This window comes from Mus musculus, chromosome 17 (genome assembly GCF_000001635.26).
Source record: "Mus musculus strain C57BL/6J chromosome 17, GRCm38.p6 C57BL/6J".
Lineage (NCBI taxonomy): Eukaryota > Metazoa > Chordata > Mammalia > Rodentia > Muridae > Mus > Mus musculus.
Window position 1 is genome coordinate 51,722,828 of NC_000083.6, and position 144,179 is coordinate 51,867,006.

The 144,179-nt window shown below is 41.4% G+C and overlaps 1 protein-coding gene across 15 annotated transcripts; it reads right to left on the reverse strand.

Annotated features, from left to right (window-relative positions):
* Positions 1 to 13,359: 13,359 nt before the first annotated feature.
* Positions 13,360 to 110,463, reverse strand: Satb1 (special AT-rich sequence binding protein 1). Of its 15 annotated transcripts, none has more exons than NM_001357636.1 (12): positions 88,941 to 89,357; positions 86,216 to 86,460; positions 82,370 to 82,546; positions 81,487 to 81,613; positions 80,604 to 80,727; positions 62,702 to 62,813; positions 59,785 to 60,239; positions 52,379 to 52,591; positions 45,065 to 45,220; positions 19,819 to 20,022; positions 19,220 to 19,315; positions 13,360 to 17,586 (listed from the first exon to the last, which is right to left on the reverse strand). In NM_001357636.1, exons 2-12 carry the CDS (start codon positions 86,424 to 86,426, stop codon positions 17,071 to 17,073), a joined length of 2,391 nt encoding a protein of 796 aa, NP_001344565.1. In that variant the 5' UTR covers positions 86,427 to 86,460; positions 88,941 to 89,357; the 3' UTR covers positions 13,360 to 17,070. The 15 variants fall into 15 exon arrangements, with proteins under 15 accessions (NP_001344565.1, NP_001157104.1, NP_033148.2 ...); XM_006523926.4 differs by lacking the exon at positions 88,941 to 89,357 and adding an exon at positions 110,336 to 110,461 and having other exon boundaries at positions 16,067 to 17,586; XM_006523924.3 differs by lacking the exon at positions 88,941 to 89,357 and adding an exon at positions 109,643 to 110,298 and having other exon boundaries at positions 16,067 to 17,586.
* Between the last annotated feature and the right edge of the window lie 33,716 nt (positions 110,464 to 144,179).

Here is a 144,179-nt window from a genome sequence, read left to right on the forward strand (position 1 = left end):
TATTTATTCATGGATTATTACAAGGTCCTAGTTTACCTTGTACTTGTGGATTTTTCTATTACTTTTTTAATAGTTGAATCCTGATATGTCTCAAGATGCACTATGTAAAATTTCAATTATCTTAATTGGCATTCTCCACTGCACTGAAACAAGTGTTCGAAATGTGAAAATATGAACCTGAAGTAGATAAAAATCAAGCTGACATGGTGAGCCTATGTCCTAGTGATATGAATACATTTCCAGTATGTTTGTAAAGAAAGTTATTTTACTTGCTATCTTTATCTTGTATCAGAATGTTTCAAATATGGCTTGTTGCTTCCAGTAATATGGATGATAGCCTGTGAATAGGATTCTCAGACAATCCTGCCTTTACCACTCCCATTTTTTTTACAGTATTAAATGGAACTTGATGATTTAAACAAAAAGCAACAACAAAACCCTTAAACTTTCAATGTCGCATTGTGTCTAGTTGTGGTTTCTACATGCTATAAGGAGGCACTTCTTTGATAAGGGGTGGTAGTGGGTATAAGCATGTAGCATAGATACATGCATACATACACAAACATATATGGAAGTCAAGCCACTTGAGCTGTCAATGTTCCCTACAAGAACCACAGAATGAAATGAAATGAAATTAAAAAAAAAAAAAAACTTTCAATGTCCTCAGCAAGAAAAACTTGGAGCAAGTGTCCTGATGGAAGAGTATCACTGTGCCCTCTGAGCAAGTGTCCTAAGGAAAGGCTGTCATTGCATGCTTTTGGAAGAGTGTCACTTTGTACCCTTGTTGTAGTTCTTTAAGTACATAGTTTGTCCTCAGTTTCAAGTCCTGGTATATTTTTCTTACTATTCCTAAACATTTGGCATTGTGAGAAAAATAAATTAGGCTCTATTGATATGTGTGTTATCAAAGTGTTTTGGTAAAGTGCTTATCTAAATGTATTTGTAGCCTGTTCCATTCCTCTCACATTTCTATTATTTCTTGCTGTAGTAGACAAGTAGAGTCAGTAAAATTAGCTTAAGAATGGCTACAATTAGGTAAATACTGTTTTAGTTAGGCTTCCATTGCTGTGAAGAGACACCATGACCAAGGCAACTCTTATAAAGGACAACATTTAATTGAGGCTGGCTTACTGCTTTAGAAGTTCAGTCCATTATCATCATGGTGGGAAGCATGGCATTATGTAAGCAGACTCAGTGCTGGAAGAGGTGCCAAGAGTTCTACATCTTGATCCGAAGGCAGCCAGGAGAAGACTATCTTTTACAGGTAGCCAGAGGCGGGTCTCTTCCTTAATAGGTGGAGTTCGAGTATTAGGAGACCCCAACGCCTGCCTACACAGTGACACATTTCCTCCAACAAGACCACACCTACTCTATCAAGGCCACAACTCTTAATAGTATCACGTCTCATGGGTCAAGCATATTCAAACCACCACAGGTATTTAACAATGTGAGAGAGGAATCAATGGGTACATAAAACACACAGTGCCCCCCACCCCCCCACACTTCCTGAAGGGCATTCTAAATCCCAACCTACAGGGTTATTTGGTGAGATTCATCCTTTGTTGCTTCCCCCGCAAGGGAAGGGGACTTCTTACATCCTGAGAGCCGTTAATTATACTATGTTGTGGTTATGCCTTTGATTGATTTTTCCTTTGCTCTGACCCTATTCAAGACAATATTCATGGTCTCAGTTCTTTTAATAAGACTATCTTATTGCCCATTAGCTTTCTATTCCTTCTGTTTGATTAATGCTGCTTCTTTGCGGTTCCTTTTACTCAACTGACAGAGTAGCTCTAATCAGTCAATCATTATCACAGTGACTCTGGATAATAAAGCAACCCAGGGTGCAATGGACTCCAACAATGAATTATTTATATGCCTGTGTTCCTAAGTATGTGGGTCTCAGATGATCTCTGTGCCAGTCTGGCTATCCAACTCATGCAGGCTTCTCACTGGGAGGTCTACTTGAGTCTGTTCCCTGTTTATTACAGAGCTTCAGTTGAACGGAAGAAGATATGTAAAGCCTCTGTTGTCTTGTTGTAGTTGCTTTATGTGTTGCTGAGACAAAATGGCTGGAAATGGCAACTTCAGGAGGGAAAGGTTAATTTGGCCAACAGTTTGAAGGTATCATGGCAGAAAAGGCATAGTGGTAGGAGCTTAAGGCAGCTTATGACATCACTGCTATAGTCAGAAAGGGGTAAATGCTATTACTCAATTTTTTTTCCATTTTATGCAGCCCAGATTCCTACCTGTGAAATGCTGCTTCCCACATTTAGGGTGGGTCTCCCTACCTCAGTTAACCCTCAGTTTTGAGGAAATCTCTCACAGACATGCCCAGAGGTTTGTCTCCTAGATGATTCTAGGTTGCCAAATTGGCAATCAATATTAGCCATCGTGTGTCTTATGTTTGTGAATGTTCAAATCCATGACAAAACCCCCAGATGGAGAAGTGGGGAATGTCCATGACCACAGTCATAGAAAGCATGCAGATGTAAAAATGACTACATAGGAGTCAAGAGTTGTGACCAATAACTGCAAAGTCCAGTGGGTTGTTTTAGTTTCAGTTTTAGGTGGACTAGACATTGATCCCAGAACCTAGGGCACACTAGGCATACATTCTACTACTGATCTGTATCTCCAGCCCCATGTTAGGATGATAAATGGCCTTACTTAGTAGTTCTCTGAGTGTGATATGGAAACCTGCAAGAACTTTTGATATCTTTTGATGTGTCTGCAAAGTTAAAATATGTTCATAGAAATGAGATTTATTTGAGACTATCTGTCTAACTGTCTATCATCTATATCCATCAATTCTGGTTAGCTTTAACTTGACATAGCCTACAGCAGTAGTTCTTAACTTTCCTAATACTGTGACCCTTTAACACAATTATGATTGGGTGACCCCAATCATAACACTATTTTGTTGCTATTGTTATGAATTATGAACATCTGATTGCAGGATATCTGTGTGTGATCCCCAAGGGTGGAGAACCACTGGCTTGCTCCTCATGGCTTGCTCAGCCTGCTTTCTTATAGAACTCAGGACCATCTGCCCAAGGATGGCCCCACCCACAGTGGGATGAGCCCTCCCCCATCAATCACAAATTGAGAAAATGTCCTATAGGTTTCCCTACAGCCCTGTCTTATGGAGACATTTTCTTAATTGAAGCTACCTCCTTTTCAGATGATTTTAGCTTATATAAAGTTGACATAAAATTACCCAGCACAATTGGTTTTAGTCCCTTTTTGTTTTAGTTCATATTCAGGAGTGAGTACAGCTCTGTCTTCCCTTTCACTTATTGTGATCGTGAGTGTTAACAGTCAACTTGAAAGGATATATCATCACTTGTGGATGGGCCTCTGGGCATGCTTGTGAGAAATTATCATGACTGCTAAGTTAACATGCTCTGACTGTGAATACTTCGTGGCCAGCTACCACAGTCTCCTGCTGCCTTAACTTTCCCACTAATGATGAACTATACTATAATAATGAACTGTGACCCCAGAAAAAGCCTATGGTCCCTTAAGTTGCTTTTGTCAGACTAGTTTATCACATCAACTGGAAAGGATAGTCAGATACATCCTTCAGGATCTCCTAGTATGGTTTTCTGAAGCCATCCCTTCAATTTTTTATTTCAGCTTTTTACTGGCAATTCTAAAGTTTCTCTTTGCTTCTCGTTTATATTGTTCATTCTTTGTTATGTTCAAAAATTTCTTCCAGAAAAAACTCCTGTAATTTATTTATTCATTATTCATTTATTTTTGTTTTATTTGAAACAAGGTCTCTCTGTTATGTAGCTCTGGTTGTCATGGTACTCACTATGTAGACCAGGCTGGCATCAAATTTAGGGAGATCCATTGTCTCTGCCTCCTAAGTGCTGGGGTTAAAGGCATGGCCCACCATACCAAGCCAAGATTGCTATTTCTTGATGAAGTATTACCCCACAGCTTTAAATCATGGTTGGGACTACAGATGTAGCTCAGTGGTAGGCTGTTTACCAGAATGTTGAATAATGAGCAGCATAAAATAAACATTTTCTTAGACAGTTCTAATATCTATATAATCTCATTGTTTGTATAGCTCTTTGGTCTTTTTAGTGCTTAAGTAATACATTTACTTTGTAAAAAGTTTAATAGTTACATCTAAACTCTTGAAACTCCAATCCTTTTTATAAAAATAGATAAAATGAATATATATATATTCTTTAATTTAAAATTTTCATTTGGAGATACAGTGATTATTACAATAGATTTATTATTTTTTTTAGGCCAGAAATTGTTCATTGTTCCTGAAAGTCATGCAAATCATTAAAATATTGTCTATTGGCACCTTTGATTTAATCCAAACCTATTTATTCTAAAAGTTCAATACACTTTCAACTTTAGAGCAGTTTTAGGTTTCGAGCGAAAGTGAGTGGGAGGCATATGCCCTGCCTCCTCCATCCATCCACATCCTCCAAGAGTGTAAACACTGGAAACCCACGTTCACACGTTATCAGTGAACTCTCCCCTCCTTGACCCAATGCATGACAGAAGGAACTTATGGCTGGAAGGGCTTATTTGGGCTACCAGTCTAAGACAGGAGGTAGTCCACTATGACAGGAACTTAGCAGCAGTATGAGGCAGCTAGTCAGGTTGCTGCAGGCAGCAAGCAGGAAGTTGTCAATACTGGTCTTCATCTTGTTTCCCCCTTTCCTCTTTTTATCGGATCCGTGAGACTATGCTACCAACTGCCAGGTTTTTCCTTTCCTTGATTTAGCTTCTCTGGAAACTCAAAGACAAACCCAGAGATGTGTCTCCTAGGTAATTCCAAAGCCGGTCAGGTTGACAGTCACAAACATCATTGTCACTGAAAGCGCATTATTCATATTAAGCTTCATTCTAGTGCTGTGGGTTGAGATTTACAATGTGGCTCTAATATACAGTGCTGCATCATTTTCTGCCCTAGAATCCCATGTGTGCTACCTGCTCCTTTTCCATTCTCCTCTAGCCATTATTGACTTATCTTACAACCACTTTGAAAATTTCCCATATATTTGCATGATCTTTTTCCTTAAATATGGCTATTTGGGGCGTTACATTATGGGACTCTGTGTTTAAGTGCATTTTTGCTTTCACTAGCTTTCTTGGGCTGCTGCTCTGGCAAGCTGGCAGCAATTCCAGCTTCCTTCTAGGACGGCAGGCAATCTTCCTGGCTAGCTAACATGGCTGCTCTACTGGCAGCTTCTGCTGACACTGCTGGGACAGAAATAAAAGCCTTGAAGACTTGACTGTGCACCAGACCTCCAATACCATCCTTTGGATCCCAAAGTCCCCTTGAACAAGCTCTGGAGTAGAACTCTAGATCTCCACCCTCTGCTGTCCTTTTCTCTCTTGCTCGGCCGACTTTCTTTGTAGGCTTTGGTGACTTCTTTTGCTTGTCTCCCTTGGCATTTCTGAACTGTTGACTTCTTTATTGTAAGTCTGGACTAGATGAAGCATAAAGAAAGCCCAGGGAGGGCTGGAGACTTGGCTCACTGGTTAAGAAAACTTACTGCTCTTCCAGACGAACCTGTGTTTAGTTCCCAGCATCCATATGGTGGCTCAGAACTGTCTATAACTCCAGTTCCTAGAGATCAAGCACCCTCTTTTAGTGGTATGCAGACAAGAAGGAAAAACATAAGTATAAAGAAAAGGTAAATATTTGTTAAAAGACAGAATATAGGATTTTTTTTTTTTCGAGACAGGGTTTCTCTGTGCAGTCCTGGCTGTCCTGGAACTCACTCTGTAGACCAGGCTCGAGCTCAGTAATTTGACTGCCTCTACCTCCTGAGTGCTGGGATTAAAGGCGTGTGCCACCATGCCTGGACAGAATATAGGATTATGCTGTTCCTTGATCCTGTGGCCCCTAGCTCTCTACCGTCTCCTGGTAAAGTCACTTGCCATAAAACTCCAGTTTTTTAGTTGTGCTTGGCAAAAAAACTAGTACTGCTACTACTACTATTACTATTACTACTACTACTGCTACTACTACTACTACTACTACTACTACTACTACACACACACACAAAATACATACTAACACACACAAACACACATATAAACACACACACTAACATAGACACACACACCCTCTTACACACTAATACATACATAAACACAAATACACACACTAACACAAGCACACTAACACTGACATGCTAACACACACTAACACCCAATAGTACACACATACACACAGAGCACACAAAAAAATCTCAAAAGAAAGTGCTGTTCTTTCAAATGTACAAACATGGCATGATCAGATGTTATTTTTCCCACCTCTTTGGTCCTTGGTGGCAATCCAGGTAATGACTGGAAACAAACAGCTCTCACAACATGGCTACAGTGGTGACTGAAACTGTTTATAGCAAAGGGAGTCTAGAATTTAGAATGAGATGCTTCCCTGTTCATCCTCTGAGATATGCCACAGAAAAGTTCTTTCTCACAATTGATCTCTGAAACCCAAGTTATTTGTCCTTGCAGGACACTAACCTATATCCGCCCAGTTCTAGAATGATTGTCTAATAAGATGGACCTCAAGCTATACCCATGAGGAAGACTAATGGCAGATATTTGTTTTTTAATTTTTAATTTTTATTTTTTATGACTGTCAGACACTCTAGAATAGTCCATAACCTTAACTGTTGAGCCATCTCTCCAGCTCATGTTTGTTGCTATTTTTTGTAAAATTTTATCTTTCTTGTGCTCGCATACCCCCACCCCATCTTTTAAACCTAGGAGTTACTGTGCTAGATATGTTTTTTTAAGCAAATAATACATATATAATTAAAAATTAAACAAATATTGAGTGTAATCCCAGTGAAATTAGGTTCTGCAGCAGCTTTCTGTCAGACGCACTGACAGCATGCGTCATCCTGCCTCTTCACGTTTCTGGAGCCATAGTTGATACAGACAGAGGCAGAGCCCTTGGCTTTGCTTCGTGACTCCAGCAGTTGGGGAAACATTTCCCTAGCGTGTGGGCATGACTTTTGGGAAAGAAAGGGGTCTCTTTATAGGAAAGACACCCTCAGTTCCCCACAGTCTCTACTTACATCAACAGAACTCTCTCTAGACTGGTTTGTTTCCCAGAGAACCACCTCCACGCCAAGTGTCAATCTCCTCTGAGGTCCTCCAACGGAAAAGCTTTCCGTTGTCCATGGTGCTGGAGGCTCAGGATGGAAAGGAGCTGGCTCCAGCTTCCATGGGGGCAAGGAAACATGATTGCAGGAGGGGGTGAATGCTCTCACAGTCTCATCAATATCGCAGAGCAGATGGATACAGCAATTAGTGCAAAAATAATTTTGCCAAGAATATTAACACTTTTAGACTTTTATCAAGAAGGGGTGAAGTTTCAACTCAATAATTTTCTAAATTTGTAGAGTATTTACTGGTGAGCAACAGGGTGTAGGGGTTCTGGTCTTATAATCACATGGAGGCCAGGGTAATTAATAGCAATGGATGAGTTGCTTTTATGCACATCAAGCAAAATGTAGAATTGAGAGCAGAAAGATTTTCTGGTTAATATGTGCTACAACTCTTCAGACAAAATACTGAAAAGACTGTTTTATTCTCATTTTTTCTCAAGTCACTCAGAACAGCTTAGCTTAATGACTAAAGGCTGACAAACCTTTTCTGTAGAGGACCAGAGAGAAAGTATCACTAGCGTGGTGGGCTACACTATCTCTTTTACAAGCATCTGTACTTCCTTGTCTGTTACAGAAAAGCAGCTACAGAGAATATGGTGGTGAAAAGAGAAGTATGGGTGGCAGGTAGATGGGAAACCCTGAGCTAGAGCCTTAATCTAGCCATTTCAGCTCCTTCTCTATATAGAGAAATATTCTATCCCCCCCCCCCCCCCAGTTTTTGGAATTTATTGAATGTATTAAACTTATAAATAATCTACACATCTAAAGACATTAAAAGAAGTCATCTTGGCATGCAGTTTCTAGAATTTTTTCATACAATAATGGACTCTGTAGAAGGTATGTCCCTCTTTTGAGTGCTGTTACTTACTGTCCAAATCTCACTGTCTTCTGACACATCCTCTTTCTCTTCTTCTGCTTCCTCCACCTCCTCCTCCTCCTCTTCCTCCTCTTCTTCCTCCTCCTCCTCTTTCTTCTTTTCTTTTTCAAAATTTATTTATTTATTTTATGTATATGAGGACACTGTAGATGCTTTCAGATACACCAGAAGAGGGCATTGGATTGCATTACAGATGGTTGTCAGCCACCATGTAGTTGCTGGGAATCAAACTCAGGACCTCTGGAAGAGTAGTCAGTGCTCTAAACTGCTGAGTCATCTCTCCAGCCTCACTGTTTTTCTTCTTATATTTCTAGATCTTTTTCTTTTTCTTTTCATTATTATGCATTCATTCATTCATTTATTCATCACAAACTTCTTCCATTTCTTTCCATTGGTCAGGTAGGAATTGTAGGCTAACCTGACATCCTAGTCAAGAGCAGTGAGTGAAAGTGATGTCCCTTATTGTGAGGAATAAAAGAGCAAACAGAAGCCTCAAGGAAGGACACAGTGCTTTTCAGAAGTGGTGGTGCTCAGAAGGCACAGGCAGGCAGATTTCTGAGTTAAAGGCCACCCTGGTCTATAGAGAAAGTTCCAGGGTTGTCTGGGCTATACAGAGAAATCTTATCTTGAAAAATCCAAAAATAAATGTGAATAAATATATAAACAAACAGATAAATCTGTCTTTATTTGTAAGCTGATGTATAGAAGCCTTAATGGAATCTACAAAAATAAAATCATTAAAAGATATTAGAGTAGACCCTAGGATAAATAAAAGTTTAGCACACGCACACATACATGCACACTGTTTCTCTATATTTAAAACAAACCACAAAAATAAATTTTTTTAAAGTATCACTGCATTGGAATAAAAATATGAAATAAATTAAAGATGAAGCTGAGCAAGAGATGTAGAACTGTGTACTGAAAACTATAAAACATTCTAGAAAAAGTCAAAGATCTGAATAAAAGAAAGATGAATTGCTTTTATGGTTTCCAAAATATATATTTTTAACAATCCTGTTTCTCTAATATCTGTCTCTGATGTTCATTAAAATCTGGCAGATTCCACCCTGTCTTTGGTAGAAATTGACAGGCTAAACCTAAAGTAACAGGAAACTGAAAATACCCTGAATACCAAAATTGACTTTGAAGGTACAGACATCCAAGCTATATGGCTGGTTCTGAAAGTGCAGTGGGCAAAGCAGGTCCAGTGGGGAAAAACGCGGGGTAAGAACAAGACAGACTTCAGAAGACACACATGTGCACAGTTGATCAATTTTTGACAAAGATGCAAAAAGCTTTAGTTCTGGAAAGAATAAACAAAATATACAGAAAGAGAGAGAGAGAGAGAGAGAGAGAGAGAGAGAGAGAGAGAGAGAGAGAGAGAGAGAGAGAGAAATGGGAAGAGAGAATAGAGAGAGTTGCAATATAGATGTTGTAGCATGCACAGCAACTAGCTCAAAATAGACCACAGACCTGATGTAAAACTATAAAACTATAAAAACTATAAAAAACTATAAAAACTATAAAACTATAAAACTTTTGTTCATTAATTAATTTATCTACTTTACATCCTAATATCTTTCCCCCATCTTCCCAGTTCCAACCTCCCACATCTCCTCTCCATTTTCCTCTCCTCCTTTCCTCTTGGAACGGGGAGACACCCCCTCTGATATCACCCCACACTGGCATTGCTCTCTCTCAGTCTGATTTCTGTCTATGGAACCCATTTCCCTAACTGGGCTGCTTTGACTGGCCTCAGTGGGAGAGGATGCACCTAGTCCTGCGAGACCATAAAACTTTTAAAAGAGGAGACAGGAAAGAAATCTCTGTGGCTTTAAACTAGGCAACCCACATGACATCGAAAACAAGACTTTTAAAAACTATAAAATTAGATTTTACCACAACCAAGAACATACATCCTTCAAAGGATAGTTAGGAGAATAAGATGATATGCCATAGACTGACAGGAAACACTAGCAAACCACATAATATAGAAAAGGATAATATGAAAACAAATGACTTTATAACAGGGAGGGAGGGCACAGGCCAGTTTGTGCAGTTAAGAATGGAAAAAGGGGAGGCTGGAGAGATGACTCAGTGGTTAAGAGCACTGACTGCTCTTCCAGAGGTCCTGAGTTCAATTCCCAGCACCCTCATGGCAGTTCAAAACTGTCTGCAACTCCAGTTCCAGGGAATCTGACACCTTCAAACACCAATGGACATAATAAATAAATAAATAAAACAAAGACGAGAAAGGGTGGGTGGGTAGGATAACTGCAAAGGGTACTGGGAGCTGCCTGATGGCAGACATGTTCTCACACCACTAGCTATGTGTTTGTACATACATGTTATGTAGAACTTTGACATGTACAATGTACCAAACTGTACATCAAGTAGGCACATTTATTTTGTCAGTCATGCCTTCGAAATTTGATAGTTCCCACTAATAAAATGTATAGGGTCTCATTTGCTTCTCTGTGTTGGTACTTTTCTGATTTTTTTTTCTTTTTTGTGTATTTTGATTTGTCTTTTATCTTTTTTGTGTTTTCTGTCCAAATTCTGTATTAATTTTAAAAATACCCTGTTTCATGTTGATATATATGACAGTCTTAGCAAAATCTTTTTATAGTAAGATGCAGAAATGTTGCTTTTTTTTTTTTCAAGAAGATCAGGAGATATGACACTTAAAGACTTCCTGAAGCCTCTTTATATTTGTCTATTTAAAACACAAGTAAAGAGCTGGTGAGTTAGCACAGCCTACCAAGACACTTGGTTCCATCCCATGACCCGAAGACCCACATGGTAGAGGGGGAGACCAGCAAGTTGTTCTTTGACCTCCACACATGTGCTGTGGATGAACACACACACACACACATACACACACACACACACACACACACACACACACACATACACACAAATCAATAATGAGCATGATTTCAAAAAGAAAATTAAAATGCACCATGAAGGGGGCTGTCTATAGAATGTGATTCTTATTCCATTCTGCATGATCAAAATTTTTCCTACATTGTCTGTTCTCATTCATTCATTCATTCATTCATTTCTCCACTAAATGTATTTCTGTGGCAGGATTTGAAAATACAAGACTCTGATAGTAAATTTATTCGAATGTACAACTGTGCATAGCTGCAGTTTATGTATTACATGGAACCCTATTAATGTGAATGTCTGAATTCTGACATCCGAGTGGTTTGATTTTATTTGACATATTATCCTTTAAAAATAAGAAAACTGCCTCCACAAACTTCAGTAACTATTTGTGAAACTGAGTTCTTATTTTGAAGAGTAAGTTTTCTGAAGTGCACCATTTGCTGTATGAATTCATGAGTGCAGTTGGGATGTAGGCACTGCCCAGTCCAGCCTTTTTACTATGGGATTCATATTTCTTGATAAACAAACCCAGTTTGAAGATTTATTTATTTTTTTTATCGGCAAAGAAAAATCCTGTCCTTTTCAATTTCCTTTCCTTGGACACATTACAAACATCTTCCCTATGTTTCTTCGGGTCTATTGTAGTGGAGCCAATTCTCCATTTTCTCTGTCTCTCACCTGCTTCTGTCTATTTATTTGTGTATAAGATGTCAAAGGAAAGCAGAAAGCAACACCTCAAAATACCACCTTGAAAGTGAAAATGCCAACAAATTCTTTTCTGCACCTGAAGCTTTTAATTCTTTAATCCACTGTGGAATGTTGCTTAATTACATATTTTATTATGCAGAACTGAAAATTATGTACTTTAGTTTTCTGAACCGATTTGAAAGCACGGACTGTTTATAAATAGAGGGAGGCTGGCCTGCCTCTGCTTTTTCTCTTACAAATATTTGTGGGGTTCTCTTAAAAACGTGGCTTTTGGAAAATTCTCAGAAAGCTCTGGGGAACAAAAACCAATATTTTAATTTTTGAAAAGAGAAATTAAAAGATTCATTACTTGACCAAAAAATGTAACATGATGTTGCAGTATTATGATAGGTGAAACCTGCCTAACAGCTGGGTTCTTCTTGTAGATGCTTTGTATTAATTTCAGAGAGTTTCATAAAGTATAAATAGAAAAATGTTAAAATTGCTGAGTTGGAAGGTGACTACAGTTTTTTTCTTTTCTATGTTTTCTTTTTTTGTGTTTTTGTTTTTCACAATTTTCCTAATAGTTTTTTTTATGAGAAGAAAATTGGTGAGTATATCTCTCATTTATACAAAGAGCAGAATTTGGAGTTGTATTCCAGGGCGAAACATCTCTTAAACTCGGCTTAAATCAGTGTTCAACTTCCTCTTTTAACAAAATACATGTTGCTTTGTGTCTGTGGAAGAACGGAATTGCATTGAATTCTCACTGTGCTGGAGAAATGTTGGGGGAGATGGGGGGATTGGATTTGAGGTTCATGTGGCCTCTTTGTAGCTGAACAAGTCAGTTAACATATTTGAACTTTCATGTTCCCATGCCTTTGAAGTGAGAATGTTGGTGTCTGCCGGAAATGCCTCCTAGTGGAATGGAGAGCTTTAAATAAGACACAGGGAAGTCTTAGAAAATGAAGCACTCTTCAAATTTTGCTCTCAGCTTAAAACATGTTGGAGGACAATGCTAATAGCGAGGCCTCAGCCAGTAGGCTGCCTTTGTATCAAAGTTAAAACTGCGAGTGACTGGCTGTGAAACCTATCTCCACAATGGAGATGCTGTTCAGCAGGTTGGTGCCCTGGACAAAATGCTCCTTTGCATTGTCTTGTTACAGAGGTAATGCGTTCACACACACACACACACACACACACACACACACACACACACACACACACACACACGTATGTGTTATGTGTACTTTAGCATCCTGACCTAACAGGAACTGTCAGATCTTTCACGGGGGGTGGGGGGGTTGCTGGGTGGGGACCACACAGTGATAGACATCACTTCTTTCTTGGAGGATGTTGAAGCATGATTTAAAGACTGTCACCAGAATGAAGCCTTATTGGAATGTATCTCTGACTGAGTTTGCAGCAATGAAGTGATGTTCAGCATTTAACCGGGTGCAGAATAGACGGCTTGTCTTGGCTCTTACCTTGTACACAGTTCCACTGTATCTCTCACCAGCCACGATTAAAGCCAAGCCCAAGTCAAGTGGTTTAGTTACAGTAGTTATATTAGCAGTTGGAAATAGCCCATAGGAAAAGATGACTTCATACCCATCTTTGGCTCAAAGAAAATAGCTGCAATTTAACTTTACTAGTGTTCTTTTCATAAAATTAAGTGTGTGTGTATAATATACATATATGTAGAAGAATATAAGAAAGGCTTAAAAATGTTGCTCATGTTTTAAACATTAATTCCAAACTATTTTTATTTAGCATATGGTATTGTTAAACAGGTATAGTATTCTTAACACACACCTTCCACCACATTTTGTTAGAGGGCACTTTATATTTTATCAAAAATTGTGCATTTTAATAGATTGTAGCTCAGCTTTTGTCCAAAGACATGCAAGTATTCACTATTTACATTTAAAGGATTGCTTCTGAGGGAACACTGAATCCAAGAATAGGCCCTTGAGAGACTTCTTTCTATGACCGTTTTTTGATGGCTATGGAGCTGCTGGGTTCCCACACTGCCATCCACATTTCTGGCTGGCTTTAGCACAGTCCCATCTCCTCCATGGCTATATAGCACAGGCCATACACATTTTAGTTGCTCTTGCTGAAAATATCACCAGGCAGTTCATAATAGCTCATTTATTGAAAATACTGTGACAATCAAGGACCTTGTTAGCCAAATGTGAACAACTGGGACCAGGGAAGAATTTAATAATAGCAGGTGTGGGACACTCATTTCCAATCACTTCTGAACCATTTAAATTTTTTTTTATTTAAGCTATGTATTTTCAATATGCATTGTTAACTATAGATACTACTAGGGGCAGACGCTTAAGCTCAGAATTTCATAGTACTAAATGCCAGTCAATACGCATTTTATACATATGTACAGACTTTGTTACTAAGTGCCACACAGGTAGGGCACACATACTAGTCACCTTTGTTTTCAAAGGTTATGTGTCAACTCTGCATATTGTGTGGCAAGAAGATACTGTCAACAACATTTTTTGCATAATGTGCAGGTATTATATGGCCACAGAGTGTAATACAAATTAGTGGCAAAGTGCTGAGTGTAGGATGCTATGACAGACTCAGATGCACACAACTGACTACTACCCGGAAATTACCTGACTCTGCTAAGGTTCTAACAGCACAAAGCACTATGTCATGCCCAGCCGAAACGCTGGGACACAATGAAGCTTGTTAAAGGAATTTTACCAACAGCCATAGGCAACCAGAGACACATGGGTGACAATGACGTTGGGAGCTGGGGACAATGTGGATCACTAGGGGAAATCTTCTGAAATACGCTGTCTTCAACAGTTTTGCCCACTCCATTGTGACCATCGTGGCTTGCAAACATGTGCTTTATTCTAAAGTAACAAAACCATGCTGACCTGAAATTTTAAAAATCTGATAATTTTGCTGGCACAATGGTGTTGCTTTCCAACACACTCATTTCCTTGGATACATCAATTCAAAATAACTCAGACTGTTAGGAACAGGAAAAATCTTCCTCCTTCTAAATAACTATTGAATTTTACACCTATCTGATATCTTAAGTGTTGGGCTGTTTTAAATAAAAAAGGCATCAATTCTACATGATGCTCCATCCATTCTTAAATCTGGGAAAAGGAGGCCACAGATGATAATCTGTGGTTAGCAGCATGTTACTTGTTTTGGGGGTTTTGTTGTTGTTGTTGTTTTTAACATTTAAAATTAGCTTGCATTATCTCCGTTCAAATGCCTTTGGCTCAAGTAATTACTTTGCTCAACTCCAGCGAACAAGAAAGTTTGCATTGTTTTCTCTCTCACTTAAGAATCAGAAATTAGTTTGCAGCAGAACAGCAGCCTTCCAAGGTGCTCAGCTGTGCTTCGAAGTAAATCCCTCAGTGGAGTTTTCAAGGAGCCCATTTAGACCACCAGGAAAGCCCTGCAGCCACCAGAATGGAGCTGCCCAGGCCTGAGGAAATGCTCCCCCGGAAGACAGTAGCTACAGAGCCTGGCTCCACAAACCTAAATATCCCCATCAACACGGGAACCCTAACAAAGGGATACAAAAGACAGAAAAACACAGCCTACGAAAGTTTCTCTGGAGCCAGCCACAGCACACCAGCCTGGGCCATGATGCAGCAGTTTAGACTTGGAGTCCAGGGCTCTGCCTCCTACTATCTTCATGTGGTTCTCAGTTTTGACAAAGGCAGTCCATGTTCACCTTGCCTACCTATGACTTGTAAAACAAATCACCAGCAAACAAGCCCCTCCCCTAAACTGTTTCCTGCAAAGGATTCTCGCACGGAAGGCCCATGCGTTCCCTTGTTCATGCTGCTATTGATGGCTTTTAAAAAAAATGTACCCTAGCTTGAAGAAAATATTGCCCTAACTGGAGGATTGTACAGAAAAAGCAGATATGGCCATCTCAAGTACTTAACTGCTACAGTAATATTTCTGCTGGAGTCTTTGACTGTCTGGTGTAATAAGCAAAAGCAGATTATCATCTGCATTGTGGAATTCCATAACTATTGAAAACTGAGCATATGTGTAGCTTGAATTGAGTATCTCAGGGAGTGTTCAGTTGCTTTTCAGAACCCACAAGCTATCACCAAGAAAGCGTGAGCATGCACCTACATGACAGCCGTCCTTGAGCCTGGCTCAAGTTACTTCACATAAGCAGACAAACCCTGCCATGTCATACCATACAAACAATTTTAATCGTGTACTTACAGTCAATAACCACTCCTAATCAGCACATTTCTGCATAAAGAAAACTGTGATACACTTATAAAAACAGCAGCTGTAACAAAATAGCTGGTGTTTTCATAGCCATAAACTCATAAAAAAGAAATACACCTTTATACAGAAACTTTATACAGATGTCGCTTTAAAATTGATTGTAAACCAAAGGAAGACACATTGCAAACATCAATTATTTTCACATTAATTGCATAATTTTCTAAGGTGATCTATTAGTTTTATTTACCTAAGCTTATTTGCATGATAGTAAAAATTGCATACAACAACGAGACCGAAGCTTCTAGAGTGAATTGCTTGGATAACATAGACTTTTTATAGGCAACTGTGTAAAGCACATTTTTCTCTATTTAAAACTTTTAAGACACTTTGTTTTACTGCCCATCAAAATACAGTTATAAATAGAAAGGAAATCAGGATGGGAAAGCAACATTACATTTAACAGAAATCTCCAAAAAACTTAATTATGACATGATGCTGCAGGAGCTACAAATAAATAACAAGGACTAAATTGTGTTTCACATTTTCTTTTCCTTAAAAAAAAAATCATGTAATAATGAGGATGAAAAAAATTACAGTGAACTTTTATTTCCAAAATAAAAAAACAAATTTTAATTACGGCAGTGCCATACAATACAAGGCATTTGTTGGCATATGTCATCTTTAAACTGCATTCCACAGTCTATAGTTCTTTTTTTTAACATACAATCGAGTAACAAACTCTCTCTCTCTCTTTTTTTTTTTCTTTTTCTCTTTAAAATAAGGGGCCAGTTTCCAAAGACTAGTGTGGCGGGTTACAGAAGAATTACTAAAGAAAAGGCAATCATAACCACAGAAGTTATAATGCTTATTTGAGGCTCCAGAATAATAATAATCAAAAGGAAAACCAATTTCTGGTATCATGCTGACAGGGTACAACACCTGGGTGCAGCCCTTGAACACAAATTCTACCAAACAGTCCTTGACGCTTCACCCGGGGCTGCCAAGCAGTTTTGTAAAACACAGTAAAACCTTGAGTGCTGGCTGTCCTGTCCTTCCAACTTCCTTCCTGTTTGTGCAAGTTTCCGAAGATTCATTGGCCAAACAATAAACAATGAAGGTTTGTCTGAGTGAACACAAGGTGGACTTCTCATGTTGTTAGGAAATACCGGTGGTGTGGCTGAAAAGAATACTGTTCTCTCAGTCTTTCAAGTCGGCATTAACGTCTGTGCTCCCTTCCACCGACAGCTCTTCCTCTAGTTTCACTGAGAAAAGGGTGTTGGCGTTTTTATCCTGGACGCTCTCTTCCAAATCCTTAAGCAACTCCTCATCTTTGTACTCGGCCACATCCACCTCCAAGCCGGAGTTGTCCTTCAGCTTGCCATGGTGCTTAAGGTAGTACCGCTGGTTCTGAAAGAACTTGATGATGGTGTACTTCGGGAGGTCCAGCTGTGCAGACAGAGTCTGGATAGCCTCTTCATCTGGGTACAGGCCCACATCTTGGATGAAACTCTGAAGGATCCCCAGGGCTTCCACGGAAATTTTGGTTCGTGGCCTGGTCTTCTGCCGGTTTTCCTCATCGGACTCCGCGGAGGAGGCCACGGTGGGCTGCCGTGGGGGGAGTCTGGGGCCTGCCTGGGGCTGTGGCTGTGGCTGCGGCGGTGGCGGCGGTGGCTGCTGCTGCTGCTGCTGTTGCTGCTGCTGCTGTTGCTGCTGCTGCAAAGAGACAAGCAGACAGTCAGAGCTGCTCGGAGGAGCCCGCAGGAGTAAGAGTGGGTGCTTGCCAAGCCTGTGCAGTGTCTGGGGGTGGGGGTGGGGCTGGAGTAGGGGAGAAAGACACACCGAGAAAGAGCAGGCCAGCTAAACAGCCCACAGCCTTTATTAAATAAATACATACAAATTTGAGCTCAGGGCTGGGCAGCTAGGAAGCTATGCAGCTCGCAGGGCTACTGTGCCCATTTACCACCAATCTGGGGAGGAGAAAAACAACTGGAAAAAACGTGAGCAACACACTCTCTGGAAAGGGATATGTACCAAAGGTGGCCAGGCAAGCTCATCATGATGTCTGTCATTCATTAACAGACTTAAAAGAAGAATCCCTCTTAGCAAGGATTCCTGAGACATCTTTGGGCAGTTGAGCTACCCAGGCATTGGGGAAGCACTGTGCCTGGCCATACTGCATTCTCCACGGGGGAAACCTGGCTATGCTGCTTTCTGTGGCTGTCCCATGGAGGGGAGCACAGCAGTGGCTTTTCCCAAGAGGTGTGCAGAATGTATGAAAGTATGTTCTCTCAGACAGTTTCAATTCTCTCTCCCTCACACAGACACACAGACAGACAGACAGACAGACAGACGCACATTCCTAGTGTTTGCAACTAGGCTAACGCTAAGCTTTTTTTCTCTTACCCCCTTCAAATAAAGGTTCACTCCATTCTACGCCAGCTGGCGAATTGTTTTGTCTATAGTAAACTACTATGTGATTAGGCTTTAAATTTAATGTATACAGACACTTTTTCATAATTAGTATCTGCATATGTGCTGTAATTCCTGTACACAATTATACGCAACAAACGTGCGGCGTGTGTCTACTGTGCACTCGACACCCATAATTCTTAGCAGCCAAGCCAATCAACCCCGGGTGCAGAGCTGCGATGTATTACAACATTCGTCCTGTGCTTAAGCAGTTCCTCTTATCCCCCTAAGAAGCAATTTTATTAAAAACAATTTACATTTTCAAACAAGTACTATTTTTATTACTTAACATATATCTTTCTTGTCTTTGTTTTAGCTGAAACAGTTGGTTTTTCAGGCTTTCACAATTATTTTAGTGCTTAATATCCTAAGGGATTCTCTTTTTCAATTTGTTTTATCTTTAATAAATACTCAAGGATTTTTTTTCTGGTGGATGGATAACTCTATTATTTTAGCTACAGATATCTATACAGCAATACCAAGAAGGAATGCAAGAGATTCAACAAAGATGTTAGGCAGGTTTCTGGGATCCCAGAGGCAATGGCATTTCCCTTAAAGGAGAAAGCTAGAAGCAACCTTCAGATTTAGCAGAAACAAGATACACAACTTAAATTCAACTAGCCACAGGATCCCCAATACGTGGTCTGATCCACAGCCTTTCAATCAAGTCCCTCATGGGCAGCAGCATTCCGACAGATGAAGCACCACGCCCCACACAGGGACATCAAGCAGTCTTGAGGTTGGCACTGTGGGCTTTGGCCAGAGGCAAGGCCGTTCTAGCACTGCCCATCTGAAAACCCTGACTGGGGGAAGTGGCCTTCACCAACACCCTCTTTTCTCCCTTTCTCCTCAGCACAGGAAACTGGTGCCCGCTCACCTGAGGGGCAGCATGGGGCCATGGTGCAGGGGTCAGCAGGCTTGGTAAGAAAACGCCTCTAGACTCTCCTTTCCCAAGGGTGCTGGGAGAGAGGCTCTAAGGAAAGACAAACAAACATGACTCGCCCTGCCCTGCCCTGCCCTGCGAAGGGTGGGAAGGGTATGTGAGGTGAAAGGCTGGACAAGAGCATAAGGAGAAAGCAAGATGCCGGGCTCCCTCCCCCGCTCACTCTGGACAGATGCCAAGGTATAAAATGTGTGACCTTCTTCTGCAGCACAAAGTTGGTTCCTTTCCTCCAGGGAAGGATGGTTTTAATTAGGGAGTAGGTGGTGGTTTAAATTCGAATTTTAAAAACACACACCAAAAGACATGTTTTAAGCTTTCATATGCAAAACCCAGTGCTAACCAAGTCAGTCCAAATTGGGGCTCCTGCCCCCTTTTCAGCCATGTTAGCCAGAAATGTATCCCCTGAGCAAGATGGCTGTCTCCTGTAGAACTCCTGTATGTAGACTGTGGGAAGAGGAGAACCACTAATTTCCTTGCTAAGTTGAAGGCTTTGTTTAGTTGGTGCTACACTGAATTGGCCAAGGTAAACGAACCTGAATCTGTTCTGCTGGAACGTGGATGATGTGGGGAGGTCTGTCGCCATGGTGATGCACAGCATTGCTCTCCTGCTCATAGATGGCATCGCGCTCAGGCTGAGGCAGACTGAGGAATCTTCGGATCATCGACAGGTTCTCCCACAGGGTCCTGTTTTCTGGAGAAGGATCTTCTTTCCAGCGCAACAGCTCACACAGCCATCCCTTAGGAGAAGAGGTAACAGGTTAGTCGGGGCCCGGGCTGGAATCTTCTGTGGATGCTAAAACTGAGACTCCAGTCCGTAAGGTTTTCATCCACGCACCGCACTCCAATCTGCCTGAGTGTTTTTTTCTTTCTTCCTTTTAACCTGTTAAGAAAGGATGGTTGTAGCAACGGAGGAAGCAGGCTCTGTTTCTGACAGATGTTCAGAACGTTCAGATTTACATCGTTAACAGGCAGACACATGGGCTGGGAAGATGGCTTGGTGGGTAACTGCTTACTCTGCCACTATGCAGATGTGAGTTTGGACCTCCAGAAGCGACATAAAAGCCTGTTGCCTGCTACCCCAGTGATGGGGGTGTGGAGAAAGATACCGAGGGCTTGTCTACCATAAAGACCTTTTGCCTCAGCTCCTATGTACCTGAGTGCACGCACACAAACACCAGAGGAAAGTAAAAACCCCAGAGCAAGAGAGCATTCACCACAGACTGCAGTAAGAGAGACGGAGAAGGAAGCCAAGGGAGGGACCATCCAGACCAGCCTTCTTGTTCACTGGCAATGGAAGACACTGAGGTGGCAAGTCAGCGTGAGAAACAAACTGTCCTCAGAGGCTCTCCTAAGCTTACACCAGCGCCAGCATGCTTGGGCACGAACATGACTGGGTTTATGGTTTTATTATGGGCATTTAGGAGAATTCTTCAACAAGAAACTTTCTTAAAGGGAACCTCAGAGTCCTGCTTTTACATCATCTGTAGCACATGTATATGATAACTTTTCAGGGAAGAACTTCAGTAGGTTTTTAGGGAAAAGAGAAGAACCAAAACCAACAACAACACAAAGTGAAGGACAAATTCAACCAAGGCCATGATGCAACCTGATCCTAAAAGTTTCAACAGAAGACACCTGCTTATCACCACCTCAAATTTTCATCCTGTCTGCCCTTCTGGGCCACAAGCAATGGGGTAGGAAAGTGGGAGGGGAGAGTATACAACTGGAGCCCACAGCCAGGACAGCTCATTAGACTGTCGGGGACATCTTACCTAGATAGACCAGAAGGCAGCTCCACTACCTCAACTGGCCTATTGCCCCAGGGTGACCTATGATTGGCTCAATTAGACGGCAGGCTAGCCCCTTCTGAGGCACTACCTCTACCTAGGCCATCGATGTCCTTTGCCCTTCCCTGGTCTCCCCCACTCATTGAGGGACAGGCCCCATTACCCATTTGGGGCTCTGCTTCTGGGATAACGGTCCAAAGTGAAGGGCTTTCTTAGAAATTTCCAGGAAGCTAGTTGGACAGCAATAGTCCAGACACTGTACCTCTAGTATGCAAACTGTAGATCTATCCAGGAAGGATTCTGCTCTTTACGTTACTGGGAGATGAAGCCAGAGAATTATTCCGCTTTCTTTCTCTTTTCAAGCTGAGTGAGCCATTCAAAAGAAACCTCTACTTGTGATAATGGTGAAAAGAAACAAGGCCTTCTTCTCCCAGGCCTGAGAGATTAAAAAAGAAAGAAAGAAAGAAAGAAAGAAAGAAAGAAAGAAAGAAAGAAAGAAAGAAAGAAAGAAAGAAAGAAAGAAAAGATGGGGACCAACACATTAGGTTCCTGCTAGCCTGTCAGAATACCCATGATTTGGGGGTGAGTGGTGTAAATTTTACTCTTGCTCTGTTTTGCTTGTAGAGCTCAGTATAAAACCCAGGGCCTTACAAGCTAGCCAAGTGCCTCTAAGAAAGTTTGGATACTTTAACAGTTGTTTCTAATTTAAGCAAATACACACACAATAAATGTTCACGTGCATATGTATGTGTATATGTATATATATATATATATATATATATATATATATATATATATATGAATGCTAACATATCTGTGTATATACACACACATGAATGTTCATGTGCATATGATGTATATGTATATATATATGAATGAATGCTCACATACCTGTACACACGCACACACATACACACACACACACACACACACACACACACACACACACACACACACGAATGTTCATATAATAATGCTCTTATTTGATGCCACTGAACACACAATTTCAGATGAAGGGACAATACACTGAGGAGTTAACCTGAAAGAATGACCACTAAAATGGAAAAAAACCCACCTCACTGTGGCACTGAGTTCTGGAGTCTGCTTGTCAGCTGACCACAGCCCATATTCAGACTACTGTGAGCTGATGGGAGTTTGCCTCAACTTATGTGAACAGACTATGAACTACAAGGCTTAACTTGAGAGGAGGTTAAAGTGTTCGAGACCCACCTGCACACATGGTCTCCTAGAGATACTACTTAGCTCTTCAGGGTAAACACTTGCTATCTGGAACAAGTCATAAAAAATCCCATCTGTTTTCCTAGATTCATACTATCTCCTTAGGCCACGTCTCTAAAGGTTGTTGTTGGATGGGTTTTTAGGTGTATATTCCCCTGGAGGCTTGAACATAACTGATTAAGATCACTTTCTTAACCACCTTGTCTGCATCCTTTCCATACGACCCGGACCCAAACTGGATGCTTGAACACTGGCCTTCTTCACCTTTCCAGAGGTGGCTTGGGAAGAACACGGAGGAAGGGCTCTGGAACATGGCTGGTAGAGAGTTCTGAGCTACACACTGAGCTCTTACGACGTTTTTCTTTTTCTTTTTTCTTTTTTTTTTTTTTTAAGAAATAAATGCCTGTAGCTAAAAATTGCCAAGAGTTAAATTAAGAATGATTCACGTCAGAAAACCTTCTTGGAGAGTGCTGAAAACATGGATGGTCTCACATCCTTCAGAAACTTCTTTAAGTAAAGGCAGAGATCACTTGGTGCTTGGATGGAAGGGAAAAACATGTGGATCACAGATGTTCTTTGGAAAAGAAAATCATTAGTTCTTTTAAAACGGCTAATAATGACAGCTAATTCCTAAATAATCACACTCGTGCGGGTTTAACAAATATTTCAGAAAGAGAACCCTGACTCATTCAACAAACATTTTGCCTATATTGTCACTTCTGTGTCTTCGGCACTTCCCAGACAGATCCTTATTTTTATTAATTGCCCATGACTAACATAACACTTCCAGTACTTTGCTATTAACCTCTGCCCTTAAATAATACTTCTAATTCCTTATCTAAAAATAACGCGATGAATCTGCGCTGAAGCGTGTTTCCGCTAGCCTTTTAGAGACAGGATGAGCTGAAGAGACTGAAATCGGATGCCTCATACAAAAATATTTGACAGTGCATCTGGGAACTGTTAAAACTCTACAAGGGTGTTCAAAAAAGGAAGGAAAGAAGGGAAAAGAAAACGGGTTGTGCTTGTGTGAACTCTTAACTAAAGGGAACACACATTTTTGACACCTTTCTTTTTTCATTTGTCACAATAGAAACAGACTGATATATCCCCCAACTAATCTGTTCTTATACTAAATACCTTGCTACAACCTCAAATTCTATCCCTCTCCACTCCATAAGTCATGACAGTAACCTATGATTTGAAGAAAGCAACTAAAGAGGATATAAATGCCCTCTAATTCCCCAATACGTTTTCTTAGGCCAGTTCCCCAGGTGATAGAATGAATGCATGTGGAAAGGTGACCCAGAGGCCTGAACATTGCTAACATCTGACAAGACTTCCCCAGAAGTACCACACTGCTTAGGGGGAAAGAGAGAGAAGAATGAGACTTGGTGCTGTGCTGTAAAATGTGAACATTATTCTTTTAGGAAAGATCTCTGGGATTTGCTGAGCCGTGTACAACCAGAGACAGGCAGATCTGGAACTGCTTTCAAAATTAAATTAGATTACAACTCTTTGAATGGTAGAAAAGACGGTGGCCTAACAAGTCTTCACAATGAGACCGATCCATTCTCAGAAAAACTAAAATGGCACAAGGAACAACCTAAACTTTAAATGTGGTAAATTGCCAAGCAGCATCACACTGCATCTAATGAGGGCAAAATACAAACAGTAGCCACATGTAAATAAATTAGTACAACTTTCAGGATGTTACTACTTTTCAAACTGACAAAGTTTAATTTGACACCTTCTGTTCCAAACCCTTTGTTTCTATTCAAAATCACGCCTTGAGCTGTTGCTATCAATCACAGCAATTCCCTATTACTTAAAAAAAAAAAAAGAAAAGAAAAAAGAAAAAGGAAAAAAAAAAAACCCAACAACAACAACAACAACAAAACCTGGCATGGACCCTGTGTAAGCTGAAAATGCCATGCAGATGAATTCTGAGATAATATGTTCAACCTGTTATATACAACACGAATCCTGTAAAGTTATGTATTGTAAACCTACATTTATTGAGAACTAAAAGTCTTAAATCCATCTGCCACCAAGGAGATATTGTTACGTACTTTATAGTAACCGACAGCCATCTGCAAACGCCTTGCTATGGTAAGCAAGAAAGCAGTGCAGAGAAGATGTTAATGGGAAGACGAAGGAGGAAGCAGCATCCTTTTTTGACTGGTTTGGGTTTGGGATCTATTAAGGATGTAAGACTGGGGGAGAAATGGGAAAGAGAAAAAGCAGAGTGACTGCCAAACCCGTGTGACAACAATCCAAACAAGCGCGGCGACAACACAATGGCATTTATTATGGTCCATGAAACACTCGACTGTATGCTCATTTTAAAGGAAAAATTAGCAGTTCCAAACTCAATATTCTAATGATGTGCTTTGCTGACAGAATCTTGTTGTGCCACATTTAAATCAAAACCCTGGCACCTCCATCTCTCAGCTGCTAATTTCCACCAAACTCAATCTCTGATTTCCATACTGTTCTTTCTTAGAGTGATGAGTTCAAGTCAATTCATTGCTAACTTGCAACACAGAAGGGGTACCCAGTGATTCCGCGGCAGGGAACTAACGCCTCCTAAGAAATTAATTTGTTAATCGTTGCAAATCCTCTCATACACAGAGATGCTTGTAAGGTCTGGTCTGGGACAAAGCTGGGAGTTCTTAACACAACTAGTTTTCAAGGGGAAATTAGACTTTTGTACCTTGTGTATGGGAGGCACACTTAGTGCAATATGCATATGTATATAATACCATTATGTACATATATATTTTAAAACTAAGAGCTCTAAAGAGAGAGAAAAATGGCATGCTTTCCTGCCGCACCTAAGAAGGAAAAATACATTTAAAAAAAAATAGAATGGTAATTTGAGTTCTAAAAGGCAAAACATTTTAAAGTCTGTATCCATCCCCATCACCTTCATCTTTTATGTGTTATTTGCAGGAGTATTTTCTTCCAATCTCTGGGGCATATCGTGTAATATATGATATTAAAAGAAATCAATCTAAATAGGAAAGTATTTGATACAAACATTTTAGTGCAAAGCATGAATTACAGTTTTGCAAGTGGTGGGAACAAGAACAGAGTACGTAATCCATTAAACAGTACTTCTAACAAAAAAATTCACTATTGTAGACTAAACTACGCTAGGCATTTTGAATGAGTACATTTTCAACAACAACTAACTATAAAGCTAGCAATTTATCATTCAGGAAATAATTTCCTACTTTTAAAAGAATCTGTAAGTGTTACTTATGCAAATGAAGACAGTTTTTAATCTGCCCACAAACATGCTAATAGAGGGCAATTTTTTTTATTTACAAAGCTGCTGGCACTCAAGGGTAATTTTACATCAGTGTTCTCCTATAAGATGGGGAAATGGGTTCTAATTGTCAGAACTACCAAATCTGTCACCTTTAGCATAAAGGCTTAAGATGGAACAAAAGGTGTCACGTGGTTGCTGTGTTTTAAACCACCTCTCGAACATTATAGAAAGGCCCACTTTAACATCTTTTAGGATTTATATACACTGTACCCCAAATGTAGTATTTAAACATAGTATTTGGAAGGGGGAGGTACTCCAGATCTAAGTGTGAGTGAGGCCTGGATGCATCTCAAGCCAACTTGCCATCATCCACCCCAAACACTCCCAACACTGAACCCTGAGAAGCAAAATCCATGGCAGAGCAGCACTGAAAGCATTTTAAATTATTTACTAGGTTAAAAGGGTGAAATGATACTTTAAATACATCAGATTTCATCATCTAGGCCATTTTTTGGTGGCAAAGTGGTATTGATCTTTCTAAACGCTTAAAATTAGCTAGTTTGCAGAAGGTCATTATTTGATTAAAGGCATTAAAGTTGAGGGCATGAGGCGACACACTTTTTCTTCTTTCCCAATTCAGATCATCATATAATTTAATAAAGAGGATCCCATCGTGTCCTGTAATAAAAACACTTGTCTTAGGGTAGTGTTCTTTACCTAACATATTAACCTTAAATGCTATGAAGTTCTTTAGAAGGGGAAATTTCTGATCAAGCCGATTATTCTATGGACTAAAGAGAGATTCCAGCCATTAACATTAACGAAGACCCACGTTCTCTTCCACAGCCATAGTGAGAAGAAGTGCACTCATCTATCTCTCTTTTCCATGTATCAACATCAAATGTAGCACAGGGAGTCTAAGCAGACGCTGGAGTCACTTCCCTGCTAAGTTAACATTGGCTTATTAAAGAAAACATGGAGGATAAATTTGAACAGAGATGTACCAGGAAAAGTATTTCCACATTCAAAGGGGCAGGTTCTGTTCATCTTCTCTAAGCTGGGTTTCACTAAGAAATACAGCTTAAATATTCCTGTGCTCCGTCTGATAATTCATTTTCAAAGGTGTGGCGGCTGATACATTCGTTAAAAAGAAGGAAAAGTAGTGATGAAAATATTTTAAACGACTGCTCTTTTAAACGCTTGAGATTATTGTTTTTGAGAGTCCTGATCTCCTTCCAGACTTTCTAGTTTATTTAAGGGACATAATATCTTAGCCAAAAAATCTGTGGGTTTCTATATTGGGGTAATGATAGGCCATAAACTGACTGTCTAGAAGTTTCTCATGTGCCCCTTTGTTACTAGGAGGTTAAGCAGGTCCAGCACAGCTTCAGGAGAGCTATCATTAGCATAAAACATAGCATTTACAAATGCCTACGAAGAGCCTTCTGGAGGGTGCTGAGGCTGGGAGCGTGCTCCGTCACTGCAAGCCATCTTTACTTTTCAATTTTGCTTGCAACGTAATCAGATAATAATAATAATTTTAAAAAGTAATGTTTGCTTTGAGCTGTCTGTTTTTATTCCAGTCTCTTCCTCAACCTCTCTAGGTCACTGGCACACAAGGTGTGAGCATGGTGGTACGCATTGTTCACGTCATAGTAAGACAACTTGGCAAGAGGAAAGACAAATGGCCGCTCTGTAAGGAACTCTCCTAAATTAAAGGTATTCCCAGAAGAGAGAACTCGAGAAGGTGAAAGAGGAAGAATTAAGACAAAAAAATGAAATTCTAAACAATCCACTAAAATATCTCAAACAGCAGTTCTCAACCTCGGGGCTGTGAGCCCTTTGAGGGTCGAACATCCCTTTCACAGGGGTTGCTTAAAACGACTGGAAAACACAGATATAGTTATGAAATAGTAACAACATTAATTTCATGGTTGGGGGTCACCACAACATGAGGAACTGTATTAAAGGGTCACAGCATCAGGAAGGCTTGGGACCACTGCCCTAGAAGACAACCTTACTGGGCAGAAATACAAGATTTCTAAACAAAGCTTGGACTTTATTTTTAAAACAGCAGATTTGGAAAAATGCCTGTCATAAACCTTTGATTTTTACATATACTCCAAATTAAGAGAAGACAAAAATCTTGCTTATATGTCTGACATGTGAATGTGGACTCGGAAAAACCATCTTACCTGCCCCCAGAAACACGCACACGCACACACACACACACACACACACTCTGACAACATTTTTGATGATAGTCCGTACGTTTTAGCAGAATAATTTAGCCTCTCTTTACTATTTTGACACCTGGCCTTCAACTCTTAAATTTTCATTCTTATTTTTTATAAAGGATATCTCAAAAATGCAGAGTACCCCTGCGGTTTGTGCCATAAATTCTCATTAATTTTAGCCTCTCCTACCAGCACTAAGAACTGCCTACCACTGGCTTCTTCAAATTGGGACACGTCCTCCTTGAACTTATTCTTAGAGGCACCAAATTCTTTCAATTACTTCCAGTGGGAAACTTTTCCTCTCTTGACTTAGGGGAGAATCGGACCAGTGGTGATAACGGCTTTTATCAGTAAGGAATATCAGCACCACCACCTAGAACTAATGGGGTCCGACAAAAAGCAAATTAATGTGATTCTTAACTCAGTTTGTGGACTTGCAGGTTTGCCCTCCTGTTAAGATACTGTGATGTCATTTATAATGTTCACACCTGAAAACCCCAAATGAGTTACCCACACCCAAGATAAAAAATAAAAAAAAAAAAAAAAACAACAAAAACAAAAACAAAACCCCCAACCCCCCCCCCCCCAAAAAAAAAACAAAAAACCCCTGGAGTTTTAAATGAGTTGATGACATCTATGCTGTGCTCTAGGCAGCTATCCTTGGTCACGTGGGGCCTATGGTTGCAGACTGGGCATGTCGACGGGCTCTGAAAACTTCTAGACAGGTTAACGGACCAGGCAGATTTAGCTTTCTTGAATCTTCTTCACCACCGTGGGAAGGCTTTTGGGAATGAGGCTGCAGGATGAAAACCTCCACACCCCTCATCCACCTTTTGCCTGTCCATGCAGTCCTATGGTTCAATGTGACCTCTAGAGACCTCAACACGAGAGCAAAGCTCAGGGCCCCAGAGGCTTGCATTCAGTCCTATGCCTGGTCACACCCCTCACACTCGGTTGGACTAATTAGTATCTACGGCCCGCCCACAAAGTCTCATGCTCTGTTTTCTATTTATTTTACTCTAGAAGAAAGGCTTTTTACCCCCCTCTAAATACTACTTCTCCGTCAAGCCTCCATCAAGCACCTCAGTAGACCAATGAGGAGCACACAGTGGACAGGAAAGCATCAAAACTAATCTGAGCAAATCTCCTCTCTCAGCCCCTGTGAAGACGCCTCCTCTACAAACAACAGATAGCAATGGTATTAATCTCCCAGTGGCTGGTACAACGGAAACAGAGTACATTCAGTCTGATGCCTGATCTGAGATGACTGGATAGAGCAAAGTTAAGTAAAAGCATCTAGACACTACACTGTCCACCTGGAAAGGTACGCTATGCAAAACTATTAGTTGAAAGCAGCTGTGACAAAGGTGAACAAGGGGCAGATACCAAGCAGGACAAAGGACAGAGGACAAAAGCAATCGGGGGAGGGAGGGGAGAAAAAACTGAAGGACTTCCCTGATGAGAGTGATGCTGGTGGGGCTTTAATGAATGGGCCATATTGAAGGGGTTAAGCAGAATAATGGGGTTTTGGGGAGCCCAAAATGAATCAGCAAAGTTCTGGGGAGAAAATAAGCAATGTGGTTGCTTCGGAATAGATGAAACTTCCCAGGGCCCTTACCACATTGGCTTAAGAAAATGACTTAGCTCTGTAATCTTTTACCTTCTACATGCTATGCTTCTGAGGTCTGCTAGGAAGCTGGTGAGAAACCTTGGGCACATTTCTTAACTTCCTCAGCCCTCAAATATCTCCTTTGCAAAAGGAAGTCTAGTTTTATCACCCAATTCAATACGCCGAGAATAAAAACAGAACACGTAGGGAAGGGACTCAGTACTCAGTAACATTCCAACTATTACTGTTATATATTGTTGCTGACACTATCAAATGTGCATCATCTCATAGGGACTGGAACACATTAAGATGGCCAAAGAGCATAGCTGGGTTACCAGATTCCCCGCCCCCCCCCCCCCCACACACACACACCCAGTTACATCCGAAACAACATAGCTCAGTTTACAGCTCTACTACCAACTCTACCCAAAGGCTGGGATGCTGAAGTATAAAACAGACACTCTTTTTGAAAGGTGAAAATGCAGATGGTAAAAATGTCCGGCAATGATCCTTAAAAGACAAATAAATGCCTTTTCTGCACCAGTAACATCACTTTCCAATGTTTATTCCAAAGCTAAGACACAAAGCTACATAACATTCTTTGCAATAGTGTTGACATTCACATCATTTGTGACAGCAAAAAGTTGGAAGTAACCTAAATTCACTGATAGAAAATTGATGGCTGCTACAATATGCAAATGGACACAACACACACATATACATCTATCCACACATATGCATACAAGTACATGCCTGTGTAGATAAAGAGCCTAAATCAGGATATTAAATCAGAATATCTCTAGGTGATTGAGATTATGGATATTTTTATGTTCTTCCTTATGCTTGTATTTTCTGATTTTTCTGTAGTGACGATGTAATAAAAATATGCAGAGCAAATGGCTTTAATTAAAAATCTAATTTTTCTTGTCTGTCTCCTCCATAACCAACGTGAGTTCCTGTCAGTTCTCGGCCTCAGGAAGGCCTCTTGTATTTCTTCAACACCTACTTGCGCTCTGGGTCTTAAACCCGGATTAATTTAATCCCTGACTTTGCTTCTCTATTCCAGCCCACCCCCCAGCCCCACTGAGCTACATTTAGCCCAAATAGATGTGAACACACATAGCCCTGTGAGTAGCAAACTCTTCTCTGCACTCTTCTCAAGGGACCTGGAACTATCCCAAGGCTCACACTTTGGTGAGTGTAAAAACTTGCGAGAGGACTCGCCACAACACAGGGAAGAGCCAGTAAGCTGTGAGGTGAAGTTATAAAAATGGCCCAACCTGGGCAACGGTAAAAGACAATGCACATCCCTGTTATTCCTGGGGTCTCGCATATGGCTGCAAAGTCCAGCAGTGTCAACTCAGAGGGAAGATGCTTTATTTAAATAAAATTTGAGCTGAATTTGGCTTCCTAGGCTCACAGAGGCAGAGCATCAACAAAGGGCCCTAAGGCAGATGTGTGTAATGCTCTTTAAAAGGGAAACCTAGGAAACCTGACTTGCCCCAAACCTCAACTCAAACACATGTGGACTTACAAAGTAGATGTTTTTACTGGGTTGCTTACTAATTATTATTAAAATTTCACCGTGCTCCTTTCCTATTGAAAAGTCTGAAAAATCTTACAAAAAGCATGAAGCTAATGGACATATACCATATGTGAGAGGGAAAATTATAAAAATGAAAATTCATAATTAAATAATTAAAAAAAATGAAAGTTCATAAAATAAGCAATTTTTTAAGGTGATTTACCTGATAGGATAGCCTGTTGCCTTACACAGATAATGTGCCACTAGATTATTTTAAACAAATATTTCTACACTACATTTTCAACTGATTTATATAAACCTTTTCAGTACTGCAGACAGCTCCAGAAATGAGCTATACTTTCCATTATGCATAGTTAGAATTAGGGAATTAAAAATTTAAATCTTTCCTCTATGATGTTCTAGGAGAAAGAACAAGGAAGTTTTAAGCCAAGAGAAGGCAATCTGGAATTTATGAGTCGTGGGAGTCAGACCCCAAGAGGGACAACTGTCAGGGTCATTATAAGCCCCCAACCTATATATGACTTTGCTGATAAGGCCATCTCATGTCTCAAAACCACATAATCTCCTCCATTACGCAAACACGTTTAGCAGAAGTTTGTCTAATTTGAGAGAATCCAATCTTGTGATTCTCAAGTAGCCATGACAGAAAGCATGACTATGTCTGTATACCATGTGGGTCAGGGTGACAATGGCCACACCAGGAAGGTTAAGCCTAGGTGCAGGCTACCTCTGTTATTCTTCACCTAAGCACAGCCAAAGCAGAAATGCCCAAGGGAGAGGCTGGCAGGAGCTCTGTCTTATGGGCATCCTCTCACTGTTCCATATTGTTTAGAAATATAAAGCTTGATGAGTCTACTCCCGGGTCACTCACTCTACCTGTCTGCAGGTCATTACTGTGGCCATCTCTCAGACTGCCACTCTGCAAAGGAAGGGTACACGTGAGCACACGTACTATAGGGACTTGTTTTTCCTAACACATCTCATCCAATGAGGTAAGAGGCATCCAGGCCTCAGGTTTACATTGTTATTCAAAGTGTGGCCTAACTAGTATATCATTTTTTATCTCCAGCAAAGGCATTCGCTCATGAAGTACAGTACTCACTGTGGGTATCTATGCTAGAGACACGTTTGTTGGTACAGTTTTAGGGTTTGTTTTGGATGTTACTAACTTACTACAGGCCTCCTCTTACTATGCTTTGAAGTGACAAGCCCTTGAAAAATCAGCACACCAGAAAGCAATAAACAAATTGGAAGAAAATGTTTCCCAGGTAAATTAAAAAATTCTTAGGCTAATATGTTAAACATGTAATTGTTCCCTCTACACAATTTATCATTGATCTCATCTCTTTGGTGCCACAGACCCTTCTGGCAGTCTGGGTAAAGCCCATGGATGCCTCTTCAGAGGAAGGATTTTATATGTTTGAAATAAATACATAAAATTACAAAGAAAACCAATTACACTGATATACATAATCGGTTTATAGATAACTCAAGACATGGGGGTGGGAATGGACCAGACTAAACCAATCTATTAAAAATTTCTGATATATTAAAAGGTGTGTGTGTGTGTGTGTGTGTGTGTGTGTGTGTGTGTGTGTGTGCATGCACACATGCAGGCATATGTTTAAATTAACACACCAAACTCCAATTTAAAGCAGTAGATTTCTAGTGATGATCAAGAAAAACAATATTTCAAGAGTTCTATCATGACATGATATGCTATAAAGATGTTTTTTTGCTGATGATCAATTTGTATTACAAATGTTGCTGGGATTTGTTGCTGGTATGAATGGCTGAATGAAACACCACCTTCCATTCAGAAGTCACACAAAATAAATCAGGGGTGTCGTTGTCCCCTTGGGAAGAGTGGAACACAGTATAAGAACCCCTGAACAGGATGTGCCCCCAACCTTAAATGTGCATCTACATACATATCTCAAATACACACTCACATGCTTCATATTATTTTTATAATTAATCTAGATAGGACCCAGCAAACTGAAAACCTTCTCTCTGTGCATTTGTGAAATAATTTCCTTCCTTAACCCCAAAGGAACATGTTTCTTAGAGGTAGGGCAGAGTTAAACAGTTAGTTACTCCTAGCAGGATGGTTATAGCCCACAGTGTCTCAGCTTCCAACCAGAGGCCTTTCAGAGGTGTACCTTTGAATATGTTTGTGTGTGTGTGTGTGTTGGGGATAGTCGCATTGATAAAATGGTTCCCACAACATCAGACCCTTAGGTCATCGAATGGGAAAGAGAATTTTTATTAGATTTATATAATTCAGTTCTATTGAAGCTCACTCCTAAGATACTGCTATGTCTTAAGCAACGTCAATGGACAGTTACATTAATGCATACATAGCACACTGGTTTCCTGTTTGTTTCCACACACAAAGAATGAGTTTGCAAATTGCAAATGGGGCACTAGCATTCTAATCTGGCTAGTTTCATCCCTTAATCTATCTAAAGGTGAGGCTAGGATGAGAGCATCCTTTGAGAACTGTGGACCTGCTGCTGGCTTTCCAACCTAGAGTTTCCTAAATGGTAGGAGGTAAGAGAGCAGGGCAGAGACAAGAGAGGCAGCATAGGGGATTGAACAAAGGCAGAGGTACTTGGGGGTGTGGCTGCAGGGAGGATAGGGAAGACAGGAGCTATGTCCCTGACAGAAGGCTGCCTATCAAATGGCACACTTGATCTGCTCAGTCCGTTCTAAAGGAGCAAATGGACACCCAATATTTACCTTTCAGATCAGAGTTCATGGCAGAAGACTAGTCCAGTAGAAAAAGGGAAGAATTTGAAGAATAAACATGAAAATTGGGGCAGAGGGTAGGAAATAACTGAGTGCACAACTCTCTCTTAACTTTATAACACAACAATAATCAATGTAAAATCTACCCAGCAACAAAAACACAACCTTAAAAATTCAGCTTGATGGATAAGGCTTTAGTCTTTATAATTATCCAGGGTCCAGGTTATTTAGTTTCTTTCAAAATTACTAAAATAAAATTATTCTGCATTAGTCTATTACCCTTCCCCCAATCCAGAAACAAAAATTAACTGCCAGCCAGAAAGAAAAAAGGCAATTTAGGGAATAACAGCTTGGCATGGACTAAGCTGGATTTCCTAAGAACATTTGTTTGTAAATCTATATTTTACATATACAGCCTTTAGTTCCTTGACCTTATTGAAAGTAATTTATTTTCACCTAATCTGCATTTCATTTGGAGCACCAAACATCCAGTGCTGTAGCCAAGTAGCACCCAAGACAAGGAGTGCTCACCTTGGTGCTGGGAGTGAAATGTAAAAGATTCAAAGGAGCTAGTCGGGGTGGGAGGCTTCTCAGCGGTTACGAATGCTCCATGTTCTAAGTCATATGCCTACAGATATGCAAGATAAGTCTTTTCCTTCTGTGTTTTCTCCTTTCCTGATCTCTGCCAAACCTGTGATTTCTCATACTGCCTGGATTTCTTTTTTTTTTTTTTTTAATATTCCTGTCTTCCCAGAAAATGTTCAAAAGAATAGAGGCAGTTAAGGTGGATTTTCAGATGTTGGTTACAAAGCTAAACTGACCATCTCAAGGAAGCTATTAACAATGTTCAAGCCACAGCGCTCTGGCAGTCACTGTCCCAGCACCCAGGAAGCCAAGCCCAGGTTTCAACTTAATTCAACTCTTCTGCTCTACTCTGCCTGGACCCTGCCAAGTTGCTGCATAATGAAAGGCAGGGCTTTCACTCATCCATAACAAGTCTCCGATGAAGACGCCGTCTATCTATTGTGGGCTCACCTCAATTCGCACAACATGGAGTTCAGACACACGAAGCCAACATCAAATGCCACTCATAAATTATTCTCCTTGACCTCAGATGCCAAAATAGCACATTCCCTCAAAACAAAACCTTTCCAGTACTCAAGGTCTTACCTCTTGTGTGATTTATTCTCAAGCTTAACTACCCATGGGTAGTAGTGCCCATCAAAAAACAGCATCCTCATCCAAACTGTAGACCTGTCTAGTACAGATACACACAACTGGATTCTACACTGGACCAGACATAATGGAACTCAACCTATTTAACTTCCCGAAGAAGAGTGCAGAGCCTCAAATGTGGAACAACTCTCGGGGAAATACACGGCACAATAATTTCTAGGGAAACGGGACTACAGCTCTTCAAGTCTCAAGGTTCTTCCTTGAAAGGTGAAGTTCATGTGTAGGTGTTTCATCGATCCCCAGGGAGTGTCCCAATAGCTACACACCCTTTTCCCATGAGGTGCTGGGCCCTCTAATTCCTGCAGCTCAGAATGCAAGTGTGAGTTACATTAATGACTTCAGCAAGGAAAAGATGAAAACAAACGAAAGCAGGAGTCCAAGATGAAATGAAGTCCATGAGAAGGTAGGAAGAGCACTGAGGGAAACCCATTTCCCGGTGGCACACATGCGGGTCCTAGAGCCTAGAGCAGATCATAGCTGAATGGCTAGGGATGGAGCTCCGAGTGAGAGTAGCATAAAGCACAGGTTGTATGGCCACTGATCTTCATCTGTGACCTGTTAACACATATATTGAAACTCTCCACACACCAAACAGAACCCAGCAAGATCCTAAAGACAAGTAATGTATTTTCTTTCAACAGTGGGATCTCGTAGCCTAAGAAAATGGGATGAGAAAAGGTCTTCCTCCCTTCCAGTCAGAATGCTGAACATTGCCAAACTCTGCATGCTACCAATTCCTAACGGCACTGGTCAGCTGACTCTGCACTCCTCTTCCCTTTCGTATCACCAAGTGTCCTAGGCACAGAGAAAGTCCAACTCAGAGCAAAGTCTGCAAGCAGGAGAAACCAGGGAAGGGAATCTCGGTGGACTACAATCTTTTCTCCACTTTAGGAATCCATTTAATGGTGACCCCTGCCAGTGATTGTGAAATGTCCATCAAAATAGCTTGAAGCAGCTGTGTGAAACATTCCAGGCTATTAAGGAGGATATCAGTGAAGTTCTGAATCGAGTTCTCCCCAACTCTGACATGGTACCAAGCCCTTCTTGGAATCTCCAATTGCAGGTGGACTGCAGCAGGGACGGGCTCCTTCACTGACTGGATGGGGCCTCCACTTCTGTGTCAAGAAGGATTCTGGGTAATATCTAGACTCGGGAGGAAGTTGCTATAATGGATGGGCGGCAGGAAAGATGGAGGGTGAACCCAATCTTCCACAGTAATGAACAACACTTTTGAGAACTGAAGACAAAGGTAAGGTAGACGGCAAAAACAAAACCATGGAAAGCAAACGTACAAAGACAGATGAAGGGTATAGAAAGCGGGGAGGGCCTCAACTAACTCTGTAAACGAACATCTTCACAGCTGGAAGAAACAGGGTCTAGCTAATAGGCAAATACTTTATGAATGACTTATTTTCCTTTTAGAGTAACACCCGGGCTAAAAGAACATGTGGAGAGGCAGAAAACGTTAGATTTCAGAGCAACCAGAAAACATACAATAGCCAGGTTGTTAACTCCAATGATCTAAGGAATTTCCAAGCAGGAGGAAGAACAGAGAGAGCTCAGGAAAGACACTGTTCTATAGGAAAGGGAAACCAGACCAGCCAGACAACAGAACCACCACGGAGCCTGAGAAAGCAGCCAAGAAGGTCAAAATTGTAGTAGTACAGCAGAAAGATAGAAACAGAGTATGATATTTGGCAAATGCTGGCACGAAGCCATATGTGCATTTTCAACGGAGCAATGGGTGTTTCTATGCCTCCCTGGGTCTGTGTCTACTTCTCTCTGGTTGTTCCTTTCGCACCCACTCTGGCCTTCTAGGAAGCTTTTATATACTTATGGGTGGAAATTCTGGCCTTTTGCCACCCTCCCGGGCTCTCTGGTGTTCTAATGCAGAAACCACTGTTCTCCAACTCTCTTTGAAAACGACTGTAAGCTAACAAGTATCTGGCTGAGACCATATTGTTTGGGGATTGTCTGATATCTGACCACAAAAACTTGAGTAACAACTTGTTAACTACAAAAAAAAAAAAAAAAAAGAAAAGAAAAAAGAAAAAAAAGCAATAATGAAAACTATCTTTGGAAAACTATATGTTCAACCTAACTCATTCAAAATTTTCATTAAAGAAGTGTTAACTTTTTTTTTTTTTTTTTAAGGCATAAGGTCAAAGGGCTATTACAGACCAATGGAGCAAAAGTTTTTTTTTTTTTAAATACAACATCCTGAAAGCCCACCAGAGACCACAATCTTTTTCCCATTTGAGTTTTGGTTAAAGTGTAAAAGGGAATATGATGAGGTTTTGATAAATCTGGAGGGAAACTAGGCAATGTCTCCATTTTTCTAAACACTTAACTTCTTTGGATTGCTCATTTTATTGTTATTTAAGGACATCTTCCACACATACACATACCCCAACCCTTACAAAAAAAAGGGGTTGAAATTTTAGTTCCACCACATGTGGTTTTCATTTGTGAAAAATGAACAAGCTGTTTGTGGTTAAACTGTCTAATCGCCTGTTATCAATCTAGCGCTACATTCAAGATTTACAGGATACATCAGCTTCTGTGCCACATTAGCTGGAGGGGGGGAGGGAAGAGGAGGAGGAGAGAGTTTATCCTGCGGAATAATATTTCCAATGCAGCCACACTCGCACTACATCTGGTTGTGCTGGTAGCGGCAGTTAAATTGAAATATTTCACAGCGTGTGTCAGAAACATGCAGAATGGTAATTATGACAGATCTGATTAAGCCCGAGTGCCACACGCTCCCTGGCCAGCGATGGTTCTGCAGGTGTGACCTTGTGCGTGCCTGCGTGTGTAAATAAAATTAATTACAAGCGAGAGGGTGAAGGCTTCGGTGACATCACAAAGCGGAGAAACTCCCGAGGGGGAGACCTAATGGAATATTTTCCCTCAGTCTAATAATACAGTTCATATTGACTTGAGGTAATTAGTGGGATCATTAAAGCAGTTTTCCCGGCGTATTTGGCTGCCTGATCAGATTAGTGAAAATGTTCTTCAGAACAAGCCCTGTGTGGTCTGCCAGAGAGGAGGAATAAAAAGCAACAAAGCATATTTTGGAATGATAAGCAGTACTGGACTTTTACTCCAGTAAAACCTCCCTCCTTCTCTCTGGAGTCTGCAGACCCGACATTCTGTCCATTCCGATTCTTCTTGTGTGCTCTCACCCACATTCTGAATTCTCCCTCCGTTTCCCCTTTCCCTCTGCTAACTTAGACCACTTCATCACTAAAAGCCATCCTCAGCTCCCCAACAAATCTCTTCTAAACAAGGCAATATTCAAATCAGGGGAAAGTATTTGAAGTGACTGTTTTACTGTGAGCTGACAATATGGGGCGACTGGGAGAGGCTACTGCACACAGCACACCAGCAAGCACATGCAACAGGGAAAGAACGGCCACGGTAAAAGTCACCAGCTAAACAAAAGCTTCCTCCCTTATGTAACACTGAACATAGTCAATAGTCCTCCGTGGACGTCAAAATAGGGCTTCACGTAGGACAAAGTTGGGTTTGCCCATTCTCCTCCAGTCGAACAGATCGCAGAGCCTCGTCAAGAAAAGGGCCATTTGTTTGAAAATACTCTACCGAGCACACTCTACCTTGCCACTGGAATATGCCAAGCGCTGTCACAGATGGCAGGCTCTGACAGTTCCCATCCGTAGTGTCGATACTCGACAGTTCAGCACAAGATCAGTGACATTCTGTCTCATTAGAACCACGCTAATTATCACAGCTAGTTCCAGGGAAACCATGTGCTGCGATGGTCAATTTGAAGGAGTCTGTGCATCAACAAACTGGTAATAAGGATCAGACACCTTATTATATGACAGCATGCTGCCTATGATCTGATTTACGGAATCAGAGGCACTGGGGCGGCCGAGGAGGCTGGCAGTTTATGAAACAGTGTGTTTAAACCCAATTCCTGAAGTATGCTGCTTGGAAGGGGGAACTGCTTGAAAATGACACAAAAGCAACTGGAATTGTTGAAATCAAAAAAAAAAAAAAAAAAAAAAAACAAAAGAGAATACATTTTTTTTTTCTATTAACCTACAACAGAAGTGGATTAAGATTTAGGGAGAAAAACAACTTCATCATTTTGACACTTAGAAATCAACTCCACAAATGGTTTGGAGTTCATATTGTGAAAGTTATTTATTTAGCAGCCAATTACACAACAGCTTTATTTCTGTAAGTCTTTAAAACAGGGACTTTTACTTTTTTTTTGGTTGGTAATCAAACTTTGTGCCATTTTACCAAGCAAAAGAATTGCATACAAAAAAAAAAAAATACTTAGAACAAATTGGAAAAATAAAATAAAATAAAAATAAAAATTAAAGTACTAAGGTTACTTTCTAAGATGCAAATATCAGGGGAGTGGGTGAGATTCATAGTCCTTACCCAGGACCTCAGACCTCCCGCACCTCTGCTTGGTGTGAAAATCTGTAGTCCCTTTCAGAGTTATTTTTCTATCATCACTCTCCATAAACTTACTTTCACCGCTCATTCATTTCATGGGGCCTTTATTTTCAGTTCCCAGGTGAGGGGGAAAAAAAAAGCTAAACTTTAAATAAAACCTACCTTCATTATCTAAAATATAAAAGACTACAGAGACTCCCAAGAAGACGCTCGCCTCTACAGTCAGGCAGTCTGCTGAAAGATCTCACCTGTATCGCATTCGGCGTGGGGTTTAACGGGAAGGCATCAAGCTCTCTGATGAACCCCCCTTATGAGCGAACGCCCTTCAGTCTGCTCATTTCCCTTCTTTTACTGATGTTGTCTAGGAAGAGCTAACCTGACTGAAGCATGAATACCAGAGAGCTTCGGATTGAATCAGGGGCCTCTCTGAGGTAGGCTGGCTCTCAGTCAGCCCGTGGGTAAAGGAGGTGCTATAGCTACTAGTGCTTCCTGCTGTGGCATGGCCACACACACCGTGGCCTCCGTCATTTCCTCTCTTGAAGACCTTTACAGAGCTGCTCCAAAGTCACAAAACTCCTTTTCTCTAAATCCTACCTAAAGTTCCTAAAAATGGAAAAACTGAGCTCACTGAATTCTGACTGTCTTTGTAACAGTTAAACCTATTGAGCTGGAAGCAAAAAGTGCACATGGCTTTCAGCTAGCTTTATAGAGGTAGAAAAGTGAAATTCTTAAATCATTTAAAAATAGTCAAAGGATAGCCAAAGATCTCTGTTGGACTTAGGAACAGTATTTAAGGGGCAAGATATCCCTTTACATAGCTTTTTAGCCAAAAGTGGGCAAGTACACACTTTATTTAATAATGCTGGACCTGAGAGACCAAACCTTAGACTTACCAAAAGATGTACTTGTTTCAGAGCACAGAAATCTAATCCTATTTAGATCCACAAATTTAGCTAGTCCTGAAAAACATACTCTGGCATGCAGTGAGGATGGCCATGTTGTCAAGAGTGGCTGGTACTTAAAGCCATCAACTCCAATAGGCTGGTTTAGTATTCAACTAGAAATAGACAGATCAATATTCTCCCTAGTTCTAACATATATGCTATTTTCAGCAAATGATTACGGACACCCTAAGGAGGAAGCCAGTGAACACCCCCACCCCCTTATTCAAGAATCTAGTACAGAGGTTTTGTCAAGCCTGAGCTAAACTTGACCTCGCAGGGGTGAGATGAGAGCTGCAGGAGTTGTGTAGGCTTCCAGCTCTTTCCTCCTCTTTGTTCTCATCAGAGTTCCTCCTGCCCTTCCTCCTTCGGGCAAGCAGACATGGAGAGACCTGAGCTACCTATGACCAAGGTCTGGCTCTACCCAACAGGATGGGAGGACTGGGTAGGTCCAGGTTGCAAAGGAACAGCCTCCCCCACCCCACCCCCCACCCACACACCAAGGAACATGTGCACATCTAGGAGACGGGCTCTGAGGACACGGCACAGGGATCTTCTCACAGACTGCTGCTGAGAGTTGTAGCACCAGAAAGAAGAGAAACTGTGACTCACACGTCTGCGGGGCCTCCTGAGTGCCTTAAATAAAAGTCTGCACAGGTGAAATCGTGCCACAGCAGTATCTGTGACGTGCACATTCAAAAAGAATGAATTAGCACCCAGTTTCTACCGAGTGCAACTCTGCTTGAATAAAACCAATGGTGCCTTCACTAACTGGCTGGGATATGGTGTCACGAGCTCCCTGGTTTATCTCTAGGTGCTGCCACTATAAATTCTTTTATATGCTACATTTTTAGCTCTATTGCTAGCTGCCCTGCCCCCCCCTCTCCGATTTGTGACAGTTTAATTGTATTTAAGACATCTCAACTAACCCAACTTACAAATATGAGCAATGCTACAATTTTTTAAGCCTAGGACCAAAGGAAGGCTGAAGATCTGTTCCTCCTCTCCCTGACTCCCTCTCTCATTCCCATTACAGCCTTGTACCTCACAGACAGAAGTGTCTGAAATTGATAGGAGACACAAAAATGGCTTTAAATTGTCTGCTCTATTCTACAAGTCATGCTACGTTAAAGTAAAAAAAAAATGTTCTTTTTAAAAACTGTGTTTAAAAAATAGAAATAAACTCTACTTATTAACCCAGGTCCACACCATGGTAGGCAGAGTCATCTCCCTTGAAGGACCTAAGAAGGATTACACTGAAAGTCTGTCCAATCGGATGCAATTGCAGCAGCCTTCTACTGCACCTAGAAGAAATACCCTGCTCTGAGAAGCAAGTGAGGGCAGTCATTTGCTAACATGAATGGAGACACGGTGAACGCCCTCGACTCTGCCCATGCAGCTGGGTCTACAGACTCCACTCCACAAACACAAAAATCAATGTAAAAATTGCATGTACAAGGCAAGGCCTGCGGTGCAGTTAATGTCCCCTTGCTGGACACACACCTGAAGTCTCAAAGCTCTCGAGGGGTTTGCTGTGGAATAAAATTAGATTCCAACATCTGCCACTATTAAGGACAAACCCCACTTCCATCTCCCAGATGAAAACACTGAAGCCGATGAACGGTAACAGAGCCTTGACACAGGAATGGTTATTACCCAAATCAACTCATTTTTTTTAAAACAGTGAAATTAGCAAATCCTGCTCCCATAATAACTTGAATGTTATGAGACTAAACGTTTGATAAAATTCCAATCTGACTCACCTGGAGAAACCACCGCTTATTTGAAACAGAAAATGTATTTACTGGTAGCTACTCACTTTATGTTCAAAGCCCATCATCTTTTGCAAGTTTGCATTAGCCTGCTTTTGTAACCAAGCACAAAAGTAGCCTACCTTCGGCTTCCCCTTGCATATTTCATTTGGACATTTCCTTTAGAGTTAAAACAATCTCATTTCTATTATTCATCAAAAGGACGAGATGATGTAGAACAGGCTAAAAGGCAGACTCAACATGGGCAGGCTCTTTGTACAGAAAATACTCCATGCATCAGTCACTTGTGGCAGGCACACCCTTTACCTTTTAAAATGGAAGGTATTCTGATACATAAATACATGATAAATAAATCGCTGCTCTGCATGGAGAGGACTGAATCACTTATTGAGCACATTAGGAAATGCAGTCCATTTATGTATAGTGCTCCATAACTTAAAGGGTCATATGTATATGTTATATTTTATACACACCCCACCTGGAGGAATGCTATTCCCCTCTGATGTCTTAGAAGTTACACAGTTTTACTATGTGAAAGTCAGTTTAAAGACTTTTCACTAGCTTTTCTGTTTCCTATAGGAGACATGAGGACAGTAGAACAATGAAACTCATCGGCTACCTTTGTTGGTCAGATTTCCTGTCCTGATACAGGCTCTGGACTCACTCTCAGGTAATCCCTCTCAATATTTGCATGTGTTTTCACATGAAGGGCAGGATAACACCTAACTAAATATGCAAGACAGAAACTACAGAAATGCTACAAGAAGTAGAATACATTAGCAATATTCACGAGGATAAGACATACATGTCCACTTGGCCTACAGCTTCTAATGAGCTCCTTGGAGTTTCTTCAATCACTAATAGGGGAGAGTAGACATCTGGGGTGTTCTTAGGATAGAGAGAGATGGGAGATACTTAGAAGCTGCCCATCAACACTGTGGAAATGTAGACCTGAGGCTCAGCAAAAGTGACAATGTTTAAAAACCCTACAGAACACCAAACAGACCTGAATTAGCCAACTGTTGCTCCCTGCGTGGTTCCTAAATCACTCAACCCAAAGGTGAGAGAAGTCTCTGCCATCACTTAGGAGCCAGGCCACGGTGGCTAGCACTGGTCAGAAAGGTAACAGGAAGGGGCGCAAGGATGGGTGGCAGACAAGCAACTAAGTAATACATACTGAAAAGCTTTCATATGAATTTTTGTTTGTTTTGTTTCCTGGCTGACCTGATTATAATAATAACATATATCTAGCTCCTCCATTTTGAAGATTTGGAGAAAGTGCCTAGCCCTTGCAGGAAGGCAGTCTATTATGCAATTGAACAGGCTGGGGTGGGGTAGGGTGGGGTGGGGGAATGTAGGACCAGAAGGAAAGGCAAAATAATATATATTTAAATAAGAGATCCTTATCATAATTAGACTAAGTAGTCAAAACAAGGATGTGCGGGGTTGGGGGGGTTAGAGTCAGAACAGGACATTTCTCCTTAACTCCTAGTCTTGGCATGTAAATGAAGACATCTGAAGAAGCACACAGGTTTGAAGCGGTTCTAACATTCTATCATAATTAGAAACATTTCAAGAGCCCTGTAATTTCCAATCAAAATTACAGTAATTTCCGATATGCAAGCCATGATTCATGACAGAATTTTACATTCCATGAGAGATTACGGTGGCCCGATGTATGACACGCTGAGTACAGCACTAACATAAACAATTCAGTTTAATGTTTAAACAGTACTTGATGTTTAGAATCTCACAATAAAAGAAACATATTATTGTAGAAATTATCACTTTGACAGTGATTGAAGGGTAGGCAGGCATGCGGCCTATAAAGCTATAATTTTTTACAGTCCACAGCTTGAGTTCAATCATTTTTATATAACATTTCCAAGATATCCCTTAAGTATTCATCCGGCCTACAACTTAAACAGGAGCAACATGTTTCTAAAGGAAAGCTCCCATTAAGTCCTGTTATTAATTCAGACAGAGGAAAAATCTTTGGAAACGCCAAAAAGTATTGTGTTATAAATTTGCCATGCAGTAAGTACTCCGAGAATTGTGTATTTTATCACTCACTGACGGCTAGGGTGTTCTACAAAAGAGCATTTAGCAATTATGAAGATAGAATTGCATAACATTTCAAGTTATTCAAATCTCACCCAAGCCCCTGTATGCCTCTAAGTCCCGCCTCAGTGTTACCAAGTCCTTCTGTGGAAGGAAAGGGAATTTGAATTTTGTGTCTTTAAAAAGTATTCATGGCTCTGAGGAAGGGCTAGTAGACAGTAATGAGCTTGTTCTACCAGATGATTTTCGTGAACAATTACCAACATATGAGAGTCCTACTGGTAATAAGCTGGATGAACTAGCTGTTGTTTCTGAACTGTAATGAAGTGGTCTTTGACTGCCAGCTTAACTCTATGCAGTCATCAGAATTGGTCAGGTGTTCCGAGTGTAATTCAACTCGCCTTGTGTACAACTACAGAAAAACTAAAATCACTAATATGCAACGGGGTATGTGATTTGTTTCAGGAACTGTGGAATAGCTGCAGGTAGACTAGTTGCAAAAAAAAAAAAAAAGTTGTATGGGGATTTCAGGATGAAAATTGAAGGTCATCTGACGATTGACAAAGCAACAGTAGGTGACTTCTATTATGTTACATGTTCTATCATATACTAGCCTAGTAAACCATATATGTGACAGTCCACTTCTGAAAGTCACTATTAACTGACCCAGAGAATACCCAAGATATCCTTCGTCCAGGAGCTGAGGGACCAGGAAACGGAATGTCTACAACCTACATCTCAACATTACTACTTAAGAGAGTTCTCTACATAGTCCTGGAGGCTTCAACCTCTCTGTGATGCCAACTCGCACTGAACACAGACATGGCTTTCATCAACCATGCCACAGGCGTCACAGATGAACATTCTAACGCCTGTCAGAGGCTCTTACCTGGCTTTTTGTGGCGGCAACCTTTGCAAACAGTGCTTGGGACACTTTAGCACGCTTCATTTCCTGCTGAATCTCATCATAAATGGAGGCATTAATGTTCATAGTATTGTTCTCTGGCTTCCCATTTCTCTCAGTGGCAAGGGTAGCTGTTTTCACCTACAAAACATTTTGAGCGTGGCTGTCATTTTTCATTAGCCAAATTGATTCAGAGCTTCTCAGGCTCAGCATCCAAGCTGGGCAGCGTTACTCCTTTTATGATCAAGGTGATCAACAGTGCGGTCATTCAACATTAGTTATTGCCCTGAGATCAGATAGCTTAAGTTAAGGAAGTCACACTGTCACAGGTGATTGCATCTGTAATGTGACAGCAACTGCCAGCTGACAACCAGGAAAAATAACGCCATAAAGTAAGTTTTCTGGAAACAGACAGGAGCTTCAAGGACTTGAAAACACTAAACTAATTGTCTCACAATTATCTCCCATTTCAGCCCTAACAAAGGAAATTCACAATTAAAACCATAATGCACGGCACTGCATCTTCGCCGGGTGCCCGGTGCCTAATAGACAGTTAACTTACTGATAGCTGTTATATACTATGGCCTTTTTAATTTCAGACTCTCTTTTTTTAAATGCCTTTCCCTCTTATGTTTCATTTTAAAATCTTCCATAATAAAGCCATTTATGGAACTGCATATTTAAATCTTCTATCCATCCATGAAACAGGTAGAAAGCCTTGCTCAATTATCATAAAGGCTGGTGGTGGTACACACATGATGTCTAAGCTGCTCTGCCGATTAGCTCACTGTTTCCTGGCATTCTGGCATACGATGCCTTCCTTCTGACTTAGAGAATCAGACAATAAGACGTTTCTTAAAATGTGATTGAACATTTCTGTAAGTTACACAAAATAACCCATCGGTGAATCCCACAAATACATTCAAAATGTATAATCACTCAAAAATTTGTGCCAAGCCTTTGATAACAGAGATCAGCAGGGATGGCTAAAGAAACGTGTCCCTTACCAACAAAGATTAGGGGGTTGAAAACCAAATCACAACCTTCAAATTTGATACTATTATTATTGTTAATTCCAATTTTCATTTTTATCAAACGATTACATGGAGCTGTCTTGACACCCTTCATGTAATCTATAAGCTAAAGTTTTCCTAGGTTAACTGACAAAACTGCAGCATGCCTCTCATAGCAAAAGGAAAAGGGAGCCCACTGTTCGCGTCCTTTAGCCATCAAGGGTTCTCTAGAAACATACCATCTTGCAAATACACTTTGAGCAACAGAAAAATGAAGCTCATGCCAGGATAAATGCACAGAAACTAAATGTCAAACTGTAGTGTTTCATGACCCCAAAACACTTTCCATGAAAGTAAGTAGAGGTTACCCCAGAAGGGGATTAAGTTCTCAAATGTAAATTTAAGTCCCCCGTGAAATGTATCTTTTGATGAATCCTTCTAACTTCTAACCTGTAAGAAGTAAAGTCACTTTTCCCTGACTTATCTCCAGGAGGCAGGTACCCAGCAAAGTACCTTCTACCCCAACTCCATCAGGTTGTGAAATGGCTGGCTGCAAATACTATAAGAGGGGTAAGTAAAACTATCACCTGGTCTCAGTGGGAGCAGCAAGAGATCTCGGGGCTCCTTTTCCAGCTCTGGGTATATCTAGCAAAGAGGTAAAGACTGGAGGCCACTAGAAACCCACAGGGCTTTGAAGCCATAATCTGCTAAACAGCACTTAAGGAGCCAGAAGAGTTAACACATTACCATAAATTGCCTACAAAGTTGCTTTGGTGAGATTTGAAACTTTGCTCTGGGGTGGTCTTGCTCTGAGGGAGAGGGGTAGATTTGATCACCCCATGGGGTCCCTTCTAATACCTATTTTTCTCACTGCTTTAATGAAAGAGAAAAGCCATTTCAATTGCTTTGAAAATTGAATGTTATGGAAATGGGGGCCCCAAAGTCCAGCACACTGGAAGAAAACGGTTTCTTGGTACAATCTTTGTAGCGATGGCTCTGGTTTTAAGAAAGTTGGGATTTTGCCTAGTCTTAACAATTCTCATTCTTTTGTAAAAATTAAATCGGGGAGCTTAAGTTGCTGGGATTCTGTTTCTAAAAATTTCGTTAAGTTTTCTATAAAGCAGTTACAACTTGAACCAAGAAGCAAGAATCCTAAATCACAAAAAAACCAAGCAGATAGTCGCTTCCTGGTCTGTTGGGGGCCAGGAAGGAGGGGTGGAGGGGAGGTGGAGATAAAAGGAAAAAAGAGGCATTAAAGGAAAAGCATGTGGAGAAAGTCTTTAAAAATATACAGTTAGTACCTGGCTGCACTACTCAGTTTAAAAGTATGTAGCAAAGCTCCTCTTGCTGGCCCAGATATGCATCTTATCACAGATAAGCCATTAGAATTCTAGAACCACATTTTTTCCTAAACACAAGCGATTGCTTAAGGGAGACCGACTTGGGCAGCTTTTCAAAAATATGAAAGCTGAATTTTTCCCCAGGTAAAAAATGGAAACAAAAATCTTTTCTCCTTCACTCTACTAAGTACTATTTTTGCTTAGTACAAAAAAAAAAATCTTCTTTAATCCTGGTTTAGCTTTTAATATTATATCATCCATTAAAATTCATAAAGTAGTTCATCCCAGGCAAAACAAACTACTCTTCACTCTCCACAAATAGCATAGGAGGTGAAATAAATGCAGTTGCAACTGGAATAGCTTTTATCAAGGTAGGGCATACTACTCCATCATTACGGTGGCGCCAGGGAAGTAGTTAGGAATGGGAGCTCCTATTTAGCCCCCCTCCCCCGACTCCCCGTGTGCTGGGGTCTACTTTTCATGGCACTAACATTGTGCAAGAGAACACACGTTTTATATGAAAATTCTACTTTGCTTCTTCACCGATTGCTAAGTGCCTCAGATCATCCATTCAGGCTTACGAGGCTGACGCCCCTTTGTTATGGGTGGTGAACACCCTCTACCTGATACAGAAAAAGCTGCCTACAAGCATATGGCTTTTCCATACACAAAATTAAAGTTTTATGCTCTTCAACTAATTTTGAGACTAGAGGCTGCTAGTAACTGGCTGGTTTGTGTGAGAGTGCATTAACTTATTGAACTAGTAGGTGCTACAACAACTAACTACTCTACTTTGCCTCCTGCTCCAGGCTGAGCTCGAGATTTCAGTTTCCTAAAGTCTGTGCTTTTCTCAAAGGCCAGGGAATTATATGTCCTTCTGTGGGGTCTGGTTAGAAAAATTCTTAGTGACCAAGAAGTGGGCCTGCCTTGCATAAGCCCTTTGCTAAACCTACCCATTAAATTCAAAGTTTCAGAAGCTAATGGTTTTATAATTAACATTAAAAAAAATCTAATCTAAATTTATTTTCCAAGGTATAACAATTACCTCTTCTTAATAAATTTTTGGGCCTATTTAGGGGTGATGAAAAATAGTTCTATGTAACAATGCCTTTAGCATCGTGGCTTGAACTTTTTAGACTGGACTCTCCCTCACAGGAACAATATTACTTGCCAAATAAAGACCTGAAATAGCCATACTCTATAAGAGACAACTGTTAACGGGAAGCCTTCCATAAGTATGTAAAAGTTAAGGTTTCCCAAGAAATCCCCAACAAGTAACACTTCCTCAAGTGCTAAGTGCGTGCCTGGGACTGAACCTGAGCCGAGGTGAACCGGCACTTCACTGAATCATGGAGGGATCCATTGTGAAGAGATAGAATAGCACAGGGCCACACGAACTCCGTAGTCCTTCTATGGACTCGGTACTTTTTCTAATACATTTCTAGGAACCATCACACCTCACTCAGACAGAAGCTAAGTAATCCCAGGAAGAGACAGAGAAGACATAAAAGTTTAAAAGAACTATAAAATTCATTTAAAAAATCACAACTTGTGAAACAGCTCTCATAGAAGTTAACATTGGGCGATTGACTCCAGAAGTCAACGTGTATAAAACTACACAAATAACAACAGGAGAACACTTCCAGCAGAAGCCATTAGCTTAAGCCCATCTGTGCTGCAGGACAAATCATTCATGTTTTCATTAGGCAACTGTGTGCGGTGCAGTCAGAAAACAAATCCGGAAGACAAACCAAGATATGTTCTTACGATGAAAGTTTTGAAGGTTGAGTTTTCATCATCATACCAGAAATTCCATTGTGCAAAGTCATTCCAAATAGATCATTTGTCAAATATTTAATTTAGTGTATCTAGGCAATAAATATTCCTAACATTCCTCCTAGTCCAACACACAGCTTCCCATTTTTCTCTGACTTTCACCCTTTTCCTAAAAACTGTGTTTTGAGATGTCTTGAGGTAAAGGAAAAAATGCAACAAATCTAATTAGGATTCGAAAACTTTAAATAAAACATTTCATTTGGGTTTTTCATTTTTCTCCTAGAAAAAGGTTGGTATTGGGATCCAGTGAATTAATGTCTGGGAAGGTGCTTAGAAAACTGTAAGCCATTATCAACTGAAGGTGATTTTTCCTTTCTAAACTACAGCATGGAATTTATGAAAATATGCTCTTGACAATTCAGTTTAGCACAGAGCTTCCCACCCCAGGCTGAGTACAATGACCGTTCATGGTTATTGACCAGTCTCTGCTATATCACCTCAGACGGGTCTGCCCTGGGTCCACGGCAGCATGGCTAATCAGTGATCAGTCAGCATAAGTTTTGTGGTATCCGAAGCTAGGCTGGCTCCCAGGAAGGTACTTTCTTGTAGGACATCTTTCTCAAGACTCTCTAAGGAAGTCTCATGATAAAGATGACTTCAAATCTAAGTCCCTCAGCAGTTTAGCTTCTTGGTCTAGAATGCCCCAGGAACATTGCACAACACACGTTGATGCCGAAGAGATGCCAGTCTCCCATGCTTACAAGTGTCTGGGGTGTCCCTAAGGATGTCTCTCACTGCTGATGCTTTTATCTGTGTTTTTCATCAGAAAGAATCAAGAGTTCAAGTCTAAACCCAAAATTTGTCTCAAAACGGGTTTCAGATTTCTTTATTTTATAGGACATGCATAGTGATCTTACAAAGATTTTTCTCTGGTAATGTACAAAACGAAAGACAGTTTTGTAGGCTGGCTGATTTGTGGTGCTTCCCACCCTTTCTTGCCAGTTTAGTTACCTGTAGTAAGCATATGACAGCATCTCTGAGGGGTTCTAGTTTAACTTCAACTTTGAATTCAAAACAGTTCTAACTCAACTTACTTGAGGCATACTTTCCCCAACTTTCTTCATTTTACAGTGAGATAATAGATCGAGAATTTCTTAAAATTTAATGTGCTCTTTAGAGGGTAGAATGTAACTGATTGGCAGTGAGCGCTGTTATAATATTGAGTAATGCAAATGGATTCTCTGAGGAACAAATAAGACACATAGACCCGCATGTATCGAACAATCACCCCTGGCTGTGGTTAGACAGCCAATAAAACCATGCTAAGTGAAATCTGAATGCATCTCACAAAGGAGCTACAGTGTCTACTGTGTTTTATGTTCATCATTGGCTGAACACCCCAACTACAAGCTTGGTTGGTCTTAATCCCCTTTGAGAACAAATACAGCAAAAGGGTGTCTCAACCAAGAAATCTGTAACTTAGGATGAAGTCTTCCGGCTCACAAATTCTGACGTAGAGCGTCTTTATAAATATACACCCAGGGCAGCTGTTGAAGAGTATCTTAAGAGTATAGGAAAATTATTACTTAAGAACTAATACAACCTTGGCTAAGACAACCCTCAATGATTAAGGATCGTATTTAGAAATCCGATAAAATCTCCCAAATCCTAGAAAATGAAACCTGTATAGGCACTAAATTAAGTCATTGGGGCAGATTCCATACTTAAATTCATATTGTTATTTGGAACAGAATTTAAACAACTCAGAACAAGAAAGAGTAAGGCCAAGCTAATGGACCTGGGTATAGAAACACCTTCCGAATGGCAGCTATGAGAAGTAAGGGTATGCTAACCCTGAGAACTTTATATTTCTTTATATTTCCTATACAAGTCATATACATATATAGAGTTCCTAACTCTGTATTTAGGAACTCTTTTATAGACAAGGTTACCAATCTAATCCAGTAGCTATGTGTAGGCAGGCAGGCGATGTGTGAACACAGTGACCCTTCTCTCTTGCAGAACAGCATTATCTTATCACAGCCTGCTCCTATAGACTTTAAGACAGATTGATTTTCATTAAAAAATGGATTTTAAAAATAATTACTTTAGAATATTATGTCAACAGTTCAAGACCTTCGACAAATAGCTGAAAAGTGTGTCTGGTCCTGAGTTAGGAAGCTCCTGTGACTGCTTCATTTCTTACCATTGAATGGGCTTTTCCTATACTTCTGTACTCAGAATACATGGACTTTTTGTTTATTATTGATGAAATGAAATAATAATCAAATGGTTGAATTATGGCATTATATTACACGAATACTCTGATTTTGTGTTCTGTATTCAACTTTTTAAAGAACTCTAAAAGTTATTTTAGCTTTATAGGTTGGTTGTACTTGCCAAAAAACTAAATATGGAAGAAAATATATTTGCTGGTGGACTTTAGGTGTAATTTATCAAACTTTCACCTACCAGTTTGCACTGAAAATTTATTTCTTGACTTTTCATAGTAGTTATAAGGATATTTTTAAATTTTGCTTTAAAATAATAATACACAACAAAGTTCCCTACAGGTAGATTCTTTTATCCTCCCTAGAAAATAGAAGAATTTGAAGAAATAGAAAATGTGCCCATTTCTGGGAATATGGATAGAATTCTTTATCGGTCCCATTTAAAGCTGCCTTCAAGGATTGTATTAAACTTAATTATGAAAGATTACAAGCGAGATGATATGTAATTGGTACCAGCTGCAGTCCGTATTGGAAAGCATAAATATAAATGAAATTACTTATTTATTTTTTATTTACTATTCAAATGGCAGTCTTCAAACGAGTGACACTAACCAGGCCTTATTATTTCTGTTCTGCAGTGTCTGGGTACCTCTGTAATAACAGCAGTGGAGGTACGTACCCTGCTTCTTCAACCCTCAAGAACCTAAAGACTTAGAGCAACACAGTCAGTATTCTTTTCTCGATCTAATTAGGAGTGGACTGTGTTCCATCAGAATTAGTGATCTGGGATGAAATTCTCAAGGAAACCTACAGAAGTTTTAAACATCTGTATCTATTTATCCAATTTCTTGCTGAGAGTCATCATTACGGTTTTTTTGTTTGTTTGTTTGTTTGTTTTTTAGGGCAGAAGAAAGAACTCTAAGGAAGAGGTGGCTGCACCTGGGGAGGGCGGCTGGGTGGTGTGCTCAGCAGCGGGGCAGGACCCATGGCTGAGGCTGCGTTCAAGCTCCTTTCCCTCTCATCCTGGTATATCCGGTCTCTTTCGGCTTCCGGCAACTGTAAGAAATTCTGCATAGCCCGAAGGTTTACCAGCAGAGACTGGGATGCAGTCTTGGGGTCCTCTTCCTTTCGGAGGATTTCAGAAAGCAATCCCTGTAGGGGAAGAAAGACATGGGGTGAGGTTCTGCATAGCCCCTGCCTTCGCCTCACCCTTTAGAAAGTGAGCAGTCAGAGGCTTTGAGTCTGTATAGGAATATATTAGCTACAACTGAAGTAGCGGAGAAGAGAGCCTCAATTGTATCCTTGCTTTTACTTAGCATCTGCTTTACATATAGCAGAAACTGAACCGGCCTAATTGGTCTCATTCCTTTGAGTAGCTTAACTTGCCGTGAAATCTTTCACTGAGAGATGGTCGAGAGAAGTTAAGAGTAAGTAAAAATCCCCGTACGTAGTACAACAACATCGAACTGTATAGTTCTCAAGCTTCCAGACAAAGGCACGGGGCAACCAGCAGCTCACCATGTTAATGCACAAGGCCATTTCTAGGGGGGGTGAGCCAAGCATTTGAGGCAGATACCAGAAAACAAGCTGCAGCACAATGAAGACCACTCAAACTTTTGTCTATATAGATGATATTTTGTCGTTCCTTAATTTTCAATTTACAAAGTGTCACAGGTAGTCATTAAGTTGCTGTTTAAAGGGAAATGGACTGCCATGGGAAACTGTAAAACTTTCTATGCTATACCGATAGGTAACAGGTTGGAAACTTCGCACGTCAGAAACCACAGATCACACCTGAAATAATTAACTACTCTTCCACACTGTAAAAATCTATCCCAGAATTTGACATATTGAAAAGAGTATCATCAAACTAAAAGTCACTATTAGCAACAGCAGAAACTTACAAACTTCTAGAATCTTCTCTTAAGGTGTTTTTCTTCCCTCAATAACTCAGTATTACAATATGTTTGTTTTTCTTTGGGGGGGAATTTATTATTTAAATGGGTGATTTCCTTCTGATGTATCTGAAGAGTATGAAGTCCAAGAACAGCAAAGGCTGCGCTGTCTCCAGGATAATAAGACTTAGAAGTCATCGTCAATCTGTAGCCTGCTTTCTTTACTTAGACATATTATCATAGTATAGTTACATCAGTTATCGTGATAGTAGTAGAATTACATCCAGATTTTTGCACAATTTGAAATCTACCTCTACCCAAACCCTAAAGAAATGGTCAAAAAATGTATATTTGAGTGAGAGAAGGTAAAATAGACTCCCCAAAATTTTAACTCTTGGAGATCCTTTCAATTTCTCATCAGTGCATCATGCTGCCTGATATACTGATACAGTACTTATTACAGATAAGAACACTGTCCCTTTAAAATACATCATTTGATTTATAAGCAGCTTCTTAAGGAGGGAAGAAATGTCCACCAAGCTCTGGGGAACTGAGTTAGTCACAAATAAATCTCACAGTTGGTCTACTGCAACCAAAGCCTGGATTTATGTCTGGACTTTCATAAGAAATGTTCCTTAAGAATTGAGGCATTTGTCCTTTTGGCCATGAGACTAACTAGTAACTGCAACTCTGTCTACTGACAACCAAACATCCTGTCAACTGACCTCAGATTCAAACAGGCAGTCAGCCATCCCACTCTTTAACCTGCACTAGGACAACTGATTAGACTATTTCTGATGTGTCTTATAAAAAGAAACAAGACACATCACACTGAAAGTCTATGCCACTGTTCCCACAAAATGTTACATACTTAAAAAACGGACAAACAAAAACTACTTGAAAACAAGGCATGATACCATGCCTGTAGTTCCAGCACCAAGAAGGCTAAAACTGTAAGATCATGCTTTTGAGGCCAGTCAGACTACACAGTAAGACCTCGTCTCAAAAACATACATACATACATGGAACAGACAAAAACATGGCTGGTAAAGCAATATATAGCAATTGCATAGGAATACATATAATATAGAAAATGTCATGAAATCCTCAAGGATAATAGTATAGTTAATTTTGTCTGTCTAACTCAATGCCTTATGCTTAAAAGTTGTTGATAAGTACTAAAGTAATTATGTGTATATAGACTGCAGAGATGAAAAAGGGAACACTAGAATATATTGAAATGGTCATTATCAGCTAAGACTACTGTTACTAAAGAACCAAGGCCATGGGCTCTTTCAGCCAAGGCACTCAGTAGTGGCTTTGCTCTGTGAAATGCCAATCTGCACAGTGTTACTAACTAGTCAGTAAATTAGAAAACAAATCAGGGCAAAAGATACCCTATAAATATTTAGGGTATAATATTTAATTTTTTTTGTACATCAGAGCACTTGATATTAGACATCTAACAATCTCAAAATGACAAAGTAATATTTTATATATGTCTATTAAGAATATTCCACAGCAGAAGTATAGTGAGTAAGCCAAACCTGTCAGAAAAAACAAAACAGAACACAGAAACATTTTCCTTCAAGTCTTGTTAACAGAAGACTCACCAGGGGTGTGGCTCAGCCAGAAGACATCACCACTTGGGTGAGAATCTGAAGTCAGCAAACCTTCCCATTTAAGCAGAGAAGCGTTGCCTCTGAGGGGCCCTTTCCCCAAATGTAACCATAGCTTTGAGTGAAGGCAGGTGTCCTGCCTGGAGTGTGCCAAGACAGTGTTCCCAACCCCAGACATTCAAGGAGCTCCATAGCAGCCAGTGGAGACAGAAAATCTACTGTTTCAGACAATCTACTGTTTCAGACAATCTACTGTTTCACAAACTTTTTTTTTTTCTTTTTGGCCCAGAGCTTTCAATGAGGGGAGTGCCCCCTGGTGGAAATGCCTGAAAAATATTGTTAGAAATCATATGATTTAGTGTTAATTTTTAAAAATGACTTAAGAGCAATGTAGAATAATCTGGATGCAAATGGCAGCTGTTAGGATGCAGGCACTAGAGTGAAAGTCTGGGTCCTGTTCCAGTTGTAGTTCGAATGGCTGATGAATTCAGTGTCTATGTGGTCCCTTTTCCCAGGTGATATAGGTCAGATATAGTGCAGTCTTGCCAGGGAAGGTTAAGGTCATTAGTATTAATTTCTCATGACTGACTGATCCAGACATCATTACCAACAATCTAGCATACTAAAGAAACAGTACGGAAAGACCACACACCCTGTCACATTACAGTACCAGCTGAGGTACCCAATTAAAGTACAGCCAATCTGTGTCCCATAGGTGCTTCAATAAAGTCACTGAACTAAATTAGGTAAAATCAGTAATCTTGTTTCTAAAAAGAAGTGAAACAAAAGACGTGCATGTTATGAAGGGGGTTCCCAACACGTCACAAATATTATTCTCACTAGAAATAAGAATCTGGCGTTCACTGGGTGGTCAGATCGTACAAATAATTAGATTTGTGTTGTATGTATGAAAACATAAAATTATTCTACTCTGTCATTACTTAGTGGCTAACGGAGAGCCCTGATGTTTTTCAATTAAAGAATACATTTACTGATAAATTCCTAAACCTTTCTATTTTACATTCCGACAAAGAGTTACACAAGTTATTACAAGTAAAATTCATTACTGATTGCAAAAGAAAGAAAACCTCCAATAAATATTATCAGTCCTTCCAAAGGCTCATTATAAATTCTTTAAAACAGCAGATAAGTTAAAGGGACGGCCAATCTGAACAAAAAGCCTGTCTGGCCTCCAGTTTGTCTCCTCTTTGAACATAATCACTGATTAAAATAGATTTTATCAGCTCTGTGGAACTTCAAAGCTCTTAGGGAAAAAAAAAAAAAAAGATTTCAGGAACCCGCCCTCCCTCCTAAGAGAAAGACAGAATATTCTCCAGGCTACTGGCCTGTTTGGTGAGTTCTTGGTCATGTGTCCAGGTGAAAGACTATTTTCAAGCTCCACCTGCTCATGGCCTCACGCCAAGCAAGCTGTAAGGAGATGCATTCATCTGTGTTCCTTGGTAGGCTCATCAAGAGCTGTCACACCAGATAATGGCACCTTTCTACCTATTATCCAACTGTGATATGGAGAGTGGACTTTTCTTAAATTACCCTGAAGAATGATAGGAAGACAGTAGTGATTTCTGTTATACTTAAAGCAGGTGAATTTCTTTCTCTCCACCACATAATTCACAGAACTCAAATTCAATAAAACATTACAGGATGGTCCATTACTGTTATCAGTTTTGAATAATCCATCTTAATTCTTTATTTTACTGGAAAATAAAGTGTGCCAAAGGCAGAAAGGAGAGAAAAGAGGTGGGGGAAGCCACTGTGCAGGATCAGAGTTAATCTCTGGGTTTTATTTAAAATTTTAAAGAAATACATCTTCTTGTATCACAGCCTTTAAATGACAGTATCAGAGAGAGGTGAATTTAAAACTGTTAAGTTTTGAAGCACTGGCGTTCACTTCTGGCCATAGATTTCCATTAAAAAGATATCACGTAGACAGAACTGAATGGATGGCATATGCTAAAAGCTACTATCTTCAGTAGCGATTAAATAACATATGCCTATCATTCAGAAAGGGAGGATTCCTTTAAACAAGTCATTATATAAATTTCACCTTAACTTTTCAGAAATGGTAGGCTTCCTGTTCAACATTGTATGTGACAGTCTTGGGGGGATTAAGGTTTAGTCTGGGAAGCCCTATTAACATGATGAGGAGAGGCTCAAGCGCTAAAACAGGAAATCCAGGATTTTTAAAGTTGTCAATGACTAAACCAATTCTCCATTCCTAACCGTGCCGCCTACTACACCAATGTTTTACCGAACCCTGGGCAGGGTGTAGGGCCTCTCCCTACCCGTATCGGAACTTTGCCTTTTTTACCCACAGCTTTTAACAGTACTGTTTGAACCCAGCCGGGTTGCAAGGGAGCTGCAGTGAGCACACACCAACTTGAGATGTGCAGTCCAACTGCAGAGCTCTCTCGCTACATATGCATCAGCATGTGTATTTTCGTACTGCACGCTCACACCCTACTCTCACTCTGCACCTGCTTTTATTGAAATGCATACACTCTGAAATAAACACACTACATGCATTCATATGAATGTATAATCACTGAACTAAATGCAGCTGCGTGTGGGCGCGTGCGTGTGATTTTTTTTTTTTAAGTATGACCACTGAAAGATACATACATGCTTGTGTGTGCAAAAGCTGGCTCTCGATAAACATTTAAATATCCACAGGAAACAATTCATATTAAAAAAAAATCCAAACAAGGCTCTTTCCACTGAAAAATACCAATCATCAATACATAAAGATTTAAAATTAAACCTATTTATTGATAAGCCCAGGGTTCCAAATAATTCTGTTTTGTTTTCAAAATTGCCCATTTAAAAAGTGTTATCTGGATGAAATTATACCATGTTGTCAATGCTCAGAAGAATAAACTCTCTGCTCTTCATATAAACCACAGAGAGCCACCTTTTTAAAGGTGCTAATTCATATGAAAAGAGGCCACTTACTATAATAAATCCTACAGAAAGCCACAAATGTTCTATGTAAGAACCCAAGACAGTCAGCATTTCACTGTCACAGCTAGAAACTGTGCTGACCCCACCCCTACAAGACACACACGGGCCATACCCTTTGTGCTTCAGTATACAAGTATTTGCTCAATTGTTCAAGGGCTTATCAGTAAATCTATAATCTGTGTCTGTGTCAAGGCTGTCTTTGTCTGAAGGCTTTTAATTGAATTCAACAAACATTATCTGACTTTATTGTAGAATCCCAGTTTGGGCCCCAGTACTAAGCATTAGTAGTAATTACTGTATTTGCAAAATAAAGAACGCTACAGCAAATCAGAATTTCTAGACAGTGACTTTTGATTCGCTGATTTTTTAGAATTATTGCCCTCCCCACAAGGGAATTAAAGGGTCATATTAACCTTACTAGCTAATAATAAATACAGGTTTAAAGCTGTAAAAACATGGGTCTTGGTAAAAATGATACAAAGTTTTAACCTAAGCCATAACCGGGTATAAAAGCCATCCTTCTAAAATCAGAACAATGAGGAACAGACAAGCAGCTGGGGGAACCTGGAGGAAGGAAGGACTGGGAAGGCCTCACCAGGCCTTTGGAACCTAGAGCCAGTCGGGACCAGCCAAACAAGAGCCACAGCTGGCACTCACCAAGGTTCAGGAACTCGGCTAACAAGGAATTAATACTGCATTATTTTTGTACCAAGAATTATTCTTATAATTGTGTAATAAGCAAAATAACTTTAAAGATGACAATGAGTTAAGCAAAGAACAAACAAAAAACAAAACGAAAGAAAGAAAATAAGAACAAGAAAACTGAAAGGACATTATGTCCTCCAAGTTAAATGTTCTTATTGTCCTGTGGCTTGGCTAAAAATAAACACCATCTACATTCTATTAGCATCTAAACATATACAAAATTATAAACACTAAAGATAAAAGATACTACTCTTACAGAGATTATGTCTCACAGGAATTTGGCCCAGGAGAGAAAAGGTATAAACAGGGAGGGGCATTTGTAGGCCTCTGGGAAAAATCTAAATTGAATATTCATCCTCATGCCTATAGGCCAACCAGGCAAGGTCTGTAGGATAGATAGGAGTGGAATACCACGAAGCCACACCCACCCATCCACTGTCCAGTGCTTAGAGGTCTACAGTGTGATAAGAGAGTTTATGGCTTTCAAATATTTACTATGTAGATTTAATAAAAAAGGAAGGAAAGAAGAAAGGGAGAAAGAAGGAAGAAAAGAAAGAAAAAAATCCTGGGACTCTGGAAAAAGGGGGCACCAGCAGGAGAGGATGTGAGGAGTGTGATCGATCCACACAACATGCCGTGAGAAACCGCACTTTGTACAATGCATATAACTCTACTACAAAAATGGGGGAAAACAAAGGAGTGAGGTATGGAAGAACGTGAATAAATCATGGGTGAAGGAAGACAAGCCAAGAAATGGCTGCAGAGAACTAAATGCTGGGAGTCACTAGTAAGCAAGCCGTATAGTTTCAAAACAGAAGTTGAAGAACGTCAACAAAGCACATTATTGTATTTAAGTTGATACGAACAGAAACATGGAAAAGGACACCGGACACTAGACACGTCTTTACCATCCATCAGTAGGGCTTACTGTTCTACAGGATGAGGACAGACAATGCCAGTCGTCTGCCCCTGAAAGTGGAGCGGCATAGGGAAAGAACAGACTGGATTTGGGCACCACAGCAACAGGCAACGTGATCCCATGTTAAGGGAAGTTAAGCCAGGGAATAAACACAAACACCAGCATGGACAGGGTTCAGGAACGAAGCAAGGGAGGGAAGAGAGAGGCAGAACAAGGAACACAACTGACCTGAGTTCGGTTAAAAGCCACGCGTGCAAATACTGCCTGTGAGATTCCGGCTCGTTTCAGTTCATCCCGCACCCACTGGTAGATTTCAGAAGAGACCTCCGTGTTTGTGGAAACTTGCTGCTCCAAAGGCTTGTTCATAGACCTACTGACAGGGGGAGGGTGGTTCAAGTACTGTTGGTTTAAGGACTGCTGGGCTAAGAGTCTGTTCACTGCATACTGCTGGTTCAGCAACTGAGCCATCACCAGCTGTTGGTTGACCAGCTGAGGACTGATCGGTGTTGACACAAGCCCAGGGTGCAGGTTCGGAAGAGGGGTCCGGACAGAGGGCTGACTGCCGTGAGAGAGCTGCGCAGGGGATGGAGGCTGCTCAGCTGTGTTTCCTGGGACAGGCTGCTGGCCAAAATTGACGTGGTTGGCACCTTGCTGGGATAGTTCAGACAGACTATCCATCTCAACTAAAGTAGACAAAAAGAAGAAACAAGGTCAGACAGCGATGAAGAAAATTTCTGATCATTTCTAATTTACAAACCTATAAAGAAGACAGCGGGCAAAGGGCATACTGAAGGGTAAGATGCCAAGGTCCAGCGTCTCACTTACAGTAAGGTCATGGCTGGTTTTCTCAACAGACAACTGAACACACTCTGCGTGCAGGACAACCTTCCAGATCTTGTTTTGAAATGTGGCTTAGAGTTAAGGCAGCGGTTCTCAACCTGTGGGTCGAGACTCCTCCGGCAAACCTCTGTCTCCAAAAATACTTACATTGGAATTCATAACACTGTAAATTTACAGTTATGAAGTAGCAACAGGAATAATTTTATGGTTGGGGTCACCATGTCCTGAGTAACTGTGTTAAAGGGTCTCACCATTAGGAAGGTTGAAAACCACTGATTTAAGGCATAAAAGCTACTGTCTACACACTTTTTGTTTTTTTATGTTTGCTTTAGGGTCAAACTATTACTGGTTTTCAGTTCTAAGCAAGAGAGGGCTCAAAAGCAATGGTTGCTTCTTTTAAGCTGGCCTTAAATATACTGCTTGCTGAATGGCAACTAGAAACCATGAGCTAAACTAAAAGCAAATAAACTATGATTACAAAAAAAAAAACTAGTGAGAAAATTACAAGTTCTTCCTTATTATGTTAACTCTAGCAATCCAGACAAAAGGAGGAAGCAGGCTATCTGATAGGGTGTAATGAGATGGGCGGAAGAGCTGGCTGCCGTGCTTGGCATTATAGGTGGCCTGCTCATTTAAGGCAATCACAGGCACTAAGGATATCAGCAAATACTTGTAGGGACCAAGCAAACACATACTCGAGTAGAGCAAGCCAGCACACCCAGTGTGGCTGAAGCTTGAGTGCTTTTCATAGAAGCTGTGGTTCTTAGCATCTCTCGCAGATGCTTAGGAAGGGCAAAGAGCTGTTCTGGTACAATGGTGGCACTGTCACGATTCTGCAATTTATTCTCACCTACCCGGGATGAATGCTTCTCCCCTGGCTAGAACACTTGTGTGGATTGGCTGAGAGTCAGCTCTAAGTGTGTCAAACGCTTTTGCTGCTACACAGAATAGACTAGAGGGAGGCTGAGACCAGAGTGTAATATAAATAGGTAAACCTTTTCAGATGTCCACACTTTCCATAGATAAGCTCTATTTGGCTTTTAATCATCGTTTCTCTTCTCATTAAAGATGCAGATTTTATAATCAGAGGAACTGGTCATACTGCTATACTCAATGTTATATGCAAAATATAACTAAGAATGGAAAGAAACCCTTAGTTTCTACCAGTGACATCAGCCCAAGTGGGCCATTCGCATGGAACAGTAATTCAAGCAATTATTCCAAAAATTGATGTATTGTCTTCATTACGGCCCTAAGCTATAAAAGGCAAAGAATCCGTTTTGGTAGATGGATGGCTTTTCTTCAAATATTAAAAGCTAAAACATGCTCAAAATTCTTATCTCTAAGTCTTCAGGAAAAGTTATTATTGCTACTATTAAGTGAATGTAACAGTGATAAAGATTTACAATAGGGCATAACACTTTGTATATGAGGCACCCCATTCCTGTTTGATTTTAAGATGTAGTATCTAGAAGTGTATGAAAGAGGAAGGTATATTACCCTTAACCATAGTGTGTGCTCCTGTGAGCTCTAACAGATCCACAACAGAGAACATGCCAGACTCCAAATGCTCCGCCATAGCACACAACTGTGACCCATCGTTTTATACCTCGGCTCATCTTGATGCTGCCTAACAATGTTGACCTAATGCTGTGTGTGCAGAGAGGGTGCTAGACTAGAATTGGAAGTTCAGAAATGAAAAGTGCTGGTTCTATTCCAGGTAGGAAGGCAAGCAAGCTCCTACCTACGGGAGCTGGAGCTATAAAAACCACTCCATCTCAATGGTGGAACCAAACTGTCTCTAGCGAGTCAAAGGCAGTTAAATATTGTTTGAAAGCTGCTGTGAAAACGGGCTCTTCCTCTTTTTTGCAAACAAAAGCAAAAGTCCCTAAGCATGATTATCTCTGTGAGAAGTCACAGCCGGTATTAGTTATTCAAGGCCTGGTTAGGTCTTCACTGAGATGTTACGAAATGACAGCTCTCCTCACGCCTCGATTTCCTGCATGTCTGACAACCGAGTCGGTGTAGCTGATTTAAACACAAACATTTATTGAATTTAATTATCTCATTATACTCATACCCACTCCCCCACCCCCAAAGAAACATTCTAAATTGATCTCTAATTGGGCAATCAAAAGATCTGGCTTTCGATGTGACTTTGATAAACCCCCAAATGACATGCAATGGTATGTTGCCACTGCAAAAGGATGGGCTTTTTTTTTCTTTTCTCTCTCTTCTTTCTTTTTTTCTTTCTTTCTTTCTTTCTTTCTTTCTTTTTTTTTTTTTTTTTTTTTTTTTTGCTTACCCATCATATCCTTTGTCTTCTTGAAATGTTTGTACCACCTTCCAAATTCTTGACATTTTGCTGCTGAGACATTTGCATAGTACGTGCTGTTCACAATGGAGGAGATCATGCTCTGTGTGGAAAGGGGAGAATATGTGTGATAACACACCATGGCACACGTGGGGAGCCCGCAACTTCAGCCGTGGAAACAGTGCCTGCCTGCCTTTTAGGTTTCTAAGTCAACTGGGAGCAAAGCTTAAGCTTCTTAGAATTCATTAAGTCCACCATCAAATGCTTATTTAAGTCACAAGCAGCAGCCCCCACACACTATCTGCTCTTGCACCCTCTGACAATCTCCGTCCACGCCTCCTAGTGCTCACAAATGTGCACCAATCTGAATCAGTCCAAGTCCAAGAAGGTGATGTCATGATTGAAATGTATACAAGTTTCTACCATTGCAGCACGGTGGCTGGACTCCACATGTTTGCTCTTCAAAGCACAGGCCAGGCCCCGGAGCCATGGACATTGCCTGGAAGCTTTCGAGATATCCAGTTCCGAGCCCTATCTCTGACCTCCCCCGTCAGCACCTGCACCTCACTAACACTCCTCAGGGCAGCCAGGCACAGTCAAGTAGGAAAACCAATTTTTTATATTTTCATGCTCAATGTATAGATTACAGCTGCTGGTGAGTTAGGAGGCCTCAGGGGTCACACTTAGGAAGCAACTGTTACAAGAGGTTGCATCAGATCTTCAGGGTTGATTGTGGCCTTTATCTAGTAAAGCTTGAATTGAGACTTTCAAGTTACCAGAAAATATCTAACTATACACATTTTGTACTAATTAACATTTTAAGAGTTCCATTCCCCCAAAAGAAAAGAAAGAAAAAAGAAAACAAGAAAATGTCTATGTGTTATTTTTCTCTTGCTTAAAAAAAACAAAAACATAAGTAGATGCTCACAGTCAGCTATTGGATGGAGCACAGGGCCCCCAATGGAGGAGCTAGAGAAAGTATCCAAGGAGCTAAAGGGATCTGCAACCCTGTAGGTGCAACAACATTATGAACTAACCAGTACCCCGGAGCTCTGGACTCTAGCTGCGTATGTATCAAAAGATGGCCTAGTCGGCCATCACTGGAAAGAGAGGCCCATCGGACACACAAACTTTATATGCCCCAGTACAGGGGAATGCCAGGGCCAAAAAATAGGAATGGGTAGGTAGGGAAGTGGGGGGGAGGGTATGGGGGACTTTTGGGATAGCATTCTAAATGTAATTGAAGAAAATACATAATAATAAAAAATATTAAAACAAAAACAAAAATAAAAACAACAAAAAACCCAAGCAAGCCATGAAGAGCTACACATATGGAGCTCGCCTATAATTCCAGCACTAGGGAGGGAGAGGCAGACAGATCTCTGAGGTCTAGAGCACCTCATTTATGTTATGAGACTCAAACAAACAAAAAGGCATTGAAAACAGCTAGCCATTTGATAAGTACAAATGAAGACAATAATGTTAAGAGAAGGTTTAAAATAAAAAAAAAAAAAAAAAAACACAACCACACTTTCAATAAATAACACCATTTTTCCCAGATAATTTTGGTTATAGTAATTGCTGTTACTTAATTCTTGGTTCACCCACAGTCTCTAGTAGCTAAATTAACTCCCTATTGAGTCTTAGAAGACTGAAGCACCAAGCCTCCTGGTCCTGTGAGTAGAAACTTAAGAGCTTAAATTTCAGACTGGCTGATCTACAGGGAAACAGCTTACAGAAGACTCCATTGTCAGGAGGCAGTGAACAACCAGAAAAGCCAGTTTGGGGACAAGAATATTTTTATATCATTATCTTCTTTAAGCTACTTCAAATGTAAAGCTCTTTGGGCTATTATTAACTCTGACATCCATCATCGGTGTTAATTCTGTAGCACACACACACATTCCTGAAATGTGTAAGTTTGGGGATCCTCTCAAGACCTGGGAGTGATGGGTAAGCTAGAGTTGCATTATTTATGCAAAACACAGCGATCTCTCCACTGAGGCCCTGGGATAGCGTTTGTCCCCCACACTTCCTACTTTATAGTCATTACACTTTATTTCTCTAAAAAGACATTCTTAATGTGCTCTCGAAGCCCTGCCATTAATCCAATCGCTTGCAATTTCACTAAGAGCCTCCCACGGTCCATGGCGCAAAAAGACACTTAGCAAGTTGCCAAAACCAGAGCCAGGACTACCTGATCCAGTTAGCAATCCACAGCTTCCATCAGAGTTACTCTACTGTAATAATGGATCAATGTGAGACTCTAGCACAACTATTGAGGTCACTGAGGGAGAACGGTGGTTCCACAGATGGAGGACAGTTGATGGCCCTCCACTTAGGCCAAATTTCTAAAAAAACAAAGAACTATTATCACCCTTTACCTAGACATTCTAATCCTTTCCTGTGTTAATATAACACAGCATAGGAGTTCATACTTTTAGAAACATACAGACTTCCTCAATTGTGCAGAGGTTTTCAATAAGTAGCCAGTCTGGTTTGCCTTCCTTGGTTCTACAGATTCCATTTGCTAGTTGACGCACTGGCTGGTATGGAGGACAGAATCTCTGCCCGAGAAGTCTGCTACCTACTAGGATGTCCTACATCATCTCACTATCCTGTGACTCTCTGAGCCAATGGTGTGGAGGAAGGAGAGCTTGCACAATGAGTGAACACATTCTGAAGTCCTTCATTAAAATTACAGCTCATATATAAAAGTGCTGTGCAGTTTATTATCCATATACAGACACATATCCATATGTGTCCAGTCACCATGGCTTCCCCTGCCCCTGCTTAACCCTAAATCTGTAGGCTATGTGATCTTTGCCTAAAGTGATCTTACCGTTTGCTAGAGTACCCTCTTCCTGTACTTCACTACTTCCTCCTTGGACTTTTGTAACACAGATCCGCCAAAAATGCTTTCAATAGGGTCACTGAGATGGCAGAGCAGGAAAAAGCGCCTGCTAAACTTGATTCACTGAGCTCAATCCTCAGGAATTAGAAGTAGAAAACTGACTTCCATACATCATCCTCTGAGCTTCTCACACACCCTCTAGCACACAAACATGTCGACACACACATACACACACACACACACACACACACACACACACACACACACACACACACACACACGTACTCATGCAACACCCAAAAAAAAAAATCAGGATGCTTCAAATAAGAAGAGTAGTATATATAATTTTCAAAATGATGTCTGTGTGAGTACATGTATATGTGTGTATGTGTAAACCAGAGGTTAATATCAGATCTGTTCCTTAGTCACACTCCACCATATTTTCAGAAACAGTCTCTCACTAACTCTTAGCCACAAGGATCCCCCTGTCCCACGTTGTCACTACTGGAATTCCAAGCAGCTATGCAAGGCTCTTTATGTATGTGCTGGGGATCCATTTTAAGTCTTCACGCATGTGCCACCAGCTCATGACCAACTGCGACATCTCCTTGTCTCCACAGAAATATCTCTTTAGGAAAACTGAAGGATGCTCTAATTAAATGGAGTGGCAGGTGTGGTCAAGGGCCGACAAGGGGCAAATAGCAAAGAGCCGACTTCCCCTTTGTTTCCGACATCTCAGCTCAGTGAAGCTGGGATGATCTCACAAGAACTGGAAGACTCGCTCAACTCCTCAGACCTGGAGGTAGTTCCAGGCTCTTGCATCTCTGTCTGGGAGCTGCTCATCCTTCAGGCTCTTCTGTGGCTTAGTTTCTGCCAGGCCTGCCTTCCTTCCTTCCCACATCCAAGCAGCCAAAGCCACTGTGGCTAGCACTTCCTACACTGAGCATTTCTTCTAAACTGATCTCGCCACAAGGTTGAACACACCTATAGAGAGTTAGAAGGACCACAGAAAGGAAGAACTCCTTTGAGTCACTGGGGCATCCTTCTTCCCTTTGCCCTTCAGGGTCAAAGGCAACAGCATCACTGTCAAGTGAACTTTTAAATCCCAATTTCCTAGCTTTGAGAGCCTTTGTTCATTAATTAGCAAGAGATCCCTCTCCAGGTTTTTCAAAATCAACCCTGCAGATGTCTCCAAAGAGGCTGCTGGTCGTTCCTGCTTTGCTCCCTTGGTGTCTATTTATATGAGCACTTTGAAAGACTCGACTTGTGTGGCAAGTTTTCTAATCAGTTGGTGGCCAGTAGGTGTAAGAACATTAACATTCTGGGAGTCAATTAATCCAAGTGACTAAACTCCTGTGCTAGAAATTCCCGAGTTCAAACGCTGCCACAGGGCACACTAACCTAATCCCAGGCCTCTGATCCCGGTGTTGGGAGATACAATTTAAAAGTTGGCAGAAATTGGCCGTGGGTCTCCTAACCCCAGTGTGACACAATATTCTCCTCCTAGGAGCCAAGTTGTAAGCTTTTCTAAGATCCATAAAGCACATGTCTACTCCCTATGAGGAGCTTGGCTCTTTCTGAGTCTGCTAAAGTTCCGATCTGCGAGAATGCCGTCTTCCCAGAAACCCCAGCCCTCTAGAAGGGTACCATCTGCCACAGGCTGAGCCTCCTTTTCAGCCAAATACATTATTTATAACCTTTCTAATTGTGAAAAGGTAAGGGTGGAATTTTTCTAAAGCCTGACTTACATATTGTTGGAACATTCTAAACCTTTGCTCGAAAATCTGCAGGTCTCTCAATGTGGAAAACATTAAAAAAAAAAAAAAAAAAAAAGCAAGGAACTGGTTGAGGTTACGTAATTTCCCCAAATGCTGGCTTCTTCCAAGCCCCTGCTAGGAAATGACACAGGCAGTAGTGTATATGTATAATGCACTGGAAAAATGAAGGAAGGTGGATTTATGATTCTCTCTTGGTCACTTTAGTGGCCAACATGAATGGTTTGGGAGAAAGTGCAGCCTTACTCAAGAACAAGGTTGTCAACCCGGGAAGGGCCAGTGATCTGATTACTGTTCAAATTGCTTTGTTGTGCCTTTAACAACCCCCCTCAAAAAAAGAAGAAGAAGAAGAAGGAAAAAAAAAAAAAAAAAAAAAAACCACCCCAAAACAATGCTAATCAGGTTATTCAATCATTTAAACCAAAACTGTTCATGCTTTTCTGCCAAATCAACCAACCACAGCAAAATCTGTTATCTCTGATTGCTCAGCTTCCAGTCAAAAAAACCAGTTAACCCCCACTATTCCAAAAGTTTTCCAAAATCCGCAGAAGCAAGGCGAGCAGGGCAGGAGGAGGAGGAGGAGGAGGCCAGGCCCCTTTTAAAGGGGTAAGCGGCTGCTCAGCTCCGCATTTGCATACGACAATACACTCCTAGACGCCAGGCAGCCAGCAGCTCCCTGGTGTTTCTGAGCTCTCCATGTTGGCCTTCTGCTTCTGGGGCTTTTCAAACAGGGACTGAGCTGTCTGGGTCCTAACTTGCTTGGGACTTAGGTCTGGGCTAACTGAGGTGGAGGAGAGAGAGAGAGACAGCATCTACAAAATGGTGGCTCGCCCATGTTGAAAGCTTACAGGCTCCTTCAGCAGAGAGGGCAAGGGCTACCACATCTTATTTACACAATTATCTAAATACGATTAAACAGCTGATGGACAAATATTAAACTGGAAAATGTATAGTCATTTCAGCTTAATGTAATCCTCTTTCTGTAAACACCCAAGATGATTTTTTTTTTCCAACCAGAACAGTCCTGACATCTCATAAGCCTAAGGGTGAATAGCAAGAGATTGTTTTTGATAGTTATAAATATTCAAAAGACATGCGGACCATCTGCTTTCATAATACAGGTAAAGCAAGACTGAAATGGTGGCTGCTGTATAAAAATGATTCTTTTAACAAAGTCTTCCTCCCCTCGAAACTATAAAGACAGATGTCAAAAACTGTTTACACAGAGCAATCAGGAGCGTGTAAAATGTAATATTCCTTTTACACACAGTGCTTGCTAAAGAGGTTTTTTTTTTTTCTTTTTCTTCCCATCTGTGTGTTGCAACACATTTCTACAAGTTAAAAACATTTTTTTTTTCAAACAGAGATCTCATGAATACCCAAAAACATGCGATCTGGTTTCTGAATGCTAATTAATTTCAACTAAGGAATCAGAGTATTTTTTTCGTGTAGGAAGGAATATATGTTTTCAATTGGAAAACTCCAGAGAGATAACAAGGGGAATAATCTCACATAGGTTAGATTCTGTGAGGCCAATCTCATGGCTATATCTCACCTGCAGGGTATTTGTTCTGCTGGCTAATGTCTTTGTCATAAAGTTGAAAATAATTGTTTTCTGAAAGAAATACCTACACATGGAAGATATACAAAAGCAAAACCAAAAACATGACTCTTGACTCTCCTCTAGTATGAATGCTGTGGTAAACTCAAGAGTTATTTTCAGAGCTAGAACATGAATTTTGACATACTCTTTTTATTAATGGTAAGGAGGGAGTAAATATCTTTTAGTAATTTTTCAATAAAATGAATGTTTTTTCTGAACTGCTGAACTACCAGATCTTTGCTATTTTCTCCTTCCTTCCTTCCTTCCTTCCTTCCTTCCTTCCTTCCTTCCTTTTTTTTTTTTTTTTTGAGAAGCACAATTTATTTCCCAGGTTTGTGTCCTTACTCCTTAGACAAGACTTGACTACCCATAGATGAATTTTCTTAACAGTTCTTTATATGTCTGTGGAAAAATCAAAAGTCAAACTTGAACTTGCCATGAAACACAGCTGAACCCACCTTACGCAAACACTATTCTGATAGAGATCCTTTGTTAATGGGGTCTTGTTTGAATCCCAGAGGACATAAAAGACCACATATAGGATCTTTCCTTTTTTTAAAAGGCATATCCTATGAGACAGTGGCAGGGCCTGAATGTGTTAGAAATTAGCAGGTAGTCCCCATCTGGTATTTGGGGGTGGGAAAAGGGGAACTGTGCTTCCATTTATGAGAGTAAGTGACAGGGTCACTAAATGTCATGCCCTCTAATGTCCTTGTTAGCTGATGTCCCCCACATTTTTCACTATGCAGCTTCTATTACATTTTAAGTTATTCTCTTGAGAGATACACCTTTGAAATCTCAATTTGTTAGGAAAAGAGAGATTATTGGTAAATCTCAAACTCCAGTGGTCAGAGGGAGGGAGGGCTCTTGCCATTCCTGAGCAATCCTGATGCTTGGAAATGGCATTTGCACCCAAAGCAGTCAGCACACACCAGCCAAAATGAACATACTATATAAAGTTCATACTATATAAAGTTCCGAAGGAATCCTGAAGGAAGTGGAAGGCAACACAACCACCGCAGCTCTCATCTCACCCAAATGTATCTTCAAAAGGTTGAAGACATCATCATTTTGCCAAGTGTAGACATCTTAAATATCTAATAGCACAAGTCATAGCTTCTATAGAAAACGTTGGTGCAGTTTCTATGCTTCTTCCATGCAGTTAAAGTAATTTTACACAAACACCAGATAATATCATTTGACCAAATTCTCCACCCTGTCCTCCTTTCTTCTACAATCAAACCTTCAAACCACTTAAATATGCAGAGCTGAAACAGTAAAGCATTTGTTACAAAAGATCTATCACTAGTAGTATTAGTAAAGGTATATGATATTTCAAAGCAAGTGGGCATAACACAGAGAAACCTGAATCCCCACTGTGTCTTCCGACAGGGGCAAGAGTCTGTGAGAGGATTGTCTTTCCAAAGACCCTAGGGAAGAATCAATTGTGCTATATACACAGCACTCCTCAAGCACACCCTGTACACATGTCTCCAACTAGAGCTGTGTTTGCAGGAAGCTTAAAGTCTCTTAGCATCTTGCTTGTGATATAATTATTAAAAATGTAAATGTTATTGGGTTAAACATTACAGTAATCTAAGTAGACTTCATAGGAGCACTTTCTTTAGATATGCCTGAGTTTGAGTAAATCTGATTAGATCTGATTTGGCTAAATCTGAGACATTTACACACGGGGGGGGGGGGGGGGGGAAGGGATGCTTGTTTATTCCTTCTCTAATGCCCTTGTGTGGATGGATGAATGGCCCATCTTTACAGAAGAAATAATTTCTAGTATCTGAACTTAGAAGGGAATAAATACCAGACTCACTATTTCCTTAGCTCTTGTACAGAGCACTTTCAAAATGCTTTATAGTGCAAAGTAGAAACAAGAACTCCAGGACTTTGAATAATTCACTTTCCAAGCACAAATACTTGTGCTAGACTCTGAAGCTATCCACAAGAATCTCAACTCTCTTTGAATTGTTTCTTTATATGAGCAGTTCGAATTGAGGTCATATTGAGTGTGTGTGTGTGTGTGTGTGTGTGTATGTGTGTGTGTGTGTGTTTGGGGAGGGGGGGGTTGGTATTCCCAATGTATACCAAGTGTGGGGCCACAGGACCTCAGTAAGCCTTTGAGAAGCTTGTCCTCCCCGTTCACCAGCAGAGTGGATCATGACTTTGAGTGTGCACAGGCTCTCAGATGTCTACTATGAGATCTAGACATCATATTCTCCTAGGATTATTGCCTCACAGAGCAAGCTGGCCCTTGATGTCAGGGATTTAGTTAACACTGTTAGCTCTCACTCAACAATCCCCATGGCTACTAACATAGATATAGACCAGTATGACCTCTGCATTCAACACAAAGGAAAATAATTGCACTGATCTGGCTTCCTCCATCGATGTTAGAACGGTTCAGGGAAAATGCTTCAGGTCATCACCTCTGTAAGGAAACGGCGCTCCCTCATTGGGATGCACGGCCTGGCACAAAATAAAGAGCGCCACCCACATTGGAGCCATAGGTGCTCACCACAGACGGCTGACCACTCAAGTCTCCCGGGCTCCACAGAATGGCTGAACAGTTACCTACGTTTGCAGTTCTCTCTGAATGCGGGGGATGCCGGACCTTTACACAGCCAGATTTTTGATCCTACGTTTAGAGGCCTAAAGGAAGTCTGCCATGCCAGAGCCCGGCTTTTGAGCAGCCAAGGAGGAGACATGAGCCAACATGGGGTGAGGCCTTCAGGTTGGCAGGGCCAGCACCTGTCTGTCACCCACTGAGCTGTTACTAAAACCTGACAGACCCCCTTTAATCTCTTCCTTAAATTTGAGAAGAGAATGGACAAACTGAAGTATTAGTTTAAGACCCCTCTAAAAAAGGTAAGTGTGTGTAATAATAATGCTACAAATACGTCAACGAAGTTCACACTTAACTGTGACAGAGGATTTGCTCATTTTTAGCATTTTTATACTGCTGGGCCACTGTACTCCCAAGACTATTGTTCTGCTTAAAAACAACTAAGTTCTGCAACCTATCGAGAACATTATATATACACAAAAACACAAGATAACCTGGGGTCACAGTAAGTTTTCCTAAGCAGAAACTCAGAAGTCATTTGTCCTTAGTTAGGTAAACATCACATGCACGCTAACTAAATACAATCTGGAAACAGTTTGCAAAGTGGGATATTGTAGGTGACAATGTCTACAAAGCTCTATCAATAACACTGCTAAGATCACCCATGAAATCAGTGTGGAGCAATCATATGATACCTTCTCAGTTTAGCAAAAATTCCTGAATTCTTGCTGTGTGCTAATTGTTGGAACAAGTAAAACTTAGCCCTAGGGCTTGTACTTGCTCAGCAGGTAAGGGCACTTGCTGATGACCTGAGTCCAACCCCAGACCCATGGGTAGGAAATGAGAACCAACTTCAGAACACTGTTTTCTGACCTCCTAACACGGTCAATTACAATAGTCTTCTTCCTTTATAGGACTTTTCAGAACAACATAGTGTTGGGTGCATGAAGGGTAGAGAGCTGGGGTGCTGGAGAAAGGGGTGAAAGCATTTAATGAGTTAACATCCTCTTAGACACTGCATTGTCTAAGAGATCCAATCTATTTAAGGGACATAAATTGAAAATAGATTTATATATTGAAACACAAGTTTCAATCACCCCTCACTTTCATTAAAAGTGTCATAATTTTATAATGACTTTAAAAGGTGATGTTAAAGGTATCTATTAGATGAGTTGCGTGTGTGTGTGTGTGTGTGTTTGTGTATGTATGTATATATATGGTCTTTTACATTTCACAAGTTTTGAGTTGTTTACACTAATACAGAAAAGGAAAAGGAAAAGAAAAAGAAAAAGGAAAAGAAAAAGAAAAAGAAAAAGAAAAAGAAAAAGCCTGAATCAAAATATATCTAGGAACCAATTTTTCTTTTCTCTTTTCTTTTTGGTTTGGTCTGTCTTTCTTTTCTTCTTCCTTCCTTCCTTCCTTCCCTTCCTTCCTTCCTTCCTTCCCTTCCTTCCTTCCTTCCTTCCTTCCTTCCTACCAATTTTTCTTTTCTCTTTTCTTTTTGGTTTGGTCTGTCTTTCTTTTCTTCTTCCTTCCTTCCTTCCTTCCTTCCCTTCCTTCCTTCCTTCCTTCCCTTCCTTCCTTTCCTTCCTTCCTTCCTTCCTTCCTTCCTTCCTTCCTTCCTTCCTTCCTTCTTTCTTTCTTTCTTTCTTTCTTTCTTTCTTTCTTTCTTTCTTTCTTTCTTTCTGACAGGGTTTCTCTGTGTAACCCTGACTGTCCTGGAACTAGCTCTGTAGACCAGGCTGGCCTCGAACTCAGAGATCAGGCTGGCTCTGCCTCCCAGGTGCTGAGATTAAAGGCGGCTGCCACCGCCCGCCTACAAGCACCATATAGCACACATGAATGTGATTTCAAGCCTCTCATTTAGACAAACAACTCGAGTTACTGTCCACTTTTGAACTGAGAAACTGAGAATTAATTACTCTTAATGGTTTTAGGGGCTGAGAGGCACTAACTCATTAGTACCACTGGTCCTTGTACAGAGGAGGAAATCAGAGCCTGGAGAGTCAGCTGCTCACAATTCTGACAGTCATGATGCTTGAGCTAGCTCCCTAAAGTGATGGGGACAGGCAGTGACACAGAAACACGTATGTAAAAAGACAGGGGAAAAAAGTAGCTGATGAAAGCATGATTCTAAAAAATAAGAAAAAAAAAAAAAGAAAAATATGAGCACAATTAAAAAGCAAATGAAACCCGGGCATTGATACACAGGCAGGTCCCTGTGTGTCACAGAGCCCTTAACTTTCAGTCTGGCCCCACATTTTTGACAGTTTTAGAACAATCAGCAGATAATGTGACAAGTGTGGGACAGTCAATGGTGCCAAGCCATAGTGCACAGATAAGGATGAGATCTCAACCAGCAGAGGCGGTGAAGTCTTTCAGCAGTGACGGCTAAGGTATCATTTGCTTTGCGTCTTTAACCCCGGGAGTAAACTAGTAAATTAGATCAGCATTTCTATAAGGAAAAAAAAATACAAAATGATAGAATATTTTCTAATGAAAAAGATTAGAGAGAACAAAATCTCGAAGAATGAGAGAGAGAAAGAGAGTATGAATGAGCGCAAGCAAGCACAAAAAGCAATGGGCCTCCTCCTGTACATCCAAGGAGGGATTCTGCAACCTTGTGACCCGGCCACGATGACATTCCAGCACCCCAAAATAACACTGCACATTTGTATGTCTCTCACGCCCTTCTTGCACGCATCCCAGGGTGTTTTATGATCTCTAGCCCTGAGTTAAAACTAAAACCAAAGAAGCACGTGCAATTCCTAATCGAACTATTTTTTAAAATGCGAAAACAGAACAAATAACTTTTAAGTCTAGATCAAAAAGTCCCAACAGCCAGTGGTCCTTGCCTCAACTGGCCATGAGCTGCACAGCCGGCTGCTAATCTCTCCTGTTACGTTAAAGGCGTGCTTGTGTTTCTCTATACTCAGAGCTTGCTGTAATCATGCAGTTTTCCATGAAAGAGGGAGAAACTGAGTGTGTGTGTGTTTGTTTGATTATTCTGAATTGGAAGGAGGGAATTGTGAATTTGTTAGGAGTCCAACTCTGCCATTAAACTAAAGTGAATTTAACAAGAAATCCAGATAACACCCAACTTGAATTTCAGTACTAATTGAGACAGAAAATGTTCAAAAGCAGTCTAAAACTAGTTCTGTTTAACAAGAAAATCAGTATGATTAGCATGATTTGGTTGTCAGTCCTTTTTTTTAACATTTATAAAGTAGTGTTTAATAGCTATTCTCTCAGATTAGGCCCTCTCCTAAGCCTTGGAAATATTCTTAGTCCATACATCAGAAGGAGAAGGACCATGCTCTTGTGAGATGGTAATTTTCCTTGTATTAGTGATCTTAAGGTCAAAGGTAAGCTATTCAGATCTAAAACAAGGCCTGGGTCAAAAAAGATTATTATGTGAAAATGACATACTTACACATTATTAAACACTTAAAACTGGCATAGCTTGAACTCTTCAAATTTAACTACTGTGAAGAAAGAGCCTATAAAATATTTGAGATCAATTCATTCAAGTTATCCAGTTGCTTTGTTAAAGTTAGCTTTTAGGATTAGCAGATACGAAGGTCAGAAAAAGCTAGCCAGGTTACTGTTTAAATCCTACATATCTAATTCAGCTAAAAATGACCCTGCTTTTAGTCTTATGAAATGAAAACTCACAGTTTAAGAGGATGTTTTCTTATAGTTTAGACACACTGGAATATTTCTAGATAGGGAAGGTTAAGTGATGTCCTGAGTGGCTTAAAGGGATGGAAGTTAAATTATTAAAGTTGTGCCAATTCATATAACTACCATGTAGGGCTGGCTTACCAATTACATAATGCAGCCCACCACTGACAATGGTGGTCACCAATTAACAATAAAATAACAGCTAATTAGTTAATCAAGGATTTCAGTATCTGACAAAGCAAATACTAATAGCAAATATTAATAAGCAAATCCCCCACCTGTGAGTTCAAGGCCAGCATGGTCTCACAGAGAGCTCCAGAATAGCAGGACTACAGAGGAAAACCCTACCTCCAAAACACGTAAGTGGATGGATGGATGGATGGATGAGCCAGAGTCCATGGTTGATAGGATCGAGGAAAAGCTTTGTAATTATAAAAAATGGAGAAAAAAAATCCTCTAGGAATCTCCCCTCAAAGGTATATGGTGTTCGGCTACACATTTATAGCAATGCACTAGGAAGGGGCAAAGACATCAAACACAAAACTGTTCTTCAGGTAACTGCCAGTGACATCCTGATCCCTCAGGGTAGACCCATCCATTGATGAAAAGGCTTACACTTTGAAGCAAATCTGAGAAATTTAACTGCCCACTAGACCCCCCCCAAAAAAAAAATTCTAAACTTGAACTCTGGTCTTCAAATCAAATGGCCATCGTGAGCTTAATCACACATACCAACTCTGCAGGTGTGAGAGGCTGAAGGGAAGTGACCAGAGCTGAGTGACTCTGGAGCCTCTCAAATATAGTCTTATCCAGCAAATAATCCTACCCCCAACTTCCAACTCTATGATCTAAACTGTGCCCTAAATATGCCCTAAATTAGGGGCATGAGACAACAGTCCTTTTAAAGCAAGTCAACACACAAAAAACAAAGCACAAAACACATGTGAGAGAAAATAATCCCAAATCAGAATAAACACAGTGGACACCTTGAAGTTTATCAACACTCCAAGAAAGGAAGTGTGTCGGGACATCTGGAACCACCTTTATCTGTGTGTGTGACCAAAAGAGACCCTAGGTTTAGCTGTGAACTCTGAGTGGAAATTTTCTATACAATTTATTGTTGTCATGGCACCCATTCAAACATTCTGTGCCCAAGGTTTCTCATCTGAACACAGGGCTAGAATTTTCTGCTACTTAGAATGAGAGAAATGCCGGGTACATCAAAAGTACCCCAAGAGTTAACTACACACTACATTTCAGCTACTAAGAAGGAAGCCTGACACACCAGCAGCCTGTCAATATGTTTTAAAAGTTTAATATATATTTTGGAATGAACGAATGTATTAATATGTGAATACATTTCATAGTCTTATGTGAAATGTGATATATGAATACTGATGATATTCTTAGGAAAGGATATGACTATTAATATTTTAAAATTTAAGAAATATGTCATTTCAGTCCATACTAACTATAAAAAAAAGTACAGGTTTAAAAAAAAAACATTTTTATATTCATACCCTAGGTTTTAACAGAGAAAACCCAGTGAACTCTAAGTTTATCAAATGCCTGTGGAGATAACTCTCAAGGCTCAAGGAACCAGCCTACTTTCAGGCTACGTGTCAGGAGAAGAGTGTATCTCACTATGTGTTTTGCAAGCATCTGATATAATAATTTTAAAATCCCAAATTTCTTGAGATGCTGTCAGGAGAAGGAGAGCTGAAACACCACTTCTCAGGTGTGGCTTTCATAAACGGAATGTTCAAGCCTATTTCTATGTCTCTATGAATTGAAAATAAACATGACAATTCACATTCACTTTACATAGGACTTGGCTTAGGGCTATCTTTTCTCCAGGTTTAAAGAAAAACAAAATGAAATAGGAAATGTTCCCAATTCCTTTAAACTATGGAAACTGTGATGTGTGTGCGCACTTGCACACCAGCAAGTGTGATGGAGGAGGGGAGCTTAACAATCACGCACAAAGCAGACTGAAATAAAATCTCTCAGGATTATCTGACCTCAGCGTTTCTACAAAGAAACATTAATTAGGCAGAAGTAACAATTGACCTTTTACTTATGGAACCTTTAATGAAATAATCTGTTCTTTTACCAATGCATGTTTTTATCTAATGTTTGATTGAATTCCGTATCTAAACCTCTAGGGAAAACAAGCATCAAATCTAATGTTTTATTGTAAATCAAAATATTTACTTTTATAAGTCCCAATTTACATCCTAAATCCATAACCCTCAAAAGTTTCATGACAACAGGCTTTTTTGTTCCGGAATCAGACTGTTTTCTTCTCCGTAGCTGCCATTCAGCATGCAACAACCGACCTATCTAACCACATCCACTGAAAAACGCAAAGGCAACAACAAAGCATCCAATCTCAGATCTATAATGAGCTAAGCATTTTTAACATCCTAGAACATTTCACAAAAATAAACAAGCACGTGATGCGGAGAACTTAATAAACACATGTCACTCTGCTTGGGCAGATTTATGGCAGGAAAGAACTAACAGAAATAAAAGCCTGAGCTGTAAATCAAGCCACATTCCCACTTATGGAATCTCTCTGCAGCTGGAGAAACCCTTAGAAATATCAGAGTAAACAGGGTTGCATCAAAACCTAAGCACCCGTTGTAAAGAATCAACACCTATTTTTAATGTACCACTGGGCGAGAACACAGAGCAAATCAGTACCCAGAGCAGTAATTAACCGGCACCTTGACTTTAATCTAGAGGGGCACCAGTTCCCACACTGCTAAAGGAGGAACCAGGGGAAAGATCCCTTCTACATCTAAGATTCCAAGTTCAACTGGACATTGGCTTAGCACATATCAGTCAATCCTCCAAGTGCTGGAGGCAATTGCTGAGCACCCCAGGCAAGGACTGGGTCCTGGTAAGACTCACTCCCATTCCCTCCTTCCCTCTCCTGGTAATAGATGTTCAACTCAACATACTATTTAGAGATCCTGCAGCCATGCTTCTTACTGGAATGTTTTAACACATTAGGCAAACATGTAAGGTCCATACAGTGAAATATACCTATTAAATATTATGCTATATGTTCTCACGTAATCAATCAAAAATTGTATCCGAGGTGTGAACTTTAAAGCATCTCTGGATATCTTGGCTGCACTTTGAACATGAACGGTATTTATTTGCTAGGGATTTTCAACATACTATTTCTATCATCAAATATCAAGTACAAGAGAAAGGAGAGTTTTGCAAACTCCATGTATATTCTGGGTATATAGGTCTTAGGAAGCCTTTATCATTCATCTTTCCTAACTTTACCACAAAACCAAATGGGAAGTCGCTAATAATGCAAACATTCTGAATATCAAATTCATGGACTCATTCTAGAGAAATAATGATGATGTTGCAGAATATGAAATAACTTCATTTGGAGCCCAGTCTTTTCAAAATACTAATGTCAGGTACCTGCTGCTTCTGCTAACATATGCATGATTATTTCTAGAGATAGTTTTGGGAAAAGGAAGACTGCCATTGTAGCTGGGGTTGCAATTCCAGCCTAGGTCAGTCACTTAGCTATGGTGATGGGTCCTCTGGCTATGCAAGGCCATGTTTCTTTAGAAATTCACCAGCGTACCACTAGCTCCAAGACTAAGCCTTCGATTCCCTTTTGTCATTTGGCTTACTGTGATAACTGCCTAGGCTCAACTCATTTCTCATGGTAGCATTAAGCAAATCCATAATTAATGTACAAGCTACAAGAATATGGAGTTCATTGCCTCACTGGCTGAATGTGACTACACAATAACTACTTATACAGGTCCTCTTGTCCAGCTCATTGAATAGACCTCTAGTCTTTGCCTGAGCTGACTTCCAAAATCAGTAGGACAGTAGATCACATGAAGGTACAGGGTATTGCTGCATGGGGTATTTGGAATTCTTAGTAACAACACCATGGTTCATTCTAGGTCAGCCTTCCAATTTTCAAATGCTAATAACCAGGCAACATGCTCTCTGGAGTTGTCTTCACCACATGGTCCCAGAAGTAAGTTGCTCTGCTTCACTGTGCCATCAGACTGACTTAGCTATTGTAGATTCATTCAAATTACTTTTATTTTCTGGTTATAGATTCACATCCTCTCTATTTCAACAATGAGGAAAAGATAGCTGCTGATGGGATAAATGAATTTATTTAAAAAAAAAAAGTTTTGTCTCAAGAAAATGAACATTCAATAATACAGAGTGTCTGTGTAGTCTGTGGCTTTAGCTTGATCCAGAATTGCTCCTGTCTTAGAATTGCTAACTGAGATCAAAGCAGAACTGCAGGCCTCCAATGCAGCAAGGCTGAACACATGAACTACTGGGCAACAGCAGTGTAAAGTCCAAAGGCTTCCTCTTAAGGTACCCAGGAATGCTCAGGAGCCTTGCACAAAAACATACATGGAATGAATACTTGCTCTTCAGCATCATAAAGACAAGCTAGGAAAAACTAGTCACTCCAGAAATGCTTATGCAGAGTAATGCAAGTTCAAAGGACTGGCGGACTAATATTCAAAATTACATTTTAAACTTGAATTCAAAGAAAACTTTAAACGAGCACTCCAATTTTTTTACTGTAACCTTTAATGTCCTCAGCAGAGGTGAGGGTGCCGAGGAGTGATGATGCTGTACCATACTCTATGGTGACTATCAGCTGTGTCATCAGAAAGAATGTTTGGCTTTAAACTTGGCAAAAACCTAGAGTTTCCAGTCCTTTACCAAAAACTCATTCCAGAAAATGAAATTCAACAATAATAAATCTGTCTCATTTCAAGAAGAAAAGAATAGGAGTCCATTTTTAAAAAGTGAACTAATTCTTCAAAATTGGTTGTAAACTCCTAATGGGCAATAATTATGGACCTTTTGTTCCAGGAAAGAGATTTCTTATATTTATAATTAACATACATACATAATTTACAGTTATTTTCAGCAAACACTTTCTCATTTTGTGGTACTCGAGCAAGCACCCTACAACAGTAGCATGATCTTCCGCAGCCAGCGTTCGGAAGCTCTGCACAGGAACACTGATACTAGCACCCCATAACCCAAGTGAGAAGGGCCTGCCACTGAGTCCGCCTCAGAGAGGGCTCAGAGTATTCAGAAGTAAATCTAAGGATGAGCTGGCAGAGTACACTGTCTTCTGCCAGACTGCTTTTCCTAGGTACAGTCCCTACCCCACCAAGGGAGGAAGGACACCAAAACCTCTGCTTCAGAATAAGCCAGGCAGATTTTCAAAGGTCACCAGTGGTCAATCACTTAGCATTTTTAGCAAATTCTTGCTTCAGATACCAGTTGCTTGAAACCAGGGATCCCCATCAGACCTCAAGTGGTAGCTCGCCCATGATGTCTTATTATTTATGACACGCTCTGCTGAGTACCTGTGAAAGGGGGCACTCCTTGGCCAACGAACTCTGGTTCATATCTTTCAGTAAGTCCTTCAGAGCATTCCTTACTGTGGTGTGCGACCATTGTTCAGGAGGCAAGTCTTCTAGTTTAGGGCAACTATTTGAGACAGAGATTAGAAAGGGGATTATTACAGGATTGCATCCCGCTGCAGAACATTCCTTTAAGACAGACAGATTTCATTTTGCGCATCAAACAGATGCATCTGGAGATTGCTCTCGGTCTCCTGATTGTTCCGATTAGTTAATTACTTTATACAACACATCTGCTGTATCGATGCATGAATTATACATCAGCTGCCTGTGGTGGCTATTTTTTCATGTTACTTCTACCTTCCTGCTCTGATGCACTTGGGAAGACAATTTAAGGTGTGCTGCTTTCTCACAAGCCACGGTGAAAAGCGTTAACGTATTAACTGATTTCCTCCCATGACTCTGTTCATACGAATTAAAATGACAAAAAATACATATATAAATAAATAAGATCGTGGCAAAAGCGAATAAGGCATTCTTTCACAAAATGTACACAGATGGCACTGTTCATGATATGCAAAAATATTTTTTTCTTAAGTAAACTTTATGTAAAATGCCTTCTTGTAATGCATCATTTAATTGACTAAAAGTAAAAAGTCCTATCTTTTGATAGCACGCAGGGAAAAAAAAAACATAAATTTCGGGGGGAGGAAGTAAATTTTAAAGTCATATATTGAAGTTGGAGAAAATAACAGAAGGGGTAAAGTTACCAAATTAATTTGGATTAGCATGTCTCAAACGATGAGTAAATAAAAAATGCAAGCTGGCCAAAGCAGCTTTCCGTCCACACTGTAGGGAGGGAGACTATGTCCCTGCCTGGACTCACCTGTGTAACTGAATTTTGAGGGTGACCACATGATACACATCTTGAAGCATGTCTGCCACCGTGGCATCAGGGGCATCTGTCACATACGACAGTGGAACTGGATTCCACTTCCCAACCTGGATGAGCCCTAGTCCAGATAGAGAGGGGACATGCTTAGTGCTGGCTCTCAGGTCCAGCAAAAGACTGCTGCGCTCTTGTGCACTGCCCCCACCACAGCCAATAGTGTTACTTCTGTTCGAATGCTTCTCTTTCCCTCAAAAAGGCAGGTCAATGAAGATATTCACAGCCTAGCTTTCCAAATTGTGAAATTATGTAAATGACTATAGGGTTGTTTATTATTTTGGAAATAAATACCAATCAATAAAACCCATGCATCAGGCCACATTGTCCTAACTTACAGGAAGTTCTAATAAGACATAGCTGAACCGGTTCTAAATGGCTTTATGATTTAGATAAGATTCCCTATTGCAGTGGGAATCAGCATTGAAAAATACTTTACAGCCTATAAAACCATCAGAAACAGAATAAAAGAAACAGAACTAGATATTCAGTCATAAATGCAAATTGACTCTCAACAGTCCATCTGCTCAGATAGGCTCCTCACTTCCTTGTGGGTCCTCAGTGGAGCAGATTATTAAGGTCAATAAGCATCCTAATGATTCAGCTGAAGTAATTTAAAAAAAAAAATTTACCTCGACATTCCACATGAGCAAAATGTGTGTTAACTAAACCAAACTGAATTAAGCCAATTTTTAAAGCCACAGCCTATAAGGAACCAACATAAAACACAGGCTGTAGCTCTCTGAATAAAATGTTCCCTGCTTTGTCTGAGAGGCAAACAGGAGGACCAGCAACTTCCCAGCCCCACAAATGCATCCTTTACCTTTGGCTTGGGCAGCAGAGCTGTGTGAATAGCCTAGAGACAGCAACGCCATCTCTATCAGCTGGTTGAAAAGCATATCCTTTCTCACCAATACAAATTCCGCGTGCTCCTCCTTGCAATCATACTCAATGGCGTTTTCATAATGTTCCACCACGCAGAAAACTGGTAACATGGTTCCTATCAAAGAGACAGAGGAAAATATAGAAAACCAACAATCTTCAGAAACAGTCTGGAGGGAGGAAGACCTAAGCTATGAAACTAAATCTTCACCACAGTGAGAGGAGCCACAGAGCTTCCCAGGCAGTCTGGGGGGAGACACAGGCACACAGACAAACATGCAGTCATTTACTGTTTAAAAGTTGCACAGGAAAGACTTTAACTTCCTTTACGGTGTACCTGCTCATAAGGTAACGTGGCCTCGCCATTCATTTTAATAGTGCATCTTCCAAAATCAGTGAACGCAGAATTACTTTTCTGATCGAACAGTAATGCTGACGAGAGACAGATAAGTGTCTGGTCTGATTTGCTTTAACTGCTACGCAAACAGAACCCACTGCAGTTGTCTTCGAAGAGCCCACCTTCTTCCTGCATACACACTTCTGTTAATAACAAGCTTTACCTGCTTGCGCCCAAATTATCTGACTAGACAATGATTTTTCTGCCTGGTTTTCAGCATTTCCTCTAACTGGTTCCACAAAAGAAACACAAAACGTAACCACATCGGTGCTCATAGGCACTGTTTGAATGTACAGAACAAACAAAACAGAATACTTCTATCTATGACTACCCATTTCATCTATCCAGGAAAAAGCCATTGACAGCAGCCATAAGTCTTTAACGTTAACAATTTCTGCTGCAGTTAAATATGGTAAAAATGACAGAGTGTGAAAGGAAAGCTGGCCTTCCTGCGATCCAGGAGAGGCAGGCTCTGCGTGGGGTCTGCTGCTTCTCTGTTGGCACCCAGTCCAAGAGCTCAGTGACACAGGCCACAGGACTGTTGGGAAGGAGATTTGGCCCAGAAGCCGGAGTCCACCTGCAGTGGCACTCAAGGTATTAATGCAGTACGCTGTCAGACTTCCAACAGTTCCAGAAAAGGGTTAAAAACAGATGCATCTGAGCAGTACTGTGGCACACTGCCAGGAGAGTATCATCTTTAGCATAAATGATGACAAGGGTTACTTTAACAGGGCACCCAGGATCCCCAATTAGTTCCACAGTATCCCTGCCTGCGTCGGCTCTATACTCTGGACTTGTACTGGACTGGCAGAACCCTAACTTCTGAGGGTGTCAGCTGCCCATCCCCTGCTCTGAGGATCGGCATGACATTTCCCTACTGCCTGAGAGGCCCTTTACAAATCCTCTATTTGCTGGTTTCTGCTGAACAAAAGCCGGCCATAAAACAGCTCCATCTTTCCACATGTGTGTCTTCACCTAAGCTCTGCGAAACCATTCACAGGAGACTCCAGCTCTGACAATTAAACCAACCCCTTTAGGTTTACTTAGAAAAGCTCACAAACTCGTTGGGAAGTACCAGCAGGCTAGGCATGAAACACAAGCCGCAGAGCTTGCCAATATTCTTGTCATTCATTCAGCTGTTTTATACCAGAGAGAGAACCCGTCAGGGATCAGAAGAGAACTTGGGGAGACCGCAGCAAAAATAGCAATATGCAAACTGGTGATTTCTTCCTTGGCTTGAAGGTATTTTGGCAAAATCTCTTAAACAAATAAAAACACCCAACCCCTTTTTCTTAGTGCTTTCTCAGCTTAGCCACAATTTTTATCTAGCACCTGTCAAACAGAAACCAAGCACATGAAAAATAAGATTAAAAAAAATAATAAAAAAACAAAACCTCCCAAAAGACTTCTGATTTTTTTTTTTTTTTGCTGTTTGTTTTGAGCGCAGACCCTCCTAGAATTAAAATGTATTTCTTAGATATGTAATTTTGAATGCAATGCATTTCTTAAAGCATTTGAGGAGTGAGATGACCACACTCTAGCTCTTAGCTCCTTCTCCTCACTACTGATGTCTGAGGAGTTGGGGTTTGCAAGCCAAAATCACGTATACTGCATTTTCCTCTCATGGAATCAGAGGTGTCAAATAGCTTTTCAGACCTCTGCTCTATGAAATAAGTGAAACCTTTTCAAACCACTGAAACAGCCTGGATTGACTCTGTGTTTAATTGATCGAATTTAAAGGTGCCTTATAGATAATAAAGGTGGCTGCGATACGGTAGCAACAGGATCATCTAATTACAAATCCGGTGCTAGATCGTCTTGAGAACTGTCACGGTTGCCCTCCTGTTACTAGGAGTAATGTTAAACAGGAGCCTTCGCTGGACTGCCTGATTATTCAAGCTGGTGTTTGGCCAGACTTCCAACTACTGCAACTTCATAGCCTTCCTGCATTAGACAGGGAGCACTGGTCACTGCTGCAAGCTAAAAATACCACATGATTTAAACCTGAAGGCAGTCTTAGAGGCTTTTGCTGGAGGTTCATGAGCCTGTGTAAACAGCACGGCAGCCATAAGGAGCAGGGAAGTCTGTAGAATCCTTGTCTAAAACTGTCCTGGCATTAAAGTTTGCTGTGCAAATATCACATAATACCAGAGACAGCTGAAATCTCCTATTTAGGAATTTATGGAACTTGTGTGTTTGCAGGCGTCAGAAAGTCTTTTTTTATAGAGCCTCAGCACTACACAGTACAATATTAATGCACTCTGTTTGAAAAGCCATAATAAATTATATTTTTAATGCTCTTACCCTGGCTTAAAGATGCATACATTCTTGGCAAACAATCAATAAATAGGGTAATCATGAGTAGAGGCCAAAGAATTTGCTGAAGGGCTGTTTTTCCATTTTTAATAGATAAAGATCTAACAATACGGAGTGCTGTGTCTGTTTATTTCAGGATCAATATATTCTTTGTTTTCGCCAAACCAAGGAAAAAAATAAATGATTGTATGATAAATATGATAAATGTTATGCATCAAACACAATGAAATTCCTCGGCCTCCTAACTTTCTCTGCTTAGTATTCGTGCTGAGTAAAAGATGGCATTATTATTCTTTGCTTAGCAAATGCAGAAAAAATCTGAGTCCTACATGTTATTCAATGACAAAATAAAGACCCCTGTGAGGCATACAGGGTATTCCACACAGGACCTGACTTGTAGGGACAGCAATGTCTAACACAGGCAAAGTTGTAAAAACTTCATCCATTTAATATTGGTAGAAAAATCACTTGTTTGTATTTTTCCCCTTTACAAACTTGCCTAAATCTTCCTTTCCCTTTACCAAAAATACTCAAAATTAAAAACCAGAATCAGCAAATTGTTTTTAAAAAACAAACTGTTAAATAATAACTTTGCTCTTCAGAAAAATAAAAAGCACAGTAAATTACATCAGAAATCTTTGTTCTCATGTCAGGTCCATGTCCTGAAAATCCCCTTACAGTTAGTAATCTCAGGAAAAACCTATGGTGATTCTCAGACAAGCTCAGTCTCTTACCCAGGATCAGCTCAAACAGCAGCTACCTGCACACCCATAACTGCAGCAGTGTCGCCAAATGGACCTTGTCTAGACGAAGACCATGACACTGAACTCAGACTTTTTACTCTCCAAATATACCAGGGCCTCCAGTCTTAGGAAGAGAGAGGCACCACTCAAAACCAGCACACATGCTTTCAGAACCTGACTGACACCACAGCCCACAATGCCATTTAATTTCCCATCAGAAAGACACCTAGAAAGAGAATATGCCCAGCATGTTCCAGCCCTACACCTCCACACAGGGTGGCCTTGGGCAGACATCAAGCAGCTTTGCAGGATTTGATTGGCGAGTATTTACCTTTCCTAAGGTTGGTTTTCATGAGATGGCCCGAGTGTTTTAAAGGCACTCCCTGCATCTTTCCACCTGTGCTCCCAAGCCTTCCTCTTCCTAGAGGGCTCCCGTTCTGCTCCAGGCGGGCAATCTTGGCGGGTGGACCCTTCGGATCACTCACATTGTTAGACATTTCTGAATGTTCTTTCCCCTGAGTTGCCTCGTTCAAATGATCCATACTCAGTCACTGTCTTACAGATCACCTGCCAGAACTGGAAAAGAAGACGTTATCAGTGGGTGGAGGTCTATAGTTATGCCTGCCCCATACACGTCTCATCCCTAGACATTTCCCTCCACAAACACATCTGTGCAACTATGTAATGATCTAAAAGGCTGTGCTTCTATATAAATCAACAGAAGATTATGGAATCTGTACCAATGTACATGAATTAAAAAGTGATTTCTCATCTAAAACTAGGAGGAAAATGGGCTTACTTTCAGAACAAGGGTAATCACAAGATAAAAAGAAAATAAAAAATTACACTCATGTACTCTCAGTTTTAAAATTAAAAATCCATGACAAACTGATTATAATACATTTAATAAAGGACAGAAGGATTACCAGTGAAAAGACGAAGCTCATTAGAGGCTTACATTCTAACATACATTTCAATCTATGTTATGGACGGAAACCTCAGCAGAGCCCCACACACACCCAAATGCTTTTTAGCTTGCCACTTGGCTTATGAGCTAAGACAGCAAAAAGTTTTCTACTATCTAAGTTTCAAGAGTTCTGTGCTGTTAAAGATCAAGCCCCTGGTCAAACATGTGACTGGATCATGACACCCCCTAAGCACACCCCTAATGGTGTGAAGGGCTTCTTCAAATGGCTGAGGACTTTTAGCAAGACAACTTGTCTTTTGGAGTTAACATTTTATTTAGGTGTCCACTGCTAACTGGATGCTGCCAGTAATTTAAATAGGGAAAAAACCTGAATATATGAAGCTCACAAAAAAATACTAACAGTATTAGTATTGACAAAACACAGTCTCTAGTAATAAAAAGTAATTAGTATGCAAGGGAGTTGGCATCTAATAATTTCAGAAAAATGTTAATTTTCAGTTGTATTAAATATTAGAGTTCAATTCTGAATACTGTTCATAATAAAGCAATTGGTACAATAAACTGAAGTTACTTCTAAATTATAGTTTTAAATAGGGCTATGTCATAAACTTTCATCAGCCTTGAAGTATTGGTAATATTTGGGGAAGCCACAGAGACTATGACATCACTTTTTCCAACCGGCTAGTATTTTGAAGTATCTTATATACTTTTTAAAAATAATTGCCATACGCAAACTCTTTGGATCTGGATCAGCTGAGATCCAGTTTGTATTAGCATGGCTTTCCTGTATACATTTTTCTCTTGCTAAGTCCATCCTACTTTGCCCTATATGATCAAGTCATGGGAACAGGCATGCGATCTGGGGGCTTAAGGCAACCTTAAGAATGCCAATCCAAGAATTCCAAAGTTTGAGAAATAATAATAGTTACTTATCCTTGTACTCCAGGGTGACAAGCTAACAACTGAAGGTTTACCCTTGGTCGAGGGCCCATCTGTTTTTGGTTTTGAGGTTCATTAACAATAAACGCATCTTTTTAAAACTACTTTTTATCAAGATCACTCTTTCCCATTGTATTAAGCTGCAGTCTAAAGCCAAAATCAGAGTGACGACTATGAACTTATTTAAAACATTCTTTATGTTGCATGTGGATCACAATGCAAAGCTGATTTTTCTAAAACTGGTTGCCTTGCCCTAGAGCAGAAGACAAATTTTGAAACATAGGAATTGAACAGAAAAAAAAAAAAAAATTAACCCTTGAGAGGCAACTTATGAGAAAAAAGGGGGCGGGAATTCATAACAGCATCAAAGTTAATACTACAGAACATATTAGGTAATCACGAGGCTCAGCAGCACCATGAGCTGCACAAGGAAAGGATGGACTCCAACTTAAAGTATTGACTGTCAAAGCATCACATAGGGAAAAACTGTTTTTTGAATACACATCTAAAGCATCTACTAGACACTAAGTCATCCTCTAAAAGGTTTGCATTATAAAGCAAAATTACATGCACATAAAACACTCAATTTAATACTCCTTTAAACTCTATGCCAAGGCAAAAGTTCACCAAACCTGAGGTTTGAGCTGAATCCAGCCATTGCCAACAGGCCTCCCTGGACAACAGCTGGGTCTAACTGTGGTCTCAACCAAAGCTCAGCTCAGCTCAGGAGTCTGAGTTACATCTTTTAAAAGCCATTTTAGAGCAGTGTATGGATGGCACCCAGAAAGCAGGCTACTTGTCCCAAACCCCATTTCCCTGTCCATAAAATAAGACCACAGAAGATCTTTCCTGGACAGAGCTGATGAACTCCATCTCAGTAATTATTTCCTTTAAAAAGCAGGAAATAAACGCACGCAATTCTGATTTTAATTTTTTTTTATCTTTTTTCTCTTTTCTTTTCGTCGTGAGATCCTTTTCAAGAGTTCCTCTTAGGGTCCTTTCCTTGCCCGACAGAACCCCAGTAGCACATTTGAAGAGCCTGTGCCCTTATCCATTCCATATGGCCGGCACAATCCAGGCCAAGCTTTCACTGTGACCTTTTAAAGAGACAAAGAAACAAACTACTATCTAGCAACAGCAAAGCTGCAGTTTTACTGAGTGAAATTAGCAAAACCGACCTGAAACTCACCACTTCAAAACTTGACAGCATATAAATAACAAAACAAAGGAGATTTCCTTTGCAGCCGGGATTCTTGAAGTGAAGTTCAAGACTGGTGTTTTCTATGTCCTTTTTATTATTATTATTATTATTTAAAAAAAAAAAAGCAGCAGACCTGAAGGCGACTTCCCCTGAAATTGTATTATTTTCTCTTCCCTTACCCCCCGCCCCGCTAGGCGGGGGAAGGGCAAAAATAAACGTCTAGAAGAGTAGATATGGGAGGAGGGGGTAAAAGAAAAAGTCACAATTCGAATAACAGCATAGCTAGCTTGTAAAATGTCTAACCTCGGAGAAGGGGTTTGGGAGGGGAGGAGGGGAGAGTGGGAAGTAGGGAGGAGGGAGAAGGTAAAATTGATCTGACAAGTGATTCGTGGGGGGTGGGAGGGGGGAGTCGTAAAAACAAAGCGGAACCCGTTAGGAGCTGTACACTGGTGGTACTGGGGAGGTGGTGAGAGGAATCTCTTAAAAAGAAGGAAAAAAATCACTGCGGACAAGAACCCCAGAAAGGGTGGGGAGAGGAATTAAAAAAAAAAAAAGGTACCCTCGCCCCCTCCTCCCGCTGAGCTTCTGGGAGAGCGCGTAAAGTCGGCTTGGTGTCACCCTCACCAGACTCGTCCGAGACCCTGGAGCCTCGTGGAAAGGCCACCTCGCTTTCTTCCCAGCCACCCCCTCCCCCTCCCCAACAATCGCGACTGCGATTAACAAACCTTAAACTTTTTCCCCACCGCCTTGCACCCCCACTAAGGGTATCTAGCAGGGGCCTGAGAGGGTGAGGGGTAGAGGGTCGTGCCAAGAGCCCCGGGAAGGCACTAGGAGGCCACTTGGGAGGCCGGCGTCACCGACAACAACCCCGGGGACCCTCTCCCTGCCCATGGACGCGGGGACCCGGAGCGCCCGGGAGCATCGACGGGGAGGGAGGAGCAGGGGGGAGGGGGAGATCCGAGGGCAACCCCGCCGCCGCCTCCTCCTCGGCGGCCACTCGCTCCCCGCCCCCTCCCCCCAAAAGTCGCCAAGCTCTCACTCAGCCCGAGTCGGAGGTAAACAAGGAGGTCGACAATGGCAGTGAGACTTGGGGGCGCAGCCGCCGCCCGGAGGCCCCCCAAAACTGATGCAGAGTTGCGCGGAGGGCGGCGGGTGCCCGGCTGCAGGCGGGGTCCCCACGCGGGCGGCGAGGCCGGAGTCGCCGGCGGCCCGGGAGAGGCGCGCGGGGGTCTGCGCGCTCGTGTGAGCGTAGCTCCCCGGACGGCTGCCCGTCGCTCGCTCGCTCGCTCGCTCGTGTCCCCTCGCGGCCGCTCTGCCCCCATTAAACCAAGAGTTGACTCATCCCGGCCGCGGTGGCCGCTGCCGTGCCGCGCTGGGCTCCGCGCGTCCTCCCGGGCTGCAGCCCTCGCCGCCGCCGCTGCTGCCGCCGCCGCCGCTGTGGCTGCCGCTTCTTCCTCCTCCTCATTTTAATGCGAGGCACCGGCTGGCAGCGCAGCCTCCTCCCGGCCGCCCGCAGCCTGCTACCCCGGCGGGGCCGCCGCGTCCCGGGCGCGGGAGGGGGAGCGCGGGCGGCGGGGGCAGGGTGCGGGAGGGCCGGGAGGGACCGGGCTCAAAACCCGGGCTGGAGGGCCGGGATCGGGGGAGGGGCGGGGGCGGCGGCGGCGGCCCGGGAAGAGCTGAGTGGGGCGCGCGCTGGCGGCCGGGCGCGCGAGCATCCGTAATGAGCCGCGAGCGAGAGGCGGGCGGCCGGCCGAGTGTACACAATGCCCGGCGGCCGGGGGCGCGGGGAGGATATGGAGGCGCCCCGGGCAGGTGCGTGCGGGCAGCGCGGAGGAGGGGGACCCTGAGCCACCCCGGCGAGACGGGGGCGGGGGCATGCAGGTGTCACTTGAGGTGGACAAGCAGCAAGTCGAGGCTGGATGAAAGAGCCCCGTGTAGTGCCTGGGTAGTAGGGCAAGACAGGCGAAAAGCCTGGTGACGCTCGCCCTGGTACTTATTCTCAAAGGAATGTGGTCTCTTAAACTGCCAAGAGTGACATGCAGTAACAACTGAGTAAGGGCTTTGGGAACAAGTCAGAAACAGAGATACTCTGGACTTCTGAAACACGCGGCCCGTAGAGCTGGAGTTAAACTAAATTTGGGTCACTGGAAACACACACCTGACTTGCTATTACAAAGGAAAAGATGTCATCACTCTTAAAATACTTCACACCGGGCGAATATAGGAAAGTTTGGGTTAGTGAGTTCATCTGCTGTGGCAATAAGTACTTTTGTCGTCAGAAAAAGATCTCCAGTTACATTATTGGTCATTATTACACAGTATGACCTTCTTTAGGTAATTTTCTAAATACAGTCCACATAAAAATGAACACCGTGACATCTCATCTAAAATAAAAATGCATCTTTTAATCACTAAGGTTTGTCCCACCCGAAAGCAGTTCATCAAGCAAGAGCCAAGTGTTATATTTTGAAGAACTGTTTTTGAAGAATACAGTAGTAGGGGAAAGATGTGTAGAACTGAAAAACACTGTGATACACTTTTTTTTTTTAAAGCAACAAGTTAGGACAACCGCAGAGATAAGGACGAGATATGCAAATGAAGCTCTTTAAAGCGACCAATACACTCTCAGGCACACTGTTTACACTAGAAATCTAAAAAAAAGCAGAAGGTAAAGTAGGAGAAATTACTGCCTCCTGGGGTGGGGTAGGGGGTGCAAGTTTAGGAGGAGCACAAAGAAAATAGATTGCTCCAAGAGTACCCAGGTTCGACCACAAACCGGAAAGGTTAGTCAAAATTGAGGAAGGCAACAGTGAATCTTGGCACCAAAGCCTTGAGAAATGAAAAAAAAAAAAAAAAACAGCATGTGATAGCAAGGCAGAAACATACCATCCAAAACAGAGGAAGTTTAAACCACCTTCGCCACAAAGACTAAGAGTACATTTTTTTAAAGTTGAAATGTGTGGGAAATGTGGAGGCTATTTACAGTATAATAATCAATAAGGAAAATACAAATACAGCCAAATATAGCACTTGCGTGGGAGTCTGTATTGTGACTAGAGGGCTAAACTTATTTTGAAAGATATTTGATATTTAAAAGAACAAACATGATTATCTTGATAAGAACAATGATGTTTTTCAATAGGATACATTAAACTTTCAGTCTCCAGTGTGGATAACTGAATAGTCCTTCAAATTGGTAATGCCTGACATGTTTCCCTGAAACCTGACCTTTCTTAGTAGGAACAGTGTGTTCTAGTGTCATGCTGGATGCATTAAGAAACAATAATAAAAAGAGAGAGAGAAAAAAAAATTATACAGGCCTATAAAGACAGCAATATGTCACTTACTAATGCAACTCAACTTCAATTGAATTCTTAGAAAAAAAAAAGAAGGAGCAGACTAGCTAGCTGTTGGTCAAGACAAATTCTGAGCTAAAAAACAACACTAAAAACAAACAAAAAAAAAAGGTTTCTGAGATGTCGTATTACAAGGGAATGAAAATACTATGTTTCTCCAATAATTTTACACAAATAAATATGACAAAATGCCTCCTGATTGCCTCAGTCTCCCAAGGACCTGATCCATGCTGAGCTGACGTAACCTGGGAAATTTTAATCTTAACAGCACCTTTTACTCAGGAACCACAACCTATTCATAAACAAAAATCATGAAAGTATGGAATAAAGACTAACTAACATGGCCTTGGGGGAATGGTAGAATGAATGAGCATAATGGCATATAATAATGACTTTATTATAAAGAGTAACAGTATAGGAAAGTCATCAACCTATTAGTCATAGACATATCATCTTTTTCCTAAAGCAATTATTTTCTTAAAGAATAAAGTATATGTCTTAAAAAATGGCCTGGGGAGAATGGCATACAGGCTGAGACCTAGTGATGGGCTGTACTACTATATATGCTCAGGAGTGTGTGTGTGTGTGTGTGTGTGTGTGTGTGTAATCTTCCTCTTTAGTAAACTCACTATAGGTACTAAGTAATAATTGGTAAAATTCAATCAAAATAATAAGAAAAAAAAGGAAATTATATCACCTTCCAAGATCTATGCAATTATAATTGGTCCTGTTGGAGGCAAAAATACTACCTAATTCTACAGGGACAGCTTATCTTTAGCCAAAAAGATTCAAGCAATTGTTGAAGAAAAGTTAAAATAAGGTTTATAAATCTTGCTATCCAACTGGAGAATTTCAGCAGCAGCCTAAGACCTGCAGCCCCAGTGCATGTACTATTCAGCACGTGGATACCATCAAAACAGTGTGTCAATAGTCTCTCCCATGCAAAAAGGCAGACGAACCTCATACACAAAGGAAAGGAGCATGAAGTAGCATAACAAATACACAAGATTTTTAAAAACTTCATGAAAGGACTGCTGCATGCCTCAGATGTTCTCCGAAGGTGTTAAGACACATTTAGAGTTGTGAATGGTGTATATAGTCTTAATAAACAGAGAAGGCATTTAGACCCTGAATGCTTTCAGATACTGCAGTTCCCCTGGTGACTGTTAATGAAGCAGCCACTCACCAGCATAATGCTTTCTACGGACATGGTTTGCCTTGGTTTATCTTTTTAAATTCAAATACAGTTGGCTGTCTCCACTCAAAGCAGTTCCATCTATGCAACGCGTTGCTTTCTGTCATGTCAACTCTTTGTTTTTTGGCTTTGGCTGCACATGGTGTCTTCTATGTATGAGTTTTTGGGGACATGGTCTGTGTTGGGCATATAAGGATGTCTATTCCAGGCCATATGTTTTGCTGTTATGCGTCTCATTTTGTCTGTCTGGGATGTCAGTACTGATTTCTACATGTTTCTTGAATGGACCAAACACCACTTTGCTAGTGCCAGGTGGGAAAGGGTGGGGCTGCAGCCCAAACAACTTCATCAAAACATATTTTCATGAGGAAATGCAATATCCTGTAAATATTTGCAGCATCTTATCTCATATTATCTATGACCAACATCATGGCAACTGCTTACAGTTTAAGAAAGCAGCTACTTGCTCAAGTTCGTAAGTTTGAAGTCTATGTCTTAAATGTAGCTTAATAAGGTACCTGCCTTTGGAGGTCACGGCAGAGCATATACTGACTTACTCTGCTATCTGTGGCTTCTGTAGCCAACTTGACCCAGTCTTGAACATGAAATTCAAGTGCACTGCCTCATAATTTCCCTTACTAAAGTCCTTGACTAATCCTACAACAAGTTATGGGTCCTAGTATTTCTCAAAATTAGTATTTGTAACAGTCATCACCTAACCACCTGAGTGATTATTAGTGAAGTAAACATATCCCTTATCAGACTGCAAGTCCTTTGAGTGCAGAAGTCTCCACTAGTTACCATTGATCAAGAACTGGTTGCAGTATTCTTGCAATATCTGCATTATGACTGCATAGAGAGGAGCAAGGAGTCCTCCGTGTCCTTTGCAGCCAGTCTTCACCATTAACTGCACTGACAGGACTTTCTAAGTACTGCAGGAGCTAGGAAGCAGGAATAGTGCAGAAGATGGTTACATCACTTAATTTTCAATGAATTAACATTACATAAAATTTACAAGTTCGTTCCTTCATCCCACTTCAAGTGTCCCATGGTCCCCATGTGGCTAGCATCTCACATAATGGCACAGTGGAGATTATATATAACACTTCCCCATTACAGAAAGTCCTTCTGGAGAGCATTTACTTAAAGAACGCCTGTAAAAGATGACTGAGGCCAGGATCCCATCAGAAGGAGGCTCAGAGGTGCTGAAAGGTGGCTTTCAGACGTTCTAATGATGTCTGAATGGAAATCATTTTCCATTTTAAAATTAACCCAAAGATCTGTAATGTTACATGGGATGACACTAGTGTACCACTGAATACAAATTTAAGATGGCTTTCCAGACATGTCTGTACTTGGGAGGGTCCTGTAATACATTTGGAACAATATGCAATGACTACATATGCGGTTTGCTGTGAGTACTTTAATACCATAGACACACAGCCATTCCACCCTTACTCCAGCTTCCTGTGATGCTAACACAAACCCCCTTAGCCATGGAGTTTTGTAATGTAGCTACTTAAACTGAGAGAGTATCTAGCTACTGAAACCTGGTACAGTATGCTCCAGAAAAAAAAAAAAATGTTAAAGGCTGGAAAAGTTTGCAGGAGAGAGCAAAATATAATAATGATCAAGCCCAAGATTTCAATCATCTTGGGATTTTCTCTACCCAAGGAAGCTGGGTTTCAGTTATAGCCAGACGGATAGTGATCAAAAGATGCCCCCCTCCCCCCAGTTGGATGTAAATTCTCAAAGGTAACTTGTGATATGTTCTCAGCAAGTCAGTATCACAGCAGTACTAGCTAGCGATCATGGCTGGCAAGTCAGCAAGGCCTTTACATCCAACAAAAAGGAATTTCACTACCAAGGATCTATTGAACAGATTTTTTTTTCAGAGCTACCTTTCCTTTTATAGACATTAATATAAGTCTTTTATAAAGCATAGTGGAAATAACTTCATCAAAATTAGTATTTCTATCTAGGCCCGTATCTAAAACTAAGATCAGTAAAGATTCCTGCAGTTGCCACTGAGCCTACCAAGTATAGGACCACCATTCTGCTTTTGTTTCCAGATGCCTGGTTTGATTTTATGGCTCTTGGAATGAACTTCAGGCTCCTTTTCTCTTCGGACCCTTCAGCTACCCCCTTTAATAAACAGCTTAGTTTAGCCTTACTGTCCAAAACCTGGTAACTGCATAGAAAAAAAAAATTACTATGACTATGGGTATGGCTATGGCTAATGCTAAGGCCTAGCTGTGGCTACGGCTATAGCTATGTCTAAGGCTATGGCTATGGCTTAGGCTGTGGCTATGGCTACAGCTATGTCTAAGGCTATGGCTATGGCTTAGGCTGTGGCTATGGCTACAGCTATGTCTAAGGCTAAGGCTATGGCTTAGGCTGTGGCTATGGCTACAACTATGTCTAAGGCTAAGGCTAAGGTGTCTTAGGGTTTCTATTCCTGCACAAACATCACGACCAAGAAGCAAGTTGGGGAGGAAAGGGTTTATTCAGCTTACACTTCCACATTGCTGTTCATCATGAAGGAAGTCAGGACTGAAACTCAAACAGGTCAGGAAGCAGGCACTGATGCAGAGGCCATGGAGGGAATGTTTCTTACTGGCTTGCTTTCCATGGCTTGCTCAGCCTGCTCTCTTATAGAACCCAAGATGACCAGCCCAGAGCACTAATTGAGAAAATGCCTTACAGCTGGATCTCATGGAGGCATTTCCCCAACTGAAGCTCCTTTCTCTGTAATAACTCCAGCTGTGTCAAGTTGACACAAAACTAGCCAACACATACGGCTACGACTTTTTTCCCTTCCCCTGTTCTATCACACTATGCATTCTACCATCTTTGTGCCATTCTTGTTCTGTACTGGTACCTCCAAATTGCAAGGTTTAGAACATCCTAAAATGTATCACATGTTTGTATATCCCTGACACCACAGGAGGAAATCCCAGAACTGTTTGCAGGAAGGACTTAGGGCTTAAGAATCTTAGGAAGGAAAGACAAGTATGGATACCCAGCTTACTGCAATTGAATAGTTGAAGATGTGTGAGCTAGGCAGTGTTTTTAAGGTTCACAGGATGTCTCTGCTAAGTGATCAGGTCTGATACACTCTAGTGTAGGCAGTATTTGGGAGACAGGGACTCGAACAGACCCACTAGGATACCCCTGAACTGAAGTTTTTAACCTAATCCCAGGGACACATAGCAAGGCAGGTTTGTTGCAGGGACCAGAAGTGAGTGTTCCAAAACTCAAGGAGTAGTTGTGTAGGCATTTGTTTGAAACAGACAGATAAGGGGGTAGGAACAGGGTATTAGATCCCTGAGTTGGTAAAAAGGGGTATGCTGTCCAAGGAACCATGATAAATTAGCATTTGGGCACTTGTTTGAGATTTACTGGGGTGCCAAAAATCCTATGCAGGTATGTGATTTATCATCGCAGACATAAGCGACTAACCACAAAATTACACATGGAAGCTCAGTTCTGCAACCAGTCTATTATTTACTGGAGCCAGAACTATCCAAGTTTCCTCTACACCCACCCCCTTTTTTTCCAACACAGTTGAATATGATTTTTATTTTCCCTCCCCTCTTAACCACTATTTAACCTTGAGTGAGCTTTTCTAATACTTGAAAACGTATCTTTTTCTTTTTCTTTTCCATCCTGTCACTGCATTTGAGCAGAACCAAAGTGCTCAAACTGTACATGCCCTGGATGCCTTGACAATAACTGAGGGACACTTCAACCTTGATTAGGAGGGCAGGACTCTTGGGAAGCTGGAAGGATTCTAACTCTTATGAATTCCGACAGCCCTTCCCAGCCTTTCACCAAGATATACCAATCAGACTTCCTTAGAGATATGAATATTATTATTATTATGAATATTATTATTATTAGTGTTTTCTGGTTTAGTTGCAAAGGTAAAGAGTTTAGTTGCAAGGATAAAGACCCAAATAACTAGTCCAAATAATGTCTGTGGAGACATCTGCCAAAAGCAGTATCTGGTACTGTACTGCCATGAGCAAACATCACAGAACACTTAAGCAAAGGAAAGCCACAACCTGGGACAAATTCTTCTCAGCTAGAAAATGATTCAACCTCATTTTAATGCTTGAAATTTGATGAAGCAAAAGTAGAGGTTAGTTCAAAGGGGTTGATGAAAGAATTCAGAAGAGCGGGTGGTGACAGCTGTTTATATCGGTGTAAATACAATCAATGCCACAGAATTGTACCCTCCATATCATCAAAATGGCATGTTTTAGGTTAGATATTTACCACAGGAAACAAAATTTAAACAAAATAGCAGAGCTATCAGCTGTTTCTAAGTACAGAAGAAATATATTGTCATTAACATATCATGCCAAGCCTCAGAGAGACAGCGAGCTCCAAGACACTGGACAAGCCATCCCTGTACCAACTTCCTAGGGTTTTGTCCTTACCTGCCAACAGCCACAGTCCAGTCAGTTACAGACAATTGATTCATAGGATGAGTGTCGAACCCAAAAGATAATTAGCTTGAGTTGGTAATCACCAACCAATCTCTCTCACCCTTTCTGAAGGTCTTCCAAATGCAAGAAGATAGTTTGTTCTCTTTAACATTAACTCAACACAAAGCCTTAGCAAAGGAGGAAGAGAGGAGAGAGACTGAAACAAATGAGAACAGTCAGTCCAAATAATCTTTGTGTATCCTTTTGAAAAGCATAATGATTACATTCACAAAATAGTACATCTTCCTTCAACCGCTCAAGTAGAAAAGCATCTGAGAGGTTGGCATGAATGTAATAATAATCTATAAATTGTCTGCATGTGATGAGTTTAGACTCTATTGTTTAAAAAAAAAACAAAGTTCTTAAATCTGAATTTAATTAACTTCAACTGTAGGCAGTTACTTCTCTGGTAGGGATCTGGATCAAGGTAGTTAACTTCTAATCCAACAATTACGAACATTCTTTCCTGTGCTATGCTATCCTAGATAGAGTGTCATATCATCTATTTCTGGTGATCTTACATTATAGATTTTTATATTAATGGTGGAATTTTTAATGAACTGGAAATTATCTTATACATTATATTTTACTCAAGTTCATATTTATATAGGTGTGTTTTTCTGATGTGCATGACTAAGGAATATTAATATGTTGTAAACCTAAAGATATATTTATAGATAAAAGCATTAATTATTATAAATAGCTTTACAGTATAGCTACAGGCCTAGTTACCTGTCTTGAAGATGCCTCTTTATTAACATGTTTATTGTGAAGCTTAATTCATTAGATAAGTAACATGGACTATAAATTTACATGTAAATTTCTGGCTGGTAAGAAGCAAAAAGTTTATAAATAATACTACACTATAACTTTTTAAAAAAGAACTAGAGAGCCTTGAGGCTATTTTTTAATCATTTATTTTTACTTTGCAAAACACTTTTTTCATTTGTATTTTTTATATATAAACACATGTGGGAGACAAACAGCTTATTTGTAAACACCTCTGATGGGGACCAGCTTGTAACTGTCTGGAGATTAAGCTGCTTGTCGGATGGTCAGTACCAACTCTTCTCCAGTGACTTCTACAGTAGAAGCGAAGCTTGGTAGTCACGGCACACTGGATAAGGATGAGCCTTCTCATCTCTCCTTGGGTAAATTAGGCCCTTGAAACCAAGCCTTGAGTTCACTTTGTATGAAGGGAATTTATCACTAAAGATTCACAAAGCTTTAAACAAATGTATCTCTGAGGCTGGGAAGGGCCACAGCTTAGGATATAAAACTAACTCTTGTGGTATTCATAATGAATTTGAAAAGCTCAATGGCTTGGCCTATATCCAAGTATATATAAACATCATGCATGTATGTGTATGTGCATATTTGTGTGTGTGCGCGTGTGTGTGTGTGTATACATATATACACACAAGTGAATATATTGGGCATATGGTATAACATGATAAATGTACAGTTAACACTTGCATAACATGCAAGAATGGATTACTCAATTAAAAAGTGGAGCACCACTGTTTTCATCAGAAACCCTTTAAAAACAACAGTTATTGTAATACCCTATTATTAAGCAACTCCCCACAGAAAGAGTATCTGATACAGTAGAAGAGCAACTAGGTGTGGGTCTTCCTTCCCACCCGACTATCCAGCTGAGTGGCCATTAGCTAAACATGGTTCCACAGAAATAAAACAAAGGGACAGAAGCAGATGTTTAGGGACAGATCAAGGTGTCTCTGCCTTTACATTTGATGTAAAAACTATGTTCACTTTAAAAGGGAAATAAAGACACAAGGAAATGTCGCACATGCTATATTAGATGTTTATCTATATATAAGAGACAGGTGTCAAACAAACAAATTAAAAAAATAAAAAACACTAAGGCATAGAGAAACTTTAACTCACCAGATTCCATCTGTTACATTTGAATTCATGCATAATTGATTATCCATGACTGGTAAGTTCTTTTCTCAGTAGCCGTCCACAGTTTTCTAAACATTATGTATTAAATCACTACTAAAGTAGAAGGCATTTCAGAAACAGCAAGGCAGAATAGGAATATTTTAAATGAAAAATTACATGCTGGTTAATAATAATACAGCTGACCTATGTTTAAGGGAGAGAAATTTTAATCATGTGCATATTAAATATTAATAACCTATTCTGTTATTGTTATAATAAGGTTAAGTAGGCGTCTCCATGCTTAAGGAAAGCGAGAGAAGGAGAAACACATAATAGTACAAAAGATACAGAGATGAGAGACAGACATAAGGAAAATGTGTCAATAATAAACAAGAGGAAATGAGAAAGAAGGAGAGGATGAAGGTAGAGGCTAATCTCTATGTGTCATTATGACTGCCAGAGTACTGGCAAAGAAGCAGCATCCTTTTATTTCAATTTTAATCATTTCTGAATTTTAATACCCAGCTCCTTTTGTAATTCTCCTGGCATTCCCCATATGCCTCCATCCCAGCCAAAACACCAGTGTAAATTAAATGGCAGCCAACCACACTACTGATGTAGCCTTCCCAAAGAACCTACCAGGTGACCAAAGGCAAAGGCAAAAAAAAAAAAAAAAAAAAAAAAAAGTAACCCTACCTTACATCCCTCAGGACCTCCCTCCAGCCAATTAACTGGCTCGATGTCTGCTACTTTCTTTAATTTTGAAAAGGACAGTGGTTAGGGAAGCTACAGAGAGAATTGGAAAAAAAAAAAAAATCAAGCAAGCCAGTGGTAATACAATAATCAGTGACCATCAGGGCCTGGACAAATGAGTTTGCTCTCACTGGCACTAAGGAGCATCACATGACTATTTAATTACAGCTCTAATTTTTGTCTCGTGGATGGCAACATATCAACAATTAATAGGGCAGACAGAGGAGAGTGTGTTTTTAAAGAGACAGAATGTGTGTGGTAACGCAATAGGTCACACAGCAGTGCACCACTTAGAGCGTATTTCTTTGCTGTGTAACTAAATAGGAATGTCTTGCAAATAGTCCCACGCATGCTTTAAAAAGATAATAAAAATTTTAAAAGAAGTCTCTTTTTTAGATAACTTTCAAAGAATGCCTGTAACCTTTGCAAAAGTTCCCACCCAGCCAAGGAGGCCTATTGTTGACTCCGGCCTGTGAGCTTTAAGGAGTCAAGGGAACACCTCTCATACCCCATCCTCTCCTATTGGTACATGAGGCATAACTACAGGGATTTGTTTTGTCTTTATGCATTCTTCATGGTCCTGAGAAAACATCACTGTAGTTGGGAAAGGGACAGAGGCAAGGAGACTTGCACCACCTACCAGCCTGATGCTGGCTGGGCTCTGGAATACCACCCAGACCCCTATGTGCCCAACCACAAAGGCAGGGCAGTGCTTTGGGTTGATTCTGCTCAAGTTTGTTGCCACAGCCCAACATCAAAGCACCATGAAGCCAAACAGAGACTTGACATGATCCTGAAGGGAAGCTGGTGTGGCTAAGACGGAAGCTCTAGCTAGCACTGTTGTCCAGAGCATAGCAAAGGACGGAGGACACACTTAAGGAAGGAAAATATTAAATCGTCTACATTAAATAATAATAAACTGGTTCACGGGAGGATTAGATGCTCATGTGTCAGCAAAAAATGAAAAGCTTCAAAGAAAAGCCTCTTTTTTCAATAAATCTTTATCAGCACAAGCTATATTCAATATTACCCAATTATTAATTTCGCTCTCCTTAAATGAGTGCTTACTATAAGCCAGGCAGAGAATGTGACCTGCTCATTCAGACTCTCCTATTTTATCTGGTGCAGAAATGTAGCATATACTTAATTCCTTTTTTTACTTTAATTCCTTGTATGATAATACATAAGAGCAGTCGCTACAGGTTTCCCAAAATAGAAACGGGCCTGTGTTTTTAAATGCTATATTATGAGGTTACAAGATCTTCCACTCCATCGAGGGAATTCAGTCAAGCAATCCACGGGACGTGTTTAGGTATTAAAACCCAGTGGTTGCACTCACTTATTGTTTTGCTGTGACAGAAGCCATAGCTGGAACCTAGGTTTGAGATTCAGGCAATAAATAAAATCATCGCTGTAGTTGGCTGATCAAATATATTTCATGTGTTGGGTTATATGGAGTTGAGAATAATACAATTTGACTAAAGAACATTGACTACGATGATTCCACAAAAAGGAATATTTATCGGGCTAAATCAACTCAATATGCTTCTCATGGTCCACGTTGGCCAAAGTAAGAATCAAGAAAATGTGGCCATCTCAAACTACAGGGTGGGAAAGCTACTGCTGCAGAGCAATGGCGGCATCAAATGCCAGGAGCAAATGCCAGAGAGCCAAAGCTAATGGAAGACGGGAAAACGAAGAAGGCATTCCATAACTTGTAGAAGTTTTAAAATTAAATTATCTTAGTGAAAACCCTTGATGATTCTTGACCAAAAATGTGACTCCATACATTTGAAAAGGTATTTTTCAAGAATCTAGCAAGCAGCAGCTTGTATCCAAAAGCATACATCATTCTTTCTTAACATGGTTGTTAATATACAGTTAACATGTCTCAGAAAAGGGCTGTAATTAACTGTCTACTGCTCTAATAACACTAATAAGCATACAGTATGATTAAAATACAATGACTCCATACACACTAAGGCTGTCATTTTTAAACTTTTAAGATAATGTTCTAAATTGTTTCTTAGTCCTCTTAAACCATCAGAAGAGTAGGTCACCTCTAAGAGTTTTTGGAAGCATAGTTATTAAAATGGGGTTCCTGCCACCCACAGACTAAAGAACTGGTCTACCATTAAGCAAGGCATCTGTTGTTTCCCTTCGATTATTTTGTGGATTCTACAGAATCTTTGAAAATGTAAAGCTGTAAGCATTTGTATTTTGTGCTTCATTCACTAGTACAATATTTTCTTGGCAAAGGAACGGCTTGCTAAATATCAAGAATCGCATAGAATTAATTGTTGATCTCCAATGATTCTCATTGTCTGGTTCACTGGAACAGGAAAACCCAATTGCATTCAACATCAGACAGCTAATTATGGCTACAATCTACTCAAGGATACCTTCAATTCGAAAATATCTGCATACAGTGAGTGTTATTTTACTTATAAAATTATTGCAATGGAATATTTAGAACATAAAATTTCTTTTACCCTAAATTCTTTAATATACTAAAAACATTAAAAGGCTACACTGTCATTTCCACCCTTTCAACAGCACATCAGAAAATCCTGAGTAAGATTACAGAAGAATCCTGTAGCCATCAGCTCTGGCTTCCAGGAAAACTGCATTTGAAGATTTCCCCACCACACAGATGACACGCTGTCTTTTCTTTAAATACCTAAAGGAAAGAAGGTCTAAGAATTCCCCTCCTGGAGACTACTAGCACATCTCACCACTTAACAATGAATGCTGAATGTGCACTGAAAACCTGTCCTAGGTACCTGGTCCCAAATCATTCACAGCTGAGGGGAAAAAAAAAAAAAAAAAAGCAATAGCCCAGAGACAAATGCCCAACTACATCACTAGAGCAATATGCCTGTCAGTCACTGTAGCTGCAGCCTGATTCTCCACATGGAACCGAGTGCCTGTAGTAACTTTTCTGACACTTACCCTCTCAAATACCAGAGGCTGGTTTCCGAATCTAGCCCTAGAAGAAAGGTCTTTGATGGGGTGACAGTGCGAAGTTCTCTCTGGCAGGTTAGCAAGGCAAGCTCATCCCAAATGAGGTGGTTACCAGTTGCCTGGGAAGCAGCTGGACCATGTCTGCAGATCTGAGGGTGCGCCACAAATCAGGTCATAGCTCTGAGTAGAGTCCACCCCCTTCAGCTGGGTAGAACGCCCTCCACTTCCTGCACACCTAGGTGGGGGGAGTGAAGGGAACAGCCGAGGGAGGCTGGCTTAGATCCCCAGGCATTCTTGTAAAGTCACAAGCAGGTGGAGTCAGACAGCTCCCTCCTCTGCATGGGTTCCCCCTCATTACTGGGACCTGCACCCCTAAGTACTCAGAAATGTGTTCTACAACAAGTGGACTCCCAAATGCGTGATAGGTAAAGTAAAATAATATACATGTGAATGTTTTATCCAGCAATATCTTCCCTCCCCTGGAATCAGAGCAGACTCAGAATGTTTGATTACAAGCTACTTCTCCACTAAATGTCACATAACTGGACCAAATAAATCCCAGCAGAAAGCAGCTAGCTGCTTTTCATCTCTCACAACTGAACTAGATCCCCGACTGACTGAATCGCACGCATCCTTGAAAGTCCATTGAAGGGGGAGGTGGTTAGAATTACTATTACAAACCTTCAGACAGCAACAACTGTGCAAGTGGTACAGAATGACTTGAAGGAATAAAAATAGGCCAATATGCTAGAGAAATGCTCTACGACGAAATCTCACCCAGAATATGTATACACACAATCTGTATCTATTTACTCTAAAATGAAATATCTGATCTTAAAAAAGCCTTTAAAAAAAATAAACAGCAAAAGGTACCGTTGGCATAAGATCAAAAGTACAAAATAATGTGTGTTAATGTATTGATCACACTTTATGAAGACATCAAGTTTAAATAGACTCACCATTGAGAACAGCAGTTAGCAATGCTATATAAATTACCATGGGAAATAGTTTTCTTGGGGAGAGTGGAGGGAAGGAACCTTGTGTAACAGATTTGATTTACATGCTAGCTGTATTAAGACCATAGTCTGCTCTGATGTTTGTGAAGTATGTGGCTAGGGATTGACAACTGTGTACAGGCAGTAAGTTCCACAGCTCCGTAGACAATTTAAACAACGAAAAGCATCCTCTCCCGTTAACCATGAGTTTGAGCATTCAACTTCAGCAGGATTTTGAGGTTTCAAGGGGACCCTGAAAGAGAGGGACCTTGAACTGAAGAAGAAACAAATATATCCAGTATTATAAAATAGAAGGCTAAGTAGCACCTAGCCTTATTTTGAGGATGACAGATTAGCAACAAGGAAGGAAAGAAAGAAGGAAGGAAGGGCAAGGAAGACAGCCTGTTTAGAGCAAAGCTAAGAAGCAACCATCCAAAGAGAAAGCCCTACTTTATAGGCATGTTTGCAGAACCACCTTAAAAACTGAAGCCTTCCATCCCGGAATGGGAAGGGAAGAGCCCTTATCACAGACATAATCTAAGGAATCAGGTAGTTTGATCTGTTTGGAACTTTGTAGAAAGTTAATTTAGCAAATGAATACTTGACTGTGCTTGAACACATCTGTCCAGGGGAGGCCTCAGGATGACTGCGTTCAGTGGCATGCCAATGAGCTAGGGGGTTGGTGCTGCAGTGGGGGTGCACAGGAACAGTGTCCAACATCTCTCCCAACTCGTTTTCGCATGACAGAAACGAGAATGTGAAATGATTCTGTTTTAGAGTTTTGCCACTAGGGACTGGGAAGAAAAAACTCCTGTCGACCCCTTCTTCCCAGCCAGGAAGAGTGTGAATCCCTGGGTTACAGCCCAGGTAGATATTAAAACAGAGACAGAGCCGTTATTTAGTGGTGACAGGAATATAAATACGTGCACTAACCTATAAACTGGTATTTACTTCAGGAAGGTAAGTAATATTTTTCCTCTGATTGCTGAGCTGTCAGTTTAATGCAGCGTAAATAAACAGTAGGTGCCTGCTAGCTGGAAGTAGGAAGTGCTCATTGCACACGAGGAGCAGATTACTGAAGCCTCATGCTCATCGTGCTGAAACATAACTTTCATTTTACCAGAAAATATACCCTACTGTGGGTTATTTTTTTTTTGTGCCTGATCTATTAATTAACTTAACTCTATTCTGTCAAAATGTAAATCAATTTATAAAATAAAGAATCATCACAGAGTTTTGGAATATGAGAACCGAATCAATTTCAAGAGCAAATACTAAAAAGGAGCGCTTCATATAAAAAGCACAAACTATTTAAAGGCAAAAAGGATAAAGAACATATTTTAATAACAGAACTGAATAACCTGAGTTATTTACTTTACTCAAAATCCTCCTCCTCTGCTAATTAAAAGCAATTGGCACCTCTAATATTCTGTCACCTTCTGCTAGTGTGGTCTTTTCCATATACACGCACAGTTTGCTCTCTGGAACATGTAAAAGGAAACCACTTATAGGGATTAAGCTCTGCTCTCTTTTTTCAATATGAAGAACTCTGAATACTCCCAAGAGAACAGCCAGGTCTGAAGAGCCTCCCTACATTCCTGTACAGTGTGGTTTTCTTTCTGGTTTATGTATGGCACAAAGCTACTGCAATATGTAGCAGCTGATTTTCCCCTCATATATGGGTGCTGAGAAAAAATATTCTGTGGTATCATTTTAAATGAGAATTCATCTAAAATGTATAAAAGGCCACTTGGCAAGGTTTTCCAGGTAAAACATGAACATAATCAATAATTTGCAAAGGAAAAAGAGGGTTGTTTTTAAGAAAAAAAATTTTTTGCATTCAACTACAATGATCTAGACATAATTAGAAGATTGATGTAGCCATATTCATTTATGTACTTCATCAGTAACAAGTACTAACATAATATTAATTGCAATCATACAAGATAACATGTAGGGAAGAAATGGAGTGTTTGTACACAGGGCTTATCTATGTATGTCCTGTTTAGACATTTACAGAGTAGGTAAAAACTACTGGAGTGCTTTAGAGAATCCCTGTTACATACCCATGTTATGTTTAGCTTAACACTGTTTGTAACCAAAAGCTTTCTACAATAATGAGGAACAGGTGCCTGTCACCTGACCTTTTAGGCCTAATTTACAACCCACAACCTGTCACATGAAAAAAAAAAAGCATTGAGATTCCCTCCTAGATTTTTCAGACCCTGCTAGTTTACTGTGGTGTTTCTCAGCTATCACTCAACAGCATCATATCTTACTCAGTCACAGGTTCATATAGCTGGCAACAGACTTCTTTGAAGAATAAACCAATATTCATTTTGTTGTTGCTTTTGTTGAAAATGCCAAAGAGACAAGGAACTACTTTTGTAGATTATCAACCAAAGAAGAATATATTAATTTATTACAAGGGAACAAAAGGCATTCCTTTTGAATACTTTTACATACAAAGAACTATTATTTATTACATATTTCAGCTTGTGGGAAAGTAAGGAATGCATTGATTCTGGAAATAGCTATGTGGATTTGGGAAGTTCTTTAGGTCTTTATCATTGTTCTCCCTCCCCTACCTCGCATACATTTTAAGAAGCTATTACTTCAGGGAGGAAATCCCTATTTGTTCCTTTTTCATCCATCATCTGTATTCATTATTCAGAAAGGAAAACAAAATTGAGCAGTGATTTTATTTCTCTTGCATAACCTTGTTACATGTAGCCATATTCAAATTTAACAATGCTCTGTATTTTATTGCTACTGTTTACATATTATGTATTACATATGACTGAACAACTCTACATTTAAAATATTGTTTCCATTAGAAAAAAATGAACTAATAAGTGTCAAATAGAGATGAAGACTAAACATACTTGGTATATTTATAAGATGAGGTCATTTAAAATGCATACAAACGGGATGACTATTTCGCTACTGTTGCATGTTATATAGTATGCACATTGCTTAAAATGTATTTATTTAACAATGCCCTTAACCAAGTTAATTAAAGTATTTCTGCGTGGTAACTGTGTTAGAGCTTGGGAGGTAGTGAATGATGCCGCCAGTTACTTCTGCTAAGTTAAGTTGAAATTAAGCACTTATTATAACCTTTCCTAACAATGTGAGAAAGACTGAGTAAATATATTAAATTTGTTTCACAACAGATGCTTGGGTTGTTAATATTTAAGATGCCTATTCATGCTATTCCTGTCTGCACATTTGTCAAAAATGTAAGCTTGAATGCTAATGTTTGCCAGCAGACTGGAGCAGGCAGTGTATGCGCTTACTACTGTTCTACAAAAATAATATGCCATAGAAATAAAGAACCGCTGCTAAGTCATAGCCCGAGTTCCACATGGGAGATTCATAAAGGGTTATAGAGCCAGCACCGCAACCCTTGCTTTCTTTGGATTTAAAGTATGGCATAACTTACTCATCTATCTATCTATCTATCTATCTATCTATCTATCTATCTATCTATCTATCTATCTATCTACCTACCTACCTACCTACCTACCTATCTGGAGAATCTGACTACAAAATAAAATTTCACTCTTTCAGAAAATCCACTCTGGACAAGGTGTAAAATTAAGTAAAGTTTTTGGAAGGCTGAGCTTCTGTCACCAGGCACAAACACTGTAAAAAATCCAGGTACTGCTTAAGGACAGAACCTGACTTCTGGCAGAAAGAGACCAGACTCTTGCTCATTCCCCTCTTCTGTCTTGGGAAAGTTGGGTTCTCTGGCCTCCAAGGATACAAACATGGAACCCCAGCCAATCAATCGGGAGCAGAAAAGGTTCTCTCCAGGGAATTGGGTGTCTTCCGGTCCCTATGGACAAGTGAAATCCACGTCTTAACCCTGGGAATCCTACATGCCTCAGAGAAAGTTCTCCCAGAAAGGGTGCAGAGGTCAAAGTTGTCAACCGGACATTTTAAGAGATGAGCCTGTGGTTGACATCTTGTTAAGTAAAACCTGGCCCTGGTGGAGGCCAGGGTCAAAACCTCTACCCTGAGCTCTAAGCTGCTGTCCTCTTGGTCTTCTGGGATCATCCCAGAAGGGACCTGTTTAGCGCCTTTTGCTGGGCCAAGCACACGCACGTGTCACCATCTGGACCTGCCGCTTGCCCCCTCAGTCCCTTGCATTCGAGCTGCCCAACCCCAGTTCGGCCACCCTGGGAGCTCTGCAATGGAGGAACACTGTAGAAGGCCGCCGCTCTCGGGTGTGTACTGTCGCAGGGAAATGAGGAGTTGCCCCCTGGGCTGCACCTGTGGGGCCACAGTCCCAGCTAAGACACCATGTACCTCCCTCGGCTTCCCGCCCAAGCCCAAACCCGAATCACCCTCCAGGACCGACCCGCGATCGCCGGCGTGGGCTGCACGAGCGCTGTTCTTCGGCTCTCAAACTCTGGGCTCCAACTTGAGCGCCCAGCGCCCGAGTGGCTCTCGGGATAGAGAAGTTGCCACAAACTTCCCAGGCCCCTCTCCACCTCCGCTCGCCACCAGCAAAGTAGGGCTGGCCGGGAAAGAACAGGGGGAGATGAGATGGGAGAGGATGCTAAGTGAACTCCAGATCTGGCGCGCGACCTTTCCAACTCCACCCCGCACCTCGCCTCCTTCCCCGCACCGGGGCTCACTGAGCGGCTCCCTTTTCCCCACTCGCCCGCCGAGGGCTTCCCCCCACGCCGCCTTCGTCCTCTAAAGCGGGCCATGCCCACGACCTGGACTAAAGTGTCTAACGAGGGACTCCTGCCGGGCAGGTGTGCGGGAGAGGCAAAGACGCCAAGTAAGTCCGCATCCCGGCCATGACCCTCACTTCACCAGCCCAGTCCTCCCGAATGTCTGAGCGCGCTCGAGAGAAGGGCCAGCAAGACCCCGGCACGCGAGGGGCGCAGAGTCGCCCCAGCCGGGGCCACTGAGAAGTTTGGATCGGTTCCGCATCCGCAGAAAACGGAGGCGAGCCGGGCAAGAGACCCAGAGCGGGAGCAGCACTGGCAGGGAGCAAAGAAGCGGGACTCACTCAGGCGTGGAACCGGGACAGCGCGGGCCAGCGGTGCGGGCCGAGGCCGGGTCGGCTCCCCGCGCGGGCGCGCCGGGCGGCGGACTTCCCGGGCGGCGGCTGCAGCTGCTGCCACCTCCCCGCCGCCGAGCTGGCGGCCGCCGCGGAAGTTAATGGCAACTTGACTTCAAGTTGTCTCCTCTCCCCATCCGAAGTGGGCGTTTAAAGGGGGCAGAGCGCGGCGAGCAGCGAGCGGGGAGCGCGCGGGGCCGAGGGGGAAGGGAAGGGGCGGGGGCGGGGCGGGGCGCGGGAGGGGGCGCGGGAGCCGCTCGGAGCCCGCAGTGTAGAGCGCGGCGCGGGCGATCGGGGCGCCCCCACGAGAGCCCCCCGACGCTGGCCGGGGGCCGTGCGTGCCTGGGGCGCCGCGCTCTCGCCTCTCGCCCGCGTGGGGGGCTTGCGGACCCCACAGCGGGAGCGACCGGGCCCGGCCTGCCTCCCCCGCGCCCGCGGCCGCTTCTCCCCCTGGCGGCAGGATCCTGGGCGGCCGGTGGCTCCGAGAGCGCGCAGTGGAGCCCGAGCTGAGCCGAGCCCGAGCCACCGCAGCCGCCACATCCCTGAGCGCCGCCCGGGTGCAGGGTCGCTGCGGGAGAGCGACCCCGCGGCCGCCAGGGTAAGTGTGGGCGAGCCCCGGAGCCCCACCGCCCCGGCCCTCACCTGCACCGCCCCCGCCGCGCACCCTCGCCGCCCGCCGCTTCCTCTTGTCGTTGTTTGCCTGGGCTTTGGGGGTGCAGAGCGCGGGGCATTGGTGTGTGTGTGTGCCAGCGGAGGAGGAAGTCAGGTGAGAGGCCTGAGCACAACCCCCGCGCCCCGCAAGCCAGCTTGTGTGGGGTGTGTCGCTCCCCAGTAGGGGCATGCGGGCCAAGTTTTCCCCTCTCTTCAATGTTTGATGGAGAAGATCTTTCCTAGAGGGGACCTCCTTCCCTTCAAACTGATGGGCTCTTCTTGCTATCCTCTTCTCTTGGGCACCCCTATTGAGGAACACATAGTGGATGGAGGAGGAGGGGGCCTCTTGCAGACCCCCTTCTCAACCCCAGCTATTTGCATCAGTATCATTTTCCTGTCGGCAGCTGTAGGTCGACGCACCCAACCAGAAGGAGATGCTTAAGCCACTGTCCAAGTCTCTTCTCCCACCCTGACCCACCCAAAAGCAGGGGCAAAGAGGTCAAGAAATGCGGATTTCGTAGGAGGGGAGGCTGGGCCCAGGGACCTTTTCAACTGGTGAAGCTCCAAAGAACTCTGAAAGGTCAAAGTAGCTGAAGGCTTGGACCCCCAAGCTAGGGAGAAATTGGACTCTATCAACTTTAACCCACTCCCCTGCTACTCCTTCCCCACACAACCCCCAGCTCTAAGGAAGCTATCAACTAACAGGTCTTTTGTTTCCTGTTGTGTCGCCTTTGGGAAATTTGCATTGAACGTGACGATAGAAAATTACTACTGTTTACTCGAAGTTAAGGGGGTTGCAGAACGAAAACAGTTTTTACTTTTCTCTTTGTGTGTTTGGCAAGGAGTGGAGCTGTTAGGTTCGTGGCAGGAATTGCAGAAGCTCAGTTGTAAAAATAAGGACTGTAGAACTGCCTGGGTCTGTTTTTAGCAGCTGCACTTTCTTGCGTTCTTTCACATAAGGCTTGCTCTCTCATTAAGTCCCCATAAATAATTGTATGTGGAGCGAAGGCAGTCAGGGTGGCAGGATTGAGATTGCTGGGAGTTCCATCCCTCCAGCGCAGAGCTGTTTGCAGGCAAGTTCCTGGAAAGTGACTGTGGGCTGAGAATTCAGTTTTTCCTAAAAGCTCTGTCAGGTCCTCTTCTGTCGGTTGCCTATGAATCAAGCCTGACACGGTGGGTGACTAGCGATTTGAGCCTTGGTAGCAAACACGTCGACGGTGCAGTGGGAGTTTTTGTTTGTGTTTTGTTTTTTGGTTTGGTTTGGTTTTTTTTTGTTTTTGTTTTTGTTTTTTTGGTGAGGTCATTCTAAATGAAGCAAAATGACATAGTTCAGGCAGCTTTCTGAGAGCCCCCTCGTCCATCCTTGATTTCCCTAGAATTCTCCAATTTTTTCAACTTTTTTTTTATAATTCAAAATACCATGCCAAAGGCATAAGGACATAAACAAATATGAACTAATTTTCATTTGGGGAACTACCTCCTCCCCCTTCTGCTCCTCCTCCCCTTCTTCTTCCTCCTCGCCCCCCCACCCCCAAGCCAACGAGCCCCCTGGAAAGCAAAGCAAGAAGCTATGGGTGATTACAAAGAGCAAAACAACATAAAACATGAGTTTCTCTTCCTGGCTCAGGTTTTTCCCTTCAAGTCCTGGGTGACTTCAAATTTTCTTGCCTTGATTTGCCAAAGTAGGGACTTGTCTAACTAGGTGCCAGTGTCCCCACTGAGCAGGGCAGGTGAGAATGGAGGCTCTGCAAGCTTAGCCTTTACTGATTATTATTGTGAACATATAAAATTGGAGCACAACAGAAGCCCAAAAATGCATTAACATTTCCTCTTTTATACGCTCATATGCTTACCTAGTAATTCAGCTTATCAGATAAATCCCATCATTTAGAGTAAGGTCTCACTTTGCTTCCAACAGCCTGGATTTCCTTCTCTTCTTCCTTCCTTTCCATCCCTAACAGTCAGTAACAGGCAGTATCTACAAACTCTAAGTTTATAGGCACCCACTCTAAAGTGGCATAAACACACACACACACCTTTTTAGTGTCTAGGTCTAAGGTATTTTGCTATAGGATCCAGCATGAAGTGGTATAATTATGTTTAAAGATACTTCTAATCATCTTATTTTATGTGTATGTGTGTGGGGGGGGTCTTTTGCCTACGTGTATATGTTCATCATCTACATGCCTGGTGCCAGGGGAGTTCAGAAGAGATCTGTATCACATCCGCTGGGACTGAAGTTACAGATGGTTGTGAGATGTCACGTGGGTGCTGGGAATCGAACCCGAGTCTTTCAGAAACACACAGTGCTCCAGAGCCCCGAGACATCTCGAAAGCCCCTGATTTCATTTTTCTAACAAATCCAAATGTAGTGTAAGTAGTTGACAGACACGTAGATCTAAAACATATCAAAATATAGATAATAGGAGTTAATATCAATAGCCACTGATCTTTTCAGAAGAGAGAGAGTACAGTTTTGCCTTCTACACTACATACAAGGAAAGGGATAAAACAGGATTAGCCTTACTGAATAAGCAGCATGAGAATGTGAAATGATAACTGATTTGAGTGAAGGCCTTGAGTCAAGGAGAAAGATAAATTCCCTTTCTGACTGTGGTACAGCCTTGAACATGCCTGTTGCCTGGGGCTGTGGTGGGTAGAGGTGTTTGCCCCCAAACCTACCCAACGTGAGTTTGGTTCCCAGGTCCTACTTGATGGAAGGAGAGAAGCGACGCCTCAAAGTTACCCTCTCTGACCTCAGTGCAAGAACCAGGCCCACCCACCCACACAATAAACAAATGTAACTTTCAAATTTTCTCTTAAGGAAGAGAACACAGTCAGAAGATCTGGGTTTGATGTTATTTTTATGGCTACTTGGCCAATTCAGACCTTTACAGATCATGTGATCAGATGTCTTAAGTGGATAGCCTTATAATGGCCGGAATTCCGGTTTCAGAGCTTACCACAGAGTAGAGTTCGGTTTGGAGCCTACAATATTTAGTGTGAGAATGAGTACATTTCAAAGTCATTTCTTCCATCTTTGTGCACTTGACGTTTTTGTTTTCCTTCATGTGTACGGAATTGGTGTTCTTGAAACTCACAACCATTATTTATAGCCTTGTGTTTGTAACAGAACAGAGCAAATTGGTCAGGATGGGCTTTGGCTTGAGTAACAATTCAGATTTCTTGTAGCCCGAGATCAGCCAAAGTTGCATTTTTGTCTGTATCTCTTCACTTAGTCCAAAAAAAAAAAAAAAAAAGTCACTCGGGAGGGAGGCATGCTGGCATTGTGAGGTGACATATATGATTGGGTCTCTGCAGAACTCAACTAGGACTCATGTGGCTCTATGGAGTCATCACAGGATAGTGCCAAAGAGTGGGCAGCTGTGATATTGAAGGCACAGATCTAAGTGTGACTCTAGATTGGTGGGTGGTACCTCTCGTCCTCTGATAGTCTTCCAGCGGACCCATCACTCTGCAGCTCAAGTCTTCCATTCTCTTATTTGAGCCTTGCCAGAATGGCTAACAGGGAGACATAATTCGACTCTTCCAGCGAGGCTCAACTCTCACCTCCACCAAAGTAAGTCACGACAACACCTTTTACGTTGACTAATATTACACATTTTTTTTCAAGACTTGTTTTCCTGACAAAGGTGTGATATAACTGTAGGCAACATCTAAAAAAATGCACGATCATTATCAAAATCTGAACATTGACCTTGAGCAGCCCCACCTCACTCTGTAAGCATCAAATGGCTTCTATACCCCTGTAATGCAAAAATATTTGATCATTTGCCATATCCCCTACATCTTACATCTTGTTCATTCAATAAATACTCACTTAAAACCTAGTAGAGTTGGGAGTTCTACTGGGGACTGGGGATAAGGATTTGATGAAGAGTTCTTTTCAAAGAGCACATTCTCCAGTTGGGCAGGAAAGCACTATTGCAATGCTAATTGAGGCACTGGGGCCTCTGGGAAGTGCTAAGGTGAGGTAGACCTTCTAGCTGGAGGCGTTTTTAAAAGTTCCTTAAAGGAACTAACACTTTGAGATCCCTTTAGATAGAAAGAAAGGTTTGACTGGAAGGTTATCTGAAGCAGAGATCAGTGAGGGCCCTAGCCCTGGTTTAGGGAACTGTAGGCTGGAGCCTGTTTGAATATATGTAAAGACTAAACTCAAACTGATCCACAAAATGAAGGGCTGGCTTTGCAGATGTTCACTGGAGTCTGATCATCCCATATACGCAGGATCGCAAACTTTTAAATTTTCACCTGGTGAAGCTGACCAAATTAAGATCATTAACAGTGATGGCCTGTAAATTACTTCTTCTCATGGCTGTGGCAAAACATCTCAAAGAAGCAACGTTAAGGATTTCTTTTAGGTCGCAAGGTGGGAGGTGGGGGTGGGGAGCTTGAGGCCTCTGGTCCCATGCAGCCCAGAAGCAGCCAGATGAGTGTTGGATTCAGCTCACTATCTCCTCTTATTTAGTCCAGAACCCTAGCCACAGGATCCTGCTGTCCATATTCAGTACAGAACTCCACTGTTCCCTTAAACCTCTCTGGAAACAACAGTCTTATAGACACACCGAGAGGTAAGTTTCCATGGTAATTGTAAATCCCATCACACTGACAGTTAAGATTAACCATCAAAGGAAAAACAACAGTCGTCTGAAGGATGTATCTATCAAAAGAAACACTAAATCCCATGTTTATATGGGAAATTGAGATAGTAAATATTGCTGGCTTAACTGCATGTTAAAGGACACTTGTTGGGATGATTTTGGCCTGTAGACATATCTTGTGTACTTTATGTATGTACATTTCTAGTGAGGCTAGACTCACTACAAATATAATATAATATAATATATATACTTTAGTTCAGACTGTCCCATAGATTTTCTTTTTAATTTTAAAAATTGATTCAGGAACTGGCATGATGGCTTAGCAGATAAAAGGGGCTTTCCCTCAAGCCTGTTACCACCTGTTGGATGCCTGTGACCTCTACATTAGAAGGAGACCTCCACACATGTGCCATGACTCCAACCTACATTCATTCACACATAATTAATGCATAAATAAGTGTAGTAAAATTGTTATTGTAAGAAGTAAATGAATAAATAAAAATTGATTGCTCGACAGTCAGGCACGAGGGAAGGAACTCAGGGATCTCTTCCCTCATGGCTGGCCTGTTTTCTACTGATAGATTCAGAGAAAGGGCAACCATTCCTCTCAGTTCTGTACCCAGTGATGGCCCCAGCAGACTCGGTGCATAGATCCCAGCTAATGCTCACACAGATGGCCTTAGCTAAACTAAGAGAAACCAAAATAAAATTGGGGAAAAAACAAAAACAAACAAACAAACAAACAAAAAAAAGATAGGGTTGGGGGCTAAAGGGTTAGCAGGGATGGGAGGGAAATTAAAAAAAAAAAGTGATCCAAATAGATGCACATAGGAAGTTATCAAATAACAAAAATAATCAGGAAAAAATAATCCACCAGTTGCTTATTCTTTCTGACTCTCTTGCTTTGAGGCCATATTTATCAGCTATTCAAACATCAGAAATATACGACAACACCCCCACACTTTCCTTATGAACCCTAGTATGTTAGAAACCCTGCCTTTACAAAGCATGTTGTGCAGTTTCTTGTGAGTTTTGTGTATATTTTAAAGATTTATTTTGTGTGTGTGTGTACATGTGTGCATGTGTGCTTGTGTGCATATGCATTGTGTCCTGGGAAGCAAGAGGACTTCAGACCCCCTAGAACTAGCGGTGTACATGGTTGTGAGCCATAGTGTGGGTACTGGGAAATGAACATGGGCTTTCTGGAAGATCAGCAAGCACTCAACCATTGAGCCATCTCTCCAGCTCAGGGTCTTTGGTATTCTTAACATCTTGGCTCCAAGGGTCATAGTTTTCTTCAGGTTTCTTAACTTTAACAAGTCAATTAAGTTGACTTTTTTTGTTGTTTTTGGTTTTTTTTTTGTTTTGTTTTGTTTTTCGAGACAGAGTTTCTCTGTGTAGTTCTGGCTGTCCTGGAACTCGCTCTGTAGACCAGGCTGGCCTTGAACTCAGAAATCCGCCTGCCTCTGCCTCCTGAGTGCTGGGATTAAAGGCGTGCGCCACCACGCCTGGCTAATAAAGTTGACTTTTATTGTACAAATTATATACAGTAAGAACTATCCCTTTTGTGTGGTTTATGAACTTTGAAGATGAAGGGCCACAGGACCAAATCATATTTTAAGCAAAAGAAGCACATCTGGGCCAAACAGCCAGGTGTTCAACTACCTGGACCAGAATCCTAGTTTAACTAGTTACTACCTGTGTGGCCTTGAGCAAAGCTGCTTTCTGCCTCAGTTTCCCCATAGTTTGATAGTGATCCTGGGTATCCATCTGTAGGAACTGCTGGATAAACAATGCTCTGACCACGGCATTGAAGTTCAAGGACAACAGCTGTTCCTGGTTCACTAGCTGGGTTTGCCATTATTATTCTAATGGAAGTGAAATGCAAGGACAGAACCAGAAGGGGAAAAGCGGAAAAGCGGAGTGAACAGAATAGGGTAGGTTCACGGTGCAGGGGGAGGGCCTGCCAGTGTGAGTCGATGGTGTACTTGGAGGACCCTGATAGCTACAGCCTCACACCACAAATCAAAAGTATCTCTATGATTTTTTTTTTCTGTAAAGACTTTAGAAGAGATACTCTATTATAAAATCAAGAGTTTCTTATATAATGGATTAGAATGCAACATTTTACATTATATTTTGTTTTACATATATATATATATATATATATGCTGACTTCTGTTATTCTTAGTTTGGCTGCTGCTGTTACAGCTTCCATTCCCTTCCTCTGTGTGTCTAGCTAAACAGCTGTACCCGACTGGGACATCTTCCCGTGTCGTGCTCCTCACCTGCCCTCACCACTGTGGCCATTTGCTGGCTGTTCTTCTTCTACCCCCTCCGCCATAGTTCAAATAGCTGGAGTTAGGGTGTATAGCCACCTTACCCAAAAAATCAATAATGATGGCTTTCCAGAAGAAATGCAGGTAAGGTTTTCTGAAATGGCGAAGTGGATGCTTGTTAGCCAGAACCCTGGTCCTCCATTCACTGCTAAGTATTTTGAGGAATACGTACAGGAAGGACCCAGAATACTACAACTACACAACTATAAACTCAGGAGAGGGAAATCTCAATGTGACAGGCAAGGTCTAGAAAGTGCCTAGGGTACTCACAGTCTACAGTAAGTTCAACTAGGAGCATCTTCTTTTGGTTTTGGGTTTGTTTGTTTGTTTTTTGTTTTAGATTTACATATTATGTATGAAGTGGACTGCCTGTATGTATGCCTGCAAGGTAGATGGCACAAGATCCCATTACAGATAGTTGTGAGCCACCATGTGGTTGCTGGGAATTGAACTCAGGACCTCTGGAAAAGCAGCCATCGCTCTTAACCTCTGAGCTATCTCTCCAGCCCGTGGGTAAACATCTTCTATGATGTGTGTCTTAGTCGATGCTCAATTGCTGTGAAGAGACACCAGGACCACAGCAACTCTTATAAAGGAGAGCATTTAATTGGGGCCGGCTTACAGTTTCAGAAGTTTAGGCCGTTATCCTCACAGCAGGGAGCACAGTGGCACAGAGGCAGGCTGAGAGTTCGTTGTCTTGCTTGAGCATTTGAAACCCCAAAGCCCATCCACTGTGAAACATTTCCTCCAACAAGGCCACACCTCCTGATCCCTGTCAAGTAATGCCTAACACCAAGCATTCAAATATGATGCTGTGGGGACCATTTCTATTAAAACCACCAGTGTGCTATAAAGATAATATCGGTCCTGATGATTTTTGTCCTGTGCTAGTTGATGGACTTTAAAACCCAGTCTTACTCAGGTCTATCACACATAGATAAGGATAGCACTCACATGTAGTCCCAGACCTAGGAGGCAGAGGAATAAGGTTCAGGATTAAGGCCGCACAGTAATACCCTATCTACATAACCATATGCATAAGAGATAAAACACACACACACACCTAGAAAAATATCTGGTTTAGGTAGGTTTAGGTAATGGAAAAGACAGCCAAAGCTCTAGTCATGCTCCAGACAGGTTTAGAGGTCACTCTGAACACCAAGGTAGACCTAAACTGACAGAGATCCTCCTGCCCAGTGTTAACCTCAAGTGCTGGCATTAAAGGCATGCACCACTATATCCTGCTTACTGTACTTTGTAATGTTTGCTTGACACAGTCTGTTACATATATAATATCCACCCCAGCCCATATCTCTTCATGCCTGGTTCTTTCCAGATGTTTGGAGCTTAAGGAAGACCCTTTAGCAGACAATGGACAGCAGCAGTCTGGAAGAAGGCAGTACTAAGTACTAGTTTTCTGATGTCAGACACATCTGAGACGTGTGTGTTTTCTGTGAGTTCATGGGAAGAGTCAATTCCGGTGACAAATTTTAAGGCCTTTTTTGTTAGTGAGGGTACTGTGATTTTTTTCTAAAACGCATTATAAAATTAATATGTATCGTCTTCTTAGAATTGATTAGTTTCACATGTCTTAGCCACACCAACCAAAGCAACACAATGAACAACAACAACAAAAAGGCTCTCAGCAAATGGTGTCAGGGTATCTGGGAGAGGGTGGGCGTGGCTCAATCCCCACTTGCATCATACTCGAAATTCATCTGTTATAGAGTCTAGAATTAAACGCAGACGCTTGGGGCCAAGGGAAAGGCCCAGTTGGTAAGAGTGTTTGGTAGACATGCTGCCTATTCCTGGTGAGCCACTGAGAGAAAAGACCATTTTTCTGTCTCTCACAGGGCACACTTAGGTCCAGCATCCACTGTTGGTTTGCTACTCTGACCAAAGGCAGAATATTTACAGAAGCATGTAGCACCTTCCAGCCATGAGAAAGCAGGACTAAAAATAGCACTTCCAGTTGATGTTCCTTCTGTAGTTCTTCAGAAGATCGGAGGCAAAACATGGGAAAATGTTAGGCTTGGTGGTGGTAGTTTTTCAAGGCTGTACTATTACTGCATCTTGCATATTCAGATATCGACTGATTCGTCTTAAGAGCCATAAACATAAGTGGTTCATTTTACAAATGGGCACATTTATTTGCAAATTATTAGCCAAGATCTATCCACGTGCAGACATGCTTGTTTCAGTCTGAATATACAATAAAATTATTTTAAATAACTTTAATCACTTCAAAAACAGCAAATTCCAAGACAATTAGGTTAACTTTAAGAACTCATATTTATTGAGTTAACAGATGGTAAATTAAAAAACAATGAAGCTAATTTTTAAAATCATTCACTGAATAAAAAAAAAAAAAACACCCAGACTTATTTGACAAACTGTTTTTAAGCTGGTTTTTCATCCTAGTAAGCGTATTTTAAGATTCCAATTTGGGGAACTTCTGGAAAGATACCAAATGAGTTGCTGTATATGAACACTCTTCCATTGAATTACTTTTTTAAAAGCTTTAGAATCATCTGAAAAATAATTTTATGTATCAGCAATAAAAATATAAGAAATAAGCATTTCTAGATATTGGGCAGATGCTGCATCTGTTTCTTCAGTTCCCGTTCGCTCTCCACTGTGTTCCTGAGCTCCTTTACCTGCCTTGGGGATTCCTGGTGCCTGCAGAAGGAAGCCACTGCTGACCAAAACTGCATTTCTCTACCTTTCTGCTCAGACAGAAAGCTCACACGTGTGAGGTCTTCTGGATGAGGTATGCCAGTAGATTGAAATATGTTAGCTTCACTAACGTCTTCCCCTCTACTCTTCACAGCTCTCTACTGGTAAAAGGCTAGACATATTCTGAATTTAACATAAAGGATGATTTTAGGGGCGGGGGAGTGGATGCTCAAGGAAGCATGGGGTTGAGGTTCCTCATCTATTTCCACTCGGATGGGGTTCCTTGAAAGTTCTTGCACGGAAACAGCAGACACATCACAGCCCATGAAACTATGCCCGCTTCCTGCCTGAGAGTTCAGTCATGACGACCCCATATTTTATACATAGATTTAGAGCTGGTACCACTGCAACAGTAAGAGAGGCAGTTGCACTGCCTTTGATATTAGTTTAATACGAGAACTGAGCTGTTAGAAATGGAGGCGTGCCCTGAAACAGTTTGGAATAGATTGGTTTATTTTTCCAATTGCTTTTACATTTGCTTCTTGCTTAGTCTAGGGCATGGCTACCATATACGTGGAGGCCAGAGGGCAGTTTGTGCAAGTTGTTTTTCTCCTTCCATCATGTGGATACCAGGGATTGAATTTAGGTCATTGAGCCTGGCAGCAAGTTCTTCTATTGGCTGAGCCAGCTCCATGACCAGGAATAGATTAATGTACTTGCTAATTGTTCACCTGTGGTCTGGTCTTTCCTTTATGGTGACCAATTGGAAACTAGAAAAGAAAATAATCTAATATGGTAACCAACTAGAAACTCTGCCTAAGATCTATTGTTGCTTACATTTCCTAATTAATAATGTAGATTACATTTACTAACTAGAAATTAATAATGGATAAGACTGTGGTTTACTGCATTGATAAATTAGTTATATTTTGGGTTGGCATAAGAAAACACATCACTGAGGACCATAGTTAAAGAGAAATCTTATCATTGAAACTTTAGCCTTGGGCCATTCTCCCATTTGAAATAATTGCTTTTACAATAACCTTTTGTAATCCAAGGCTTCTTAGGAATGTGATTGGTACAACATAGCAAGAGAGATTGTTGCTTTTAACCAAACAAGAGCAGATAAAAATAAGAATAGATCATAATAAATTAAAAAAAAATACAGTAAGTAAAATTTCTGTAGATATCAGAGGTGCCCAGGGGAAAATGTCTGAGTTGTTCCTAGAAAAATTAATAAAAGTTAAAATAAAAAAGAACGTAGTTATGTGTTTCAAGGTACAATGTGTGCCTCCTCTGGACAGCAAACATTACTTTCCTACCACTCTACCACTAACGGGGTATTGACAAAGTATTGTGTCATATATACTAGTAGTATTTTATTTGAATGTGTCTTGAATTTCTGAGTAAAATAAAGGGTTCTCCCCTTAAAAAAAAAAATGAAGCAGACAAACTAGAATAAAATAATGAAAATTGTAACAGAAGAAATCAGTTTATGCATAAAATCTGTGCTGATGGAAGACGGGGTGCTGACTAGAGAGATTGCTCAGTGGTTAGAAACACTTGCTGCTTCTCCAGAGGACTAGAGTTCTGTTTCCAGCATCATGTCAGGCAGCTCACAACTCCCTGTAACTTCAACCCCAGGAGATCCAACACCTGGTCTCCAAGGGTACCTGCACTCATATGTACATATACCCTACATATATACATAATTACATATATGTAATTAAAAATATAAATAAATCTTGCATCTTTTTGTGTTTTGTTTGTTTGTTTGTTGAGACAGGGTCTCTTTATAGTACTGGCTGTCCTGAAACTTACTACGTAGACCAGGCTGCTCTCAAACTCACAGAGATCCACCTGTCTCAGCCTCTTGAGAACTAAAGGCATGCAACGTCACACCCAGCCTTAGAATAACTCTTTTAAAGAAACTGCTAACATTGTTAGGTTCTTTATAGCAAAATGAAGGACTGCAGATGAATGCCTTTCATAGGAAGTAAATTGTAAATTTCTAGAACAAAAGCATCCCTGCAAGTGCATGGTGGGGGGTGGGACATGCATAGCTCCTGAAATGTGGTTGTTTGGCTTGTTTGGCAGGGCTGAGGTAGAAAATAGGTCCCTGTGCATACCAGGTATCCTGGCTGGTTTGGTGTCAGCTTGACTCTAGTTAGTGTCATCAGAGAGGAAGGAGCCTCCAGTTGAAAAAAAAAAATGCCTTCATCTCAATTCTTGATCAGTAGGGGAAGGTCCTGCCCTTGGTGGGTGGTGTCACCCCTGGGCTGGTGGTCCTGGGTTCTATAAGGAAACAAGCTGAGCTAGCCATAGGAAGCAAACCAGTAAGCAGCACCTCCAAGCCCCATCGCTTTTGCATCAGTTTCTACTGTGAGTAAGGTTCCCACCCTACCTGGGCTCTGGTCCTAACTTCCTCCAATGTTAGACTATGATCTAGAAGTCTAAGCCAAATAAACCCTTTCCTCCCCATCTTGCCTTTTGGCCATGGTGTTTCACCATAGCAATAGAAAGCCCAACTAAAACACTGGGCAAGTGCTCCATCACTGAGCTAAGACCCACTTCGTTGGTTCTCTGGGACAGGCTTAGGTTGTCTCAAAGCCACTATACAGCACAACTGTCCTCAAACTCTTAATCCTCCTGCCTCAGCTGCCCTGCTTGTCCCAGGTAACAGATGGTAAGTATGCACCACTGTGCCCAGCTTGTCATCAGGCTTCTTAAAAGATCAAAACCTCTTTCTCTCAAAGACCTGAGGTAACCTTCCCGGCAATTACAGGAGAAACCAGCTTGATTCTGCAGGCTTCACGCCCATTTTCAGCCTATCTGAAAGCAGCTAAAGAAACTCACTACATCTCCCGAGTATCAGAAAACAGCCACTGGGAGCTGGTTATGCAAAAATTGGAGTGAAGTGTTGTCCATAACTTGGTGGGGGAGGGGAGGGCAGTGTCGGAGGACAGTGAAACAATTCAAGAATGGGAAACTTCATTTTAAAAGATGAGGGCGAAGGCAGAGAGTAGTAAGTGGATCAGGCAAAATGACGTCACAGTGGGTTAAGAGCTGGTGCCATGAGTGAAGGGCAGTGTGTTTAGTGTAGTTCTGAACAGGAGGCTGTTAACTAATAACCACAGTGCAGAGAGGGGAAGCAGCCTGCAATCGGCGTTGTAAGTGTTCAGTCACTAGACAGCAACGCACTTTACGGTACTTGATGACCATCCCGTGTTGGCACTGGCAGAATTGAAAACCTGTTGTTTGTTTTCCTTAATAAATACAGGAGACGAATTAAATAAAACACAGTCCACAAAAAAAAATAATGCAGAAGAGATAAGAAACAATAGGGAGCTATTGAAAAGCCCAATCAAGATTAAACATTATGAAATATATAATCTAAATGTTCCTGTTCAAATGGAAAGATAAGGATGGAAGGCTAGTGGCTCAAGGTTGTGTTAGGAAAGTCCTACTTAAAGGTTTCTCTGCCTGACAGTTTTTATATCCAAAGTACGTACAGGAAAATAGTAAAGAATGTAGACTGGAGGGAATACAAGGGGAGCTGGATGGAGAAAGGGGAGAGACAGAAATGATCTAGGTGCAACTCATGTATGAAATTCCTTCAGAAATAAAACTATTAAAAAATTTAAAGTACAGGCAGCACTATGAATATCTGGTAAAACAGACACTTTTGACAGGAAACAAAAAGTAAATGATGGATTGGGAAGGTGGCTGAGCGTTATGTAAAGTGCTTGTCACACAAACATGCTGGTCCGTGTAAAACCAGACATAATAGCAGGTGTCTGTAATCCCAGCACTCCTGTGGTAGCATAGAAGCAAAGATGGGAGACTCAGGAATCTTGTGGGCCAGCTGGCTTGGTATACACAGCAGGGAACAACAAAGTCCTGTCCTCTGACCCCTACATGTAACATGCACACATACAAACACACACACACAAATCATACACACAAGCAATCAAAAGAATTTATTTTAAGTAAACAAGAAAAAAATATTGTGTTCTAGTCATCAATACTATAATTAAACTATAAGGAAATAATGGCACTAAAGATTATATAATAAAAACTATAAGCAAAACTTAATTTATATATGCTATCTTTAAATGTCTTGTTAACTTTGCTATCTGACAATTTCATATTCATATATAATATATTCTGATTGTTCTTTCCCCTCATCTCTCTTATTCCCACCCTTACTATCCTCCCCAAGCGGAACAGCCCCTATACCAGATCCATGACTTCTGTTTCATTTTGGGACACACTTCGTTTAACCAGGGTGATCAGTGTGGACTACAGCTATTCACTGGAGCCCGGTGCGGTCATCAGTGGGCCTACAGCTGAAGGCAATCGTTTCTTTGCACCATTCCTAGTGCAGGCACCCACAGCTGCTGTGCCTTTGAGTTCATGATTGTAATGGCTGTGATTTGCCTTTCCACTGCCTCCTCCAAAATGTCCCTGAGCCTTATGAAAGATGGTATGAATGTCTTGTTTGGGGCTGAGCAGTCTTCTGCTATTCTGGGTTGCTGTTGTTTTGAGATAGGGTCTCTTTACATATATCTGACTGTCTGGAACTCACTCAGTAGAACAGGCTGGCTTTGAATTTGGAGATTCATATGCTTCTGCCTCTTGAGGGCTGGGATTAAAAGCACGCACCGGATGCCTAGCCCATTATTCTGTTTTTAATATACTAGAGCTCATCACAACAAATGAGTGTGTCCTGGTGCAAACACTGACAACATCATACATGGCTACTTAATTGCAGTAGGTTAAAGAAGCAAAGTAAACCATTGATTGGATGGATTTAAAAATCCTTTTATTACACTTATTTTGTTTTTGTGGGGAAAGCAGGCGGAGCGTGGGTCAGAGGACAGCTTTCAGAACTTAATTCTCTGATTCTACTCTGTAGTTCCTAGGGGTTGAACTCTGGTTGTCAGTCTTGGCAGTAAGTGTCTTTCCCCCACTGAGCCATCTTGCTGACCAACAGTGGATTATTTTTGAAAGCATTAAATAAATAATATATATTTTTTAACTATTCCTGATAGGAAAAAATAAGAAAAAGAAAATATTTCTCAACATGATAATAGAATTTTATTTTTGTTATCAATATTGTAATGAATGCAAAAGTTTTAGAAATATATATAATTGAAGAGGATAAAGTTACTGTAATAGTTTGGCCACAACCATTGGTTTTTAATATACTAAATATTTAATATTTGGCTACTTAATAGAATTTGTAAAGCCCTGATTAATGTAATAAGAGAAATGAAGGAAGAGCTATCCAAAATGGAAATGATGTGGCTGATAGATATGCACTGGAAAAAAAAAGTTACAGTTTGAAATCTTAATGAAAACATGAATAAACTTAGCATATAAGTAAAATATTAGAAGACATAAATAGGAACAAAAGTCAGCAGTGTTTATAAAGAAGGGCAACTACTAACTGAAACAAAATTTAGACACATTTTTACAAGAGCAACAAAATCCATGACTCTCCCAGAAGTATGTGACATTTAGAAACACAAGGGCTCTTTGTTATTTGTTTTTGTTTGTTTCCTTTGCTTTGTATTGTTTTGTTTTTGAGACAAGGTAGCCCTAGCTTGCCTGGATTTAAGTTACTGGGCTGACCTTGAAATCACATATATCTGCCTGCAATGTTGGAATTAAAGGTGTGGGCCACCACTTCTACAGTAACCTTAAATTAATCCAAAGGCTGGCTCTAAGTTTAAAAGATTTTGTGTTGTGTGTGTGTTTGTTTTTGTTGGAGGTGCTGCTCACTGTGTAATCCCTACCTGGCTTGAAACAACTTTAGATCAGTCTGCCTTGAACTAACCTGCCTCTACCTTTCCAAGTGTTGAATTTACAAAAGTGCACCCACCTAAAATGTGTTTATAATTGTTAATTTCTTGCAAAGAATGAATTCAGTGAATATCTGATAGCAATCTCTATAGCTTTGGATAGTGCAGATGGAAACATTAACAAGATTCTAAAAGAGAAAATGAGTTTTAAAAAAAAAAACCTTGTTTTTGAGAAGGAATGTTAATGAAGAGGAATATCCTTATCAAATTGTTAAGATGTATCATAAAGTTATAAAAGTTAAGACTGTATGATACTGGCAGCAAAATAGATTGAGACAAAAATAATGTCCAAATAAATTTTACAAAAGAATGAATTGTTTGATAGTGATAAGAGCACAAATCAATGTGGAGATGAACACTTTGCAAAATACAGACAGATTAATTTGCAGAAAAGAAAAATCAATGTTTACTCTCATATATATACATATATATAATCATAAATTATCAAAACTAAAAGCATAGGAAGTCTGAGGGAGCTATTTTCATAGGGTTGGAATGCTGTAATATGGACAAACAATAAAATATACTTGATTACATTTCAAAATGAAACAAGCAAAAGTAGCCTTTTCACAATCATTTGAACATAACAGAAAAGGTCAACATGCTTACTACACATGGACTTCTGCAGATTCAAAACAGGGACCAGCCAATGTGTATGACATTAGAGTGGAGCCATAGTTTAGAGAGGATAAAAAGTGGCAGATTTGCAAACAGAGAAAAGAGTCTTTCCTTAGTCATCAAATGAATAATCACTGAAACAAAAAAAAAATAAGTTGTATTTCAGTTTAATAGATTATCTCTAAATTAACGTCAAGGACTTATCATCCTGCCATTACATTCAGGTCAAAATGGATGAAATCCAGCAACAATTTACTTAAAGATATCAAGAGCTTTAGAATGGCGAGAGCTCAAGAGGCAAGAGTCCAGAATGCAGGGAGCTCAGGGGAACTTAGTTACCTTACCTGCCAGGAGCTAAGAGGCTCAAAAGACCTTAACAATTTCCCATCATGGGTAGCATGTACCTTTTTGAAATAACTGGCCACATAAATCAACTAAACAGTAATGCAATGCTTTGAATGTGCTTGGCCCATGGGAAGTGGCACTATTAGGAGGCATGGTCTTATTAAAATGGGTGTGGCCTTCTTGGAGGAAGTGTGTCACTGTGTAGGTGGGCTTTGAGGGGTCCTAGTGTTCAAACTCTGCGCACTGCAGAAGGGACACTTCTCCTGGCTGCCTGTGGAAGACAATCTTCCCCTGGCTGCCATTAGATAAACTAGAACTCTTGGCTCCTCCAGCATCAAGTCTGCCTGCACATGCCATGCTACCTACCATGATAACAGACTGAACCTCAGAAACTGTTAGCCAGCCCCAACTAAATGTTATCCCAAAGACTTGCCTTGGCAGTGGTATCTCTTCACAGCTAAGACAAATAACAATAAAAGGTTTCTATCTTTTTGTCTTAGTAATCAAGCTATTTCCTTATAAAATACTGCATTGTCTCATGTTTGACAATAACTACTCATGCTGATTCCTGATAGGAAGGGCTCTCTGCAGACTATGTTTGGCATAGTGTGTCTTCACTGGTGTACTTAATACCCACAGCAACCCCAGATGGACTTGCTGAAACTCAGTCCATCATACAGAGAGAACGGAAACTATCAGATCGAGGGACTTACTTGGTCAAGATGATACAGGATGTACGTCAAGGATGGAGAGCTCAAAGGCATTTGAGCCTGCCCTAGGCATTCGGAAACACTCTAGTACCTCCAGAGTCGCTACGTAAGCCATATGTGCCCAATCAGCGTGAGTTCTTTGTAAGTATTAAAAATGGCCTGGAGATGGAGACTAGAGCTAAAGATGGCATACCCAGAGCACTGAGTTCTATCTGTGGCACTAAATGTCCTGGCTGAGCAAGCCATGGTGAATAAGTTAGTAAGCAGTATCCCTCTGTGAATGGACTCTGCATCAGCTCCAGCCTCCAGGTTCCTGCCCTGTTTGAGTTCCTGTCCTGATTTCCTTGGATGAAGAGCTGTAAACAGAATAAACTCTTTCCTCCCCAACTTGTTTTTTGATAATGGTATTTTATTGCAGCTATAGAAACCCCAAGGAAGCCACCATATAACCTGGGATAGCAATTCCTTTGTGTCCCCAGCTTTTGTCTGAAAGACAGGAAGGAGGAAGGGAGGGAGGGAGAGAGGGAAGGAGAGCAGAAGGAGGGAGGAAGGAAGGAAGAAATAAAAAACCTAAACACTTGTCACAATTAGAGATACTTCTAACATAAAGAAAACAGAAAAAACAAAATTATAGAAGACAAATTAAAAATATGCCTTGTCTGAGGATGTCACCTGTCCAAGATGCATAATACCTGGGTTCTAGCTACAACATAGGAAAAAAGTATAATAGAAAGCAACTATTTTAAAAGGCAACCCATGGTGATATGAAGACAGTAACACAGCCACCTCTTTTCTCATTTTCTCAAAAAATTACTATTTTCTTACATTGGAAGTTGTACTGGCTAGTTTTGTGTCAACTTGACACAGCTGGAGTTATCACAGAGAAAGGAGCTTCAGTTGAGGAAATGCCTCCATGAGATCCAACTGTAAGGCATTTTCTCAATTAGTGATCAAGGGGGAAAGGCCCCTTGTGGGTGGGACCATCTCCCGGCTGGTAGTCTTGGGTTCTATAAGAGAGCAGGCTGAGCAAGCCAGGGGAAGCAAGCCAGTAAAGAACATCCCTCCATGGCCTCTGCATCAGCTCCTGCTTCCTGACCTGCTTGTGTTCCAGTCCTGACTTTCCTTGGTGATGAACAGCAGTATGGAAGTGTAAGCTGAATAAACCCTTTCCTCCCCAACTTGCTTCTTGGTCATGATGTTTGTGCAGGAATAGAAACCCTGACTAGGACAGAAGTGCATATTATTATGCATGTTACAAAAGTAAATTAGGCAAGAGCATAGGCTTAAGCTGTGCGTCATTGCTCGTGTCTTCTCTGTCTCAGTGCGTGAACTCAGCAAATGACATTTCCTAAGATTCCAATGTTAACATAAAAAAAAAAATGAAGATAATTCCAGTGACTACCAAATGAGACAACTGTAAAATCAATCTACCTTCAAATGTATAGAACTCAGTCTGGTTCTTAATACAGGTAAGTTGTTCTCTTACAAGCAAACCTCACTTTCTAGAGATTTGGCAGAAATGACAATTTTTCCACCTGGTCTATTTCGTAGGCATATGAAATAGAAAGAACTTTTGTGTCTTTACATGGTTCTCAGTTCGTGCTTGCTGTAGATTCTCCAGCAGAAGTATCTAGGAACCAACCAACCTGCCATTGGTTGAGGGTTTGATTGGGAACTTGCTCAAAGAAACTGACAAAAAGCAAGTTGAGGGTCTTGTTTTGCAAGCCTTCCCAGCTCTCTGCTTGTATCCCATCTCTGGGCACATCCACATGAATGACTGGAACAACCCGGGAGGGCAGTGTTGTATTAATCCCGCCAGCACTAGATGCTGCTGGTAGCCTGTAGGTCTGCTTTCACCACTTGATCTGATGGTCTGAATGGTTATCAGGAAAAGCTATTTAAAAAATAAGACCTCCTTTAGTCACAACACTTGGGAGGCAGAGGCAGATGGAACTATGTGAGTTTGAGGCCAGCCTAGTCTACAGAGTGAGTTCTAGGATAGCCAGAGCTACTCAGAGATTGTACACAGGGCTGTCTAAAAAAATAATTAATAATGATGATGATAATAATAATAATAATAATAATAATAAAGATCTTTGCTATGAATTGATGCCTATTTGACACTTTTTTTTCCCCAAATGTGGAAGCTTTGGAATCTTTTGGTTAAAAAAAAAAAACCCTCATTACTTGAAACAGTTTCATTAAACTATTAAAAAGCCATATATACATCTTTAAATCTATTGATGTCAAAGTTCTTGGTGAGCTGACTTATTGGCTAATAAAATGGCCAGACTTTGAAATAACCCTGGCCAATTGAACTAACCAGTGTTAACCAGAGACTCTGTGGCAACATCGAAAGAGTTTGCACGTGCTATCTTCTACCTGGGAGAACAGTCGCCTTCGATGGATCTTTTGGGTTTCTGGGATGTTGCAATGCTCTGCTGTTTCCAGAGTTTCCAGGTAGGGTTGCTGCCAGCTCTAGGCAAGTCCACAGCACTTTGCTATTCTGGACTACAGTCAATATTTAGCCTGCTGCTGTAATGTCAGAAGGTTGTGTCTTCCTAAAACTAGTATTTCTTTCAGGCTCATTCAGCTCTCCAGCCAGTGGTGTGATTGTCTTTCCTGTACTTCGGTTCTGAGATGACACAATGCCACCTCTTATTGATTATCTTTTATTTGTTTGAGACAGGTCTTATGTAGGCCAGGTTGGCCTGGAACTCATGGCGCTGACTCCTGAATGCTGAAATTTCAAGCTCATACTAGCCAATGACTGGCCTTTATTGGCCAGCTTTTTTTTTTTTTTTTCTTTTCACTTGTACATTATGTCCTGCCTGTAGTTTCTCCTCCCTCTATTCCTCTCGGCCCCTCCCCATACCCTCCTTTTCCAGCAGATCCACTTCTACCTTAAAAAAAAAAGTCAGTTTCCCTGGAATATCCACAGAACATGGTCCAACAAGTTACAATAAGACTAGCATTGACCAGCTTATAAATAAAACTGACAAGAGGTGGAGTTCTCATCTTCCATTCATTTGTTCCTGGGCAACTTAGTAAGTTTGTACTCTAGAGGGACTGGTCCTGTGAGAAACTAAAAGGCAGAGGTTGTCAAGGACACCCTGGAGTTGGGTCAGGGAGTGGAACTCTGGTTCTAACAAAGGAGGTGGCCGGCAGAATAAAGACTAAGGTAATAAAGGTAAAGGTAGTGATTCTCAGGAGGAGACTTGTCCAGGTGGGTTTGAAAAGCAGACTAGCCCCAAAGGAACAGAGTGGGAGAGACCAAGGGGAATCCACCATGAAGGTAGGTGTTTGGAAAGCTAATCATTTGGTCTTTTACAACAGTGCTGGAACTATAGTCTCTTATCTTTTATCCCTGCACTTTAGAGGCAGTCAGGGGGATCCCTGGCCAGTCAAGGCTAAAAAGTGAGATTCCATCTCAAAAAATAAAGAATTTGGTGAGGGTCACTGAGAAAGCTCAGCATGTGAGAGCACTGGCCAACAAGCTCTATGACCTGAGTTTGATGATCAGGACCTGCAGAGGTGGTAAGAGAGAATGGACTCCTGCAAGTTGCCCTCTTACCTCCATACATGCACTTCAGCACACACATAGTATGTGTTCATCACCCCAATACATACACAGTTTTTTAAAAGAAATGTGATGAAACATTTTTAAGTGTTTGATGAAATAATCAGCTGTCGATTTGCATGAGTCCCTGACCTGAATGAGTGACTGACGGAATGAGTCATAGGACAGCAGAGTAGAAAAGAGACTGAAAACAGGGAAGGAGGACTTCCGCTCTGAAAATGTGACCTAGAGCTAAGAGTCTGGAATGCAGATGTGGTTTCCCGGAAGGGGAGAGGCAGTATGGCCTGTGAGCTGGCAGCAGTCAGCAATCTTATCTCTAGGAGTTTAAAAGAAATGTAACCCCTCACTTATAACCGAATGTGCTTCTCAGGGTGAGAACAGCACACTGTGTTTTTAGCACTTTCTCTGGGTTAGGTTGTGTTGTAAATCCCACACTAATGCAAGTTCTAGCATGAAAGATCAAGGTCATATTTCTAGGATCTCCATGCAGGAGGTTATATCTAAGAGATACTTGCTGTACTATGAGGCTATGGCTTAGGACAACTCAAGTTTCAGGCTCCAAGTTGCAGTATGTAGTTAGTCCATACATAAGAATATCCCAAGTTCAAACAAAAGACACATGGGAATGTTAGCAAACACACTAGATTTTGGACCCCAGAGTTGACGTTTTTAGTTTTCTAATTCCAAATAATGTCCACATAATCACCTAGGCCCAGAGTGGATAGGGAATAACCTGGCCCTGGGGAACTGGATGTCTGTGGCATCTGGTAAAGATGGAGTTTCAGTAGAAATAAGAGAGACCCCAGCCTTCCTGACCCTGTAAGACACTAAGTGCACAGAACCACTGAAATCAAGTAGACACCTGCTCCTAACAGGCCCTGCAGAACACACTCGAGGGTGGGAAGCAGGGTCACATTTCCTGGAAGAGAAATGAGCTTCCAGGAAAACTTTTATCCTACTGGGAAAATGAGTCATGACAAAACGATTTATGATGAGTGATTGTGTGGGACACCGAGAGAGCAGGTGTGAGCAGCTGAGGTTGATACAGTGACACATCCAGACCAGTAAGGTGATAGGCATCCCAGGAACTTATACTGCCCTGGAATTATAGCTTTGTTCCAGCACACCCAACTGAGAAAGACTTGAAGGACAGTCTGGGTCAAAGAAGGGTAGCTGGTCCCTATGTGACGCCCTACCACCTAAACCTGGCGAGAAAGCACGGTGAAAGTATAAAAATTACTACAGTTAATCTTGATTGTCAAAAGCAGCTAGCAACATAGGTCTGGAAAGCCTGCTCAAAAAGCAGATTTTCAGTTAGGTGTTGTAGTGGGCCTGTAATCTCAATCCTCAGGAGACTGAGGCAGGGAAGTTATTAGTTCTAGGTCAGCCAGGGTCCCATCTCAGACCCATTGCAAAGAAAATGAAACAAACAGCAAAAACTAACGTCTAGGAAGGGGGTGAGAAAGGAAGGAAGGTTCTTGAGCCACACCCTAGACCTACTGTCTCTGAACTGCACATGGCCAAGGGCCCTGGGTGACTTGTGTGCACGTCAGTAGTGATTACCTTAGGAAGCCTTCACCTAGCAATCGGCATCCCCTAGTAAGGTTACACAGTACATAAGGTGGTTACTCTGCAGGCTGATCAGCTCTGAAGCTGAAACCAGATCAGCCCTCCTGGAAAGCATCAGGAAGATTAAACTCATAGCCCAGGCAGAGAGAGAGAGAGAGAGAGAGAGAGAAAGAGAGAGAGAGAGAGAGAGAGAGAGAGAAGAGTAAATGGTACCACTTAACTAAGAGGGAACTCCTGCCTCCGGCAAGCAAGTTAGAACATGCACCAACTTGGCCATGATAGCTAGGAACTGTGTGGTGAGACTGAACTAGCAAGCTGCTCACTTAGTAACTATGTAACTAGAATCTAAGGATTCTAAACTGATGTGGGCTCCAAAAATGGGTTGAGCTTGGGAAAGTGGAGCCATAAGTCGTATGGGTAAACAGCAGCAAAAAAACCCTATCTACTAACGGTGCCATCTTGCCATCTTGGTCCCTAAAGAAAGCTCCATTTCCTATTTCTCTTTACCTGATCTGAATTCCTTAGGCCCAGTTCTGGAGTCGCGCAGGGACAATAAACATTTAATTAATAGTTCCATTCTCCTGCAGCCTGAACATAGTTGGTTCACTTTGAGCTTTCAAGCCAGATGTTGTTAAAGTCAAACATGCTTCCGACTCTCAATCTCGGAGGGCTTGTTAAAACACAGTTTGTTGGGCCTCCTCCCAGGGTTTCTGATTCAGTATATCTTGGGTGGAGTCCTAGAATTTACATTTCTAATAAGTTCCCAGATAGTGTTGATAGGTCTGGTCCACAATTCAAACTCCAACACCTCCAGTGCAACCCATTTGGAGTTGAATTCCTAGCCGCCAAGGGCAGTGGCTTAGTAAAGCTTTGGGATGATAATTCTTAAACTGATTTGTCTTCCCAGTTGGTTGTGAACCACGTATGGTAGGTAAACTGTGCCACAAGGAACTTACCATGCCAGTTCAACACACCCAAACTGGGCTGTGCCCTAATCACTCATGCATGTCCTCTGATAAAGAATAAGGATGTCTTGACAATATCAATCTGTAGCAGAACTAACCTTCCTTCCTTCCTTTCTTTCATTGTATATTTTTTATTACGATTTATTTTACTTAAATGAGTACACTGTCACTATCTTCAGACATATTAGAAAGGGCATCAGACCCCATTATAGATGGTTGTGAGCCACTATGTGGTTTCTGGGTATTAAACCCAGTGCCTCTGGAAGAGCAGTCATTGTTTTTAACCACTGAGCTGTCTCTTGACCCCCCATAGTGTAAGTTTTTAAACACAAGCTCTCACTTGTATTCATCTTACTTCAGGCCAGTTTCAGGTAGTGGAGTGATACTGGTCTTTGAAACACTCTTTGAGTAACTGTATTATAGATGACGAAGGAAGATGCATGGTTTTGCTCAGACTTTCAGCCTTCCTTTCCCAGGATAAGATCTGGGTTACCTGGCAGGGGCCTTGTACCCTTATGACACCCATAGATTTCTCCACACAAGCAATTTTTACAATAGAAATGAGTTCACAAGATTCAGCATGGTGTTATGGTTCATACCATGAGGGAACAGAGACTATCAGAGAACTTTGGGAAATGGGCAGAAAGTCTAGCATTATACAAATGCTCATTCCTTGCTTGCACTTGGTTATGTAAGATACAAACATCAGGCAAACACTCTGCTATCTTTGTAACATTTCTATACATATAAAATGATTTCAAAGTAAAACGAATGGAAAAAGACCCATACCTTGTTAAAAGAGAGGGCACATCTATTCTATGGGAAAACTACTCTGCCGTCTCCTGCTTTGTGGCATGATAAGGGGAGCAGAAAGGGATGGTAGAAAGATGGTTTCCTCTTAATACAGTTTGGCTCTTGAGTCTTTTATCTTTTACAGAGTAAAGTGTTTCTTAGAAAGTCATTGACTGAATACTAACTCATGTTTTCTCTACAGTTTTGCTCTAGAAACCTTCATCTCTGCATCCTGGGAGTGGGTAGCTCTGGGTAGCAAAAGCAGCTCCATGTGCAGAAAGCAGATCTGTGCAAGGAGAAGTAAGCCCTCATCTCTCTGAAAATGGGCCCTTGTTGATGTAAGTACATCTTTTTCTGTTTGGGAGAAGAGTAGGGGAAAGCATATGTTTCCAAGCAGCACTTCGTGTGTGTGTGTGTGTGTGTGTGTGTGTGTGTGTGTGTGTGTGTGTGTGTGTGCCCTTGGTGACTGGTTCAGAGGCAGGTGAGATGCATTAGGCTTAAGGTGAGGCCTAACATTCTGATTTCCTGCCACAGGCCCCATGATGGCAGATAGCTGCTGGGCACGACGTAGTGTGGGCCCTCTCTGAGACAGAGTCTGAAGAAGGAACAAAGCACGGGAAACAGCAAACAGTGCACACTTAGTAAGGGTAGACCCAACACAAGATGTTCAAGCAGAAATATACTCATCAAAACACAGTGTTATTGCTCTCATGGGAAAGGGATGGAGGCAATGGTGGGCCTGCCTGGCAATCATTGCTTTCCAAGCTTATATTTCCTGCAGGAATCCTTAGATCTAGTCACTTACCCTGTTATTGAGGAAGAGAATCAGGGTTGCACGGTACTGACTACCATGAAGCTGATACCCATTCCAAACATGGCTAAAGGTGATGGTTTTCTGAAAAGTAATGTAGTCCCTTTTCACTATATGCCTTTCACTTATAGAGTAAAATATAAGGGGCTGGAGAGATGGCTCAGGGGTGAAAGCATTTGCTACTCTTGAAGAAGACCAGGGTTCAATTCCCAGCACCCACCTGGCAGCTCACAACAATCTGTGGCTCCAGTTCCAGGGCTTCCTCTTCTGGCCCCCATGGGCATGTAGTACACGGACAACCATGCAGGCCCTGGACCCATACACACAAAATAAGACAATGATACAATTATATATATAAAGAAGGATAATCAATACAACTAAAAATTGCTAGAAAACAAAAAAATGTTTTAACATTTTAAGCATTGAAGAGAATAAAGTGCCATTGCCGAGAGAGAGAGAGAGAGAGAGAGAGAGAGAGAGAGAGAGAGAGAGAGAGAGAGAGAGAATGTGTGGTTTTACTTTGTATAACTGTGTGTGTGTGTGTGTGTGTGTGTGTGTGTGTGTGTGTGTGTGTGTGTGGTTTTGCTTTGTATAACTTAGACTCTTCCTAGACCCTGTGGATGCCCTGGCAGTTCTTCTCATGACTTATTGATGTTGTGATCATCTGGACCCTAGTACACCCAACTTTTCTAATTGCTCATCCATTCTTCTGCCTCCTCTAGTTTCTTTGTCTCTGAAGTAACCATTCTTGTCTTCCCAAATTTGTATGATCCAGTTAGAAGAAAACTCCTTTGTCCTGACGGCAGGGTGAAGTTCATGACAGATTTTCCTAAAGCATCTACCACCATTGTTCGGCTTCTGTGACCTTTCACTTTCTCCACATCTCTGGAGATCAGTAAAATGTTTCTTCTTTCCTAGGTATCAGCCTCACCCCTCTTTTGTTGTTGTTGTTGTTTGGGTTTTTGTTGCTGTTTGTTGTTTGTTTGTTTTTGTTTTTCAAGACAGGGTTTCTCTGTGTGGCCTTGTGTCTAGCAACTTGCTCTAAAAGTCAGGGTGGCCTTGAACTCTGAGTTCTACATCCCTCTGCCTCAGAGAAGGCCCACACTTATACCACGCTCAGCAGCTGTCTGGCATGATAGGGTCTGTGGTAGGAAATCAGAATATTGGACCTCACTCCAAGCCTATTGTACCTTGCCTGCCACTGAACCAGATGCCAAGGGCACATGTGTACACCTGAGCTTTGAAGTGTTGCTTGGGAACCTATGGTTTTCCCTGCTTTTTTCCCAAGTAGTGCTGAGATTAAAGGTATGTACCAACCAACACACACCAGCAGTTTCCCTGTAACAATACAGCATTCGTATAAAGGGCTGTTCAGTTTAAAGCAACCCCATAGACTTAGTCTCCTAGGACTGAAGTTGCACAAATAGGAAAAAGCAATGCATGCTGTGTCTTGTCCTCCACCTTTTGGACCACTGGTAGGCATGGAGAGCTGATTGGTAAAAATCTGATTGGCTTTTTTTTTTTTTTTTTGCAACGTGTTTTGCGAAAGATGTTTGGAAGCGGCCTAAATCTTATTTATTCTCTTGAGGTTATCTGTAGGGATGTGAAGGTGTATGCAGCAGCTTGTCCCTTTGAAGGATCGGTGTTCATTTTTTTTCTTGTGAAATAAATATCAATAATTATAAATTATTAAAATGTGGCTTTAATGTTTTACAAGCAAGAAGTCGGATGTGTGTATTAGCAATGAAGATTGGAGTCTCAGGTAGAAACAAATGAATCACAAAGCTAAGTTCAAGTACAGATAATTTTTTTTCATTGCCTGTGTTTTATTGTATGTTTACTATAACATCTTGGGAAGATGGCTGAATGGGTAATGTGCTTGGTGTAAGCACCCACGTTAAAAGAACAAGTAGTTTTATGGTAGAGCACCCCTAGAGCTCTGTAGCGTGAAATAATAAAAAAGGCAGTCCCACACTACTGCTGGCAAGGCACACGGACAGGCCAACCTGTCCTCAGCCCAGCAGACTCTGTGCGTCAGCCCTGAAATCTCTCCACCCAGCCCTCTAAGTCCCCATGGCTGGCTGCTGCCAATATGGTGGGCTGTTGTCACATTCGCTCCACGCTTCCAAATTCCCATGGCTGGCTGGGGTGCCTTCCTCTGGAACCCAGTTGAGTCGCAGCATGAAGGAAAACACCACACCATCTTAGTTTCGAATCAACAGGTAACACAGTCGCTGGGCGCAGAAACTAGCATCCTAATTTTGTAAACTATTCTAAGTTATAAATCCTCTGGTGATGGATCCAGACGGATCTGTCACCTAAATTGGTGGCCTCTGGCTACTTACATTGTGTCTCCAATGCTCTCTCCTATCCAAAAGGAAGCACAGATAATATTTGATGTGTTTTAATTTGTTTTTTTTTTTCTTGCAACTATTGGTTCATTATAATAGTAAATTTGACCGATTATTTCATCTGGTGTTGTGTCACATAATAAAATGTAACTATGTTGTTTCAAATTCTTCGTGTAAAGTTCAGGGTATAATAAATACGTGGCAAATGATCACATCTCACAGTCATTTCCTATGTAAGTAAAGCTGTGACCCCCTCAGTCAGGAGTCTGTGAGGAAGTAATTGTTAGCTGATCTCTGCTGTGTCTGATAAGCAGAGTTGAGGGATCTTAACTAAAAGTGAAGAATATGGTCTTTAACACAAATATACTACTAACACAGAGAGAAAGCAGGCAGGCAAGGTTGAGGATAATTGTTCCTTCTCATAACCCCCTTTCCCCCTATACTCTGTACTGAATGTAGGGCCTTGCTTGGGCAATCTTACCTAGACCCCAAATCATGTTCTTGGTAAGAAATTTATAAGTGTGTAGTTAAGAGCCTAATTATTGAGCTGCATTACCACTCTTAGCTGCAGCCATGTTGTCCTAGCCTTGTGCTTTCTGCACAGCCCACACTAGATGATGTTTGCTCCAGGAAGCAAATACTTAAAAATTAACAAAAGCTAGAGGGCAAAAGAGCACCCGTGTAATAGGAAAAGGAAAAGCTGGGATTTTGTCATCTTTTGCATATAGAAAAGCTGGGATCCAATGTGGGCTGTACTGGTCCTAATGGAGAGCACCAACTATGAGTGGATGTCAGCTTGCTTATTTTATACATCTGAACCAAGGAGGCAGCGGGCTCATGGTATATACAACTCAGCAGGGAGACAGAATCTTGGAAGACTCAATAGGGGAGTGGTCTCAGGCTTCAGGCTTCCTGGAGGAGGAAGCTGAGGTTGATAGCCAATCTTTGCCCTTGGACAGGAGGAAGACTTCCTTGGGTCTGAAGCTTTATCTCCCTTGATGTGTCTTTATCTGAGTCAACAGTACGTATTCGCTCAGGACCCACCTACTCTCCACAGAGAATAATAATTTACCTTTGAAAAAATGAACTCTAGAGCTAGGATAAAACTCACTTTTAGGGTGTTTGCCTCACAAGCATAAGGCCTTGATTTTGATTTCCAGTAAAACACACACACACACACACACACACACACACACACACACAGAGAGAGAGAGAGAGAGAGAGAGAGAGAGAGAATTCTTTTAATATGGTCCCATTTGTTCCTTAAAAGTTCAAGTGTTTTCTATACTAACAGTTATATAATAGAAGTTGATTTTAAAAGTCTAACTTTAAAATAGATGTCTGGAGAGACAGTTCAACTGGATCAAAGTTTCTACATCTGGTGGCTTGTAACTTCAGTTCAAAAGAATCAAACACCTTCTTCTAGCCTCCACTGGCACATTCATACAACAGGCACAAACATACTCACACACACACTCTCTCACAGGATAGATAGATAGATAGATAGATAGATAGATAGATAGATAGAGAAAATCTTTTACAATCTTTTAAAAAGTTATAGCAGATAACTTATACATAGGAACAAATCTATGCACTTACCATATTACAGACGTGGGATCTACTGAAAAGCCTGAAAATTGAAAGTATATCCACAAATTATATTAGCTCCTCAAAACATTGAAAAAGAAAAAAAGTAGAAATAGGTCAAGTAATGATTCTAAACCAGAGCAAGAAGTAATCCTGTGGAATAGTCAAATGACATCAGATAAGCCATGGATACCTTGGTGAGCTATTTCCTGGTAAATAATTGCTCTCACTCAGGGCTACAGTTTCTTGGAACACCACCAGACACAAAACCACGGGCCAAGCTAGTCCAGCTCTGGATCTGGAGTCGATTTTAACATTCCTACATAGATAAGAAGGCTCCCAGAGTCATCCCTTTATGCAGCATTTTTTTTTTTTGATGGCTATCTGCAGCAGTGGCTTCTCCAGACAACTGCTGCCCTACATAGACATACTAAGCCACACTGCTGACATATCCAAGAGCATGAGAGATAACCCCTTACCTAAATGAACTACACTATACCCAAAGAAAAAATAGTTAGAAACAAGTAAAAAGTTAAGAAATACATAATCTAGAGCCTGTGAGATGCCTTAGCACAGCAGTTCTCAACCTGTGAATGGAGACTCCCTTGGGAGCACAGGGTGGATATAAGATATCCTGCATGTCAGGCATTTATATTATGATTCATAACAGTAGCAAAAGTTACAGTTATGAAATAGTATTGAAATATTTTTTTGGTTGAGGGTCACCACAACATGAGTATTGTAGAGTCACCATGTTAAGAAGGTGAGAACCACCACTGCATTAACAGATTAAAAAGTGCTTGTCACTGCCAAATGGCCCACATTTGATCCTCAGAACCCACAAGGTGGAAAGAAAGAGCTCACTATACAAGTTGTTCTTTGACTTCCACATGTGCACCATAACACACACAAACACACACACACTAAATATATGCATAAGTGTAATTAAATAATATTTAAGTACATAACCCAACACTAAATTGGTAAAGAGATGGAAACCGTAGCCTTACAGTGTTTCCCTCTAAATAATTTTTATTTGCAAAGGGGAAAAAGAGTAACTTGGCAGAAATCAAAGCATAGGAGAAATTTCTTTAACCAAAAGTATGGTTAACATCACTCCTACTAAGACCTTCTGTCCTGTTTCTAATAGGATGTGCTAAAGAGGGCACCCTGCTTCTGCCAGTTCTTTCCCATTAGTTAATTAAGTGATCACCAAAGATAAAACAAAACCTCAAAAACCAAAGAACTCCAAACAAGTGATGTTGAGAACTATTTTGTAAAAATTCCTGACAGGTGACCATCAGGGATATTGTGTGCAAATGGGTGGGAGTTCAAACTCATACCCATAAGGACCTACAGTCCATCCCTAGCAGTATGAGATAGGAAAGCAGCAGGAATGTTGCCCATGACAAAAACCAACTCAGGACTATCCCCAGATGGAGCAGGCAGGGAGACATGAACTAAACATTTTCTGATTCCTGAGTGAAACTCAAGAACTAAAGGGACACTAGTGTAAATCTTGTAACATATAGACAGTCCATCACTTGTTTAATTTTAACGAACCTATCCTTCTGGTTTCTGTCTGCACTGCAGAGCTGACCCTGTGCCAAGCTCTCCATACCCAAGTCCTGCTGGGAGAAAGCTGGTCTCCCAGGAGTGCTGACACACAGGCTTACAAGAGGGACAAGCCACAGTCAGAGACAGCAAGACAAGCTAACACAACAGATGACCAGATGGTAAGAGGCAAGGGCAAGAACATAAGCAACAGACACCAAGGCTACTTGGCATCATCAGAACCCAGTTCTCCCACCATAGCAAGCCCTGTATACCCCAACACATAGGAAAATCAAGACTCTAAAGTAAAAATCACATCTCCTGATGATGAGAGAGGACTTTAAGAAGGACATAAATAACTCCCTTAAAAGAAATACAGGAGAACACAGGTAAACAGGTAGAAGCCCTTAAAGAAGAAACACAAGCCGGGAGTGGAGGCACACACCTTTAATCCCATTACTCGGGAGGCAAGGGCAGGCAGATTTCTGAGTTCGAGGCCTGCCTGGTCTACAAAGTGAGTTCCAGGACAGCCAGGGCTACACAGAGAAACCCTGTCTCGAAAAACCAAAAAAAAAAAAAAAAAAAAAAAAAAAAAAAAAAAGAAGAAGAAGAAGAAGAAGAAGAAGAAGAAGAAGAAGAAGAAGAAACACAAAAACCCCTGAAAGAAGGCAACCTAGAGATAGAAAACCTAGAAAAGAGATCAGGAGTCACAGACAGAAGCATCACCAACAGAATACAAGGAATAGAAGAGAGAATTTCAAGGGCAGAAGACACCATAGAAAACATTGACACAAACAGTCAAAGAAACTGCAAAATGCAAAAAGCTCCTAACCCAAAACATCCAGGAAATCCAGAACACAGTGAAAACCTAAGGATTTTATGTTGGGAGCCGCGCCCACATTCGCCGTTACAAGATGGCGCTGACAGCTGTGTTCTAAGTGGTAAACAAATAATCTGCGCATGTGCCAAGGGTATCTTATGACTACTTGTGCTCTGCCTTCCCCGTGACGTCAACTCGGCCGATGGGCTGCAGCCAATCAAGGAGTGACACGTCCGAGGCGAAGGAGAATTCTCCTTAAAAAGGGACGGGGTTTCGTTTTCTCTCTCTCTTGCTTCTTGCTCTCTTGCTTCCTGCACTCCTGCTCCTGAAGATGTAAGAAATAAAGCTTTGCCGCAGAAGATTCTGGTCTGTGGTGTTCTTCCTGGCCGGTCGTGAGAACGCGTCTAATAACAATTGGTGCCGAATTCCGGGACGAGAAAAAACTCGGGACTGGCGCAAGGAAGATCCCTCATTCCAGAACCAGAACTGCGGGTCGCGGTAATAAAGGTTCCCGTAAAGCAGACTGTTAAGAAGGATTCAACTGTATGAATTCAGAACTTTTCAGCTGGGGAACGAGAGTACCAGTGAGTACAGCTTTACGAGGTAAGTCCGATCTTGAACTTTCTAACGAAATTCAAGACAGTCTATCAGAAGTAAAGTGGAATATGTTTGGCCTTGAATTTTTTCTGGTGTTAGGAGCCCTTTTGTTCCTTTTCACATGTTATCAAGTGATTAAGATAGGGCTGAAAATTCTAGAGGAAATTCAGGACAAGCTATCAGAAGTAAAGCGGGGAGAGAGAGTAGGAACAAAGAGGAAATATGGTACACAAAATAAGTATACAGGCCTTTCCAAGGGTCTTGAACCCGAGGAAAAGTTAAGGTTAGGTGGGAATACCTGGAGAGAGATTAGAAGAAAAAGAGGAAAAAGGGAAAAGAAGAAAGATCAATTAGCGGAGGTCTCTAGGAAAAGGAGCCTGTGCTCATCGCTGGATGGGCTCGGGAAGCCAGCTCTTAGTAGCTCTGAAGCAGGTGAAGAATCCTCCTCTGAGGAAACAGACTGGGAGGAAGAAGCAGCCCATTACCAGCCAGCTAATTGGTCAAGAAAAAAGCCAAAAGCGGCTGGCGAAGGCCAGTTTGCTGATTGGCCTCAGGGCAGTCGGCTTCAAGGTCCGCCCTATGCGGAGTCCCCGCCCTGCGTAGTGCGTCAGCAATGCGCAGAGAGGCAGTGCGCAGAGAGGCAGTGCGCAGACTCATTCATTCCCAGAGAGGAACAAAGGAAAATACAACAGGCATTTCCGGTCTTTGAAGGAGCCGAGGGTGGGCGTGTCCACGCTCCAGTAGAATACTTACAAATTAAGGAAATTGCCGAGTCGGTTCGTAAATACGGAACCAATGCTAATTTTACCTTGGTGCAGTTAGACAGGCTCGCTGGCATGGCACTAACTCCTGCTGACTGGCAAACGGTTGTAAAAGCCGCTCTCCCTAGTATGGGCAAATATATGGAATGGAGAGCGCTTTGGCACGAAGCTGCACAAGCGCAGGCCCGAGCAAACGCAGCTGCTTTGACTCCAGAGCAGAGAGATTGGACTTTTGACTTGTTAACGGGTCAGGGAGCTTATTCTGCTGATCAGACAAACTACCATTGGGGAGCTTATGCCCAAGTTTCTTCCACGGCTATTAGGGCCTGGAAGGCGCTCTCCCGAGCAGGTGAAACCACTGGTCAGTTAACAAAGATAATCCAGGGACCTCAGGAATCCTTCTCAGATTTTGTGGCCAGAATGACAGAGGCAGCAGAGCGTATTTTTGGAGAGTCAGAGCAAGCTGCGCCTCTGATAGAACAGCTAATCTATGAGCAAGCCACAAAGGAGTGCCGAGCGGCCATAGCCCCAAGAAAGAACAAAGGCTTACAAGACTGGCTCAGGGTCTGTCGAGAGCTTGGGGGACCTCTCACCAATGCAGGCTTAGCGGCCGCCATCCTCCAATCTCAGAACCGCTCCATGAGCAGAAATGATCAGAGGACATGTTTTAATTGCGGAAAGCCTGGGCATTTTAAGAAAGATTGCAGAGCTCCAGATAAACAGGGAGGGACTCTCACTCTTTGCTCTAAGTGTGGCAAGGGTTATCATAGAGCTGACCAGTGTCGCTCTGTGAGGGATATAAAGGGCAGAGTCCTTCCCCCACCTGATAGTCAATCAACTGATGTGCCAAAAAACGGGTCATCGGGCCCTCGGTCCCAGGGCCCTCAAAGATATGGGAACCGGTTTGTCAGGACCCAGGAAGCAGTCAGAGAGGCGACCCAGGAAGACCCACAAGGGTGGACCTGCGTGCCGCCTCCGACTTCCTACTAATGCCTCAAATGAGTATTCAGCCGGTGCCAGTGGAGCCTATACCATCCTTGCCCCCGGGAACCATGGGCCTTATTCTCGGCCGGGGTTCACTCACCTTGCAGGGCTTAGTAGTCCACCCTGGAGTTATGGATTGTCAACATTCCCCTGAAATACAGGTCCTGTGCTCAAGCCCTAAGGGCGTTTTTTCTATTAGTAAAGGAGATAGGATAGCTCAGCTGCTGCTCCTCCCTGATAATACCAGGGAAAAATCTGCAGGACCTGAGATAAAGAAAATGGGCTCC

Coding starts and splice junctions, on each gene's coding strand:
- Satb1 (NM_001357636.1), bottom strand. CDS start 86,426: ATGGATCATTTGAACGAGGCAACTCAGGGGAAAGAACATTCAGAAATG. Junction 52,592..59,784: donor TGGCTTTTAACCGAACTCAG/GTCAGTTGTGTT, acceptor CTTCCCCTACAG/GGATTGCTTTCTGAAATCCT. Junction 19,316..19,818: donor TTCCAGCAGAACAGATTCAG/GTTCGTTTACCT, acceptor GTCTTTCCTTAG/AGCCTCTCTCCCAGCACCCT.